Source organism: Narcine bancroftii, chromosome 9, assembly GCF_036971445.1.
Source record: "Narcine bancroftii isolate sNarBan1 chromosome 9, sNarBan1.hap1, whole genome shotgun sequence".
NCBI lineage: Eukaryota > Metazoa > Chordata > Chondrichthyes > Torpediniformes > Narcinidae > Narcine > Narcine bancroftii.
In genome coordinates, this window is record NC_091477.1 from 82,478,187 (window position 1) to 82,622,365 (window position 144,179).

The 144,179-nt window shown below is 39.9% G+C and overlaps 2 protein-coding genes, 1 long non-coding RNA gene and 4 other non-coding genes across 10 annotated transcripts; 1 reads left to right on the top strand and 6 right to left on the bottom strand.

Moving 5' to 3' along the window:
- Positions 1 to 609: 609 nt before the first annotated feature.
- On the bottom strand, positions 610 to 74,402 carry LOC138742348 (ephexin-1-like). The gene is given in 17 exon segments (XM_069896647.1): positions 610 to 3,352; positions 12,365 to 12,469; positions 12,976 to 13,055; positions 15,894 to 16,052; positions 17,914 to 18,077; positions 18,463 to 18,552; positions 21,866 to 21,940; positions 22,629 to 22,758; positions 25,374 to 25,526; positions 28,052 to 28,212; positions 29,782 to 30,059; positions 34,189 to 34,283; positions 41,296 to 41,652; positions 49,981 to 50,128; positions 61,945 to 62,125; positions 62,127 to 62,226; positions 74,274 to 74,402. Coding segments are annotated over 16 exon segments (2,466 nt in total). The 5' UTR covers positions 62,217 to 62,226; positions 74,274 to 74,402; the 3' UTR covers positions 610 to 3,152.
- Positions 74,403 to 85,133: 10,731 nt separating this feature from the next.
- On the bottom strand, positions 85,134 to 90,128 carry LOC138742349 (uncharacterized). Of its 2 annotated transcripts, none has more exons than XR_011344096.1 (7): positions 89,971 to 90,128; positions 89,093 to 89,129; positions 87,678 to 87,762; positions 86,575 to 86,618; positions 85,887 to 85,940; positions 85,627 to 85,666; positions 85,134 to 85,418 (listed from the first exon to the last, which is right to left on the bottom strand). It is a non-coding gene; the product is annotated as an uncharacterized lncRNA (long non-coding RNA). The 2 variants fall into 2 exon arrangements; XR_011344095.1 differs by having other exon boundaries at positions 85,627 to 85,669.
- On the bottom strand, positions 85,743 to 85,811 carry LOC138743766 (small nucleolar RNA SNORD49). Its single transcript, XR_011345063.1, has one exon. It is a non-coding gene; the product is annotated as a small nucleolar RNA SNORD49 (small nucleolar RNA).
- On the bottom strand, positions 86,690 to 86,761 carry LOC138743770 (small nucleolar RNA SNORD65). The gene has a single exon (XR_011345067.1). It is a non-coding gene; the product is annotated as a small nucleolar RNA SNORD65 (small nucleolar RNA).
- On the bottom strand, positions 87,844 to 87,915 carry LOC138743769 (small nucleolar RNA SNORD65). The gene has a single exon (XR_011345066.1). It is a non-coding gene; the product is annotated as a small nucleolar RNA SNORD65 (small nucleolar RNA).
- On the bottom strand, positions 89,209 to 89,276 carry LOC138743765 (small nucleolar RNA SNORD49). Its single transcript, XR_011345062.1, has one exon. It is a non-coding gene; the product is annotated as a small nucleolar RNA SNORD49 (small nucleolar RNA).
- Positions 90,129 to 121,018: 30,890 nt separating the features above from the next.
- Positions 121,019 to 127,985, top strand: LOC138743004 (G-protein coupled receptor 55-like). 3 transcript variants are annotated; one of them, XM_069897856.1, is made up of 3 exons: positions 121,019 to 121,065; positions 121,653 to 122,601; positions 127,835 to 127,985. In XM_069897856.1, the coding sequence occupies exons 1-2, from the start codon at positions 121,044 to 121,046 to the stop codon at positions 122,588 to 122,590; spliced, it is 960 nt and encodes a 319-aa protein (XP_069753957.1). In that variant the 5' UTR covers positions 121,019 to 121,043; the 3' UTR covers positions 122,591 to 122,601; positions 127,835 to 127,985. The 3 variants fall into 3 exon arrangements, with proteins under 3 accessions (XP_069753957.1, XP_069753958.1, XP_069753956.1); XM_069897857.1 differs by having other exon boundaries at positions 121,653 to 122,594; XM_069897855.1 differs by lacking the exon at positions 127,835 to 127,985 and having other exon boundaries at positions 121,653 to 123,775.
- Positions 127,986 to 144,179: the final 16,194 nt, after the last annotated feature.

Genomic DNA, 144,179 nt, shown 5'->3' on the forward strand with positions numbered 1-144,179 from the left:
GCTGATCCTCCAAAGCCTAACATTCACTGAAATTATAAACTTAAAGCAAAAGCATTGGGAGCCATGATCTCACATTTTTTTATGGTAAAACACCTGCTGTGTTTCTAATCGGGTCTTTGTATTGGTTCGCTGTTTTTATACTGTAATTAAGCTTTACTCCTGATAAAACTGTTTAAAAATATAATATTTCAAATAAAAGTAGTTTTGACAAATATACCCATGTTTGGCTAGTTTTTAACCCGTAGTTATAATGTCCCCAGTCAGACGAATCTCACAGCTGCGGGTGTTGTTGACAACTGACAGTATTCTAAATCTATTTTAGATATTATAACATTTTAAAATGAACCTCCATCATGTGGGTGGTCACGCTATAAATATTCACATCTCAATATTCCTACTTCACATGGTAGCTTTTGAAAATTAATGAGATATTGTTACATGCATGTGTTCTGGCATCGGTAATTCATGAAAATACTGCCTTGTGGGGCAGTGTGACTTAACTCAAATCAAGCCCATGTCACTAATTATCATCTGTGGGTTGAAGGAATTTCAAATCCTACAGTGACTGCAGATCAAATGAACACGAATCATGCACATTTGACAGATATATAATCACAAAAAATTAACTGGACCCATTTATTATAACACTGCTATTTTAATGGTCCTCCTTATGTGATTACAGAAATTCCACAACTGTGTAAATTGAAGGACCACTTAATCGACAAAACTTTCACAAGTTGCTGAAACTGTTTTACGATACAAAACGTTAATTCCTGTTCTTTTTTTACTCACATTTATTGAGATACATTTCGTAAATACTTAATAGTCACTTAATGACTCATTCAGAACCACAATATTTATATTTGTAACTTTTACAACTTTTACTCTGGGCCTTTCAGTGTTCGGCATTGCTCTCAAAGTTCAGTCAATGTTGGCACTACGTAAAACATTGACAGGTCAATTTCCTCCGCACCTCTGGTTTATTAAGAGGAAAATCTGCCCCAAATAATATAACACCACCATACATTTGATAACTTTGGCACAACTAATAGCTATGGGATATCCTCAACTTACGTTACTGCCAACAAACTTCTGAAACAGTTAACACTGAAAAGATTTTAAATCCTGAATTTCCTGCAGCTTGCCTGGTTCTTAATGGTCAGCTCCACTGACACCATGAGTTAAATACAAAAAGGAGGACATACACTTATTTTAAAGCATATCTTTCATAACCTCAGGACATTTCAAAGTATTTACAGCCAGAAATAATTGTGAAGTACAGTCACTATTGCAAGATGGGAATCTTGCAGTCAATTTGCACAAGGGCCAATGCAATTCACTCATTCTTTTAGTGATGTCGATTGATGAACAAATGCTGCCCAGGACAACAGGATTTTGATTTTCTGTTTTTCAAAGTAATGCAATGAGATGTCATGCATTCGCCTTAGAGAATAAAGGGGGCTCAGTTTAATATTTTATCTGAAAAGTTGAACATCCAACTCTCCAGCCCTTGCAGAGTTCAGTATAATCAATGTTCATCCATCCAAATAGTTACCATGAAAAGGATTAGTTTGAAGATCATAGCCAGAAATTTGGATCTATGTACATTAGAAGAGATGTGTGAGTGGAACTGTGTTTGTTAAGATCGAGACAACGTAAATTTTAATAATCTTAAGATTATTTAATTACAGTATTTGTATCTATAGATAAAAGCATGATTATGGTTCTCAGGAGCAGAGCAGGTGAAGGCAGACAGCGTTGATGATGGTGAGGAGGAGGATTCTTTGTCAGTTACTCAATTCAAGTCAAATGGGATCCCAAGTGTGAACTAGCCTGATTCATCCTGTGCCTTTACATAAAAAGTATTACACAATTGTCAGTGAGGGAGAAGAAATTAGTCCGGGGCTAAAACCACTGCTTTTCCTTTTCCTTAAAATTGTGAAATTCATTGCAAATAAGTCAGCCATAGTTGTATAGAGAAACCCTTGCAGTTCATCAGCCTAGAAATTCAATCACCTCACATAACAAAGCACGGAAGAAACCAAAACTTGACTGCTTCACAGGGAAGGAGGCCCTTAAACTTTGAGCAGAGTCCTAGGGGGTCTACTGAAAAACAAGTTTGAGAATGGCTACTCTAGAATGTCAAGACTTTTACAGGTTAACAAAAAAAAACAATTTTTCTACCTATTTCCTCCAATATTTATCTTTAAAACAAATTCCCAGAGTCATTTTTGGCCTTTGAAGAAGCATTAAACTGTGATTGCTTTCTCTTCTCGCCAGCATTTATTGCATGAGTCTACAAGGAAATTGACTGAATTATCTTGGATACAGAATATAACACATTCCTGCCCAGATTTATTTTTAAATCTTTTTCTCATCCCTATCACTTAGTTTAATTTTTCAAGTGATGGTTGCTTTCTTGAACCTTGTAATCAAGATCAGTTTATGAAAATTGCTTCAGGTGTCTTATTTTGAAATTAGCAGACAACATAGCAAGTAGTAATGCCAGTAGTTAAAATGCTGAATTAAACTAATGTTAGCTATGTTCCACAAATGGAAACTACTGTTTAGTACATTGCTATCCAATTATATAATAATTTAAAAAAAACAGTTGTGTGGGCATATATGAGAAATCCTATGGCAGTAAATCATTAGATTGACTTCATCCTTCATAGTTCACATAAAAAGACTTGCAGCTATCAGTCATATTATGGAGTATATTTCTGAATGGATTCTTTGAGATTCTGTCTGTGGCTTTCCATCTTATAATTCATCCTCTGAGCTTTTGCCATTTAAATATTATCCAAGTGCAGCAAGATTTATTATGAATCATATAAACCTTTTCTCTTTCTTCATTGCTGTCATTATACTTAAATTGAAATTAACTGTTGTTCACTTAAAAAAAATTCCAAATAATCTCCCCTCACTGTGTTTAGTGGCCATATTCTGTAGATGAAACATATTCACTTCAATGGTACTTACACTTTGTAGGTGAAATAATTTCAAATGATTTAGCATTCTGTGAATTAAATAAAAACTGTTCACAATTTGCAGTTTTCTGACAAAATTTCACTGCTAGCACTGCCATGCAAAACAGTAGGAGTTTTGCAATCTGTCAAAAATACAAGCTGGAACAGAATACAAAGATTCGATCACTGTTGATGGATCACATTTTTGTTGGTAAATTTTCTCCCCTCTTTGCTTTTATTGCCATGGCATTCTTCTGCCTTATAGATACGGTAGCATTCTTTTCTGTTCTGAGCTCGGAGCTGTGGATTTTTTATCTCTTCGACCATTGAGCTTGGGAACCAACCTTTCTCTCCATCGTGCAAGCGATCTCCTAATATCCAATCTGATGGACCAGACACACAGAGACAAGTTCATTTATATCAAAGCTTATTCATTTATCAGAACAAATAAAAATTTCATGATGCTGGTTTTTCTTGTTTAATTTTTTTTTAATAAAATTTGAAGACTTTTCTTTTTGAAGTGAGAGATTTTAAATGACAGTAGCACATTATTCACATTTGTACCCTTTACCAGCATGTTGATGCTTATGGCATTTATAACACTGATGAGAAACAATGAATCCCTTCTTGCACAAATGTAGCACAGGATGGGATGGAGAGTGATGGCAATGGTGACAAACTAGCCTTAAACCTACAATCTTTTAAAATATTTGAGAGAAATTTAAAACAAATCCATTTGTATAATCCAATTATACTTTCGTTAATGATATTCATCACTGAATCCTTAAAACCCCAGATATAAATGCTTTATTCATTGAAGATAATTGTCATGCAAATAAATATTTTAAAACTTACTTACAATGAGAAATAATCTGCCTCTCATGTGTTATAACATGTTAACACATTAAACTTGGGTTATCAGGCAATATTTCATGATCATGTCTTGTAATAACACGGCAGACAGGACAGAATTTTGAGGTGTTCAGAGAGTGTGGTAGACTAATAATCAGTTTGTCATTCACTTGCAGTTTGAAATTTCAATAGCACCAGGCTATTCCTGAAACCTCATGGAATATCATGGCAATACCCCTCATGGTAGTGAGAGAAGGCTACTTTACATGTATGGCCACTTCATTGGCAATGAAAATCCTGGAAATATTACATAGCCATGCACATATCCTATATCTTCCAAGATTCTACTAAACAATTGACAGAGAAACAGAACAAGAACAATGATCTACAGGTCCCATTTTATTTTTCAAAGTTGGGCACATGGACCACAAATTCTCAATATGACAGAGTTTAATTTCCAGACATATTCTTGTAGTCACACATGAACTTTGTATCACAATGCCTTCACAGAACTATACATTCCTTTTCCAACTCCTATCTTCACTCTTCCCCAACTTCACATTAATTAACCACACATTTTAATTGGCTTCCAAACTCCATTTATACCCAAGCCAAACCCGTAGTTTAAGATGACATTCTACCATTCTGTCCAATAAACTCTTTCATGCAAAACTTGCTCATCCCATTGCTGGTTCAGATCAACGTTGTCCTTCCTGGCTGACAACTCACCATGAACCAAGCCTTTTTTACCCCCTTCCACCACATAAATGAGAGTTTTCATCAAAAACTGTCATGCAAATCATCATCTTAAAGTATTACAATAATTGGATAAATGCTTTTTTTCAACTTATTAATTACAAAGAGAATTTTGAATCTAAGAATGTTGTTAGACTCTGTAAATTTTGGCACTCCCAAAACATATGGGATCAGTGAAGGTTCAAAAATGTTACACTTCTCACATAGTGGATCAATATCTGCATAAAATTGGGATAATTGGCTGTGTTGTAAGATTAAATCTTTTTGGTTGGAAATTGGTAATTTATTAAAAAAAATAATTGGAGTTAAATTCCTACAGTCTCCAATGTTATTTTGATTGGGTAATATTAAGGAGTTAAACCCAAATTAAAATTGAATATGTTTCAAGTGAAATTTGTACAAATTGCTTTAGCAATAGCTAGAAAATGTATTGCAATAACTTGGAAGTCGGATATAAATTTGAGAATGGAGAGATGGCAATGCAGAAGTTCAGAGTCCCATACTTCTAGAAAAAATTACATAATTTAAGAGATAAATATCATATAATTTGCAAAATATGGAGCTCATCTTTACCAAGTGTGGATATGAATATTTAAATGAAACTCTGATATTCCCTTTCTCCTAAAATAAGTCTCCATATACTACAAGAAGTTTTACAATATGGGGTGCTTCTGTTGAGGGTCTTGATCTATATCTTTTCTTTTTTTGTTCTTTTTCTTTTGTTGGGGGTTATAGGGGGAGTGAGGGAGGCGGACTAATGGGGTCTTTTTTCTATATATATCACATGTATTGGTAATATAAAATAATTGAATTTTTTGTGATATTAAAATTTATATTTTTTAAAATTAGATAATTTAAATTTGGACACATGTGTTCTATGTACCACATTAAATTGTATCAAACAGTGTCTTGCACAAAATGAAGAATCATTAATCAAGCTGAGAGTAGAGACCATCTGAAAATGTTATGTTCAAATCTCATTCCCAATTGTTCTTATTCCCAGCCATTGAGGCTGATCTTAAATCCAATAAATCATTCAGATTTTATCAACTATTTTTAAGATCAAAATAGAACCATGTCCATTAATTGCCTTGTTTGATTTTTCACATGAGCCTCTCTCTGCAATTCAGGTGAAAGTTTTAGCCTTTACCACGCTGATAGCCAGACAACAATTTTAATGTAATGGAAAGATGACTCTTCACCTACCCATACACAGTGGTTGCATGATGTAATGTCTATTTAGAAAATTAGATACAACATTAAAGATAGAAAGTTTCAATTGTAAAGATGTGGGGCCCATTCATAGAATGCTATCATGATTGGAAGAATTAAGAATTTTGAATGTTCCAGAGATTCTCTATCCGGTGTCTGGAGGTCGCTATCCGGTCAATAATTCCACTTTTCTTTTTACAAAGGTTACATTGATTAGAGGGAGGTGGTAGATTAGATTTCATTTTTTTTCTTTTTATCAATTTTTATTTGGATTAACTTGACAAATATGGGTTTCAACACGGTTATCATAGATTAATTCAATAACTTGTTTCTTATGTGGATTAAGGAACTGTCGAATGTATTTCCCTCTTTTTTTTTGTACCTGGATGTATATGAGATGACCTGTTATGTGTTTTCCTTAAAAGTTTGTGTGTGTTTATATGTTAAACTCAATAAAAATATTTAAAAGAGAATGTTGTCTGACTCATCTCGAGCTGATTAATTCACTAACTTTCCTGATTATTTTAATCTCCTATTTCCAATCCTTCATTACATTATGACCTACTTTTTTTTAGTTGCCATGACATTTTTTCCTTTGAGAAATAGGTAGAAATTGCATAATCCAGAATTTGTTCAGCTTTGAGAGGAACAGCTCTCACAAAGTAGGCGCCTGAAGCAAACACAAGGCTCTTTATTTACACATACAAATTTCTGAATACCTTATCTTTTGATAACAAAACAGCATGTGCAGTTAGAAGTAATATTGCCTGTCACTTTGGAATATTAGAAAATCACTTTGGTGACTGATAAATAAGTACGACATGATCCTGTATCCTGAAGGTCAAGAATGCAAGAATGGTACAGTGACTAACTAGCCTATCTGAACTTCTTTGGGGTATTAAAAGGAACTGAGGCAACCACATGATCACAAGAAAAATATATAGACTCCATGTGGACAACTGAATCACAGTCAGAATCAAACAAGAGCTATTGAAGCTGTGAAGCAGCCGCTCTCTTAATGGCACTGCTATGCTCTCTCCACTGATGTGTATGACTTCCTGGGAATCTTTGGACCATGACAGTATAAAATAGAGAAGCAGCATTTTGGATGCTATTGAGAATCTCAAAACCATGCTTCAGGAGCACACAAACGACCTCTGTTATCTCTTGAAACAAAGGAGCAACTCACAAACTATCCAGCTACCCACTCTGCCAGTCTCTATCTGCCTCATCTGTGATAGAATTTGCAGTTTCATTTTAGCCTCATCAGCAACTTCAGACCCTACAAAGCCAGAGCAGAAGTATACGTCACCCTCGTCCTTGAGGGACTTGCATGAGAAGAAAATGTGTAAAGGCCATGTTCAGTGTCTGAATAAAATTGAACAAACTGAATTATAATGGGGAAAATATCAGTAACTTCAGGGAACTTGCAGGGGAAAAAAAAACTAGAAAATGTTTCCTGGTCCATTGATTGCAAATAGGTGAGAGAGCTTTTCATTTTTTACACAAAAAGTCAAATGAACATTAGAAAGATTGTTTCTCTTGCTTGCATCACCATTCATTAATATCATGCTTGATATTTTACCTCACCATTAGATTCACTTAGTATCCAAAAACCTATCAATCTCTCCAAAAATTCCGTATTCTGGGGTGTGGAAAGTCTTCAGTTGTGGACTCTTTGTTCTGAAACTGATGACTGGTTCCAGACAACCAAGTCAGGAGACATATTATTCCTACCTTTTCTGGCAAGTCCCTTGAGAAATTTAAAAGTTTCAATAAGATCACCTCTGATTTTCTTAAACCTTTGCAAGTAAAGGCCCAGGCGACTTGATCTTTTTCCTCATAGGATAGAAAATGTGCTGTCCCTAACTCCTCCCAATGAATCTGATAACCCTGCACTCCCCCTATTGCAAATAAACTCTCTTGTACTTCTAAGAAAGGGAGAATGTTCACTAGGGTTCTATACTGTCAGCCAATGGTTGTGATGCACTGAGGTAGCAGCAAACAAGCACAAACTCAAAAGACTGTACAGCAGGCTTTATTCCAGTAAAAGTCTGAACACCAGTTCAGGCCTTGGTGGGTCCCCATGTGACTGGCTCAGGAGGGGCTGGCTCAGGTTTATATTCAGGTCGGCTGATTGACAGCTGGCCAGGTGGAATCAGCACCTTACGTGGTCTTGCTGCAGGTACAGAGATCACCCCCTGCAGTGTCATGACAATGGTCTTAACTCTTGTATGCAAATTAATTTGCAATAAAGACCAACATACCATTTTCTTACTTGCTTGGTATGCCTGCAAGTAAACTTTCAGTCATTTGATGACAAGAACACCCTGGTCCCTCTGAATGGCAACCCCCTTTTATTAATTCCCATTTAAAATGAATTCTGTGTTCAATCTTATAGGTCTTCTCCATAAAATAGTAAATTTGCCTTTTTTTCTGTTGAGCCACCTCTAATGTGGCTTTGCACCATTTTAAAAAATCTAGAGAGAGTGTTAGGTTCCTGGAATGGGCTGCCAGGGATGGTGGAGGATGCAGATATAATTGTACCATTCAAGACAGTTTTAGATGGATACATGAATATGAATAGAGGGATATATATCATGTACATTGAGCAGCGATGTAGATTAATTTCCCATCGTGTATGGTACAGACATGATGGGTCGAAGGGTCTGTTCCTATGCAGCACTGTTTCATGTCCTATCTTCTAAGTGGCAAAGATAACAGACAGGAAAGTGAAGTAATGTTTATTCAGACTTACAGACAAATAAAGTCTAAGATCAATGGGAATTTTCTATTGGTTGTGCTCAATCCTAAATTCAGAATTGTTTAGCCTCAGAATTACTGCATACAGCATACTGCTACAAGGTAGAGTTAATGAAGTCAGAACAGAACTTTTGCAGTTAGACAAAGAGGAAGGGTGAAGTAGCCATTCCCCCACAGAAGTTAGCCAGGTGGACTTGTGATAAACCACTGTAATGCTGTGATTGGCTACTGCCAGCTGGTCATGCCCTCCGAGATCGATCCACAACCCCTTGCATGCTCCCCATTCATTCACCCAGCATCAGTCGATGAGGCTGGCTGCTGCTCCAGTCTATAGTCAATAAATCCTATCCGTTTCACAACCTCAGTATTTTGTGGTAATTGATGGTGAATCAGTACTCTAGAAACAGGAACAGCAATCAGGGAAATGAACTGAGCACTCACTGGGAGTTGGGTTTCATTCAATTGTTGATGGATTGATGCCCTAGGGCTGTCATGAATGTTGGAACCATGGAACCAGAGAACACTACAGTGCAAAAACAGGTCATTTGGCCTATCTAACCTGCTTGTATTTGTTCTATCTATGCCCCTTATAAATTTTCCCTCATTCTTCTATGTCCCAGGGAATAAAGTTCTAAAATATTTAACCTTTTCCAGTAACTTAGTTCCTCAAATCCCAGCAACCTGCAAGCAAATCTTCTCTGCACTCTTTCAAATTTATTGATATCTATCCTGTAATTAGGTGATGAAAACTGCACACAATATTCCAAATTTGCAGATATTCACAGGGTTCATCTCTTCCAAGGAGAGACAGGAAGAGCGAGGTAACCTTGTGTCCACTATTGCATTTCATTATGGAATATGGAACTGGTTTGTTTGTACAAACAACAATCCCTACTCAGAACTTCAGCAAATCAGGCAGGAATCTCATTACAAAGACTACTATCAATTTAGAGAAAAGTGGGTGTCAGACTGTAGATTATGTTTGCTGACAATAACACTGGTCGCTCACAACTGCCGACTACTAGAGCCATCAGAGGGATCTGATTCTCCATTTCTTCAAATGATAATTTATTAGGTTTTGTGTGCCTTCTTCATTCAGCACAGTTAACATAGTGGTTAGTGCAATGTCATTACAACTCCAAAAATTGGGACCAAGGTCCAAATCCTCCACTGTCTGCAAGGAGCTTGTACATTCTTCCCATGTCTGCATGGGTTTCCTCTGGGTGCTCCAATTTCCTCTCACTGTTCAAAAACATGGCAGGGTATTGAAAATCTGCACCAACCAACTAGCTGGAGTGTTCATGGTTATTTTCAGCCTCTCATTGCTGCAGTCAAAGGTTCCCACCTGCTTCAAAAGGGCATCAATCATCCCGGTACCCAGGAAGAGTAGTGTGAGCTGCCTCAATGATTACTGCCCAGTAGCACTAACTTCTACTATGATGAAATGCTTTGAGAGGTTGGTCATGGCCAGAATTAACACGTATCTAAGCAAAAATCTGGACCTGCTGCAATCCGCCTATTGTCACAATCGCTCCATAGCGGATGCAATATCTCTGGCTCCCCAATCAGCTCTGGATGACCTCGAAAACAGCAATTTCATACATACGGCTGCTTTTCATCGACAACAGCTCAGCCTTCAATACAATTATTCCCACAGTGCTGGTCAAGAAGCTACAACTCTAGGCCTCTGTACCCCCCTTCTACAACTGGATCCTTCACTTTCTCATCGGAAGACCACAGTCGTACAAGTTGGAAACAATTTCTCCTCCTCACTGATTATCAACACAAGTGCACCCCAAGGATGTGTGCTTAGCTCACTTGCTCTACTCATTATACATCCATGACTGTGTGGCCAGGCACAATTCCACTGCTATCTACAACTTTGCCAATGACACCACCATTGTTGGCAGAATCACAAACGACAATGAGGAAATGTACAGGAGGGAGATAGATCAGCTCACTAAATGGTATAACGACAACAACCTTGTGCTCAACATCAGCAAAACCAAGGAGATGATTGTGGACTTAAAGAGGAAGTCAGGGGAACATGACCCAGTCCTCATCAAGGGCTCAGTAGTAGAGTGGGTCAAGAGCTTTAAATTTCTGGGTGTCAACATCTCTGAAGATCTTTCCTGGAATCTCCAGGTTAATACAATCACAAAGAAGGCTCGTCAACGGCTATACTTTGTGAGGTGTCTGAGGAGATTCAGTATGTCACCAAAAACTCTCATAAACTTTCTCAGGTGTACTGTGGAGAGCATTCTGGCTGGTTGTATCACTGCTTGGTATGGAGGCACCAACTGTCAGGACAAGAATAAATAAACTCCTGAGGGTTGTTAACTTGACCTGTGACATCAAAGCCACCAGACTTAACTCCAACAAGGATATCTACATAAGGTGGTGTCTTTAAAAAACAGCCTCTATCTCAAAGACCCCACCATCAGGAAAAGTGTGCAGAAGCCTAAAGAAGAGCACTCAAAGGCACAAGGACAACTTCTTCCCCACTGCCATCAGATTCCTGAATAATGAACCAAAGACACTGCCTTATTTTCTGTGCACTATTATTTTTATTTTTTTATAGTAAGTTGAAAGGTGGTTTATAATATGAATGTTTCCTCTATGATGCCGCTGCAAAACACCATCTTGTTCATGAAAATAAATCCTGATTCTGAGTCTGAGGTTGTAGATTATTTGGGTGTCATTGGGCGGCACGGGCTCATGGCCCGAACGGGTCTGTTACCATGCTGAATGTCTATATTTAAATTTTTTTAATGTTTAAATTTAAAATTCTCCAACAAAGTGGCCTCATTTGGTAACTTTACCACCAGCCCCAATTGTTAAGGAAACTCTCTTATTCACATCTCCAGTGTGCAATAATTTTACAAAAAATACAAAAGCAAAGAAGAATTATTCTCATTATTTTCCAAACTGTTGACCTGCTTAATTAACTACCACGTGGGCACAGTGTGTGATAAATCCAGAGATGCATCAAGTATAAAGTTATTTCATAATACAGTAAAACCCCTGTTATCTGGAATTCAAGCAATCAGCAACCTTGAGCAATTGGTATAAATAAATAAATAAATAAATAGATAGATAGATAGATAGATAAATAAATAAATAAATAGGTTGATAGATAAATAAATAAATAAATAAATAGATGGGAAGAAAGAATTAAAAATAAATAAAAAATAAAATTGTAAAAGTAAATGTTCTTTGAGGTAACATATATACCTTTGATGAAGAGGGGAGCGAACATTCAGCCAGCAGAGTGCCTTGGTCATGCTTTGCTCATAGCAGCTGTTTGAATAAAGTTTGAATAAAATTGTGTTTGAATAAAATGGCGTCACCCAGGATGAAGAGCTGGTTGATGCCGCTCGCCATTGGGGTGAATCTCTTATAGTGACCCCCTTATCCCTGCTTTGTAAGAGTCTTTATCATTTTTTGTATATTATTAAGTATACAATATTAAGTAAAGAAGTTGGGGGGGGCCTATTTATCTATAATGTTATTGTTGGTCTTTCGGGTGGCTCCATGGAGAGAGAGAGAAACCAGCAGATGCAGCAACAGTTAAATATTTTCAAAGAATGTAACTGAAAATAATGAAAAATGCTGAAAGGTTTATTTAATCAAGTCCAGTATAGTACTTTTGTCTTTTAAACTGTTTATTTTTAATGCAGGTTATTAGTTAGGCATTGTAACCAGAAAACTAATTTATCTGGAATCTACCAATCCCCGTAGGTGCCAGATACCAGGAGTTTTATTGCACTATGATTTTGTAGCTGGACATTTCAACAAAAAATTCTACTTACTATCAGATGTCCATTCAACAACATTGAGAATGTCGGCAGCTTCCAATGAGAGCTCGTCAGGTTCCTGTGCTGTGTACCTCTGGATGCATTGCACCTGAGGACAATCTAGAAAAGATCACCAAGCATTTTTTTTTCATTCCTCTTTTTATTCTTTTCTCAGGTCCTGGCTTCTCTGCCAAGGCCAGCATTAATCATCCATTCATTACTGTTTTTGAGAAGATGGTAAGTTACCTTTCAGAACTACCACAGTGCCATGGTGAAGACACACCCAGAGGTATATGGGAAGAGTTCCAGTATTTGGTGACAATGTTGGGCCAGCAACACACTTCCAAATCAGGACAGTGTATGGCGTGGAGGGGAACTAACCAGGTCGTGTCATTTTCAAATATCAGTAACACATGGGAGATGGTGTTGGAGGAATAGTCTGGGAGAATAACTGTATTTTATGAATAATACTCCCTCAGCCACTGTCTGTCAGAAGTGTTGGGAATTAAAATTTGAGGATGGTGGATGGGACGCAAATCAGATGGGCTTCATTATGTTGGGTAGTATAGAGCTGCTTCAAAAGTTTTTAAAAGTTTGGTAAAGAAAAGAAAATTGCAAATCCTTACCCCAATGCAATGAGCTGGGAGAAACATATTTAGTTCTTCGGTTTGGCATAAGTGCATGAACCCAGCGTTTCTTATCACTCCTGCATAATGAAAATGTGAGCACATAAAATCAGTAAACAATTGAAGACAAGGAGACACCAGCACTGTATTATCTAACAAAATAGGATAATATGCAGTTTTAAACCCCAGAACCCCAAACATGATTAATTGAGAATCATTCTTTGGACAGCCCATTATATTTTCAGAGAAATTTCTTTTTTGACATTTTATAACAAAAGCTATTTTATGCCACATTGTCAAATTTTGACTGATAGTTAAATTGCTATACCCAAATAAAAGGAAGCCATAGTGAATCTGTGACTTTCATAATTTTACATTGAAGGTATTTCTGTTAATTTCAAAAATAATGGAATCATCAAAAAGATAACACAAAAGAGGCATGTGGCCCATCAATTTTTTCATGGGTCAATCTATTCACTTGTGCTCATCCCTCCTTCCCCCAAATTCTTACAATAACGTGCATCATGTATTTATCTAATACTGCTTTGAAGGCATCGATTAAATCTGAATTTATCATGTCATCAAGTATTAAGTTGCGAATCTTAAGTACTTGCATCATGAATTTTTTTTCCCTGGCGTAATGTTTAATCTGTGTTCTTTGACTCAATCTTTTTAGTAATCGGGAATACTTTTGCCATTTTTTTTTCAGCTAAACTGTTTGTGGTTTTAAATTGGTTAAACATGACTCACTGGCTCTGGGCATTCTGTTATAAAACCCAAGATCCTAAATGTGTTATGAACTACTTTTATACTATGTTCCACATCTTATACTATGTCAGGATAACACTCCCAGCTTTTTTTGCCTACTCCTACCCCTACTGCATGCATTAGCTTGTATTGTTTATCCTATTCTTTCGACCAAAGTGCATTATTATACATTGCTGCATTGAATTTTGTTCATTCATTCCACTGGCCAGTATTTCCCTTAATTAAACTTATCACTATTTCCTTATAATTCACATTTTGTGTTGTTTGTAAATTTTAACATAGTATATTACTTCTAAGCCATGTTAATAGGTTTAAAAAAAAAACATATGGTTATTGGGCTAAAGTTATGCGGTGCCTTGGAGCATCTTCCTCCTTTCTCAGATTGGGCTTACTATTTTGTATCCACGCTCTCACTGTCCTGGGTATATCAAAGCTTTGTGTTTGCTCATTAATTTAAAATTCATTACTTAATCACTAACTTAACGTCATTTTACGCAGCTTCAGAAAAGAGTGACAAGAAGCTATATTGCCCTTCGTCATTTCTTGTTAAATTGTAGTTGGCTTCATTTGAACATTATCAACACCAGAGGAAAGCCTTGAGAGAACAATCCACATAAAGTGTGAGAGCATTATGTCAAATGTAATAATTTAGATCATTTTGCACTTTGTGCCTACTCTACCATACAATACAATCATGGATTACTTCAGCACCTTTTTCCTCCATCAACACTCATCTCCCTTGACATTTAAAATATTTAAAAATCTGTCAATCATTTTAGTTACTTTACTTGCTTAGTTGCAATCATAAATTATATCCCAGGTTCTTCTTCTTCTGGCTATCCATCCCGTAGGATAGTGATTGTTCCTTTCAGTCGGTTTGTGGGGAATACCCCATTCCTCAGAAATTAATAGCATGTGCCTGAATGGATTTTAGGTGAGTAGGGTTTGCACAGGTCCAGACCCATCCTATCGACATATCTCTACCAGATCCAGTGGCATGGTGAGGTTCAAGACAGCTGGGGGATGTTCTTTTGCTTGGATGCAAGGGATGCCTTTTCCGCGTTTCATGGCACAGGTTTGTTAGATGGCTGTTGACCTTCGAGAGGATTCATCTGTCCTTTTACAGGTCTTTTTTTTCATCCTGCGGGGTGTCTAGTCACCCTCCACACCAGGCAAGTCTGGTTGGGGAGCCGGTTTAGTCTCCACTCATCTGACAGTTAATGTTGGGTTACATGGTACTAGTTGCACTCAGACAAGTGACCTGACATATGTAATATCCAATGCAATTAAGTGGAGGTAGTAGTTTAATTAACTATTATACTGTATCTTCAGGAGTTAAGTCTATCCTAGCTACAGTGAATGCAAGAAATCAAGACAGACCACTACAATTACAGAATGATCAGAAGAACAGTGGAACACTTGTTATTAAACTAAGCAATATTGTGGATGTGGTACCGGTTGCAAAAATGTTGGATGCACCAAGATTCCAAATGAGGTAGAACTGGGAAGAACTGACAGCATAGCATTTTAAAGAACTTCTATCTTGTATGTTATTGGAATACTGTTTTCATTTTGTTTTCACTGAATACTGAGATGCTGATTTATTTTTGCTTTGCTTCCTTTCAAGACCAAGTGAGATGACAGCCAGGCTTGTTGGACTCAGAGATATTTATCGCTTGCAAAAATAAAAAACTAAGAGAAAAAAAAATGTTATGAAGAGATTAATTTTCCGAAATGGATGTCACAATCTGCACACTGGTGTAAAGGATTTCAAGTGGTGCATTCTGGTCCAATCATCTGCATCCCATCATTATTTATAAGCTGCTTCATTAAACCCATCAATCAGCTGATAATTAGCAGAGTTAAAAGGAAAGGAACAGTTCAAACCCTGAAACAAAACAAAGTGTTGGAAATATAAACTGAAGATCTTTCATGCGGATTGTTAAAATCATGCAAAATATTAGCTGCCTATTCTTTCTGCAATTTACATTCCTGTGCTCCAATGAGAATAATTTAGCAAGTGGAATTGTTGGAATCAGCCTTCTGCTTAACATAATAGAGTAATATGAAAGGATTCCAAAGTGATGCATGGCTCTCTGATGCCAGGCTTTATTTTATTTCAGAGCCCTTCTCCTGAGAGAGAGACTTACAGTGACTTAGCTTTCAGCATATATTGGATCTCCCGGTCATTACTATTCTCCAAGAGTCGTAGGGTGAAGACGTTTGCTAGAGCTTGACCCTGGTCTTCCAGCTCTTGAATTCGAAGGAGACCTCGGAGGGCATAGTCAAACACTTCATATCTGTCACCACTATAAAAAAATAAAAACATAAATTAAGAACAGTGATGCCCAATAATGCAGGAAATAAGTTCCACACGAAACACATCATCATTTATTTATTATTTAAATACAATTTATTATGAACATGAGATAACATGTTATTCCATTGTTATGATACTGAGAGATCTGAATGCAAGTAATCATAATCCACTTCCTTAAGTTTTTAACCGCCTCTCACAGTAGCTAATGCAACATTTCAAGGCATTCCATTGCTCCAATTGCTTTGAGATTATCAATTACATTCTATTATCCATTTTCCACTTCCACAATAAACCAAAAGAAGGGGAATGGAAAATCTATCCTTTTGCTCTGATATGTGTTTATATATTACACACACACACACGCACACGCACGCACACACACACACACACACACACACACACACACACACACACACACACACACACACACACACACACACACACACACAGTTAGGATAGATATAACACACACACACACACACACACACACACACACACAGTTAGGATAGATATAACACACACACACACACACACACACACACACACACACACACACACACACACACACACACACACACAAGTTAGGATAGATATAACACACACACACACAAGTTAGGATAGATATAACACACACACACACACACAAGTTAGGATAGATATAACACACACACACACACAGTTAGGATAGATATAACACACACACACACACACAAGTTAGGATAGATATAACACACACACACACAAGTTAGGATAGATATAACACACACACACACACAGTTAGGATAGATATAACACACACACACACACACAGTTAGGATAGATATAACACACACACACACACAGTTAGGATAGATATAACACACACACACACACACAAGTTAGGATAGATATAACACACACACACACAAGTTAGGATAGATATAACACACACACACACACAGTTAGGATAGATATAACACACACACACACACACAGTTAGGATAGATATAACACACACACACACACAGTTAGGATAGATATAACACACACACACACACAGTTAGGATAGATATAACACACACACACACACAGTTAGGATAGATATAACACACACACACACAGTTAGGATAGATATAACACACACACACACACACACAGTTAGGATAGATATAACACACACACACACACAGTTAGGATAGATATAACACACACACACACACACAGTTAGGATAGATATAACACACACACACACACAGTTAGGATAGATATAACACACACACACACACAGTTAGGATAGATATAACACACACACACACACAGTTAGGATAGATATAACACACACACACACACACACACACACACACACACACACACACACACACACACATATGGAGATAATGAATGTTGGCATAATTTCTCATTTGAGCAACTAATATCAGCAACAACAAATCATATTTAAGACACAGTCAGATGTAGTGCAAAGCTGCAAGTAATTTGTTCCAAAGTGCCTGAAAAGACAACCCTGTTTGTGTCAGTGTTATATCCTTCCTGTTTCCCATCTTCTAATCACCATTATATAACCTACTAATTAGCACAGAATTTTGGCACAGGTTTGTGCCATAAACCATTAAACCCATCAAATATCCGTTCCTCTACAACAAGAGAATTATGATAAATATAGAAGCCAGAAATTTTGGAATTCAAAATGAAGCAATCCTACAGAACAAAATCAACAATTCTTCAAGGAATGGATTTAATATTTCAAGTGCAAATCTAAAAACCTATCCATGTTACCTGCGGCTTCTTAATAAATGGACAATTCCTCCCTATCTTGGATACATTTAATCTGTGTTTTATTTCCCAGGACTTACTAGGATTGCTTCCTGGTTATTAGGAAGAGGTCGTTGAATAATATCAGGTAGACCGGTTTGAATAATTTCTTCTTGCGAAATGTTCGTGTTGCTTTCTGTCCCGACATTTGTTCAAGTTCACCTTCTTTCAGCAGCCAGCGGGAATGAGAGATGATTGGCACAGACTAGAAAAGCACAGGTTTAAATTAGGTCCAATGATTGATAAAAATAAAGTAGCTGAGGGATGGCCACTGCTGAAAAATCTTTAATAATACGAATTCACTGATGAAAACTGCAGTTCTGTGGCAGCTACAATTCGCAAACTCCTTTATTTATAATCACAAAAAATATTTTAAATTGTCTTTCTCCATTTTATTTCTTGAGCTTATTCGTAGCATTTGTTCTGGTAAAGGTTAGGTTTGCTAGCCTTCAGATACAGACCTCTTCATGTTAGTTCAATTTCAAGTTCAAGTTTATTCTCAGCCGATTGCACAAGTCCAACCTGACAAAACAGACATTGTGCTCTCCAGCAAATAAATAAATTCATTTAAAATATTTTTCCGTACATACCTTAACTTTAAAATCCAGTTTTTTCTCAAAATTGATCAGCTGTTCTGTTCTGTTCATTTTTTTCACACGTTCACAACATTCTTTGATAATCTTCAACAAAAAGAAAACTATTCTTAAAAAGTATAATAATCAATGAATTTTTAGTTGATTCTATATGAAAAATACCAAATAGATAACGTCTGTGATCATCATGGCTGGTTTAATCTGTACTTAAAAATACTTTCCCACCTAGTGGCTTAATGATCATCAAACAATGATGAAAAATTGCCTGGATTTATTTGGCAGGTGCCATGATTTGGAAACTATATTACATAACTGCTTGACCTCGCTGTTGCCGCCTTAGTACTGATGATGACATTTTATTGGAGTTACAATATTCTCAGTGGGCAATCAGATGATTAACACCAAGTGCTTATTATTTATGTCAGATAGAGGTATCGACTCCCCACTCAGTACAAAATTACATCAATGATACATTTTCTGGTAATGACAATGATGTACAGCATTTAATCTCTCCAAGGATGTATCAATTTCTATGTAAGCTTCACTTGTGAAAAATCTGAAACATATACCGACCGGGTAAGCATGGTATATGTGGAGTGATGCTCCCACTCCTGATTCTAGACAAGCCTGCCTTCATTGTTGACTCCTGGTATTCCTAACCCCAACCCTCTCTTTTTGCCAGCACAAAGTATCAAAAGCTAATCCCTTTCATGGGAATCTGGATCCACCAGTCATCACAAGAGAGAGCACTTATAAAACCACTACATTTGCTAACCCTCCTAGTAATGCTCAGCTGAAACAGTGGATGCACAGATAGAAAGGTCAATGGATAACAAGAACTAGGTGAATAATAAACAAAATTAGAATGATACCCCACGGGAAGAGTTTCCATTTCAAGTAAGAATCCCACATTTGAAGCAGATGATATGCTTGCTTAATTGAAATATTTGTACAATAATTTAAAAAATACTTGGAGAAGACTTTTATCAGTTTTCACAGAACCATAGATCCACTACAGCACAGAAACAAGCCCATTTGGCCCTTCTAGTCTGTGCCTAACCATTTTTTGCCTCATCCCACTGACCTGCACCCAGTCCATAGGCTCTCCCATCCATGTTCCTGTCCAAATTCTTCTTAAACGTTAAAAGTGAGCCCACATTCATCACCTTAGCTCATTCTCTGTGTGAAGAAGTTCCCCCTAAACTTGTCTCCTTCCACTCTTAATCCATGTCTCCTAGTTTGTATCTCACCTACCCTCAGTGGAAAAAGCCTATCTATATTTACTCTTGTCTATTCCCTTCATAATTTGAAATACCTCTATCAAATTTCCCTTCATTCTTTTATACTCCAGGGGGAAATAAGTTCAAAATCATCTCTGCATACTTTCTATCTTATTGATCTTTCCTGTAGTTAGGTGACCAAAACTACACATAGAATTCCAATTTTGGCCTCACCAATGTCTTTTACAACTTTATCATAACATTCCAGCTTCTATTCTCAGTACTTTGATTAATGAAGGCCAATGTGCCAAAAGCTCTCTTTACAACCCTATCCACCTGTGATGCCTCTTTCAGGAAATTATGCAGGGTCGGTGTCATGAGGGGGATTCACAGCCCATGCCCCCCAAATGAGTTAAAGTGCTTCCCCCTCCCCACCAACCACCTGCAGTACTAGCATCACTGGGGGGGGTGTGAACTACACTGGGTGATGCCATCAGAAAGGGTGTCTCCAAAATGAATCACGAGGTTTCGTCTCCACCCGCTATAAGCACACACACTTGTCTGAAATGCCAGAGGGAGGTGGAAGTGTGACAACGCGGCAGATGGAGGAGGTCCACGTCAGGTATGGAACCCCCCCCCCCCTACCAAGTGAGTTATTGAAATGCACCCCACCAGATTAGATCTCTTCTGAAGCTGCCTCTGGAATTATATATCTATATTCCCAGGTCCCTCTGTTCTACCACATTCCTCAGTGCCCTGCCATTCACTGTGTACGTCCTTTCTTGGTTTGTCCTTCCAAAATTCAACACTTCACATTTGTCTGCATTAAATTTCATCTGTCATTTTTCAGCCCATTTTCCAGCTCATCTAGATTCCTCTACAAGCTTTGAAAACCCTTCTTCGATGTCCACAATGCCTCCAACCTTAGGAAGAAAAATGCTGGAGACACTCAACAGGCCAGGCAGCAGGTGTAGGGAGTGAGTTAACAATACAGATTGATGACCTTCAATCAGTACAGTGGAAAGTTAAAAATTAGATCTGCTTTAAAGTGCACAGTAGATGGAGAAAATAATGGAATGAAACCATGAGCAACTGAATGGCAAAAGTAGTGGAAGTGCCGGCTGAGAGAGGGTGGTGAAGACTTGTTAATCACAGCTGGTCTGCCTAGAAAAGATGTAGGTAGAATAAAATATTCATGTCAGAGAGGGAGAAGGGGAAAAAGAGGATGAATGGATCTGTGAGAAATAAAAACACAATAACTGCAGCAAATGTGAAGGACAAAAATAAAGATATGATCTATTGGCTTCTCAAGTTCTGATGAAAGTACCTTAACTTCTACAGATGCTGCCTGACTGCTGGGTAGTTCTCCTATTTTATTTATTTAAGATTTCTGACATCAAATGTCTGTTTCTGTCTTGCAGTTTTTTTTAATCTTTCCTTTTCTGTTCTCATCCATCTCCTTTTATTTATATCTCCTCCAAACTGATCAGCTTTATTAATGAATCCCAATCACACTCTCCCCTTTATCAGCACCACCTCGCCATTAATGTCATTCAGTTTTTCTTGGGCTCTAACATTTGTAAACTTCCCCTTGGCTTTTTCCACACCTTCTTTTCCACAAATTAAAAGATGTTTGATTTTTTTCCTTTTCTTGGTTCCTTTGAAAGGTCATTAACCTATAATGTTAACTGGCTTTTTTCTCTGTACAGATGCTACATGGACACATTATTTTATGCATTCTCCATTTTCAATTTAAATGGATATTATTATCTGTCATACTGTTTTCTGGACATTTGTCTATTATGTCTACTTAGATATATGGATTATATAGATTTAGGGCCATTTAGATGTAATATTTCCCTTCTTCCCTTTTCTCCTCACTGAGCTTCATCATCAAATATCAAGCATGATCAGGAAGTTAATGGTCAGAAGTGGTAACAGTGGGGACTATGTGTGTGTCTTTTAGTATATAGAGAAAACTCTGTCCCATACAAAAACACAATGCAACAGTGATCAAAAAATTTGAATATGTATGGTAAAAACAGAAAAGAAGAAAAATTCAACATAAACATTTAAATTCATGGAAATTAATATCAGGAGATGTGCACAAAAAATCTGCAAAATGTTGTTTATACCACATTGTTATTCAATTGAAATGTTAAGAGAAGTTAGTGTTGTACCTTTTCAAGTTCTTTATGGGCATTCACAGCTGTCGTTTCTCTCCTTGACTCTTCCTCGGCTATTTTCAAGATATTCTGACAAAGTTCAATTTAGAGATACAAACTGCTTAGTAGCAACTTCTTACCAACAAAAATTAAATTGACATTTTTCCTGAACAAATAGCAGTTCTCTCTGAGGGAAAGATTGAAAGGTTTCACATTCATGTCTTGTATTCCCTCGCAGAAGAGGAAAACAATGTCTTTATTTTAAACCAGCTACGAAGGACAGGCAGAATGAGTGATAATAAATGACAGTAAGCATTGCTGGGAATCTAATTCTCAGCAATTTTAATGATTTCAATAAAGGAAGCAAATCAAAATTAGATTAATGATTTCCTTAAAAGTTCTTGTTTATAGCTTTTGCAAACATAATCCAATCCCTGATGATTGCAACTGATCTATCAAATAAGCTTTAATCAGCAAAATGTTCATGTTACAATATATGCAACAGAGCCCCTGTGAGAACAGAACCCCTCATTAAGTGAGGAAAAAAATAAATATTTTCATTGGATGAGAAATATTCACATATTCATAACTTTTCAGCTTTTTGTTCAAATACATTTCACTCTGCAGTGGAGCAATGGAGAGGTGGCTTTACCTAATCTAGCAATTTGGAGTAATGTATTTTTGATGCCCCATGAAATGAAGGATTATATTTATTATATAATGATCACTATACCAATAAGTAATTAAATAATTTCATAGAACATTCTCAGGTTGTTACCTGTACTAGTAGTTTTAAACGTGTTATCCTTTGAAAAGGCAAGATGAGAAACGAGGGGAAGGGCAGCCCTCTACATTTGGGATCCTTCTCAAGTTCAGCCATCACATTGCGGAACTGAAGGCTATTTTCCCTTTGAAAAGAAAGTGCAGTGTCAACGGTTGTATTTTAATGCATGAAACAGGTAGTTGGGGTTTGTGCCAGAGGTTAAACTGCAGAAACTATGGAACTGAATCACAATCTAACCCACGTCTGGTTGGATTTTAATGGGGACAGGTGGCTAATCCACTTTCATGAAGTGATCTTGTAATTTGAATATTACACCATTGTTTTATTTTCCAAATTGTTACATGTTGGGCCACTGGGAGCTGGATCTCAGCGATTGGGGAACCAGTCAAATGAAAGGAGGTGAGATGGGCTAAATTAGTAAAGCTTTCACCAGTTTTGCAATACAGTGTGTAGGGCAACAGTAAGAATACTTCCTCTGAATTGAATGATCTTCCTGAATATCGCTCTGCCCCAACTACCACCTGTTCCTTCCAATAATCCATTACTTTTCTAAGACCCTCACTTCTATCATCCCTCACCACCTCCCACCATTCCCCTGCACTCCACACAATATGTACCCTTAATTGTCCATAGCACCCCTCATCCATGACCTCATCTATTTACCTGCATTTGCAGGCTTCTTTATAAACTGCTGAAGGAGGAATATTTCCCATCATCAGCTCAACTGGGAACTCCTCTGAATGGAATTCTGAAGCTAGCTTTAGCAGGACATCATGGACGCCCTTTCTTCTCGGTTTAATATCCATTAAACAGCTGCACTTCCATCACCTCCAAATCAACAAAACAAATCCTCTCTTACAATTTGCACAGGAAAATGCTGATTCTGGAACCTGAAGCCAAAAACATTTTTATTTTTCATTTTAATTTTAGAGGAGTGAGCATGGCAACAGGTGCTTCCGGCCCATGAGCCCATCCCACTCCAATGTGACCAATTAACCTAGTGTAAGGTAAAAACATCATGAGATGGGACCGGAGAAGGAGTCACCCAGTACTAAGGAGTTACAGAATGCAGATGTGACCTTGTACACTTAAGATAAGCTTTGCACTAACAAGAATGATGTGCAGCAGACTAACAGAGAAGGGTAGCAACAGCTAATTCATTGGACAATGTAATGGTATGATAATTTACTAAGTGCGTGTCCTGGGGTATAAAAAAAACACCACTTGCTGATATCGGGAGAATGCGCCTTCTCCAACTAACACTGTTAGTTGCAAATGTTACAATCCGGTAATAAAGAACAAAGAACCTTGATTTCAACTCAGTCTGGTGTCTGACTCACTCATTCATGAACAAAGCAGACCTAACACTAGTCACCCCATACATATTTGGAATATAGGATGAACCCCATGCAGACACACGGAGAGCATACAAACTCCGCATGGCCAGCGCTGGATCTGAACCTAGGTCACTGGCATTGTTTTAGCATTGTGCTAACCACCACACAAACTGTGCAGGAACTCAGCAGGTCAAGCAGCATCTTGATGATGGGTTCCAGCCGATTCTTCAGCCATTCTTTTTGTCCCATTGATGCTACTCGTTCCTTGAGTTCCTCCAACATTTGGCACCCTACAATATCTTATAATCAAGGTAACATCTCTGTAAATTATCATTCAATCATATTTCAATTTCAACAATAGCTTGTTTTTTCCTTTATTGATCCAATGCCTTACATATCACAAGATTTTGCATCCTTACTATTTATCCTAAAACACTTCTAAATGTTATACACTTGGCTCAATGACCAAATGATGTTTATAAGGAGCAGATGATACTTGGTCGGAAATACGGAGATGAGGGAAACACAAGTCATTTGAGGCTCTGGGGATCATTTCAGGTTTGTACTACTTAAAGAAAAAACACAAAGAGCCGCATGTATACCCTGCCAAACCATGTTGGGTTCTAAGAAATGAGAGCCTCCATGTACGTGAGCATTTTTAAAAATTAATTGTAAATACACTGTATAAATGATTTTGATGTTTGAACGCTCCAAGTGTATATCCCAAGATGTGTATAATACTGACACTAAGAAAAACAATATTCATGGCTTATCAGAACTACCATAATTTACAAAAGCAATGTTAAGTGTCACTCTATGCAATTAAGAAGAAGCTCAAATTCTACAAAATCTGAAATAAAATGATAAAGCTGAAAAGTAAATCAATTTAGTAAAATCAAAAACGTCAGGCTCTGTCTGTGGACAGAGAAAGATGAGAGTCAATGCATCATAACTCAAGATCATTAGATATATTTAAGGTGGAGATAGATAAACGTGAAAGATTCAGAAATAGAAGGTTATGGGAATGGCACAGAAGAGGGATGAGGCCAGCTTAAATCAGCAAAGATAATGAATGGCATGGCTGCTTTGAGAAGCTGGTGACCCTCTCCTATGTTCTTGTGTCTTATGATTGTTCAAGAAAATGAGCTCCAGTGAAGAGTCATGAGAACTGAATCATTATCTCCTGTCCCCAGATGCTGACTGACCAACTGTGTTGAGAAAAAAAAGCTTTGAAATTCAGGCTTGTTTGCTGAAATTTACTATGGGTGGGATGCTACTGTTATATTAAGGTTTGAGAGTGCAGTTAGTCTCTCTCTCTCTCTCACTCACACACACACACACACACACACACACACACACACACACACACACAAACATACACAGAACCATAAGTGAAACATACATTGATCGTCGGTAGGCAGCCTCCTGATAGGTCTGGTTTGTGACGTATGGGATGTAGACATGAAAGTAACCAACCGTGTGTTCATAGACAATATCACAGACATCTGAGATAACAACATCTTCTTCCACACGGTTCCTCAGGTCTTGAAAGAATCTGAAAGTAATAATTAATCTATCTTGTAATATTTGCCGACCATTAAAAAATCTAGCAATATGTACTGCTAAAGATTGTGAAATTGGGTATTGGCATATATTCAGGTACTTGCTGTTAGACTTTGTTATCACATTATATATTGTTAGAACTGTGAGTGGGAATTCCTATAGTCAGGAGAGCTTTCAAGGAGAGCTCAACATGGAAAGAACAAGGTAAAATTTAAATAGCTAGAAGATAAGCGAATGATCTCTCTTTGTATTAAGAATTTATTTGACATTCATTTATTTTCCTGTGAGAGATCCTGGCAAGGAAATCATTTATTGCCATTCCCTCAGTCCTTCTTGAACTGCCTCAGCCTGTCTAGAAAAAAGACTAGTTTTGGGCAAGAAGTTTCAGGATTTCAACCCAGCAATGATGAATGAAATACATTTCCAAACCAGGATAATGTGCGACATAACAGGAAACTTACAGGAGGCAGTATTCCAAAACATTATGTGCGTTATTTCCAGGAAGCCAGGATTGCAGGTTTGGGCAGTGCGATTGAAGGAGCTTTGGTGAGTATCTGGAGTGCACTGAGAGCAGCATGCTGCAGACAGAACTAAATACTTCCACAACCAATGGATTGAACATGAGCTCTTCACTACTTGCCTTAACTAGTCACTAAGTTGTTGTCAAGAGGAGATGCTAAGGACTTTCTCATCCTCAAAGGTGGACCCCAGCACATCAAGTCCAAAGATAAGACTAAAGTGTTTGCAACCACCTTCAGTCATGCTTTCAACTTCTGCTTCAGAACCACCTACCTCTCATCAAACGTTCAATGCAACTATCTGACAACTATCCAGCAATGTCAATCCTATGGTTGGTTTGGTGACTCACATGGTCAGATTGTGTGTAAATGGCAGATTTCTGGACCTGACAGACTCTAGTTTGTATTTTATGACAATCCTGGAGTTTCATGGGCACAGACATGACATATTTTATTACAAATTGTTTCTAATTGAATTTAAATTCCTCAGCTGGCATAGCTCTGATTCAATAATCTAGGCTTCTGTGCTCCTGAAACATCAGCACTGGGTTACCATATCCCCTTCCTACAATGAATGGCTCCACTTCTGATTCCTTTCCAGAATACACAATGCAGAAGTGTTCTAATAATAATCTCCACTTGCCTAGGTACATGAGTGTAGTGAATTGGGATTCACCAGAAGTGTGCTGTACTGACGACTGGTCCCGCCTCCTGGCTCCTCTCCCAGGGCCCGTATATAACCCTGGTTTCCCTCCTAAACTCAGAACCCTCCTGAAGCCTGTTCATGAACCCTACCTGCGTTGTAAGATAATAAAAGTGTTTGTTCTCCCTCCAGTCAAGTGTAAACGTTTATCTGCACCACAATGAGGTTCCATCAGAACTTGAGTAGCTCAACATTATCCAGAACAAGGTGGCTTGTTTGGTTAGTGTCTCACTAATCAATCCAGTTGCTTAGTTCCTCCACCATTGGCACAACATGGGAGATTTGCCTAGTCTGCTTTATTCATTGAGGAGTGGAATTGAACATTGGGTGATTACCTGCATTCATCCCCAGATCTAATGTTATGATGGAAGATGGTTGGGCTGAGAACACAATTCTGATTAATTCCTGTGGTGATATCCTGTTGCTCAGTTGATAAACTTCCAAAGGCCACAATCATTGCTTGAAGTATCAGAGGGAAAATGAGAGAAATATTCTTCACCCAAGTGGTAGTAGGGATCTGGAGCTCACTACCCAAATGTGTGGTGGAGGCAGAAACCTTCATCAAATTTCCTAAGTAATGGTTGCCCTTGTAGAACAGTGACCTGAAGAGAATATTTTAGCACACCCATAAAGGGCCAAATGATTTCCTTAATGTCATAAATTGTCCAATGATTTACCAGAGTACATTCCGTGCCCTTGCTTTTCTTAGTACTTTTTCCCAAGTAGAGTTCAGTATAGATAAGTATTGAGTCTTCAGCTGACAGAAGACTATAAATGGCAACCAGCCCTGGATTCTAATATCAATATTGAACACTCACAGTCCCCATGCACCACTTCCTTCATTAAACAGGTTTAATTTCCCAGCTGTTGTGGTAGGATTTGAACCTAGATTTTCAGATCAGGTGCCCTGTTCAATGCATCACAAAACCTGTAATCTAACCTTGAAACTATTATTCTCAAATGACTCTTATATAACTTCCTTCACAAGTTTACCTCACACTAATTATATTATTTCCGAGATGCTGAAGACAATCAGTGCACAGCAATACCCCAAAATAATAACTTAAGACACAGATAATCTCTTTCAATCTGGAGACAGGTAAACTGATATTAACCAGAACATAGATATATCCTTGAGTTACCTCAAAATATATCAGGTGTTAACTCTCAGATGTGATGTTAAATGGTATTGACTGGTCAAAATATGATTCAGTTTATGATGAAAAAAATTCCTTAAAATGAAATCAATGAGACATTTTGGTAAGTCAGATTTAGAAGACTGTGTTGCTCACTTACCTTTCACTAGTTGCTTTGATATCAAGGATGTTGGAGAAAATATGATGTTTCTCAATGGGACTGAGTATCTCACTGAGTTGTTCCGATTTCATGAAATGGAAAACCAATATCTCCAGACTTTTGAAATAAGAGGCTTCAGATGTGACAAGCTCAAACATTGCCTGAAGAAAATGGGGTTGAGTGATACAATTAAGTTTATGTGGTCTTAAATTATTTACAATCATGAAAAATGTTAACACTTTCTTAAAGGTTTTCTTCTTTCAACTGCTGCATTTTTCATACAAATATCTTTTTTTTAAAGACATAAGATTGCATATTGATTGTTCATCTGCAAACTGATGAATGCAATTGGTATGTACTTTCATTTTATCATTCACCCTACTCTGGAGCAGCTGTGTACCTGCCATCATATGTACAGTGGAAAATTGATGCAGTTCATATCATATGTCACAGGGAGGCAGTGCCCCTACCTCTTCCTCTTGTTATCTGGAGAGAAAAAAAAACACTTCTCCACACCACCCACATTTGGAAATATCCCCCTTTTTTTATTCTAATTTACTTCTCAGTCTTTATTCTGAGTTCCCTTTCATGCCATTGTTCACATTTCCATATATGACGCACATCTTGGCTGAGAATTTCCAAACTATTAGCAAGAATTCAATGTGCTGAAGAACCATTAGATTATAAGATTATTTGACATTTAACTCATTTGTTGTTACTGTTTTTGTATCGTGACTTTTATTCATCTATTTAAACAAAAACATCATTATCTATCTAACCTCTAGAATCAGGGCAGGTTTAACATTCTCTAGTTACAATGCTATATTCTATTGGAGATAATTATTTTAATTATTTCTCTTTACTACCATTGTGAAGGAACATCTGTTGTTTTCATTTACAACTTAATTTGAAAATTCTTACAAGAAAGGGATCTCAATTTCAAAGCAAATTGAACACCATTTTTTGTTAGCTAATAAACTTTTCTATCACGGTACTCAAACAAAATTAAAAATATTTTAATGACAGTAAATAAAGTTTTCTTGAATTTTGAAATAAGTGTAATGTTAGTAGTGAATGCATGGAATATTGCAAAAAATTGAAAATAGCCCAGATCTCACTTTAAAATTCATCTTATTGAATTTATTCCAAGACAAATTTGGAATAGGTTGAAGGATCACATTGGATAGTTAATTCAAGGCACTCCAATCACCACCTGGATTGTAACTTTCATTTGCCACTTTTTCAGGATGTATTACCCTTGGGAAGGCCCATTGGATCATTGGTGAAGATTGTTCCATGGTGGTCCCAGGCCAGGAGATCCAGGATTTGGACCCAATGTTTCCAAGTCAGGGTGATGTACAGTGCATGGGGACGATGTTTCCAGGTGCCTGCCATTCTTGACCTTTTGGAGGCAGAAGTCATGTATGGAAGAATCCTGGGTTATTGTTCAATTAAGAAAATTTTTTAAAACTTGCCTTTCCTGTGTTGTTTCCAATACTTTCTATGTGATTTATGAGATTTATAGTGATCCCAGTGGAACCTGATTTTGCTGTCCAAAAGAAGTAGTATTTCATACATCTAATATTATTCACTGGGTTTTGTAATTTTGTGAAATTAAAGCAATAAAACCAATGGAAGCATTTTGAGGAAGAATCAACAGGTTTATGGAATGAATAAAACACTGATATGTGAAAGTACTGTCAGGCCTTATTTTTACTTGTAGCTCTTACCTCCTGGAGTTTAATTTCCTTGCGACTGAGAGTACTTAACACAGTGCTATTTCTGACTTTCTCTGTGTTCTGCCATAATTTCATGCCCAGGTTATTCGTGCTCTGGCTGAACTTAGATTGTAATGGCACTTCAGCAGGAATACTGGAGTCTGTTTTTACTTCCAGAGGCTTGGCTTCATTTGCAAACTCTGTCTTGTTCTTTTCAGAGCAATCCTGCATCCGCCTTGTCTCAATTTCTTGATATGTACTCTTTTCCCGGTATTCCTGATACAGAAGTTCTAGGATAAAACAAGTTAGTATCTTAATTTTTTTAGAAATATTTGATCCCACAGATTGACCGGGCATTCAAATATTAAGCTTAATATTTGACTAGAACCTCTGACTATTGGGTCAAGGGAAACAGCAGATAAAGTCCACGGTCTAGATTATTAATTCACTTTATCTATGGATGGTTATAATGAACAATTCAGGATGAATAGAGTTGGCTTGTGATTGAATTAATATCTTGATCCTTATCCCAACATAAAAGAGACTGAAGTATTCAGTAGCAATATATTTATCGATAGAAATCTGATAGTTTTCAAAGACTGCACTCTCCTGTACTTCAAAGACCCAGTGAAGATTACATTGAAGCACAGAAACCTATTCAGAATGATGCACAATGTGGATCAAGCTTCTGATCTTAATATGAGTCCCTAGTCATCAGTTAACCTTTGCCATCAAGAAATTGAATAAATGGCTCCTAAGATAGTTCCCACAGGAAAGAGAAATAAAACAGAATAATTTAGGCCATTTATGTGTGGTTCCAAGTTCTCTTGTTTATGGCCAAAAGCAGATTATCTATTCACGCTTACAGCTGAGTTTCTTTTATTCATTCACAGACATGGGCTTTGCTGGCAAGTGGAGAAAATTGATTTCCCACTATTGGTATTTCCTGGCCTGGCTGACTTTTGCTTGTAAAGCCATTTCAGATAATCACAGCTACAAGTCAAGTCAAACCAGGTAAGAACAGTGATTTTCTTCCTTGAAGAATATTAGATAAATGAATTAGTTTTTACAACAATCCAATAGTTTCATGGTGGCAACAGCTCTTTGTTCCAGATTTATTTAATGATTTGAATTTTCATTCTCACAACTATCTTGGGAGGGGGGGGGGGGTGGTGGAACGCAAGCTCATGCCTGAGAAGATATTGTCTCAGTCTCTGGAGTCTTGACTAATAGACTAACCATTTGCTGCTTTAATCCACATGATTTATGTCATTGGGTAGCAAATAAAAGAGAAAGGCTGAATAGCCTGCTTTTGGTGCTGTAGCATTCTATGGATCTATGGATAGAAATAAAAGTCCAACAAAACCCAATTAAAAGTAAAATTAGGAGATGGCAACACCTCAAGAGAAAGGCTTCAACTCTTCAAGCTCCACCTGTTTTGAACTCTGTACCCCGACAGTACAATCAAGAAAATCTGGCCTGGAAAAATGTGAGCCACTGACATTGCTCAGGTGTTACTTTAGGCACAGTGTACACTTGGGAAAGGGTCAGAGATGAAGCAGTTAACTTTGAAATGTGGGAAAACTCCAGGAAAAGAGCCACCTTGTTTCAGAGTTACCCTTGCAGGAGGATATTTGGAGAGAAGCCTCTGATTGGAAAAGTGGCAAAGGAATCAGTCTAAATGATAAGGCCATGGAAAGGTCAAAGGTTTTGATCCCTTTAGCCTGGGAAGCATTGGTAAGACCGCTAGGGAGAAATTGATGAAGAACAAACAATAGAGTTACTGGGCCCCGCTCAAAGCCAAACTCCCATCAGAACATTTCTTAAATTGTGCTCATATTTTTAGGGAGGCAACTTCCCTTCCCTAATTAAGAATGCTTGGGTTGTTTCTGAGTGAGGGTCAGGAAAGCTGGCATTCCCTCTGATCTAGTCACTATCCCCACACATGGCGTAAATCACACACACCAGATGTGCCACAAGTTAGACAATTATTCATGCTGTTTTACCATCTGCTAACCCCATTTGAATATTGCCAGCTACAAAGATCTCTAGCGGGAGGTCCCTTCAAGAGCCTAGGTCATGGGCTTCTTGGCTGAGATGGACTAAACTAGGATTACCCACTTTTCCAGATTCCCATTGTATTCCTTGAAATGTAACCTAAATCACACTGCAAGAAATCTGGGAGGAAAATCATGTAGAATTTTCATACATACTTAGATATGGTCTGAGAACTTTATATATGTCTGGAAAATCCATGGTTCTCCCAAGTTCTGAAACACCACTAAGACTCTCTCTCATCAACTCTGATCATAATGCCCTGCATTAACTCCATGTTGCCTTATTTTATAACTGCAATCAAATGGTGCTGTGTAACGATGTCTGGAACATGCCCAACCCAAATTGGCATCCTTCCATCACTGCTGTCCTTTATTACTCTGATATGACATGAATGAAACAACAAGTTGCTTTGTGGGTGTGACTTAGAATGTTGAAACAATTAGATTATGCAACTGTTGGAAATGTAAGGAGCAAAAGTTTAATTGCTTACACAGAATGGCATGGTAAAAGATATTCAGTGTGCCCTATATAGGCTAAAAAAAACTTTAAGGAATGTCAGCTTTTTTATTTTTGAATAAAATATTATGCAAGTTCAACTTTATGTTACTAATTTACAGTGAAAACAGCTGCCATGCAGTTAGTTTGTGGGAATGATGAGACCAGGATCACGGTTCAGACCAGGACCAGGGTGACATAGTTGGCAATAGCAGTTAGTGCAACGCCTTTACAGCCCCAGCAATCGGGACCAGGGTTCAAATCCCGCACTTCCTGTAAGGAGTTTGTACCTTCTTCCTGAATCTGCATGGGTTTTCCCTGGGTTCCCGGCATTCGAAATGTACTGGACGTGTAGGTTAATTGGAAGTAAACTGGGCGGCATAGACTCAGAGCATTGGGGACACAAAGGACACACTGAGATGTGCAGGTCCATTATTGCAAGGCCTACCTGTCCAGCATCAGCATTCCAGCTCCAGGGAGAGGTAGAGTTGGTGAATGATGGGGAGGCAGAGGGGAATCAGGTAAAGGTGTTATGATGAGGCAGGTGGTGTGGTGGTGGGGTTATAGAATAGGGAATGAGCTAATTGACATAAGTTAATTCTTCATAAATGGTCTGAATTGGAAACCTTCAATTCACATTGGTCCTAACAGGTCGTGGGACAGGCTTTTGTTTACAGTTTCTTCTGAGGCCCTGAAGCAGAAAATAATTTCTTTGAGGAAACTGCTACTTTGCTCTCACAGATGCTAAGAGTCATAGGACAGTAACCATAGTAATCTGGTATACATCTATTTGCCACAGAGGTAAATAAATCTCTCACTATTAGTAACCAGTTGTTCCATGACATATCACCATGTAGTAAGAGCCTCACAGCCCCAGCCATGCTCAAGATTTGGGGGAACTTGGCGTGGTCTTCCAAACAGAATGCTGACAGCTTTGTCAGTGCGTGAGCATGTCATAGCTCCCAAAACCAAACTCCCAACTGTGGGCAGATGGTGCAGAGTGTATCAATATCTGAGGAGAGATGAAAGCTGAGGGAGCGACCCTTGACTAAAGTCTGCAGCAGTGTGTGATGGTGGCAAGTGGAAAACCACCAAATCCAGCAACCAAGGAGCTGCCAACTGTGGTGCTGAGGGAAGAACCTTGATTCTTGTATCCAAGATATCCATATATTCTACCCAGAGGGTGATCTGGAAAAAACAGTCCAGCCTCACAATGGAAGGTTTTCTCAGGAAATGACAATTACAAATGATAAGCCCCATACAGAGTTGATTATAAAACCACAAACTATCAAACAGTCTATAGTTGCGCTATTTGCAGTAATCACATATCTACAGTATTTATATGTGGAGTTGATACAGACTTGTCTCATTGCTAAATAATTTCTACACATGCCTGTGCTGGAGTAGGACCAAATCAGCTGCAAATAAACAATGGAGCAGGTAACTGGTTCCGAGTCAGTGGGGTGGGGCATGTTTCCGTTGAGATAATTGAAGATTTGAGTCAAAATTTGGCTCCTAGTTGGATTGGTATAATTATCAAGCCTACTAATGCAGAAGAACTTAAGAATACTCACAACTGAAATTTAGCCTTCTGAAGCACCAAGTGCTAATAACTACTTACTATTGTTAATTCACCTCCCACACATTGTCTGGTTCAGTCACTCCCCTAAACAAACAGCCAAGGTTTCAAGTGTGTGCATTATAAAGTCAACAGAAGGTGGGGGGATACAAATTGAATGTTTAAGTTTACTCAAAATCCTGAATGTTTCCATCTGAGGGTGAAAGCTAATGGAAAAGTCTCTTTCAATTGCATTAGAAGAAATAGCTTGAAATAGTCCAAGACATTGTTCATTCATGGTATCGTACCTATGTTTTCAATGAAATGCCAAACATTCTTGAACCTGGATATGGAAGCATTTGCCGTCGAATTTCCATTTTGTTGTGAGCTTGCATCAAGAAATCTAAAATGGCACAGGAAGAGATAATAGTGAGTCACACAGAAATAGACAGATAGCAAAATATTAATTTCCTTCCCTCACTACATTTAACTGCACCTGCAGTTCTACCCTTTAATACGTGACATCTTTCTTTTCCTTTCACCTGTCTTGTGACACCACCACATTTTCCAAACGCTTGCTCCCTGTGGCTTTTTCAACTGTGCAGTGACCTCTCCCAGACAGCTTGCACACACAAAGAAGTAAACAATCTGAATCCATTATATAAGATGCTAAGGAATGAATGAGATTTGTGTGATATTTCTCATTGTCCAGAAGATTAGAGAGTTAAATGCACGGCTCAAGGATTGGTGTGGGAGAAGTGGGCTCCAATTTATAGGAAACTGGCTCCAGCTTTGGGGAAGGAGCAAACTGTTCAAAGGGGGATAGGCTTCTTCTGAAACGTCCTGGTGAATTGCATTACTGTGCACTGTAAAAGTAAAAGAGAAGAGTGTGGATAAATAAAAGCAAATGTTAAAACAGAGAAGCAATTGTAGAGTGAATAAAAGCCAACTGCAAGGGAGGCAAATTACCAGATTTAAAAAGCACAATGGGTAGAAGCGCACTTTATCTGAATTTCTGTAGTATTTGAAACAAGGTCAGTGAAATTGTGGCACAAATCAGTACAAAGGGGTATGATTTAGTGGACATTACAGAAACATGGTTGCATGGTAGAGAGGATTGGGAATTAAATATCCAAGGACATCAGGTAAAATGGAATGGCAGGCAAGAAGGTAAGGGAGGTGGGGTAGCATTCTTAGTTAAGGATGAGAACAGGACAATAGTGAGAGATGATGTAAGATCTAAGGAGCAAAATGTTTAATCCAAATGGTTATATGGTTATATGGTTATTTGGGTAGAGAAAGGAATAGTAAAGGGGGAAAAAAAATCACTCATGAGAGTTGTCTACAAACCACCTAATAATAATAGTACAGCGGCATATCATATAGGCAATAAACCAAGAAATATCAGAGGCATGTAAGAATGGAACAGCAGTCATTATGGGGGACTTTAACATGCACCTAGACTGGGTGAATCAGGTTGGTCAAGACAATCTTGATGGGGACTTCATAGAAGATTTTAAACACCATGTTACTGAACTGACAAGAGAACATGTTTTCTTGGATCTGGTCCTGTGCAATGAGACTGGTAAAATTAGCGATCTTGTAGTTAGGCATCCTCTTGGAAAGAGTGATCACAGTATGATTCAGTTCTAAAACCAGCATGTTATGCCTAAAGAAGGGAAAGTACAAGGGGATGAGGGAAGAGTAGACCAGGCTATATGGAGGGTCAGTTGGGGAAGAGTGGAAGATTTTCAGAGGTTTTTAAAGCTGTTGAACAAAAGTATGATCTAGTTAAAAGTAAGAATGGGGACAGCCAGCCTTGGATAACTGAGGAAATAAAGGAAGACATCAAACTAAAAGCACTTGTGTACAAAGCAGTGGGAAACTAGAAGATTGGAAAAACTTTAAGAAGCAGCAAAGAACCACAAAATGAGAAATAAAGAAAGCAAAGGTAGACTATGAAAAAAAGATTTGTACAAAATATAAAAATGGACAGTAAACCTTTTTATAATTAAATAAAGCACATAAAGTGGACTCTTTGAAGATGAGAAGGGAGAGTTGATATTAGATAATGAGGAAATGGCTGAAGCTTCGAATGACTATTTTGTGTCAGTATTTACAGTGGAGGTCACGTTGAACATGCCAGTGACAGATGTTATGGATGTGATGGGAGGTGAGGACTTAGATATAATAGCTACCACTAAAGAGGTAGTACTCGTGAAATGTGAGTGTCTAAAGATAGATATGGCCCTTGGTCCTGATGGAATGCATCCCGGAGTACTGAAAGAAATGGCAGAAGTTATAGTTGAGGCTTCGGTGCTAATTTACGAAAGTTCTCTGGACTTTTGGCAGGACCTGGTGGATTGGAACATGGCAAATGTCATGTCACTTCAAAAAAGGATGCAGTCAAAAGAAAGGGAACTCTTGGCCAGTTAGTTATACATCTGCAGTTGGGAAAGTGCTTTCAACTATCATTAAAGAAGAAATATTGAGGCATCTGGAATAAGATAGATCCAATGGACAGCATAGATTCACAAAGGCAGGTCCTGTCTGACAATTATAGTGGAGTTATTTGAGGATATAATGAGCACAGTGGATAGAGAGAAGCAGATGGGCATCGTTTACCTGGATTTCTAGAAGACATTTGATAAGGTGCCACATAAAAGACATACAGAAGATAAGGATGCATACATAGAGTTGGGGGTGATATATTAGCATGGATAGAGGATTGGTTAACCAATAGAAAGCAGAGAGTTGAGATACAGAGATGTTTTCTAGTTGGCTATCAGTGGTGTGTGGTGTGCTGCAGGGGTCGGGGCTGGGCCCACAACACTTTGCGAATAATCTAGAAGAGGGGAGAGAGTGAGCATCTAAATTTGCTGATGACACTTAAATTAGTGAAAAAAAATAATTTGTGCAGATACAGAGAGTTTGCAGAAAGATATAGATAGGTTAAGTGAGTGGGCAAGGGCTGGCAAATGGAGTACAATGTTTGGAAATGTGAGGTTCTCGACTTTGCAAGGAAAAATGGAAGATTAGAGTATTATTTAAAAGTCACTGTATATGTGTGAAAAAGAAAAAGTGTATATCATGGCTAATGTGATTTATGGTGTGAAAAATAAAAAAATTTAAAAAAAAATAAAAGAGTATTATTTAAATGGCTAGCAATTTCAGCATGCTGCTCTGCAGAGGACTTGGGAGTCCATGTGCATAGATCACAAAATGTTTGCTTGCAGATGCAGCAGGCTATTAAGAAGGCAAGTGGAATGTTGGCCTTTATTGCTAGAAGGATTGAATTTCAGGAGGTTATGCTGCAACTGTACAATGTACTGGTGAGACCACATCTGGATTATTACATGCAGTTCTCGTCTCCCTAATTGAGGAAGAATGTACTGGCTTTGGAGTCAGTGCAGAGGAGGTTCACCAGGTTGATTCCAGAGATGCAGGGGTTAGCCTGAGAAGAGATTGACTCACCTTGGACTGTACTCACTGGAATTTAGAAGAATGAGTGGAGATCTTATATAAACATATAAAGTTATGAAAGACATAGATAATATAGAAATAACTAAGCTGTTTCCATTGGTGTGGAGAACAGAACAAGGTGACATAGCCTCAAGGTTCAGGGTAGTAGATTCAGGACAGAAATGAGGAGGAACTAATTTTCCCAAAGGTTGATAAATCTGTAGAATTCGCTGCCTGTTGAAGCAGTAGAGGCTCCCTCAGTAAATATGTTTCAGACAAGGTTGGATAGATTTTTACTTAAGGGATATGAGGAAAAAGCAGGTAGGTGAAGTTGTGCCTACCATCAGATCAGCCATGATCTCATTGAATAGCAGGACAGGCTTAACGGGCTAGATGGCCCACTCTTGCTCCTATTTCTTACATTCTTATGTTCTTATTGCTCCAGAGGTACATCTGTTAAAAACTTGGCAAGTTGGATATTATGTGTACAATTTACTTCATCTATCCATTATTCTGACGGTATCTGGGTCGTATGTCCATGGATCAACTGTTTTCCATGAACAGCTACAGACACCTATTGCCCACTTTCACATAAATTTTACAGCATTCTATCTTATAGTGAATGTCATCAGCTAGACTTGTTGCATCCTTTAGATGGAAAGATTCTTGCCCAAAATATTGTTGAAAATTTGAATGGATCAACAGTGGAGTAAGAAAATGGGGGAGATATGTAACTTGAAAGAACAAACTAAGTGATTGCCACCTAGAACATGAGCCACACTTATTTCAGATGCATTCTTTGATTCCTTTCCCTAAAATGACTGTGATTTTGGTGATGGAGAGGATTACAATTTCAGTTGCAGAAAGACAGGAAGTGAATGCTTCCCGTGTCTTTGCTGAACAATGCACAGCATATAGACCAATACACCTTGAAGGACACAACCCCACAGCAGCCATAGGGAAGCTGCATGAAAGAGTACTATGGAAATGGGACAAACTGCAGGGGAGAACAGACATAGTGATTGTCATTCAGGGCGGATGCTACCCAAGCAAACTACTGCCCTTTTGAGGTCCCGTGCTGTGAGTAGTCCCAAGCCATTGTGATATGCAGAATGACCAAGGAGGCAAAGATTGATGTACTGAAGTACATGGAATATAAAACCTGCAAACAGTTTAGGAGCAAGGAAAGATCCTTGAAAATAGATTGTAATAGGTATCAGCTTTGAAAATAATTTGGTGACTAACTCATTGTCAGAATGGAGATCTTCTCATTTGTGATGAATTAATTCATTAGATTCTAATTATTCTAAGATGGTGACACTGCCAGAGCTGCTGTAGCGGCAGCACTGTCACTGGTGCGGACCTGCCGAGAGCAAGGGTGTGGAGATGCAGTGCTCCCACGAGGTCCGGCCGCCCAATTGACTGCCGTCATCTCTGCACGGGCTTTGAGGGAGCCAACGGTGGTTTTTGTTGAAGTCCCGTGACCGTGGGTCTGTGCCCAAGATGGCAGTGCCTATTAATCGGCAGAGGACCAGAGGGTGTGAGAAGATCACGCATTGTCTGAGAGGGAGAAGCAGAGGAGATGACCTTGTGGGGACCACGGCGAAGAACCAGTGAGGGGGCTCTGCCACTGAGGGACCAGTGCATGCGGTGGGCTGCTGGTGACTCGAGGCAAGGAACCCGTGGAAGTGGTGGACTGCTGGAGAATGCCATTGGGAGACTCACACCGGGCTGTGGACTGCTAGAGACTGGCTCGAACTAGCTGGAGGGGTACCAGGTATCGGAACAGGGATGCGAGGAGATGCAGAGGGAGCTGGAGGGTCACTGACTGGTGTTGGAGGTCTGGATCTAGAGCTTGGATTGCCAATGGTTTGGACTGGACTCTGTGTGGCTGCTGAAGCGCTGGAGTTGAATCTATGGACACTCGGTGATTGTGGGGGTGGGGGGCCTTTCTTTTGCTTCTCTCTCTCTGGCTGTAAGTCTGACTGTAAAGACTGAAAGAGGTGCTTAGGCAATTCCTGCCGTTGGCGAAGCTGTCAGGTAAAAAGAAATTTCATGTAATATGATACTGTTTTATCACTATGACAACAAATTGAATCTTGAATCTTGTTCTTGAATTGGGATTTCAGTGTGAGGGTCTATTTGTTTTGTATGATTGTTCAAAAATCTACTTTGTCACATAATCAGTGAAATCATTGGTAGTGCCTGGCACTGTGAAACCATCCGTTGGGCTACCATTCAGTTCAGTTTTCCAATGGACATGAGTTCAGCTAAAAATTATTGTTAGCTTTCTTTAAGCTGGACCAAAATCACTTTGAGGTACAATTACACACAAAAACTATTTGCTAATCCATCCGATTGCCAACTTGTACATCTCCTTAAACAGTTAAATTAAAGAATTGAAAAATAAAAATTACAAGGTCGAGAAGGTTAAGTCAAATCAGAAAAACAACTGGGAAACAATTAATTAATCAAACCCCCCCCCCCCCCCAAATAAATCATGTTTTCAAATTGATAACTAAAAGCTGAAAGGCTGTGACTCCACACTTCGTACAAGTTAATTTTCAGTTTCTGAAAGGTTGATTAGAAAATAATGAGCAATTATCAAGTGATTAAAAATATACTTACGCGTGTAATGACATGATTTAAATTTCTTTGGTGAGTTTAGTCTTTTTCTACTGAATAAATATAGCAACTTCACACATTTAATATGTGAGAACAGCAAAATAGAAATGCAATTTTTGCAACATTGAAGGTAGAGCAGAGAAGCTCACAACAACCTTGGGTTATTTGCTGCTTTAAATGTCTGTTACTCACTGGAGTTGCTGAGTCTTTTGTGCATTGATAATGGTGAATAATGCCACCACACCATTATCTTGACATCAAAATTTGACTCAATAAATTGGAGACGCCAATTCTGAAAAATTGAAAACTTTTCTGACTATCAAATTAAAACTCCATTTTGACAGATTTACTATGGATCAATGGGAAATAACCCACTTTTTCCACTTACATCAGTTATGAACTCAAAAGGACGCCCCTAAAACATCACTGCAGTTCTTCTAGATTCCTGGACTTCTTCCCTTATAATGTGCCTTATATGAGATTCTACTTCAAAGCTGTGGTGGGGACGGAAGGGAGACGGGTTGGGGGAGGAATCACTTATGTTTGAAGGGCGGCATAATTATTAAAACAAATATTCCGTTTTTGATTCGAAGATGTGGAGAAGAAAAACAAATCTCACTAAAATGGGACATAGAAAAAGGGAGTATAGGAATTTCTGAAATATGGCGTCAGAACTTTGTTGAGTTCTGTTCAGTATCATGTTACAATCGCACTATTATTGGATGATGGGATCACCTTTCATTTCTGCATGTCAAAATTAGCAGAGCAAAGAAGGCAGGCAGAGAGGAGTGCTGATTCGGCCATCAGGAGTGCAATTTACATTGCAATTTGACTTGCGTTTTCCCTTTTCTAAGTCATTAATTCTGAGCCAGCCTTTCCTGCAAGTGCATATTCTTAAGATTTAAAATCAACCTTTAGCTCCTTGGGATAAAATGATAATGTTCACTAAAGTACCATTTTATTTATTTCTATTTGAGACTTAAAACAGAAAAATGCAAATTTTATTCATTGAAATCAGTGAAGGAAAATCACTGGCCAGATTTAGGGTTAAAATCATTTTGTATTTCAGAGTGGGATTTATGGACTTCAAGCGAAATAATCTTGTTTAGGAAAAAATAGTGTTGAAATGTGATGTTTTAAAATTAATTTTTAACTCTATGTTAGGGTTCCCTGCCCAATAGAAATTGCATTAAATATGCCTTAATGCATTTACTCTTAAAGCTTATGATGTCTGGCTGAATATGAATATAGGTACTTAGGGAGGAAAGACATTAGACAGTTGTTCTATACTTACATTCTATTTATTTATTCTCAAATATATATCTTACCTGCTTGAAATATCTTGCTCTTGAACATTTCCCGGTGAAGTTATTTTGAAGCTTCTTTCTTCAAGGGACTGACTTAACTGTTGAGCTTCTCCAAGAGTGCAGGAGCCAAAGTGATTGGTTAGAGTCTCTGTGCAAGTAACTTTACTCTGAGTTGAAATTGAACTGATTTCTTTTTTTAGAAGATTTTCAGTGTTTGATGCCAACTGACAACTTTGGGAGTCACTGCATCTTTGTGACCGATTTTCCTTTTGCATTTCATTTAGTCCCATAACTGACAAAGGTCCATAACAATGGGGCAACATTTTTGTGTCACCACTACTCCAGTCCATAAGTCCAGGGTTCTTTGGTACTGATGACCTAAACCAAAAAGAACGTTAGGTTCTTTATGCCACGAACTACTGAAACATGTTTGTAATTTAAACAAAATATAAAATGAGTGTGATTATTCTTTAAATGTATGCAAATTTTTATTTGCATTTGGGGAAGTTGGATGGCACGGTTAGCTCAACACTGTTATAACACCAGCAACTCAGATTCGACCTGGTGCTGTCTGTAAGGAGTTTGTAGTTCTTCCCGTCTCTGCATAAGTTTCCTTTGGGTGTTCTGGTTTCCTCCCACCCTTCAAAAGGTTTGGGGGTTGTAGATTAGTTGGGTGTAATTGGGCAGCATGGCCAGAAGGGGTTTTAACCAGGCTGTATGTCTAAATTTTAAAAAAATTAAAATATAGAACTAAAAGTATATTTTTAAAATCACACAACTTTAATACAAGATCACTCACCATCTCCAGAGTTATTGATAGTACAATTATTAACAGCTTTAGAATATTATTCTCAACATTTAGGTTGAAGACCAGCATTGACATATTTTCTCCTTGATTATCAAATGGTCAAGTGAGAAGGTTTCCCATTGAGAAATCTGATTGCTGATTGGCTGTCAACACCTAAATCAATTAATATTATCAGACATAACATTGATAATAATGCAGTGAAACGCTGAAGTAAATATAAAAATCTTCAGATGCTGGGGTCTATTGCATTGAACAAAAGAGCCGGAAAAACTGAGCAGGTCACACAGCATCCATCAGAAGTAAAAGGCAGTACTGACCTGCTGAGTTTCTCCAGCACTTTTGTGTAAGACAAATCTGAGCCTGTCCAGCAGCACTGATGTCGCCTTGCTTATACTGATTGTGAAGTCACCCATAGTTCAGGCTGTAAGCATCCTGACGGCCAAAAATACAATAAAAGCCAATACTGCAAAGTGATTTTTACAGAGTGGCCTTTTTGATAAACTACCAGACAACATGCAGATACAGAAGAATGGCCGGAAGATAACAAATTGACCAAAGGAATGGAATTAAACCTCTTTTGATTTTCACCTCCTTTTCCCTCCTCACTGTGACACATGTTTGAGAACTTCAAGCCAGTCCCACACTTACGTTAAGCCAGGTTCATCCCTGTACTTTCTCAATGATCACTCCTATTCGTGCTCCCATCTACTGGTAAACTAGATTCACCCATGTCCAGATGGATCTGTGTTAAGTCAAATATCAACCCCAAATATGCCACAGTGCCAAGCTGCCTGCACTCACTACTAAAGTACAGTGAGATTCTCACTTACTCAGCATTGCCACACCAGCATGAATCTGTGGAGAGAAACTGCTTAAATCATCCCAGGAAATATCTGAGCAGAAGCAAGGTCTTGCATGAAGCCAATGCTATCACTTGGTAAATCTGGAGGGGCAAATGGGACAGCTGAGGGAACCAACCTACAAAGCGGAGGGCTTTTCCCCATCTTAGCCAGATGTCAAAAGTTTTAAATGTTTCCAAATGGCAGACACTGTAGGCACATGGCTGCGGAATGGACCCAGCCTGTACAGAATCAAGCTGAATGCCATGCACTGGCCTGTACTCTTACTCTTCATTGCAAGATCCTCGCCTGTTCAATGTAAACACTCATTCAGAACTCTGGGTATCAGGACTCTCCAGGGTAACCTTATAAATATGTAAATGAAATAACAGAATCATTGCAATTCCCAGATTTCCCATGAGGCACCTACTTCTAAGCTGTGTGACTCTTGCATTCCTTCCCAAATTAAATAAATACAACAGCTGCTTGCAAACTGATGAGTTGCAATGTGAATCATCAGGAGGCATTGTTGTGAACCCTTGGTTATTGTTTTTCTGTGAATCTCTGATCAATCTTTAGGCAAGACCTGATTCATTACAAGCTAATTTTATACTTGTAAATCTAGATTTTTAAAGGGAAGGGGAGGGGTTGGTTGGCATTGGGTACAATGCCTTTCGGATCTTAGTGGACTGTGTTTATACAAATTACCCTACCCCAGAACAACTATCAATGTCAAACAAATCTAGCCGCTTTACTTGTTTTTTCAATACTCAACTCAGGAAATTCCCTTTCTGTATAATTAGGTGCAAAAATGGATGCTGCCAATCCAGGCCAGAGCTGCTCTATTGAAGGTGTCATCCATACCATGAGTGTCAAGGTCCTCTCTGGTCTTCAGTGGACTCAAAAGTTCCAGTGACAGACACCAATTTGTGAGCAGTTGTGATTTATAGCCCTTATTGAGCTTTATCGTGACAGTATATACAATATTATTGTTCAGGTTATCAAATTATGGTTTGTGGGAATAAAACAACTGTCTGCAGACACCATGATTGAAGTAAAAACACAATACTAGAGAAACTTAGGTCAAACAGTTCACTTTATAAAGGAAATATAAAGATACAAAATCTTCGTTTAGAGTTTCAGCCCTTTATCAAGATATATGCTTGATATTGTTTGATGATCAGTTGTTTGTGGGAGATTCTGTATGAAAACTGGCTTATGTTTTCCTATGATACAATAATGATTGTGTTTCAGAAGTACTTAACTGGGAAAAAAACATTTCAAGGTGTTCTGAAAAGGAATTTTTTTTTTTCCTGGTGCTAAAGTAAGAGTTGCTGTAGTAACAGAGTGCACTCTTTGTTTAAATTATTATGTGGAATTTACAACAGAGAAACTGGCCATTTAAAGCATCAGCATTTAAGTTCCTCAAGATGATCTGCTTTAATTTCTTGGGCAGCATGTATTTGCAGTCTGACAAATGTAGGTTGCGCTTTGAGGACCCATTGCCTGGTGTGTCCTCATGAATGGTTGCCAGATAACAAAATGAAGGCACCTTCCATTCTTCTCAGAGAGGATTGAGAATGGCCTACTTTCACTCATATTGTATTCAGAGGTTGAAGAATCCAATGTGTGACCTGCAGATTCTACCCTGTGTGGGTAAGTGGAACAAGCTGTGGATTGCTGGCAAGTAAGTTAAATGATTGTGTGTTCTTCTGCTGTTTCCTCTTGTCCTCCACCATGCACATTGACATTGTGGCTCACTTACGGAGCCAAGCTTATCCTAAACAGAGCCCTGATGCTGACTTTACCAGTCTGACCAGTAAATTTGCAGGATATTGCTGAAGTAACTCTGGTGGCACCTCTTCATGTGCTTTGGAGATAAGCAACAACCTCCAGAAGGCAGACAAAGCATGAAGAGGTGCCACCAGTGTTACTTCAGCAATATCCTTAATGTAAGTGCTAGATTGTAAAAACACAAAGCTGGAGAAACTCTGAGTTTCTCCAGCTTTGTGTTTTTACTTCAACCACAGTGCCTGCAGACTTTTGTATTTTACAAGTGATCGATTTACTGCTGCTCAGTAGACAGAAAGCTTTCTCCTGGTTTGTTGTTTAGTCTTTGAACACTCTTATTCTCAGGGAGTCAAAGGCTGTGTTGGTCCAAGAGGTGGGGTGGAACCTGTGATTTTGTATTTAATATTTGCTTTGCTGATATATGGTAAGTTCACCAGGATTTCATCATGGATCTAGAATCCCAACTTGTCAGAGGCAGGGGAAAGTGTGTCACCAGGAGCAGGTTAGTGGAGGATTTACAGCCCATTTAATGATATGCTTTAATAAAGGAAGTAATGGTTAGAGTTTGACTTTGGATTGTACATATATAAAAGCACCAACTATATTCTGTGGCTCACAACTGATGATAATGTTATCTTGGCTCTCAGTTGGAGGCATTAAAATTTGAAGTTTGCCATTAATATGAACTGGCTTTAGTCACAGAAAATTTGGAGAGGGCTTGACAGGGTAAATGTCAAGATGTGGAAGATGTCATAAGAAGATGAGAGGATAGTCATTAAAAACTGATATGCATAGAAATTTATTTTTGCAGAGAGTAATGAATTTTTGGAATTCTTTGCTCCTGAGGGTTGAGGAGGTCAGATCATTAGATACATTTAAAGTGAAGCTAGATAAATTTTTGAAAGAACAGGGAACTGAAGGTTATAGGAAAATAGACAGTAGAGTTATATCAGCATAGATCAGCCTTGACCATATCAAATAGCAGGGTAGGCTTGGCCTACTCCTTTTCCTACTTTATTCTGCCCTTGTGGTCTTGGGATTGGGTCGATGATAATGATAATGAGTTTACTGTCACATACTTTCAAGTTCATGTTTATTTGCCGTCCGATTGAATCAGTAGAACCCAATGAAACAACGTTCTCCAATCCACAGTGCAAAACAAATGTACAGACAATACACACATAAAGACAAATGATACGTTATCAGAGTACATATGTACATTTATTAAAATAAATGTTATTAATAAATCAGAGTCATGGAGAGTTGTTTTCACAGTCGTTCAGCAGTCTCACTGCCTGCGGGAAGAAGCTGTTACTCAGCCTGTTGGTACTGGCTCTGTTACTTCTATATCTTTTTACTGATGGGATGAGCTGGAAGATGCTAATGTACATATGCACTGCAATTTTTACTTGCTGCAGATGAACATGTACTTTGTCAAAAAAACAAATACAATAATATACATTTGATTAAGAAGCGATAATACATACAAAAGATAGATGGTAAATAAATATTCATAGTTACCATTGAGCAAGAGAAAAAGTGGCATTTACAATGTGGTAGAGCAAGGCTTGTATGTTATTGTGGAGCAGACAGAGGATAATGACAAATTTTTGAAGGTAGCCAAATAGGAGCAGGATCTTCCATCTGCCCTTTTGGTAACACTGTGAGGTTAAGAAAGAAGTTAGTGCTGCTCCATATATTTTTCTCTGATTTGTCCTGTGATGACAGTCAGGTCCAATATGACCCCTGATGGAAAGAATCCATACTCCAATTATTGGATGAAATCTTTGGCCACAGAGAGATCAGGCGTTGGAAAAGAATTCTTGAGGAAGGCAAAAGGAACATCCCTCAGGTCAGTGAAAATCCCTAAGGTCATTATTCACCTCAGATGAGGAAGATGTGGACACAGGCAAGACAGAAGCATCTCTCCAACCTACAGAGATTTTGTCTCCTTCAATCACCTTTTTTTTTCTCACCAGTGGGATAAGCCTTTTCAACCCCTTGTAGAGCAGGGTTCAAGATTGGAGCAGAGAGCACGTAGGCGAGTGAAGTTAAGGACATTCACGTCAAAGGTACAATATTGATTAAGGAGCTCTTAGAAGTGGTCCTTCCTGCATATACTGTTTCCTTCATTCTTAGCTCTTAGCAAGTCTTTGTGTATTTGGATCATGAATGACCTCTGATAAAAGTAACATAGCAGAATGTAAAGTATATTGGATAATGGAAGTGAATAACAATACTACAAAATTGCAATTTACAATTTTTGCACCACGAAGAGAGATTTCTGAAGTGTTTTAAAATAATGTCAGTATTGAACATCTTTTAAAACTCCATACATCAGTGAGATCTAATGTTGCAAAGCTATACCCATTATCTAATATCAGTAAGGATGTGAAGAATTTATTTATTTTTAACAATGCATCTACTTTTTTTTAAAAAGATCATTCTAGTTTTGTGAGCTGAGTCCTTATGCTGGGCTCTCAAAAATAGAATTTTGTTTTGTTCTTCAAACTGATGTTCAATGTGGCCGATATGTTTGTCGCTGAATTGGTTAAAGGGGAAACCCTGACTTTGCATGTCACTTGAGCTTTGGGAACAATGGGTGAATGGTGCAGCCTGAAACAAGAGATGGGCTGACGTCAAATCTGGATCTGGAACTTGTGGTGCATCTTCAACATATTGTAGCAAACTCTCATCATCAAATAGGAAAACAGAGTGTTCCCGTCAAGGAGAACGCTTAAAAAAGAATTTCTAAACCTAGAACATGGGCACATAATTATAAATACATTTAAATGCAAATTATGATATTTTAATCAGAAAAAGGCAGATGCATTTAACTTGGAAATAGGAATACAAATAAAGTTTACAGACAAAGCAATCAAACACATATAACTACTTTTAGTTAGACTAAAAGGAACAAAAAAAAACAAGTCTGGAATACTTGATACATTGAAAGCCTAGAAATTCTGGTAAACTTGAATCAAACTTTGATCACTGGGAACAGTTCTGGTTGGCATATTCTAAAAAGAATATAGAGCACGGGAAATGTTGCAGAAACACAATTAAAAGAACGATATAATAATTGCAAGATTTCCTTATCTTGGGGAGAAATAAGGGTGGTGGATAAGAGCAAAATTAAATTCATTAATGTAAAACTAGAAACTGTAAGTAATCTGACAATATAGATGCATCCTGGGAGGTGAATAGTACATATGCATTTAAGTGGGAACTAGATATTTAAACGAGGGAGAGGGAACAGAGAAAGGGATGCATGAGAAAGAATGCTAAAAAATTCGACTGAACATCGAGTGGAAGGTTGGGCTGAATGGTTTACTTCTGGGCCGTGCATTCTGCATGCATTTGCTATACAGGTATGGGTCTATGGAGAATTATTGTGCCCAGTCCCAAATCAATTACAATCCCATTCGAGAGAGATCACAAGATGTGGGAACTAAATTGAATGACACTCTGACGAGCATGCTAGGGTTCAAGAGGGGATGGAATATCATGTTCACGAAAAAGTGAAAGAAGATTCATTCCTTAACCAATTCTGCTGTCACTGAAATGTGAAACAGAAGGGATTCAAACATCAACTCAGCTTCTCCCTCCACAGGTGATGCCTAAACTGCTGGATTTTCCAGTATCTTCTAATTTTATTTGAATTTAATTCACCATGACAAGCTCAAAACATTTAAATCTACAGATTCTGGAAGGCAGTTTTAGGTCCTTGAGATGAAAGGCCATTATTCTAAAACTTTCCCTCTGTTTCATTCTCCACAGATGCCAACTGATTTGTGATTATTTCCAGCATTTTTTTTTTGTTTTTATTTCAAATAGATTTAGAGCTCATTATAACCAAAATCTTTCTGCTACTTGGAATTAGTTTGTTTTTTTGCCTCAGTTCAAGTAACACCCTTCTCAGGTTGAGGAGATCTTAACTGCAGGAATAGACCAGTGCAATTCAATCATGCACATTTATTCAAACATTGTGAGAAACTGTACACATTACATTATTGCAAAGCTTACCATGGAACCACTGGGATCGTTTTAATCCTACCAGTAGTCTATGACTTCAGCATGCACATTTGTACAACATTTGACAGAGTTAACACACAGTTAAAATCATGGTATTACAACATAGAAATGGGCCCTTTGAACCGTGAGGCCATGCAATCCAATATCTATTTACATTAATCCTACATTAATCTCATTTTATTATTTCCACATTCACATCAAGATTATGACAAGCCTCTCATGGAATCATGGTGAAATTCATACTATCCTTTCTGCACATTTGCCCTGGCCCCCTTTGCCACCACATGCAATAAGGTCAGGATTCCCCTTGTCCTCACCTACTACTCCACCAGCCTCCACATCCAACATATCCTCCTTTGCCATTTCCGCCACCTACTACGTTATCCCACCACTAGACATATATTTCCATCTCCTCTCCACCTTCTGCAGGAACTGCTCCATCTCCTCCCTCCCCACCAATCATCCCCTTGGGACCAACCCCTGTGACTTCAGAATATGCTCCACTTGCACCCACGCCTCGTCCCTCACCACCATTCGGGGGCCCAAACAGTCATTCCAAGAGAAGCAACCTTTCACTTGTGAATCCGCGGGGGTCATCTACTGCACCCGGTGCTCTTGTAGTGGTCTCCTTTACATCGAAAAGACTGGACACAGACTGGGAGATCACTTTGTTCAGCACCTCAGCTCTGTCCACCACAATAGCTTGGATCTCCCAGTGGTCACCCATTTCAATTCTCCATCTCATGCCCTTACTCGTGGTCTCATGCACTGCCAGATTGAAACCAACCGTAAATTGGAGGAACACCATGTCATCTTCCAAATGAGCACCCTGCAACTGGATGGAATTAATATTGACTTCTCTGGCTTTCATTAAAACACCCCCACCCCTTCTTCCCCTGTCACCTCTCCTTTCCCTGTCTCCTTTCACACAGACATGATAAATTCATTTAGTCCCCTATCATATTCAATTAACTCCTTTTGTTGGTCTGGATTCCTCCCCCATTGTTTGAATTCTGAGACTTACTGTTATATTTTGCTTCTGCCTTTTTTGATTTTTCCTTGAGGAAGGGCTCAGGCCCGAACCATCAGCAACATATCTTTGTCTCCTATAGATGCTGAAAAGACCGACTGAGTTCTTCAGCATTTCAGTGTGTTTACAGCCTATAATTTGTGTTCATTCCCTTCACTTTCACTGCACACAATTCAAAAGGAACTGTTTACCTCTGTCCTTACCCAAGGTTGTTGCTGAATAATGGTGACGTTTGCATATGCTGTGGAATGTTTGTGGGAATTTTCCAGCAAGGCAATGAACGGGAGGGTTTGAGTATGCTTCCTAGATGAATTGGTCTTTCCTGTAGCCCTTCATTCTTCATGCAGTGATCTAATCAAACAGAAACCCAGAAAAAAATCCATTTTCAAGATAGCTTGCTACATTGCCACACAATTAAGTTAAAAAACAGATAATTAGTTTTCTGTAATCTTATAATTTCCATTTCCATCAGGGCATTCACATTAGGAGTATTGAGAACTCTGTAAAGTGATTTTTTTTTAAACTCAGTCTGAATGAGAAATCTATTTTATGATTTTGTATTTTTATAGATTTTGACTGTTTCTTGTATTTTGTAATTTATGAGCAAAACACCAACAGAATATTAGCAGGCAACCTATATGCAATTTTATTGAATACTGAACAAGTAAACCTGTTTTAAATTAATGTGTTGAGCCTATCAAATCATACTTATTCGGCCTAACCTTGAACCCTAGTACTTAATTTGGAGACAGTGACAATGGCGACAGAAAAGACCATTCAAACGGATTGAATAAATCCAGTTTTGTCTCAGAATTGACCTTCAATCGTCGGGTTGGTGACCTCAAAATTCAGGCTCAGAAAATCTACGAAGACTCAAAATTCTGAATTTACTCTAGCCCTTCAGCCTCGTCAAAAGTCTTCATTTTGTAACTCTGATGCAATATTAATTGTTGTACATACATGGAATGAACTGGTGCTTTTATACTTACAGTACAAAAGAACCTGATGTTTAAGACCAGGTCAAGCCAGCAGCTATCTACCATATAAATCATGTTCAACCTACTCAACAACTGCAAGCCTGCATCACTATGCACACACCAGTGTTAGCTTCTCATGCTGTACATTGTATAAATGACCCTGAGATAATATTATCAGAAGTTTCCATCTGATAATAAAGCAGCCCTTGTTAAATCCTTCATGAAAGTCTCTTCTACAATTGATCAACTTGTAATAATGAAAATCTAAAATCCACCAAAATATGATAAAATGTTAATCTGTTAAAAAATTCAATTGTTCATTTGTATTTTAAATTTTAACTAATACATTGAAAAACAAATGTTCACATTATTATCCCTCAGACATCTTGTGCCCTATTTAAGAAGCTCATTCAATTCTGTGGAACCTTCCTAATTAACTGCATCCATGCCAATCTTGTTGTTCCTTGATTCTGCTTCCCCTTTTGCTGTTTTTTTCCTCCTCTAATGTCGTGCTTACACCTCCATTCTATTGAAGATTGCTCCAGCCTCCCCTATATACTCACCGCCGTTCATCATTAGTCTCTGTACATATTGAATTTAGAAATCCTCGTTTCTGTTGCTTTCTCCATATCCGGTCTCATCACTGTCTTAAATCAAGAAAATGCTGGCTGCACTCACCAGGTCACACCTTGCTTTTTATTCTCAATATTGTACGTGTTGGAACAAAAAAAAAGTCTTATTTTATTGCTTCAGGGGAGGCCCCAAATTTAATAGCTCTGAAGATGGGTGGTTGAGTCAGATGTAGAGTTAACGTATGTGGCATCTGATGCAAAAAGCACGGCAATTTAATGTAGTGTGCTAATTAGCACTGCTCACTATGCTATTGGTTGGTGATACACTTCAGCAGGGGTCAACAATGTGAATGGTTGGCATCAATTAAAGCTGGCCTGAGCCATATAAAAATGAACTTCTATTACTTAGCATCAATCTTAATCACTTAAAAAGTGTGGTAAAATGTCCTGGAGTGAATGCCAGTATTCATCAAGAGAACAAGTATGTTGCCTTTTCAGGGCATCTCAAGGTGCTTCAGAGCCAATGACATAGTTTTTCAAGTGTAGCCATTTATACAAGATACAAGAAAAGTGATTTGGGCAAAACAAGCTCTCACAAACAACAATCTGATAATCAGATAACGGCACCATGGTTCAACTATACAGGGTAATCCTTCCGGTTGGTCCATTTTAATTTTCCCGTGAATTCACATTCTCCCGTGAATTTTTCCTAGTTGCCCTGGTTTCCTTCCACATTCCATCGATATTCATTTTGTTAAGTTAATTGATTACAGTGCCAGTGACTTGGGTTCAAATCTAGCACTGTCTGTAAGCAGTTTGTGCATTCTCCTCATGACCTACGTGGGCTTCTTCCAGGTGCACTGGTTTCTGCCCACCCTCCAAGATGTACGGGGTTGTAGGTTAATTGGGTGTAATTATAGGCAGCACAGATCTCAATGACTGGAATCAGCTTCTCTCGTGTTGTAAATATTTTTAAAACCCCTAATATGTAACTGAATGACATAATTTGGGGAGGGTTACATGAGGGGGACTGAAGGGAATATGGGCAGAATAGTTTACTGTGAAAATTACGGGGCAATGGGATTGTTTAGTGAGTGGATATAGACTCAGTAGATTGAAATGACTTGCTTTTATGTCATAAGGAAATTTTTAAAAACTAAATGGATTGAGAAATGCTAACTTGAGGATAAATATTGACCAGGACATCAAAATCTCCCCTTATCTATTGGAAAACAGAGCCATGGGACCCTTCAAATCCATTTGTAAGAGAAGTTGGTTTACTATTTTATCTAACAAAAAATTGTAGTAATTCCTTACACTCTACTGGAAATTTTACATTCAGTGGAACTTGAACCCAAATCTCTCTGACTCAAAGTTGGGAGTGGTCTCAAATGAACCTTTGCTAACATTATAATAATCTAAAATAATTGCACAACATGGTGGTGAGTGGATTTCCACAATATTCCAGCACTACATTTAAGAATGTGGGATAGAAAAAAATATAGAGAAAGAAAGGCTCTGCTGGAGTTGCTCTAAAGCAGTGCAGCTGCAGGTGTGGACTCAGGGGAACAGGCAGCAGAGACCTTGTGCTGCTCTTAAGGCGTCATCTGCCCAGCCCTAATGCCAGTGGCTCAATACATGCATTAAACAGCAAGTGAGAGGAGCTCACGGGGTTTTTAAAAGAAAATCCTGTAACCATGGGCTGTGTCCAAGATGGCAGTGGCCACGAGTAGTTGCAAGCTCTGGGGAGCAGCAGACCAGTGCGGGGACCAGAAACTGGGAGAACACTTCCTGTTGAGAAGGAGAAGCACAGGAGATAACGCTAGAGAACAGTGACCACAGCGGCAGACCAACGATGGGCCAGCGGATGAGGGACCCACACAGGCTGCGGGCAACTTGTGGTCAGGGGACCTGCACAGGCTGTGGGCTACTGGAGACTGGTACATTGGAACCAGGTATGAGAGCCAGAATTTGAAAGGGTGCTGAGGACAAGAAGAGGTCCTGAAGGGCTTCAGGCACTGATATCGGAGGTTAGGATCTGGAGTTTGCTTTGCCGGTGGATTGAACAGAAATCTGTACAGATGCAGAGGCTGCGGGGTCACTGGAGACAAATGCATGGACTCTTGCTTGTCTTTCTCCTATGTAAGGGCAACCCTAATGGTGATGCTTTGTCTGCCTAATGACAGGGAGAAGGCAATTTTGTGTCATATTACATGCTCTGACAATAAAGGAATCTTGAATCTTAATGCTCCATTTCACGAAATTAAACTCTTGGAATACAAATGAGTTCAATGACAAGGGTCACAGTCTGAGTACCAATATGGAGCAAGGACTGGTGAACGACAAATGGCAGATTCATCCACCTGCATCAGTAATCTTAGAAAATGTTCAATGCTCCATAGACCATCACATATTGTCCGTTAGTCTTCCCCATTCAAGACTCATGGATTTCTATTAACCAATACTATAAGTTTCACATCCTTAACTTATAATCTGCACAAACTGCTACCTATTCATCAGATGTCATTGGTGCTTCTAATAATAGCATGTTTGCTTCTGAGTCACAAAACAGTGGATACAATTTCACCAGACAAGCATAAACGCAGTGGAGTATTGAATGAATGCTGTACTGTTGAATGTACAGTTTCAAGCTGTAGCCCCTTCATATGTTTGGTGAAAAGATCCCACAGAATTACTTCCAAGTAAAATGTAAAAAAAATCAAGTGTGAATCAACATTGCAATTAAATAAATGATCTCGTTTGTCATATTGATGATCGCAAAGCTTACTGGAATTATCCTGTAAATATACATACTTTATAATTTGAAGATAATGACATAATGTAGTGCTCTTGCCACTGTGTAAATAATGTGTTAAATTAAAACAGAGTGATTAAATGGCAACAGCATAATTAAATCACTATTCACTTGTACAAATTAATGTGTTAATAATGGGCATTTGGACAACAAATTGGACAAGTACCGTTGACCACGGAACTGTCTCCCAGCAAAACGCCAGTACTTTAAAACAAGAAGGAAGAGAAAATAAGTTCTGTGAAATAACAGAAAATTGGAGTGGTGGGAGTGTGGAATGAGCTACCATCTGACGTGGTAAATATAGGCTTAATCTTAAGTTTTAAGAATAAATTAGATACATGGATGGGAGAGGTGTGGAAGGTTATAGACTGGGTACAGGACAGTGGGACTAGTGAAATAATGTTTCAGCACAGACTAGAAGGGCCGAATCACCTGTGCTGTAGTGTTCTATGGTACTATTGAATTTCAATGAGTTGATCTCGTTGCTGTGAGAGATATTTCTTCCTGAATTACACATTCACTCCTCATATCTGTGTTACACAACAGTATTCCTGTTATCATATTTCCACCAATGATCTTGTAAAGATAATTAATTTACAAAGGCCCACGCTACATTCTTATTATTGTCACATTCTTCACACTTTGAGTCCACCTCCAGTTTTCTGTAGCGATAACCCAGCAGCCTCAATTTTTTTTTTACTTTTGGGGAATGGTGGTACATTACAATTCCTTTGCATCCTATTCATTCAATCTGTTATGAGCGAAGAGTACAAATTCAATCAAAATCTATTGCAAAAATTCAGCATAATTTGGAATCCTTGCACTGTAGATCAATGGTTTCATCCAAAATGTAACATTTTCTTCAATTCAATCATTAAAATCCAAAAATTGTAAATGCTGGAAATGTGAAATGAAAACGGAAAATTCCACAAACACCCAGCAGGTAAGAGAAACAAAGCAGGTTGATGACCCATTATCGGAGGTGGGAAAGAGAGGAAAAACATAGCTTTAAGTTGCAGAGAGGATGAGAGAGGGATGAAAATTCTTTGATGTGGTGATAGCAGCTGAAGAAGGTCATCTGTTTGATTAATTAATGAGAGAACTGAGAGAGAATAAAAAGAAATGAAAGGACAGGTGAAAACTGTAAAATGCAGGTCAGAAAATACCCAATATATGAGGCAATGTCTGTGGAGAGAGAAAAATGAACAAAATTACAACTGAAATGGCCAGTTCTGAAGCATTGGCCTTGTTACAACAGAGCAGAAGGCCATAGAGAGGATAGAATGCAAGTGAGGTGGAAAATTGAAGTCCTGTATAAAAGCCCAGGTATAATGCAGTCCAATGTAAGCTTATGCAAAAGCACCTCATCTTTCCTCTAAGCACACTGCAGCCTTCCAGATTTCTACAAATTCTACAACTTCAGTTATCTAACTTGCATGTGTTCTCCTGCAAGTCATCCATAATACCAGCTCAAGATTTCTCTCTCCATGAACTTGACCTGAACTGCATTTGTCCATTTTGAAGCTTTACATATTCCTTTGTGCTGTCAACTCTGCAACTGCTCTCATCTCACAACTTTTATGCTCCACATTCTCTCTCTCTAACTGTTCTCATAAACCTATCAACCACTCGTCAAAGCACACAAAGTTGTCCCTTGACAATTTCTACAAGTGCACCTACTTTTACTGGATGCAATCCAGTGTGGTCTGGGAGGTGCTCTGCTCAAAACTGGAAGAAGCTATACAAGGTAGTGAATTCAGCTCAGAGCATAACAAAAATGTCCCTCCCTCCATGGACTCCATCTACATTTCCTGTAGTCTAGGAGAGGCAGCTAATACACTGAATGGCCCATCACAACCCAGATACATTCTCTTCCCCCGCCTGCCAATGGGGAGAAGGTTCAAGTGTGAAAGTGTGCACCAACAGGCCTAAAATTTTCTTTACCACATCCATAGTTTCTCGATGTGGTGTAACACAATAGGGTAGGGGGCGACCTCACTACACTGTACAGGCTGGCCCACCTCTGCCTCTATAAGATTCCCAATAAAGATTGGTAGTCCTAGTCTTCTCCCGACATACCAGCCTTGGATCCGGGCCAGCAGCATGTAAAGATATGCCTGATATTTCAGGTTATTAAAGCCTTTAGTCACTCACTTCAAGTCTGCTTGTGGTTATTGATCGTGCTACACTGAATAAATCTTGCTGGCCTTGTTTGGTGTTAATTGATTTTACTTTTCATTGTAACTTTACGTTCTGTAAATTGTGTCAGTACTTTTATAATTGTTTGCTTGCAGAATGCGCTTGTTTTTATTGATACATAGTTATTGTACTTGAATATAGCACTATTTTTATAACTTCTGGTTGGATGCTAATTGTATTTCATTGGCTTTGTATTTTACTTGGCACAATGACAATAAAGTTGAATCTACTATGGCTGTATGAATATTATTGACTTATTAGACTGCTTGCAGAAGAAGCTTATTCACTCTATGAGATACAATGCGAGAAATAAAAAAATTTAAATTCCCACACAGCCTTTCTCAGGCTGTATCAGATTTAAAGTTTTCCAGTCATTTTTTTTTTTAAATAGGACACAAAGGCCTGCATTACTTGATGAAGGGCCCAGGCCTTTTACTTCCTGTGGTTGCTGCGTGACCTACTGAGTTTCTCCAGCACAATTGTGTATTGCACTTACCCTGAGACAGGGGTGCAGTGCTGTTGGAGCTTACCAGAGCACTGCTCTGGCACCTCTGGGGTAAACTCCAGGCACCTAATGGGGCTTCTCTGGAACGTCCTCGTCACCGATTTTGGTGAGCTTCGGCACCTAAAAAATTAGCACTGCACCCTTAACCCTAACATCTGCAAACTTTCTTGTTTCACCACGTCCTATGTAGAATGGCTGAATTGCGTCACTCTTCGTCTGTACAGAACTGCCAATTTACTTCACAGCACACAAACAGGCAATTCATCCCAACGAGTCTGTGCCAACCATCAAACACCCATTTAAATTGATCTAACATTAATCCCATTTTTTAATTCAGCCCACATTCTCATGACTAGCCCTACCTCCCACTCCCAAAATCTACAACAACACAAATGGGACAATTTGTAATGGCAGATTAACCTGCCAACCTGCAAATTTTTTGGGATGTGAGAAGAAAATGGCATTCCTAGAGGAAACCTATGCAGTCACATGCAAACTCCACACAAACAGCATCTGAGATTAGGACTGAACCCGTGCCTTTGGCACTGTCAGTTCCTTTTTCAATTCTGAGTTTGCACAATGTATTGTAGAAGCCAAAAATTATCAAGAGGGTGGATACCTAGGTTTCTGTCTATTGCACCCTCACTAAACAGCCTTGATTCCAAGAGTTGGTCACAAATTTTCCCAGGAGCAGAATGTATTTCATATCCAACCCCTCATCTTTCCAGTAACTAAGTTGATGGATATCCTGTGATCTCATTCATTTCAATGAGGCTGCTGACCATAATTGACAAGGTGAATGTTGAAAGTGATCTGATTTATTTTTCCTTATTTTTGTTAATGTTTTTAATTAATTTTATCATGTAGCATTTTAAATCTTTTTCTAACTAAATTTATCATCTTTATTTTTTTAAAATAGTTAATTTTAAAATGTTTTAATTTATTTGAACTGGTTTTTTTTTAACATATCTTGATTGTTGGTGACATTTAAAAGCAGTTCAAAAGTTTTTCCCAGCTTGTTAAAAAATCATGTGAGTTTTCTGAGGTGTGCTCATTCTCTCAATCGGTATCCAGTAACTGCTCCACCTCATTGGACTGACCACAATGTACTCTCCAGTAATTGGGGAAATCAAGTCTGCGTCTGCAACTCTGTGCGTGCGTGCGTGCGTGCGTGTGAGAGAGAGATCAGGAGGTCGTGATTTTGGGGTGCTTGCCCCTATTTACAGCCCCTTGTCCAAGCCTCCATGCACAAGCGCTTTGCATTGTAATTGAACATTAGTGACACAAAGTATTTTAAAATACTTGTCTGACAATTCCTGCTCCATTTATTTCTCTTTTTATAATTTTTAGACTAATTAAAGTACAAACTTCACAAATTTATCATTGTCTTCAGTTATTTATCTTAGAAATTTTTAAGCATTAAAAATATTCACAAAAACAAATTCCTGTCCAGATAAACTTCACAGCCTTCTAGCCCCACAGCCAACTAGTGCATAGTTGACAGAGCAGAAATGAAACAGGAAGTCTGCAGATGCTATGATGCAGTAAATGCACAAAAATGCTGGAGAAACTCAGCAGGTTCTGAAGTGTCCACAGGAGGCAAAGACATATAGCCAATGTTTTGGGATAATTCTTATATCAATGAGGGAATAGCAGGCAGGTGAATAGAAAGGGTGGGGTGCGGGGTGGGGTGGAGGAGGGTAAAAGGGGCAGGAGGAGGAGCAAAGGCCAATAGCCAAGAGGCCATAGGTGGACATGGATTGGAAGGCAGGAGAGAAAAGCTGTGAATGCAGAGGAAATGAGACAGAGCAATAGGGAGAAGGAAAGAGAGAGATGGGGTGCAGGGCTAATGGAAACTGGAGGTCAATGTTAATGCCATGTGGTTGGAGGGTGCCCAGACAGAATATAGCATGTTGTTCCTCCAATTTGTGGGTGGTCTCAGTTTGGCAGTGCATGAGCCCACGGGCAGACATGTTGGCACAGGAATAGGGAGGGGAATTGAAAGGAGTTGCCACTGAGACATTCCCGCTATTCCAGCAGACAGAGCGAAGACGATCAATGAAGCGATATCCGAGTCTGCGTCCAGTCTCTCCGACGCAAAGGAGGCCACCACCGGAGCACCGAATGCAGTAGATGATCCCTTCAGTTGGAAGGACTGTTTGGGACCTCAAATGATGATGATTGAGGAGGTGTGGGCACATGTAGCATTTCCTACAGTCACAGAGGTAGGTACCAAGAGGGTGATTGGTGAGAAGGAATGAGTGGATGAGGGAGGCATGCAGAGAGCAGTCCCCACAGAAGAAATTGCATAGGACGATACGATGGATGCAGAGGCTGGTGGGGTGATAGGTGAGAATAAAGGGAATCCGTTCCTTGTTGCGTCTGAAGGCAGAGAGGGCCAGGGTAGGTGTGTGGGAAATGGAGGATGTGCAGATGAGGTAGTGGAGAGGAAGCCATGTTTTTTTTGAAGAAGGATATCTTGGATGATCTGGCATGGAGGGCCTCATCCTGGGAGCAGATGTGAAGGAGTCTGAGGAATTGCAAGAAAAAAAAAATGGAATCCTGCTAGAAGAGAGGGTATGAAGCGATGTGGGAGTAGGTGGGTTTGTAGGAAATGTCTGTCAAGAGTTTATCTCCCAAGATGAGATTGAGAAAGGGGAGACTGGTTGGGTCTGTTGCTGAGGCCTTCGCTCTGGGGGAACAGAGGTGTACAGAGATTGGATGTCCTTGATGAAGATGAGGTGATCGAGTTCAGGGAAGTGGAAGTTGTTGAAGTAATGGAGGGAAATGAAATATCATAGAAGTAGGTGGGAAAGGACTGGATCGAGAGAACAAAACTAAGTACAGTTAAGCAGATACCAGTTTGGTGGGGCAGGAGCATACAGAAACAAAGGGTCTATCAGGACAATTGGATTTCTGGATCTTGGGTAGGAGGTAGAACCAGGCAGTGCAGAGTTGGGAAACAATAAGGTTGGAGCCCATGAAAGGGAGATGACCAGAGTGATGAGGTCAGAGATAGTTCATGAGAAAGTGGCCTTGATGTGTTTAGGAATGGATGTTAATTCATTAATTGAGGCCATTATTATTGAAACATTTTATTACTGTGCTATGCAATTGTTTATTATTATTTTCCCTTGTTTCACTCCCCATTTTTCTGACTAATTAATATGAAATCATTTTTCACTTCCCACCAAAAATATTGCAGAATCTCTCCAAAATGTTCAAATTTATTGATTTTTACAACTCCTTAACATTTTCATTAATATACACAATATAAATTAATGAATTGTTCTGATTTAGATTTTTTTTTTATTGAGTTGTATTGTTTAATCACCAAATTGAAATGAATCCACATCATTCAACAAACATTTTCCCAGCTAGTGTTAACTTGACTGTCCTCTTTTACTTGGCATGACCAATACCTCAGAAATTTATTTGTCAAAATAATTCCTTCAAAGGATTTGAAGTAATAACTGAATTTATGTTGTACCATTTTGTGTACATATAAAATTGTAAACCAAGATATGTCTACATAGTTTTGGATCAATAAGTCTGGCAAAAATCTCAATCTAATTTTGTATATTACGCTGTAATTTATCTTCAAAGATATTTTCCACATGAAACAAATAATCAAATCATGAAAAAAAATTAGCTCTTTTGAGTATTCAGTTAGTTACTAAGCATATGTGTAATGATTACACATGATGGAGGTCCCAGGATTGATCTTTATTGAATTAATTGATTGCTGAACTGCCCTAGACTGCAGTTAACCTAAAATATAATATTCACTGCCCTTTTCTTAAAGTCCATCCATATCAATTGGAAGATGGTGGAAGGGAGGTTGAATTGCCCGTTGACATGTTCGTGAATAAAGAATGGGTACTAGATTGATTCAGAGCTGTAGATTAATACTGGTAATACTTGATTAACCATAAATAAATGCTCCTGTTTGTTATTATTCTGTACAATATCTCACATGTACTGATAAACCACATTATTCTGTATATTTTGAATAAATATTTTAACTGCATTAGAGTTTTTAGGTTAGATATTGTATTCTCAACAAAAATAAGCCTTCATGCTCAATTATTTTAACTGCTTTAAGTATAAAGGCATTATTCTGTGCAGTTCTAGTTACATGAGCAGACAGAAACTGTCTTAAATCCATTTTCTTACCTGAATAGAAGGGTGAGTCTGAGTTCTCAATTCTGAATGAAAAGCATTGGAGGTGCTGCTTGGACACACTGCCTGCTAGATCTATGCATGAAGTATTTCCATGTGACTAGAAATCCTTTAGGTAACTGATTCTTCCACAGGCAAGATTTTAAGGGGCTACGATAACTGAGAAAATGGTTGTCAACCCTTTTTCTATGTTTACCAAACCCTGCAATGCAATGTCACAAGTCTTTTCACAGTGCATTCCTGCGTCACAAGGATATTACCATGTCACTTGCAACCGACTTTACAATAATAAAAATAGTGCCTGATGTTCAGTTTTCTCTCTCAGAAATTACAATTCGCCTGATTGGTTAACATTATGAGCAACAAGAAATAGAAATAGTGGAGTACAATATTTTCATAATGAGTGACCTGGCTGCACAAGACTCATTATTGTTTTACTTATAAAGTCATATATCCAACAATCACACCATTAATTAAGGCACATTCCTACGTCGCACAAACTAGGAAGTTCAATCCTTGGTCTGCCTAAAATGAGGGATTCTCAGTTGCATCAGTAGTTGAATATCAAAAGTAGTTGTACTGACCATAAGATGGGAAAAGTTCTATTTTCTCATTTGTCATTTGCCAGTCAAGAAAACCACACATTTCATTGTCAAGTGAGAAAAAGATTCAAGATCATGTTGATCTTCTGGAATGCAGTAGCCGACAGTCTCGGCTCACTAATGTAGAATGAACAATTTACAAGTGCTAGAAGATAGAAACTGGTCCCCAGAAGAGGAATACATAAAAATGAATATAGTTTGGTTCCCGGCATGAAGACGTGGAATGTATTGAACATTACTTTTGTAAAGTGTGGTGACTATTCTGAGCCCCCTCATGTGCGACTTATAATAACTTTATATATCTCAGTAACTTACTGTCAGTTTGTTGTGGTCTTGTCTCAGTCTGAATCTTGTTTGGTCGTTTTTTCCTCATAGATCGATAAAACAAAGAATTCCTGTGGATGGGGACGTGTTTCCTTCCTTCTCTCTCTGATTCATTATTGTCATGTTGAGAACGATCAAGTTCTCTATTATCACTGTGAATATCATCCATTTTTTACTGCACCAGGCTGCTTCACAGTGTTTTTATTGCCTGCAAATATCACACGCTGATGTTGCTCTTTGCTGGGTTCTTCTGTTGAATTCATACCAAGTGCTCTTACAAAATGGAAAGAAATATATTTCATTAATAATCCAGAATCATGATTTTTATTTAATTCCAAGGACATCTGTAAAATAGTTAGGTTTTCCAAATGAAATGAAAAACAATTTCAGAAACAGCTATTGAAATAATGTCAGCAACCAGGCATGAATTCATCTTCATTACCATGGTAACTAATAGCACTGTTACCAAAGGAGGGTACAGTGGGTGGGAATGAGTTCCAAAAATCATCTGTTTGTTTTGGTTTGCACTCTGAAATTGCAGAACGTTGGAATGTATGATTAATAGAGCATGGGCTGTCCCTTTAAGAAAACTTCATGTTCCTTACTTGCTACTGTTTATGTATAATTCTCACTTGCTACCAGCCATCATTCAACAAAAGCAGCTAACACATCTTTTACATGGTTCTAATATTCCCCATCATGCATCATTCTGTTCTATCTTCAGTGACAGGGCAGATGCTATGAGTAAGTGATTTCAAATATGCACATTTAAATAGAATTATCAAGTCACATTTCCCAGTTCCCATGGAAATGTCTAAAAAAACGAGAAAAGCAGTACCATTGATTCGTCTAATTTCAGTTTGACAAGTTGTGCATTTTCTCAAGCCCAATTTTTTTTCCGTTCCCTTCCTTCTCTCATCATGGTCAGTGATGTTTTTTTTCCAGTGAATCAAAGGTTAGTGCACATAGAAAATATTGTCCCATCAGGAGTGGGCAATGATTAAATTGGCCGTAAATGTTTTCTTTGGAGCAGAGAAGAATGAAGGGAGAATTCATTGAGGTGTATATAACTCTGAGAGGCCCAAATAGAGAGGATAGAGATGACCTATTTTCCTTAATGAGGAAGTTAGTACACAGTCACAGAAAGGACTAAAAATAAATTAGAAAGTTGATGGGAGCTTGTTCTACCCAATGTATATTGGTGATTTGTAACTCATTGCTGGAAGCAGAAAATTTCACATATTTAAAAAGTTATTTTTATAACTTTTTTCTAAGTTTATTTGGGGATCTTAAATTGACATGTATTTGGACTAAGATGAGGGGAGCAAGTTAAAATTGAAAAAATGGAAGCAACTCGTTGTGTCGCAGCTTTTTCTCCCAGTCTGGGTTTAAAATCAACTTAGCCCAAGCTGGTGCTGATAAAAATCATTTATTGTTGCAATGAGAGAAATATCAATAATAGTCAAATAAGATACTTTTAATCTTTGCAATGTTTAGCTGGGTTGACAAGAAAAATGGCAATGCTGCCGGAGGTGCTGTAACAGCAGCCCTGCCGCTGGTGCGGACCCAAGGGGAGCGAAGACACAGTGCTCCCACGGGGTCCAACTGCACAATTTGACTGGCATCAACTCCGTAAAGGCTCATTAAAGGAGCCAAAGGTAGTTTTACTTAAGAATCCACGACTGCAGGGTCTGGACACAAGATGGCATTGCCTATGATCAGCCAGCCATGGCGGGGGCTGTTTGAGTTTCCAGGGAAGTAGAGAACTGGCGCAGGACACCAGAAAGCAGGAAGACTACCCAACCTCCACCCTTCCCTGCTCCCCATCTGAAAAGGAGAAGCAGAAGAGATGACCCATGGAATGGTGACCACGGCATGGGGTCTGCAGGGTTTCTGCAGCTGAAGGACCCAAACAGGTGGCAGACTGCTGGTGACTCGAGGCAAGGAATCCACAAAGGCTGCAGACTGCTGGATACTGCAATCAACGGACTTGCACCAGGCTACAGACTGCTGGAGATTGGCACAAGGGATACTAGGTATCAGAACCTGGATGCAAGAGAGTGCTAAAGGTGTTGAAAGGTTCCTAATGGCCTTGGAGATTCAAATCTGGAGCTCAGATGGCTGATGGTTTGGACTTGTCTCTATGTGGCTGCAGAGGCTGCGGGAGCGCTGGAGGCAAATCCATGGACACTCAGTGGCTCTGGGGAGGGGGGACTCTTTTTTGCTTCTCTTTCTCTGCCTGTAAGAAGCGCTTCAGGTAATTTCTGCCGATGGGGAATCTGTCCACCTTACAGCAGACAAAAGCAATTTGATGTAATATGTTTTTATTACATGACAATAAATTGAATCTTGAATCAAAGACCCAAAGACTATATAGAGGGAAATCTTGGTGTCTATTATTTGCAAATTACTGAGTGAACCTTTGGAATCACAAAATTCTTATTTTGAAGTGCATCTCCCACAGGGTTTAAAGTTGCGTTTGAACCTAGATTAAGTCAATTAAGATCTAGTATGTAATGAATTTACTCTAAGTTGTTTGTGTTAGAACACTTAAAGTGATTGATATTTTCCAGTCCATAAATTAATCATATAAATCAGAACAGAAATATATTGAATTGTTGGGGCGAACTTGAAACATATTATTGCATCGATGAACTGAGTCACTGAACAACTTTAAAACAAGTCTGGTTTCTTCACAAAAAAAAAACCCTTTCATAAAATGTTCCAGTATAACACATTAAAATCTTATAGAATAAAAATAAAATGATTATGAGAAATAAAGAGATATTATGAACTGGGGAACGAGCACATAAAGTGTTAGTGTGGCAACTGAAAACAGAACAAGAATCAAAAGTTATTATTGCAAATATTTGTTTGCAAAATATTTATGGAATGCTGAGAAATTACATTGGGAAAGTTATTTATGGTCAGCACAATAAGCCATTTAATTTTGCTATTTTTTTTTCAAATTTTACTTTATTAACACATGTAACAAAATTACATACAGAGCCATTAATTCTATTTATAAAAATCAATACATGCTTTTTTATAATTTTCTTCTCCCCCCCACCTGCTCCGTCCCACACAGAAACTCCCAAAAAAAAGCGAGAAAAGAAAGAACAGAGAAAGAAAGAAAAAGGCTAATTTTAAAACAATACTGAATGGATAAATTATGACCTAATTATTCTAACACTTGCAACTATCATTATATCTTTTAAATATAAAATATGTAGTAAAATAAAACACTATTGTGTCATACATAGCACTTAATCAAATTCTAAGTATTTATATTTTTTTAAAAATCACATACAATATCTAATAAAATAAAATGAGATACATTAAGGTGAGGCCGGAGAGTGACAAAGTTCAATCAAATTCTACCATTTGAGATAATGTAATTATTTATAAAGTTATAACACCAATCTTTTGCATATATGGGAAACAAATTTTCAAAAAATTATCATATTTGTTCTTTAAATTATATGTAATCTTTTCCAAAGCTATACAACTTTGCATTTCATCATGCCATCTATCTAATACTAAATCCTTATCCAATTTCCATTATGATTTCTAAAAATTCTTTTTAAAACCAATCCATTTTAAAATCTGGATCAATCCTTGATGTATCCCCCAAAAGAAACAACATAGGGTTTCTCGGGAGTTTAATACCTACTACCTGTTGAAAAAAATCAATTAAATTATTCCAAAAAGAATTCAATTTGGGGCATGTCCATGTAGAGTGTGAAAAGGTGCCTGTGTCCTGTTTACATCGAAAACACTTATCCAAAATATCTGGCTTTAATCTATTAAGATTTTGTGGCATAATATATAACTGATGTATGAAATCGTATTGCACCATTCAGATGTTTTCTGAACAGTGGACATTAAAGGATAATGGTAAATGTATGCAAGAAACCTTTTTAAACATGGGGGAGGCTAATGAAAATTTCTTAGTGGTTGGAGATTTTAATTTTTGACTTGACCCTCTGTAATGGAGGATTTAGACCATCTTATGCAAGAAAGGATGCAGTTGCATCAGAAGACATAATCTAATTTACACCACGAGGTCCAGGATGCATATTGAATTAGTAGACATAATCTAAATTCCACCATGGGGCCCAGGGATGCAGTTGAATCGGAAGACATAATCTAATTTACACCATGAGGCCCAGGATGCATATGAATCAGTAGACATTATCTAATTTCCACCATGAGGCCCAGAAATGCAGTTGTCTTTTGTTGGTTGCAGACTGACAGGAGACCTTGAAGATAATTAAATCATTTATTCAAAGAGATAAGCTATGAGTAAACAATTTTTGGGTAATATAAGCCATGGTCCCACTGCTGAAGTTTGAGACTCTCCAAGAAGTGGCAACATCTCTCAGCAAGAAGAACTTCTAGACTCCAACCAATGTCCCGGTCGGGGGATGTGGAGAAGCTGCTACCGGCGCCCAGACAACCTACTACAAGTGTGCAGTCGTTGCCTCGCTTCGGCAGTTGGGACCAGTCCAGGCGTTGATAAGTATAATTGGGAAGGGCTTGCATATTGTAGTTTGAAATCAGCTTTAGATTTAGTAATAAAGATTTGTATTTCATCAGATGCAAGGATCGACAATGAGATAGACAACAGACTCGCCAAGGCAAATAGCGCCTTTGGAAGACTACACAAAAGAGTCTGGAAAAACAACCAACTGAAAAACCTCACAAAGATAAGCGTATACAGAGCCATTGTCATACCCACACTCCTGTTCGGCTCCGAATCATGGGTCCTCTACCGGCACCACCTACGGCTCCTAGAACGCTTCCACCAGCGTTGTCTCCGCTCCATCCTCAACATCCATTGGAGCGCTTTCATCCCTAACGTCGAAGTACTCGAGATGGCAGAGGTCGACAGCATCGAGTCCACGCTGCTGAAGATCCAGCTGCGCTGGATGGGTCACGTCTCCAGAATGGAGGACCATCGCCTTCCCAAGATCGTGTTATATGGCGAGCTCTCCACTGGCCACCGTGACAGAGGTGCACCAAAGAAAAGGTACAAGGACTGCCTAAAGAAATCTCTTGGTGCCTGCCACATTGACCACCGCCAGTGGGCTGATAACGCCTCAAACCGTGCATCTTGGCGCCTCACAGTTTGGCGGGCAGCAACCTCCTTTGAAGAAGACCGCAGAGCCCACCTCACTGACAAAAGGCAAAGGAGGAAAAACCCAACACCCAACCCCAACCAATTTTCCCCTGCAACCGCTGCAACCGTGTCTGCCTGTCCCGCATCGGACTTGTCAGCCACAAACGAGCCTGCAGCTGATGTGGACTTTTTACCCCCTCCATAAATCTTCGTCTGCGAAGCCAAGCCAAAGAAAAGAAAGATTTGTATAAATTGAACTGCTCTCGATATGTGTGTCTGTTTTCTTTCGGTAGCTCAAACACTGTGACCAATCTAAAACGAACAAAGTGAGAGGTACAAGTTTACCCAGGACAATTGGCATAGTCATCAGGATTGGTTTCAAGATGTTTCACCAAAAGAAAGAGGTAAGCCCTGAGCAGTTCTTGATTGCGGGATGGACTTCCAAAGACTATGGGTTTGGCATGTTGGCCAATATCCTGTCTTTGTTGGGACCACCCATTAGTTGGGATGAGAGGTTAGATCCATCAAGTGCGCCTCTGGGAGAGCGGGTTGCCACTCTCCTTCGAGAAAGTAAATTTCCTATTAAAAAGGGGATGCTGACTGACGGTTTTTGGCTGCTGGCCATAGCCTTACGCCACATCGTTCAGCTTGAAGCAGAATCTTTACAGCGAGAAGTAGAATCCCAGCACAAGAGAGAGCAACTAGTGGAGGAGATAGAAGCCATGCGACAACGCTGTTCCATGATGAGCAAGATTGTTTGCATCAGTCAGGACCGAGCCAAAGAATCGGAGGATAGGCATGTCCAAACAATTTGCCGTAATATTAAACTCCAGCAGCAGCTCTGTGCAGATAAGGAAAAGCAAGGGGTAGAACCCGATCCACATCATATTCTTGCCATGATAAGGAATGGCGACGATCCTGATGTAATTGATGATTGGGATGGTAATATCTGGAATGATGACAATGGTAATAATGCAGGTACCCCTCGGCATGTGTCTGATGTACTCCCCTCTCCACCCGCTGTTCACGCCCGCCCCTTAAGGCAATGGACTTTCCAAACAAAGAAAGATGGAAGGGGGGGATGATGTAAATGAAGAGATTGAAGGGATAGATGATGTCCCAGCCTCCCAAGCGGACTCAGGGGAAGGTACCCGAACCCCTGCTTGTTTTCAATGCCCCCCCCCATTACGGGATGGATTGGGCATCCTCCCGTCCACTGGGTAGAGGGCCCTGTCGGGCAAAGTGGGAACAGGAGTCGGGAGCAGTCAACGATACGTGACTTCTCTATAAAAGAGCTGGCCGCCATTGGAGATCGATTTAGGCAAAAGACGGGAGAAACTCCGGTGGCCTGGCTCCTGCGTGTTTGGGAACAATGAGGGGGTAATGTATATTTTACCCCTGAGGAATTGTTGGGATTGGGAACATTGACTACTGATATATGGGTCACTGCTGAGCTAAATGGTAGAATGAGAGGGGTGGATTACTTACTTGCCACTCTAGGAGATGTCCTGTTACGAGTATACCCGTCACCAGTAGATTGGGATTTACATTTGCAGAATTGGGGCACCCCAGAGGAGGGTATAGCAGTAATTCGTCAACAGGCCCTGGCCTCTGCCTTGTATGCAGGGCGTTTGAGGCTGTGGGTACATGGGGGGAGCCCTGACGAAGAGATATTCACAGCCGGAGTGCATACCCAATTGGGTCGTTCCGCCCAACCCACTGTACAAGGACTGGTTCTGTCCGTAACTAGTTCGCTAATTGGGCACCCTGTGTCTGAGGCGGTGCACGCCTTATCTGGGCTTCGAGAATTAGAGTTGGGAGGTAAAATCCACTCACATACAACCCAGGTTAAATCAGACAAGCAGGATGAAAGGAGAGGGTCTGCTGCTAATAACGGAGCGACAAGAAAGGACCTTTTTCTAACCTTGTTAAAGTTAGACGTACCTAAAAGTGATATTGATGGGAAACCTTCCACGGTCCTTTATGCCCTTTATAAGAAGAAGGCAGGGGAACATCATCCCCAGCTGTTGAGTCTTCCTGACCCAACTGTGCCTTCTGCTCCTACTGTTGCTCCTATCGAGCCAGCTTCTCTTGCTCCAGTTACCCGTGATGAGATACAACAATTGGTTAAAAAGGCTCTTATGGATCATAGTAGCATGTGGTCCTGGAAGCCCCTGAACCTTACTAAGGAATGAGGGTGTGGGCGGGGTTCCCGTGTCTACTCCATTGAGATACGGCGGATACATGGGGACCCGCGGCCCTACATACCATTGACAATCCATTGGGGTGGGGGTAATGACCGCCAATATTTGACCTTGGTTGACACTGGTGCAGAGGACTCAGTGATTCCTGGTAACCCCAACCTCTGGACTAGACCGATATTTCGAATAGAGGGGATGGGAGGAGCGATCACCCTGGCGGAAATAAAAGTCCGCGCCATGGTGGGTGATGGCCCTTCCCCTATATGGTTACATGCCCTGGTGGCTGCCACTGACAAGTGTATCCGGGTATCAATATGTTGGCCGGTACAGCCCTTAATACTAGTCAAGGGGGATTTGCATTTGGAATTCGGACTATAACAAAAGGACTAGTGGTAGGTGGGGCTAAGTGGGATCCTGTGATGGTGCCTCCCCCAAAAAAACCAGTATGCATTCCACAATATCGCCTCCCTGGAGGGCAGGAAGAGATTACTGCCACCATCGATGCTCTGCAAGAAAAAGGGGTAGTGAGGCCCGCAACGTCACCCTTTAATGGCCCTGTTTGGCCAGTCCAGAAGCCGGATGGCTCCTGGAGAATGACAGTTGATTATCGTTTTTTGAACAAACATGCCCCACCACTTGCTTCGGCAGTTCCGGCCATTGTTACCCTTATTGAAAACATTGCTACTGGGAACTCAGGAACATGGTATGCTGTCATTAATCTCACTAATGCCTTCTTCAGTATTCTTATAGCTGAGGTCTCACAGGATCAGTTCGCCTTTACCTGGAAGGGGCGCCAGTATACCTTCACCTGCCTCCCTCAGGGCTATGTACACTCTCCCACTATTTGCCACAGCCTAATTGCCCGTGATTTGGAGGTGGTGCCAGAATCGCCTTCTCTCTCAATTCACCATTATGTTGATGATGTGATGATCCAAGGGGCCACGGAAGAGATGGTACAGGAAGGTATGGAGAGTGTCCAAGATATCCTGATGCTAATAGTAAAAACGAGACCCAGTGTTTCCTAGGGTTATTGGGATACTGGCGACGCCATATTCCATATTTGGCGTTGTTTTTACGTCCTCTATATAGGTTACCTGAAAGAAAACAGACTTTTTATGGGGTGATGATCAGGAAAGGGCATTCCAGTCCGCCAAGAAGGCTATTCTTCAGGCCCTGCCGATTTCTCCCCGCATCCCAAATACCCCCTTCGAACTACAGGTCTCCATTACTGATCATGTGGCCTCCTGGAGCCTCTGGCAGAAACAAGAGGGCCGCCAAGTCCCGTTGGGATTCGGGTCACGAACCATGCCCAAGGCTGCCACTCGTTATTCTGCTTTTGAACAACAGTTACTGGGCTGTTACTGGGCCCTGCTGGAGACGGAAAGAATGACAAGCGATGCAGATGTCCAGTTGCGACCTGCACTTCCAATAATGAACAGGGTCCTGTCTAATGACTCTAATTTAAAGATCGGGCGGGCTCAGCGGTCTTCTATTGTTAAATGGAAGTGGTATATTCAGAGGCGTGCGACCAGAGAGCCTGAAGCATACACAAACAGTTGGCTGATCTTCCGTCTCATCATGAGGGCGTTGAACCCGCCTTTCCCCCTCCCCTACCCCCTTCACCAGTTCAGTGGGGTAAACCATATGATTCGCTCACTCCAGCAGAACAAGAGGACACCTGGTTGACTGATGGTAGCACCCAGTGGGTGCAATGAAAGCAGAAGTGGAAGGCGGTGACTTACCATCCAAGGTCAGGAACTCACTTATTGGAGGAGGGGGATGGTGGCTCCAGTCAATATGCTGAGTTGAAGGCTGTCACTTTACCACTAGACTCCCATGATCACCCTCTTCGCCTGTTTACTGATTCCAGGGCTGTGGCTAATGGACTAGTGGTATGGATGGCTGATTGGCAAAAGAATAACTGGCTGGTACATGACTGCCCAGTATGGGGCAAAGAGTTGTGGCAACTGTTGTGGGATGCTTCCCATCATCGTGAGATAACTGTATATCACGTTGACGCCCATAGCAATGCGACGATGAACATGGCACAACATAATGCAGTAGCAGATCACATAGCCACTATCAGCCGCGCTGATACCGTCCCCCTGGCTCAATGGGCACATAAACAGAATGGCCATTTGGGGGAGAAGGGATCAGCTATGTGGGCCCATACACATGCCTTACCCGTCCAACAGGTCATGCGTACATGCCCAGCATGCCAGCTTGTGAAGTCCCGCACCATTCCTCTTGATCCGCATGGCTGAATAAGACGGGGAGCTCGCTCGGCTGCGGTCTGGCAAATTGATTACGTAGGCCCTATGCCAGACTGTATGGGTAAACGTTACGTCCTAGTAATGGTTGACACCTTTTTGGGCCTGTTTTGTGCTTTTCCCACCAAGATGGCTGACCAAGCTAGCATTATCCAAGGACAAGTGACGGGCTGCGACCGAGAGGTGGAATGTAATGGAGGATTTAGACTAGCTTATCAAGAAGGGATGAAGTTGCATCAGAAGACATAATCTAAATTCCACCATGAGGCCCAGGGATGCAATTGAATCAGAAGACATAATCTAATTTACACCATGAGGCCCAGGATGCATATGAATCAGTAGACATTATCTAATTTCCACCATGAGGCCCAGAGATGCTGTCTTTTGTTGGTCGCAGACTGACAGGAGACCTTGAAGATAATTAAATCATTTATTCAAAGAGATAAGCTATGAGTAAACAATTTTTGGGTAATATAAGCTATGGTCCCACTGCTGAAGTTTGAGACTCTCCAAGAAGTGGCAACATCTCTCAGCAAGAAGAAAAATTTCTAGACTCCAACCAATGTCCCGGTCGGGGGAGGTGGAGAAGCTGCTACCGGCGCCCAGACAACCTACCACAAGTGTGCAGTCGTTGCCTTGCTTCGGCAGTTGGGACCAGTCCAGGCATTGATAAGTATAATTGGGAAGGGCTTGCATATTGTAGTTTGAAATCAGCTTTAGATTTAGTAATAAAGATTTGTATAAACTGAACTGCTCTCAGTGTGTGTGTCAGTTTTCTTTCAGTAGCTCAAACACTGTGACCAATCTAAAACGAACAAAGTGAGAGGTACAAGTTTACCCAGGACAATAAACATGGGGGAAGCTAATTAAAATTTCTTAGTGGTTGGAGATTTTAATTTGTGCCTTGACCCTCTATTGGAAAGATCTACAAAGAGAGTGTTGAAATCTAAGGCATCAAAAATAACTGTCGTTAATGCAAGATTTGAATTTGGTTGATATTTGGAGAAAGGGTTATTCATTTTATTCTAATAGACATGATTCATATTCTAGAATTGATACGTTTTTGCTATCAACAAGACTTCAAGGTAGGGTACAACAGGTTCAATATAAGGCAAGTGTATCCTGGGATACATTCTCGTTTGTTCTTAGCATTATATTTAGAAGACAAGCAGGATACAAATGTTAGATGGAGGTTTAATAGCATGTTATTGAAAAATAAAGATTTTTGCCAGTTTATTAGAAATCAGATAAAGCAATTCCTGGATATTAACACTGTCTCTATAGATAATAAATTCATTCTCTGTGATGCAATGAAGGCATATATACGTGGACAGATAATTTCTTCTTCTAAAGTTAGAAAGGAGTATATGTCTCAAATTAATAACTTAGAGACAGAAATATCGACTTTAATATAGAAAACAGTCGTCGGAAGAAAAAATAATTATTTTGAATAAAAAGTTACAGCATAACTTTACAATCTTATAGAATGGAAAAAAATTATGAGAAATAAAGAGATATTATGTACTGGGGAACGAGTACATGAAGTGTTCGTGTGGCAATTGAAAACAAAACAAGAATCAAAAGTTATTATTGCAACTAGAGATGAGACAGATCTTATTTAGGATACAAATAATAGTTTTAAGTAATTTTATATGAAATTGTATAAATCAGAATCTATGTAGGATGATAACAATATTGATTGATTTTTAACTCAAGTAAATTTGCCTAAATTAAGTATGGAAGAACAGAAAATGCTAGGAACCTTTTTACATTTGGAGAGGTTGCAAGAGTTATAGCTTCTTTAAAAAATAATAAATCCCTTCGTGAAGTTGGATTTACATCAGAATGTTTTAAATTTGCTATCTTAAAGAAAACTCACCCTCCAAGGAGCAGTTGAAATCCAACAGGTGAAAAATCCTGCTTCGTGAATGTGTGATACAATTAAAGAAAACAATTAAAGTAACAAGTAAAAAAGGACAAAATAGTTATCACAAATATTATATTTGAAGCAAAAATCTCTCATATAAATGTAAAAGGACAACAAAATTCTGCAAACACTTTCTCGAAAAACCATTGAATAACTAAAAAACTGAAACTTAATAAAAATGTGTGCAGAAAGAGTATTCAAGGTCACATCATCAAGGAGGCATTTGTAGACGACATATATCCGCCATTATCTAAACTAATGGTGGTTAGATGCTGAACAGTTTACACCTCTTCCTGTGATTTCATACAATTAACATATTATGACAGAGAGGGGAGGAGTAAATATCTGTAACTTCAGCTTGTGCCACCGTTTCACTTTCTGCTTTCCAGGCATTCCATCCTTTCCATTTTCAGTTATGAATTCTTATAAAGTACATACTTTATAAAGTACAAACAATCCACCATACAATGCTTTGGAAGTCTGTTCAGAGTTCAAGTACTAACACAGTGCCGCAGAGAGCAAGTTAAACAGGAAAGTATGCAGACACTGGGGTCAAGTGCAATACACAAACGAGCAGGCTGCGCAGCATGAATAGAAAGTAAAGGGAAACAAACGTTTTGGGTCTGAGTTCTTTGTCAAGATATGAGCAAAAAGCAGGCCAGTGTATAAATAAAATGGTGGGGGGCAGGGGGAGGAGGAGAGGAGGAAGGAAATTTTTGCTTGGGAAGTGACAGGTGTACTGTAATTTGAAAATATGTACCTTCGGCTTTTAAAATAGCAAGTTTTTAGGAGGTACTTACACATTCTTTCAATTTTGGTTATCTTCTGTCACTCTCATGTGCTTTTTAATGTATCCGTGTAGTGGCTGAAACTCCAAGAAGCCCTTTGCTCCTTTTCAGCATTTCATACTTTAATAATTGCTGCGCACACCTCCGTCACACCTATAAATACTAAAGTCCACCATTACTTGTTTGCTTTACAGCGTTATGGCATTAACTCTTTGAATTACTTAACCTCAATTGCATTGAATAGTAATAACTTCTATTTGGTAGATTATGTGGAAAAAAATGCAAAGTAATTTCAGTGACAGAAATAACCTGTAAGCTTGAGAATTTCCAAGAATCAAGGTGATGCCATTTGAACATCAGCAGCATTTTTTTAACATTAACATATTGCCAATATCTACAAAAATAGCAATCTCCATGACAACAGAATGTGCAAATGCCTGTTAATAAATCTGACCTTTGACAAAATATAGATACACATAATGGAATATTCTGCTGTTCAGATGTCAAAATTACATGAAAATAACTTGTTTAATTACACATTCTATTTTTTCTACTGAATTCATATTAGAAGGCAAGATACTAAAAGTTCTGTTTATGTGAATGTAAATCAATGTATTTTAATACTTATCCGCTATGGCTTAGTGGATAGCATCCTTCTCTGAGTAAGGATCTCTTTAAAGAAATTTTAACAGAAAAATCTAGGCAGGTATTTGAATGGATTACTAAAGGAGTTCTCCACCATCTGAAGTGACTTCTTTCAGCCAAACATCAGCTGTTCTCTCAAGTTTATGCAAGACTGCATTGATTTTGAGGAATTACAATCTCCCATTCAATGTTTATCTCTCTACATCAGAAGACAGGTTTTTTTTGTTGTCGTTTCCTGTAACTAATTTAATGCTATAATTTCCATATTGCAATATTTTGAAATTACGTGTAACTATAAAGGGCATGAGGCTTCCTGAATTTGGAATTTTATAGATCCTTGGAAATAAAGATCACGTGGTAAATTCAAATCATTTTTTTTTAAACACAAAATATCATTAAAATAGCATGAAAAACAACCAACACTTGCTTGGACCCTCACATCAGTTCCAATTTTATTTTTTATATGCTTTCTTTGCTTGATAACTGGAAGGTAAATTGATATGTCAATTGATATTTCAATTGGTATGTAAATTGGTATGTCAAGATTTGACAGCACAATCATCAAATTCAAACTATCTGCGGAGCGCACAATAATCACCTCGACATGGAGTGATGAAACGGCTTTAATCACCAAAAACCTGAGCATTATTGATGCTCTAATTGCCCAGGTTCCAGATACAGGAGTAAGAGGGGCCAAGTCCGGGCACGTCAGCCTTTATTGGGAAATCCGGGGAGGAGCCAAGGGAGGAGTTAGGAAAGATCAGGGAAGTTTGGACTGGCTAGTCCATACATCTACGCCAATACCTTTCACTGCATTCACCCCTTCTTTGAGATAAAACCCGGCGGGGTGATGTGGCGACATGGAGCGTAGACTATACTTTATTACATATATACATCACTCATCGTGTCCATCACTGGTTCAGCTTGCCGGTGGTCTAGTGATCCTCTGTGACTTCCGAGGCACTGGCGAGGCCCCTGTTCCTGCGTCAAGCTCGCAGGACTGGTTACCTGTGTGGGTGGAATTTCAGTTACAGAGCCCTTCGCTGCCTGTTGAGGAGGGATCCTTGCTGGCGAGATCTCTGTGGGATTGATTGCCGCAGGTGCTTGACTGGTGACTGGTTCTGGGTGGGGGGGGTGGGGGGGGGAGGGTGTGGTGAATGTCTGCCAAGTTACCTGTCTCCCCTCTGGAAAGCCTTGCTGTACTAACATTGGCTGTGTATTATCTCTACTGTTAAGGACACTCCCCTTGGATATAACTGTATATGCATCTATTGTCTTTCATTATTGTACCATGAGTTTCTGCTAATAAAAGCCATAATTATAGTTTGACCACATCGTCTTTGTCTACTTCATCAACTGGCACTTCAATTTTATTAGCAGAGAGTTCAGGTGGCCCTATTGCATCGCCTCATTGACCACGATGTTTCGAGTCATGTAGTAAATGAAACAAGCAATCCAGTGGTTGAAAATTTCTCTGGCCCTCGGGGCAGACTGGTCGATTATCAGCCGGTCTGGCTTGAGTGCTGCATCCATTTCTGCTAATAAAATTGAAATGCCGGTTGATGAAGTAGGCAAAGACGATGTGGTCAAACAATAATCATGGCTTTTATTCGCAAAAACTCAAGGTACAATAATGAAAGACAATAGGTGCATACACAGTTATACCCAAGGGGAATGTCCTTAACAGTAGAGATAATGCACAGCCAATGTTAGTACAGCAAGGCTCGCAAGAGGGGAGACGGGCAGCTTGGCAGACATTCACCACAGTCTCCCCCTGGCAGAAGAAGCGTTAAAATCAAAAGGACAGCTGCTAGGAAAGACTGAAGCAAGCGATACATGGATACCATGTTTGGCATTGAGAATACTCTATCAGCCAAAATGCGCCAGTATCTAGCAAGCAATCGAAATATAATGAGATGTTTTATGAATATGTCAGCCTATCAGGTTGTTTACGAATTCTAGTGCTTCTTCTCAAAACAGGTGGCTCCATTGCAACCTTGGGAATTGGTACAGTTCCTGGGTCTGTAGTGTGGGAAAGACTGACTTCTGGACCCGCTCCAGAATTGCCAGCGTGAGGCAGTGGAGCCTCAGCATGGCCATCTGAAAGCTTACTAGGGGTTACAGGCTAGGGGGGGGGGGGTGAGTCCAATCTCTCAGGCTCACTCTGAGTACGGGAGCGAGGAAGGGGCGAACCAGACGAGGCCAGATCTCTTCGGGGTACAGTGTCAGTACTCCCATCTGGGAATTTAACATGAGTGTAGTTGGGGTTGGTATGCAATAGCTGAACTGGTTGGACTAGGGGGTCTGTTTTACGCATCCGAGCATGGCTCTTCAGCAGCTCGGTTCAGGCTCAGATAAACAAGCTGGCCAGTCCATCACAGTTCCTGATTTCCTAGGAAAGGCGAACATACGTTAATGAGGTGTTTGATTTGTTGCAGTACACAATAATGACCGAATAGAATGTAGCGCCTCAGGCAGCACCTCCTGCCACCGGGTAACAGGGTAACCATGTGTTTTTAAAGCAAGATTAACAGTCTTCCAGACTGTAGCATTAGTCTTTTCGACCTGCCCATTGCCCTGCAAGTTGAGGCTCGTAATACAGCTGGTGGCAATCCCCTTCCTTAGCAGGGCTCGCCACAGTTCAGCGCTCATGAATGCTGAGCCCCTATCGGTATGAATGTAATTGGGAAAACCAAAAACGCTGAAAATTCTGTCAAGTAACTTAATGACAGACGCTGATGAGACGTCAGGGCAGGGTATCGCAAAGGGAAACCTGGAATATTCATCAATTACAGTGAAGAAATATAATTTTTGTTGTTGGAAGGTAACGGTCCTTTAAAATCTAAGCTAATCCTCTCAAAAGGTCAGGTTGCCTTGATGAGAGTGGCCTCCGGAGCTTTGAAGTATTACAGTTTGCATTCTGCACAAACGGGACAGCTTTTAGTCAGTTTCCTGAATTCTTCCAGAGAGTAAGGAAGGTTGTCAGCCCTTATGTAGTGGAAGTACCTCATGACTCCTGGGTGGCACAGTCTGCTATGGATCTCTTTTAGCCCCTCCAGCTGAGCACCGGCAGCAGATTGTGACAATGTGTCAGAAGGATCATTTAACCTGCCCGGTCTGTACTGAATCTCATAATTATAAGTTGAGAGTTCTATTCGCCAACGTCTCCAGCAGCCTCTGTCGGATGTAACTGGAGTCAATCCCGTTGACAAAAGCATCCAACTTCAAGGCATTGTGGTGATATTGCACATTGACTGCCCTGACATCACATTCGTTTGCCAGTGCATAGGCAGCATCACTTTTCCTGGGTTTCTGGCATCTAGTCAGCAACTGGTGTCGAACAAGCACTACATTCCGTGGCACTGCATAGTACGCAGTCAGAATTCGTAAACAACCTGATAAGCTGACATATTCATAAAACTTCTCATTATATTTCGATTGCTTGCTAGATACTGGCATAGTTTGGCTGTTAGAGTATTCTCAATGCCAAACATGGTATTCATGTATCGCTTGCTTCAGTCTTTCCTAGCAGCTGTCCTTTTGATTTTAACCCTTCTTCTGCTGGGGGAGACTGTGGTTAATGTCTGCCAAGCTGCCTGTCTCCCCTCTGGCAAGCCTTGCTGTACTAACATTGGCTGTGCATTATCTCTACTGTCAAGGACACTCCCCTTGGGTATAACTGTGTATGCACCTATTGTCTTTCATTATTGTACCATGAGTTTCTGCGAATAAAAGCCATGATTATTGTTTGACTACATAGTCTTTGTCTACTTCATCAACTGGCACTTCGGGATGGGGGGGGGGGGTGCGGGAATACATCAAAACCCTGGGACGTGGGTGGGCACTGTCGATTGACCGTTTGGTTCTTCTGGGGTCACCTGATCAGTATTAATGTACCCTGCCCGATCCAGGTCTCATACTGACACCGTGTCCTCCTTCCCGTCCTGGTACTGCACAAATGCGTATTGTGGGTTCGCATGTACCAGATGCACTCTTTTTGTTACGAAGAAGTACTGGCCCCCGTGTCATCAGCCAGACTAGCAATGCAGTTCCGGATGCCGTCCTCCTGGGAAAAACAGAGTCTCTCGTCGGGGGTGGCATTCATAGCCGTGCACAGCAGGGACCTGGAAGCATGCAGCATGTCTGGTAGTACCTCTTGCCACTGGGAGACAGACATCTCTTTTGATTGCTCTCCAGATTGTACCATTCTCCCTCTCCAGTTGCCCATTCCCACGGGGTTTGCGGCTAGTAGTTCTGCTCATGGCTATCCCCGCCGTCTGTAGGTACAGTTGCAGCTCCTGACTCATGAAGGAGGAACCCCTGTCACTGCGTATGTAGCTGGGGTATCCATAGTGAATATGGTCCGGAGCGCTTTGATGACCGTGGCTGCAGTCATGTCCGTACAAGGGATAACAAACGGAAACCAGGAGTACTCATCCACTATATTCAGGAAGTAGAGATTCCTGTTATTGGATGGGAGGGGACCCTTGAAGTCCATACCAAGACGTTTGAAGTGACAGGTTGCCTTAACCAGTCTGTAAAAGTACGACTTGCATTCGGCACAGATTGAGTAGTTATGGCAGTTTCCGAATCTCAACTGAGTAGGGTAAATTTCTAGCCCTCAGTGATACAGACTTGTGACCCCATGATGGCAGACCTTGTCATGCAGGAACTTCAGACGATCCATTTGTGTGCTTACACGTTCCCTGGGACACAGCATCGGGTGGCTCATTAAGCTTCCTGAGTCGGTATCTCATAATTGTACATGGAGAGTTTGATTCTCCACCTCATGATCTTATCATTTTTTTTATTTTACCCCAGTTTTTTGTTAAACAAATGCGACAGGTCCGACAGCAGGGTAAATGGTCTACCTGCCAAATAACGCCTCCAGTGCCACACAGCTTCCATGATAGCCCGGGCCTCTTTCTCAATTGCCGAGTGCTTGAGTTCCGGGCCCTGGAGTGTTCCAGAGAAAATGCCACTGGCCTGCCTGCCGGATTCAACATGGCTACTAGGGCAACATCAGAGGTATCACTTTCCACTTGGAATGGGATGGATTCATCAATGGCCTGCATCGCTGCCTTGGCAATTTCATCCTTGAGCCCTCGAAGACTTTACGAGCCTCTGCTGATGGGGGAAAGTCTGTGGTCTTCCCTAATGGCAGGGCCTTGATTGCATAATTGGGGACCAGTTGGGCATAATAAGAACCCAAGACATCTTTTCAGGGCTTTCAGGTTCTGGGGTAATGGTAGTTCCTTAAGGGATGCTCTCTCAGGGTCCGGGGACACAATCCTTCCCTCTACCATGTAACCTAGTATTGCTAGACGTGAAGTGCGCAACACGCACTTCTTCTGATTATACGTCAGGCTTAGGGCTTTTGTTGTGGCCAGGAATTCCCTTAGATTCGTATCAGGTTCCTGGACATCATGGCCGCATATGGTGACATTATCCAAATGCGGGAACATTGCCTTTAGCTTGTGATCATCCACCATGGACTCCATCTCCCTTTGGAACACAGATACCGCATTCATCAGACTGAATGGCACCCTGTGAAACTGATAGTCCGCCATCGGCTTCAAAAGTCATGTAGGGCCTGTCCTCTGGGCGGGTTGGGATCTGATGGCATGCCAACTTAAGGTCTATGGTGGAGAAGACCCTATATTGGGCTATCTCATTCACTATGTCAGCAATTCAGGGTAGGCATCCAGTAACATAAATCTATTCACAATCTGGCTGCAGTCTATTACCACCCGGTTCTTCTCCCCCACTTTTACCACCAACACCTGAGCTCACCTGGGACAGTTGCTGGGCTCAATGACGCCTTCGGCCAACAGCCTGTCCTCCGGGCTACATCTCCTGCTTTTAGTAGCTATAGGTCTGAAATTCTCGGATTAAAAAGAAGTGCTCAAATAGTGGAGGCGGAGGGATTAGAAGGGTGGACAGCCCACACATGCTGCCCAGCTTACTCTCATTGGCTGAGCCAAATTGCTCATTCTGCACTGTGATCGGGGGTGTTGTCCGTCAAACTGTATCATTACTTTCCAGCTGACACTGGAAGTCTAACCTCAGGATAACTGGCACGCAGTTTGGGCATTACCATGATTTTAAAATCCCTGTACTCCATTCCCCGCACCCTTAAATCTATCTGACAGTACCCACACATCTCTACCGACTGGGCTTTAGCTGCTGGGGATATTCAGCACTTTTCCGGAGACGCATTCAGTGCACCGCGCTGATAAAACTTTCAGTGCTCCCTGTATCAAACAAGCAATGCATGGCGCCAGTTCATCATCAATCGCGCCAGCTGGTGAGGCCTGTTCTGATCCAGTATCACAGAGGCCAGACTTTGGTCTGATTCAATCACCATCGTACCGTTCCTGACAGTAATAGGTCTCAAAAGATGGCTGCCCCCAGTACTCGCACATGGCTGGGACTGGAGGTGAAGATAGCTATAGCTGACATTAGCGATTGTCATCTTGGTGACCACTCCCCCGAAGATGGTGACCAGTCCCTCCAATTGCACATGGCACTGCTGGTAGTGGGCAGCCCCTGGCACACCTTCGCATAGTGCCCTTTCTTTTGCAATTTGAGCACACTGCATGACTGGCTAGCCCGCAGAACCCACACTTGCCGGCCTCGGCTGCTGTCCGCGCACCTTCATTCCCCACGTGGATGCTGGACTGCTGGCGGGTGTAAACCTCACAGCTTCGCACCGCAGTCTCCGTCGCCTCCCCTAAATCCAGTACTTTTTGCAACATGCAGTTATCTTTTTCCAGGAATCTTTGACGAACCTGTTTCGATAGCATGTTTATCAGCAATCCGACCAACATCAGCTCGTTGACATACTCGGTACACCCACAGGCTCTAACCAGCTCTCTCCTTGCCCGCACAAACTGTACGAAGGACTCCCCAAGGGCTTGATGCTGGGTCATTAATTTGTACCTTACAAACATTGGGTTTGTCAAGGTCCCATACTGCTTCTGAATTATTCAAAATACCCGATCGCCCACCGATGCAAACAGATCATACTTATCTTCAGCATCCCTTAGGTTGAAATGGCGCATGAACGTCTGCATCCCGTGCAGCCACCTCTCAAAGGTAACGTCCGCATTGGATTCCCTGGGTTCAATCGTGAGCGTAGTTGGCCGCCAAACTTCTCCCGTTACCCGCTGCAGTTGATGCAGACCCCAGGGGTGTGTCCACGACTGCACCACATGGTTGGGTCAACTCCGTCCGTGGGCTGGATGACCAGGCATCTTCCCGATCGCTGCTGCCTTGTCCTGTATGCTGAGTTTCCATGGCTTTTGTTTTGATCATTAAATTGTGGAGCACATCCAGGAGCAAGAGGGGGCAAGTCCAGTCAGCTTTTATTGGGAAATCCAGGGAGGAGTCAAGGGAGGAGTTAGGGAAGGTCAGGAAGGTTCGGACTGGTCAGTCCATACATCTATGCAAAGATGTATGGACCACACTATCATTGATTGTGCTTGATCTCACGTCAAATTAAAATACTATACTTAGTTTATTACTAATCAGTACCCTTAACATTAAAGTCCATACTAATACACAAAATAAAATCACAATAAGCCTATGTTCAGAATTAAGAAATTACAACAATGATAGAAATACATCAAATTGTTATATTTCTTGCAAAGTTTCCATTATCCACAACTTTTTTCAATTGGAATTTATAGCAAATGAGTTTAAAGAGTAATTTATTAACTATTGCAAAATATTTTAATAGTTTATATTATTTATTGGGCAAATAGTTCATATCCAAAATGGGAGTATAATGAATTTAAAGTCATTAAAAATAATAAAAAGTGCAAAGGTTTGCACTATGAAATTAGAAGCTCTATATCTCGCATAAAGAAAAAAAATTAAACTATGAGCTCCCTGAATTGCTTTATCAGTCTCTCCTCTTCAAGTAAATATCATTTTTTTCAATAAAAACATTGCAGCTATATTTTCAGCTGTAAACTAGTTAACAGGCAAGTTAGTGACATTTGATTTAAAAACAAAAGCCACAAGAAACCAGCTTGTAATGCTTCATACATTTGAAGCTTAGCAACACTAGATCAAATTCCAAAGAAACGGATTAAAAATACACACAAAACTGGAATAAAAGAAATTTACAACAGTAAGGTCACCAGAATGTAATCAGTTATTTCTGAACAAATCAAAGATGCAAATGAAAATTCAAAGACAAATATAATTATATCCAACCATATTTATTCAGACTAAATAAGGAGACAACTTTAATTAAACTGAGACCAATAAAATCTGTCATTTTAATCAGTTATGTCTGGCATATTCTGTTTGTTCGAAATAATATGATCATTGAATAGAAACTGGTAAAATGATACCACCCAAATAATTCTCATCAGATGAAAGGAGTGATTTACAAAATAACTTTTTTGTATGAGTTGCTTTGGTTTATGTTGCTGTCAATTGGATCAATGAAGCATGAGGAATTGGTCACTGCAATGCTACATTTTTTGCGACACTGATGGTAGAGAAATACTAGTACTTCAACTAGACGGTTGAATTGGTTTAAAGAACATTGCATCTGCAAGGTGTAAATTCAGAGAAAGTGGAAGTCAGTTGATAACTTCTGTGAAGAATTTGTAAAAGGATTGCAAATAAAACAAATTTACAATGCAGATTAAGCTAGACAGAAAATGCTCAAAGGCCTTGGTGTTTAAAAAAACATATGCTTGAACCTCCAACAGTAGATACTAACTCGCTATCCAAATGCACCAGCTAATAAACAGTGCATGATGAACCAAATTAAAAGAAAAATAGAATTGCAAGCCTTAGTGAAGCATGGGACCATGTTGGCATTGTTGGGTAGTGCCATTTTCAAGTGCTTCAATGCAAGGGCTATGTCAAAGTTGCAACCTGAAGAGTTGCAAAAACTTATTAAAAAGGAGCCCTGTTTTTAATAACATTGCTTTGGATGTAATCATGAAAAATATGATTAAAAAACTGAACAGCAAAACATGAAATTTTGGTGTGCATGTTAAAGGTAAAGATGACATTATTGTCACATAATCCATTTAGAAAGAAACATGCATGAAATTCTTTAGCTTTTGTCTACCGTAAGGCAGTTGCCACTTTGTCCAGTGCCCTTCAGAAACCTAAAGCACCTGGTGTTCCTAAGCTGTCTCTCCTCGAAGTATTGACTAGTGCTCATCTTCACTGCTCAAGTGATTGTAGAGTGGCATGGTAAGACCAGATTCCACAAGCCAATACATAATGAAACTCAAGCTTTATTTCTGCTGATATAGACAAATTTTTGAAACAAAGCCTCTCAATGCAAACAATGCTGAAACTGGTGACCCTCTCCCCCACCCCCATCAGTGCTGAGTAATGCTTTGTTGGTTATTTTTTGTAATAGCAATATTTAATAATTCTAAGTACATGAAGCTGCTTTTGCACCATCAAAAAAGACATGACATTAAAAAATCCAGCATTTCAGTGACCAAATCCTCATGTCCTTAATTGATCTTCTATTTGACTCCAGCACAATAAACCACAAAATATTCTGTGGCTAATTTCCAATAGCCCAGCCTTCTGTGCCAATTCCCTATAACCATTCAAATATTTGTCCATTTCCATCTTAAGTACATCAAGTTGTCTAATCTCCATCACTTTCAATGCCAACGAATTCCAAAGGTTCAGTAAACAACCATCCCCTCCCTATGCAACGTTCAAAATTGTAGGCACCTTCTTTGGTAATTATGTCCAATTATTCGTGACAGGCTCATCAATTAAAATACCTGCCCAGTCAAACCACTTTAGAAACATGTTTGAATAAGCTAACCCCTCATTCTTATAAAATTGGCTATCCCAAACTTCCCAACCTCTTGTGGCAAGATCATTCTCACGCATTTCAGGAGTAAAACAAGAAAATCTGCATATACTGCCATCTAGTGCAATTCAGTGCTGGAGAAACTCAGGACATCACAGCATCCAGAGCAAGTAAATGCTTCAGTCCTGAATCCTTTGTCAGGAATCTGAAAAACCAGGCCTTTTCAATCCAGGCATTATTTCAGCAAAGCTTCTCTGCAGTACTTCTAATGTACAAGCACACTTTCTCAAAAGGACTATAGTAACAGTCCTCCAGCTATGGTCTCCCATGTAGTAAAATTTAAAGCACACTAAAGTAGAAAATCCTAAAATCTACCAAAGTCACTGGCACGGATATTCAAAGATGCAAATGCAAAATTTTGAATTTAAGTTTAATAAGGTTCTTGTAAGCAAAAATAATTCACATATACACCAGTCAATTTCATCATGAAGACATTATAAAAAATTACAAGCTTTACTGGTATCATTGCCAACTAACCAAGTGCATGTAGTTTACTGGAACCAAAAAAATCTTTTGCTTCTAACATTTTCCTCCAATCAAGGGGATATACAAATATCTTGTATTGCAGTTTCTTCTAACATTTTCCTCCAATCAAGGGGATATACAAATATCTTGTATTGCAAACATTTTCAGCTTCTGCGCTGCAAGAGAGAAATAAAAATAAAATCAGAAAAAATACCAAAGCTAAGACACACCCAATAATTATGACATTCAAGCAAGCCCTAATCAATACACTAATTGAACAAAGTGGTTGAAATCTGGTTTGAATAGGAATTCTCATGTGGCACATAAATAACAATTATGTAAAATAAAAGGCAATTTACTCTGACCCCAATAAAAATGACTCACCAATGAATTAATCCAAATTACAAGTCCACACCAATCCCAACTGCTGGGGAGAGAAAAAATATTCAGAAGACAACATAATCAAAGTAGTAAAAGAAAGTGTTTATACCCATCTGAAAAGTCAGAATGTAAATTATCGTCTGTTATCGAATCTGATGGCACTTCCTATATAAACTATCATCATTCAGAGATGGGTCAAGCATTTTGAAAATGCTATTCAAAAACTGGTTTAAAAACTGAATTAAGATATTAGTAAAGCTCACCTGTTAAACCATCTCTTCAGGTTAAAACCAAATATTTGGTATGACCATCACAACCTAATGACAAAGGAGATATACATTTGATTATTAGCATTACACATTTCATTGCTTGTTTATCCGATTATATTTAATCACTGGATTTACTCAGGTCAGGCCATATGGTCAAAGTCTGTGGTTTTCAAACTTTTTCTTTCTACTCACATACCACCTTAAGTAATGCCATAGCTGCTCTGTGATTAGTAAGGGATGACTCAAGGTGGTATGTGAGTGGAAAGAAAAAGTTTGAAAACTGCTAATTGTTATGTGCAGTTCCATAACTCCAAAGGTAATGGGCCTATGACAATTTTTCCTCAAGCAAAATATTTCAGTAACAATTGGATCTAGAGCAGTGGTTCTCAACCTTTTCTCCCCACTCACGTACCACCTTAAGCAATCCCTTACTAATCACAGAACACCTATGGCACAGGGATTACTTAAGGTGGTACTCGAGTGCAAAGAAAAAGTTTGAAAAACCTCTGCTCTAGATCAATATTACATCAGACAGATTTTAGTGTTATAATATTGGTGGGGTGGCTTGGAAAGAGTTTAGGTACCTGAATCGAGTTAAGGATGATCATTCAAAGCATTTAGAAGTGAACAGATTTGTGTACCTTAAAAGTACTGACAAGGAAGGTTTTACACGAGAGCTCACCTTTAATGTGCATTCCTGTACCCAAATGACAAGGTGAAGTCAACCTGTTCGGGAGAGAAAACAATTTATACCAAGGTCCATCAACGTCTCATTTTTATCAAAAAGGCTACAATGTGATCAGAAAACCATTGGTCAACACTTTCCAATCTGACGGTAATTCCAGCTGTTGAGTTTGGTTTCATCATCTCTAGTTATTTACAAGGTTAGTTTGTAAAATAATTAATGCAAAGCACACAAATTCAGATTTAAAAACAGAAATGTTAAAACATTTCAAATCAGATAGTAAGAGTCAAGGACTCTTTATTCTAGATCCAGCCTAACCTGCTGGGTCGATATCGCAGGCTGGAACCCCTTCACCAAGAATACCAATAATTTGGCAACTGTCTGAATTAAGGGGAGAAGAAAAAGGCCAAGAGGTGACAGAGAGAAGATGCAAAGGGCTGGGAAAGATGCATTCTGATAGAAGGGAGCATGTGGTCAAACTTGATTATTCTAAGAGCCACATACAATAAAATACATACATTTTTACTCTTACATGCACATTGTGTTACAAAAGTTTTAGTTTAAAACACCAAGTTGTATTAGTTTCAATAATCAAGAAGTATGCACTGTATGCATGTAATAATCAAATTTTGTGGACCAATTTTTAGGGTAAAAATTAGGGGGTCAACTATTGAACACATTCTACTTTTGACCACAGTAAGAACGTGCATTGTTCGGGGTGTCGGGAACTTGGATGGAACATCTGGAACTTTGATGGGCAAGCAGCCAAGGCATAGCTGTAAGTACATCAGCTCAAATGGGCAGGCAGCTGGGGCGCTGAGCCAAGCCTAGGTGAGTCTCTCGTCACATATAATCTGCAGCTCATACTATTACCATCTCAGCCAACATATTTCCGTGAGCCACACATTACACGTCAAAGAGCTACACGTGGCTCATAAACTGTGGTTTCGCCATCCCGCTCTAGGTCAACATTTCATCAGAACCAAAGACAGAATCAAGAGAAGCAGCTATTAGGACAGATTTTAGTGTATTGTAATATTGGTGGGGTCGAGTTATCAATTATCATTCAAACCATTTACACATAGAACAGATTTGTGTACCTTAAAAGTACTGACAAGGATGGTTTTACATTAGAGCTTGCCTTCAATTATACAATGCACTCCTGTACACAAATGACAAGTCAACCTGTTAGGGAGGGGAAAAAAAAAAACACAATTTATACCAAGGACCATTATCATCTCATTTTTATTAAAAAAGCTACAACATGATCAGAAAACCATTGGTCAACACTTTCCAATCTGACGGTAATTCCAGCTGTTGAGTTTGGTTTCATCATCTCTAGTTATTTACTTCACAAATAACCTTGAAAATGTTAAAATATTTCACACCATGTAGTAGCTGAATCAACAAGGTAACATTTTAGGTCAAGGACTCTTTATTCCAGATCTAGCCTCCCCTGCTGGGTCAACATCGCAGGTTGGAACCTTTCACCAAGAATACCAACAGCTGGGCAGTCGCCTGAATAAAGCACCATGCAACGGAAAAAAACTAAGAGCTGACAAAGGGAAGAGGCAGATGCATTGATAGAAGAGGTCAAAGAAATGAGGGGAAAGCCTGGAAGAAATAAAAATGAAGGAGTTTTCAGGAAATTAGAGGCCAATATTTATGCCATTTGGTTGGAGATCCCTAAATCAGTACTTAGCCTCCCAGATATCGAGGGGGCCACATCAGCAGCACCAAATGCAGTACATGGTCTGCAGATTCACAAGTGAAATATTTCCTCAATTGATAGGTTTGGGGCCCAACTGGTGATAGATAGATGTGGAATCCATTGTTGACTGCCTTTTTATTGTATGATTTGCTGAGGTTCTGCAGCATGTATACTGCACTAGCAGATTTTCTGGTTTATACCATAAAGGATAGCAGATGACGTGTCTGGTGGAAGAATCCCATAGTGGCAGAAATTAAACTATTTTATTTTGCTTAGGAAAACATCTTTAAAACCAATTCCAAAGAACCCATTCCCTTCCTCCACCTAGCAATAATGGACCAGGGGGGGGGGGGGGGGGGGGGGAGATGGGGAGTGGTGTTGAGGGAATAGCATGTCTGTGTTGAAGTCACTGGCAAGATATTACCCAGGTCCATCTCCAAAAATACCACCAAACTAATAATAAATTCCAAAATGTTCAGATTTAATCAATTCTTACTCCTGAAAATAGCTTTCTTGCTGGTTGATCTTGTGTCAGAACAATGCAATAAATCTGCAAACCTGCTTATTATAGTCAATTAACTGAAGTCCACAATTTTGAAACTCTGGATATTGACATTATTTTGAGGATGTTTACTTCCTCATCTACTGTCGATCAGAGTCCAACTTTGTTCAGGCAATAATTGAAATCAACAAGCTTCAATGTGTCATTGGACAGAAAAAAATAAATGAAGATTTTTTTTGGCTACAAGGATGTGTTGCCTAAAATACAAATTATTTTAATGCTGTTAGAAACATTAAACTTACCAATTCAAATTTTCAAAGTGACTACTGTTATCCATTGCTGAAAGAGACAAGATAGATATTAGGTAATTCCAAATTAAACTGTATTGTCTGAGCAGCTAAATTTAAATGTTTGATCAAATCAGATTACAATAGGATCATCAGTTTTCGCATCTGACGGCACTTCCTATTTGTTTTCATCATCCAAACAAGGAGTTTCCGCAGACTAATGGGGTGCACAAATGCAGCCTGACCAGACATCCATTTGCAATCAGCAGTCAATATCACAAAAAGGGAAAAGTATCCCAACTTTAGAGCACTCTTTGTCATGTAGACAAGTAAAATGTACAAATGCACTTAATTTCTTCGTTTGCAACTACACAGGTACATAAATCACAATTAAACACATACAAGTTTTAAGAATTTATGTGTACTATATTGAAACTTCCAGCTCCCCCACCCCCAACAGCTATCAAACTCTTGATCCTCCCCTTACTACCTTTCAACTACTCAATACCACAATATAAGCGCTTCTTTTCCATTAGGTGTAATTTAAGGTACATCTTTAAAGACATGACTGGTTATAGTAAGAAAAAAAAATCAATGCCCTTGTATCATTTCCTTGTAGACGGATCCTTACAGCTCCTGTTCTAGTCAGGGTTGTACAAATTCAGTCTGATGACAGGTGAAAAAAAATCTCGAGGTGCGAAGGAGCAGCAGAAAGAGAAACGTGAAAGCAGCTTCAGAAATGGAGAGGGGTCTCGACTTCCTCCGCCATGTTCCAGCCCCACGTGGCGCCAACGCGGGACCAGACGGGACATTCAGAAGTCATTGGTCCGCTGGCGAAGGCCCGTCCTCCGCTTAGCGGCCCCCACCCCAGCTCGACCGGCCACGCCAATTACCTCACTGTGAAGCCGCCACTGAGGGAGCCCCCCGACACGTCTATCCCGGGCGGGGGGGCTCGGTCTCCCCGCCCAGCCGCCTCGGACAGCGGAGCTCCATCTCCACCATCCTGCCCCAACCGCGCCGCCACCAGAAAGACCGCACGATGGCCGCTCCCTCCCGACAAGCTCTGCGGCGGGAAGCCGGTGACGTCACGGACCGTCCAACCCATCCGTGGATAAAATGTGGAAATTCTCTTTGCACCGATGGTAAATGATGGAAAATGCACCGGATTGATCATTGCATGGTTTTAAAAATAGAGGTTGGAAAGTAAGCGCCAGAGCACGGAGCCGGCGCATGCGCGAACGGCCGGCCATGCGGGTTGATGTCAGAGTGGTGAAGTAAAAACACAATGGTGGAGAAACTCAGCAGGTCAAACTGTGTATGGCAAAGGTCGAGATACATAACCATTGTTTTAGGCTTGAGCCCTTGATGAAGTGAAGGGTGGTGATGCCGGGACCAACATTCACCGTCTGCCTGACGCCGGCCATTTGCTTTTTGCTCCACATTGCAATCTGTCTCCTCATGGAAAGAACCAGGGAGGAAACAAAGCCACAAGTCCACTCCTGCTATCACCCACCCATGTTCACAATAATTCTGTGCTCCCCACATTGACTCTTCCCCCCCCCCCCCCCCCATCTCATTGCTCTTCCACGGCCCATACCCCTTTCAGCTCCACCTTTAACATCATCTTCTCCGGGGAACAGTGGACACCTGAAACGGTGAGATCAACCCCACCACTGAGAAGGAGAAACAAGGGGAGACAACCCTATAGGAAAGGTGACTAGGGCAGTGAACCAGTCAGGGCGTCAGCTGCTGAAGGACCCACATATGCTGCGGACTGTTGGCCACTTGCAGTGGAGGGACCCGTGCTACTGGAGAATGGTTCAACGGAACTGGGATTCGAGGGCTCCCAAACAGCTTTGGGCACTGAAGGCTTCCTCATCAGGTCTGGATCTGGAGTTTGGGTTGCCGATGGTTTGAACAGGTGTCTGAGGCTGCAGAGGCTTTGGGAGTGCTGGAGAAAAATCCACAGACACTTGGTGTCTAAAGGGACTCTTTTCCCATTTTGTTAGGGACACTGGGCAATGCTCATGGCAACTCTTTGCCCTGTGACAAACAAAAGTTCATGAATATCAAATATATTATGTTTTTATGTATTTCTATGTATTTTATATATTTATGTTTGGCCTGGAAGACAGCCTGAAGAAAACAGGTCCTCCATCAGCCAGCTCCCCACCATGACCACCAGCCCCCCCACATCTCCATCGGACACACAAAACTCAAAACGGTCAACCAGTTTACCTATCTCGGCTGCACCATTTCATCTGATGCAAGGATTGACAACGAGATAGACAACAGACTCACCAAGGCAAATAGCGCCTTTGGAAGACTACACAAAAGAGTCTGGAAAAACAACCAACTGAAAAACCTCACAAAGATTAGCATATACAGAGCCATTGTCATACCCACACTCCTGTTCGGCTCCGAATCATGGGTCCTCTACCGGCATCACCTACGGCTCCTAGAACGCTTCCACCAGCATTGTCTCCGCTCCATCCTCAACATTCATTGGAGCGCTTTCATTCCTAACGTCGAAGTACTCGAGATGGCAGAGGTCGACAGCATCGAGTCCACGCTGCTGAAGATCCAGCTGCGCTGGGTGGGTCACGTCTCCAGAATGGAGGACCATTGCCTTCCCAAGATCGTGTTATATGGCGAGCTCTCCACTGGCCACCGTGACAGACGTGCACCAAAGAAAAGGTACAAGGACTGCCAAAAGAAATCTCTTGGTGCCTGCCACATTGACCACCACCAGTGGGCTGATATCGCCTCAAATCGTGCATCTTGGCGCCTCACAGTTTGGCAGGCAGCAACCTCCTTTGAAGAAGACCGCAGAGCCCACCTCACTGACAAAAGGCAAAGGAGGAAAAACCCAACACCCAACCCCAACCAACCAATTTTCCCCTGCAACCGCTGCAACCGTGTCTGCCTGTCCCGCATCGGACTTGTCAGCCACAAACGAGCCTGCAGCTGACGTGGACATTTACCCCCTCCATAAATCTTCGTCCGCGAAGCCAAGCCAAAGAAGAAGATGTATTTCTAGCAGGATACCCGGTGTTGCCCGGGAAATGAAACTCATGTTTTTGACTATATGGTTGAAACAAAATATCCAAAAAACAATAGTAATTCTGTATAAATATATTTTTTTCTGTTTCCTGCTGCCTGCTCCTTGTTTGTCTGGAGGCCTGTGCACTGAGGTGGGCTTGGTGTTGCTGTCCTGTTTTCCACTGCCTGCTCCTTGCTTGTCTAGAGGCCTGAGCACTGAAACAGACAGTGCTTCTGTTCTGTTTTCCGCTGCTTGCTCCTTGCATGTCTGGAAGCATCAACTGTGAGGGGAGACTGATGTTCCTCTGCTATCTCTTGCTTTCTCCTTTGTCCACCTCTACAGGCTTGTGAAGAGCTTCTGCCAATGTTGCTTCACGTTTTTTGGGCCTAGATTGAACTGAGTTTGGTTTCTGAACGTACATTGATGCACAGCATTGTAACTAATTGAGGTGTCCCTGGTGCAAGTTCAATTTTTTTGGAACTTCATGGGCCTTAAAAGGCTATCACTTTAAGAGATGGAGGTCTGAAATTGGTAGTTTCTAATATTTTCTATGTATGGTTTTCAAATTTGTTCAAATAAAGTATGTTTGTCTTTTAGATACCCTACAACCTCTCTACTTGAAGTTTAGATCCGGAATTTCAATGTTCTGCCCCTTTTGGAGCAGTATGACCTACTGTTCTTTTAATCACCAAAGATGGTTAAAAATAAAACAATATCAAATCAGTTGGAGAAAGAGGAAAAAAGTAAAGATACAATTGATTTAAAAAATTTGAATTAAAAAATATATAAAGTAAAATCTGACATTTATTACATTTCTATGTTCCTAAAGAAATTAGATGCCTAAAATATAAATACAGGAGTTTGATGGGTGTATGGTGTTAAAAAGAAATGTCATAAAGTTTAACACCACAGATACATGGCCTTCAACCCTATTTGGTTATGCCGGCCATGTTTTTCATCTACTGACAGAGGTCCTTTTGGAGATCTTCAACACATCCTTGCAGCAATCTATCGTCCCCACAGATTTCAAGGCAGCTACCATTAACCCAGTACCAAAGGGGCCAACTGTAATAGTCCTCAGTGACTACTGCCCAGTGGCACTGACCTCCACCATTATGAAATACTTCGATCCCCTGGTGATGGAACGCATCAAAATGCACTTTCCAGAGACACTAGACCCCATTTCAATTTGCCTACTGACAAAATAATTCCACTAATTATGCTATAGCCTTCTCCCTCCACCTGGAGAGAACGGCTCATACGCCAGGCTGCTGTTCATCCACTTCAGCTCAGCATTTAAAACGATCATCCCCATAGGCTCGTGAAGAATCTGGAACTCAACACGCCTATCTAGAACTGGATTCTGGACTTCTTAAAAGAAAGACCACAGTTTGTCCAGATTGGCAGAAGAATGTAGAGCAACGTCATACTGAGCACTGGAGCACCTCAGGGTTATGTGTTCAGACCGCTCCTATTTATGCTACTGACCCATGACTGCTTTGCCAGAACCAGTTCCAAGAGAGTCATCAAGTTTGCAGATGACATGACAGTTGTTGGCCTCATCAGTAACAACAATGAGTCAAAATACAAAAGAGATGAAAAATCTCATGAAGTAGTGCGAGATTAACAACCTTAAGTCTCAACATGTACAAGACAAAGCAGATGATTGTGAACTTCAGAAGGACCAGGGACAACCGCCCTTCGCTACACATTAATAGCTTTAAAGATTACAAGACTATGACTCCCCTGGCTAAAGTCATTGAAAAGAATGTGATTTCAGATGTTTTGTGAGAGAACATACATGATGCCACTTACAACCCTGAGATTCTTTTACCTGTGGGTGAGGCAGAATAACTACTTATTGGTAGTACAAAAAAAACTGTACACAACGTACACGTCTAAACAAATAAGGAATGTAAACAAACTGCAATAAAGAGAGAAAAAAATGCAACGGTAAGAATCCTTAAATGAGTCACTGATTGAGTTTGTCAATTGGGGAGTCTTATAGTGGAGGGGTAGCAGCTGTTCCTGAACCTGGTGATGGGAGGAGTCACGTGATGGAGTAGTGGCCGGACGGTGAACTCCAGCCCTCTCCAGAAAAGTCGGGAAAAACAAAGGAAAACACAAAGGCACAGAAATAAAAGTTACAGAAAAGTGAGTATAAAGGTGGAAAGAAGATGGCGACAAAAAAAGAAAAATCGAAAGCAACGGTAAGAAGAGAGGAAGAGAAGACAAAGGAGGAAAAAGGTGAAGGCCTTACCTGTCCGAAGAGGCCCGCTGTGGAGAGAGAAACCCGCTCCCTCAGGTCGGTAAATAATGGACTACAAAAATGGCTCGCTGAGCCGAGTAAAAGTGCGCAATCGCGCATGCGCGATTCTTTGCGCATGCGCGATGCGAATGAAAAAAAACACACCGACGGGAGGGGGGACCAGCTGGGGAGTCGATCTCCACAGCCGGCAACGACAGCTGCAGAACACCTGCAGCAAGAAGAGACCACAGAAGACAATAGAAACAAGAAAGAAGAGAAGGAAAGGGCACCAAAGAAACAACAGATGGCCAACCCAGAGGAAGAAGAAGAGGAAGAGGAAGAGTACAGTGAAATAGAAGAAGAAAAGAAAGGCAAGATAAAGGATATACTTTCTCTTATTAAAGGATACATGGAGTCATTTAAAGAATGGCAAACACAGGAATTTAAGGATTTAAGAAAAAGAATAAACAACACAGAAGAGAAAATGAATAAAATAGAGATGACCTTAACAGAAATGGGAAAGAAAATGGACAAGATGGAAGAGCGGGCAGTAGCAGCAGAAATGGAGGTAGAAGACTTAAAAAAGAAATTGGAGGAATCTAATAAAAAAACTAAAGAGACACAAGAACTACTAGCTCAAAAAATAGATACAATGGAAAATTATAACAGAAGAAATAACATAAAGATAGTGGGCCTTAAGGAAGATGAAGAAGGCAAGAATATGAGGGAGTTTATAAAAAAGTGGATCCCTAAGACCCTAGGATGTCCAGAACTACAGCAAGAAATGGAAATAGAAAGGGCACATAGAGTATTGGCCTCTAAATCACAACCACAACAAAAACCAAGATCTATTGTAGTAAAATTCCTAAGATATACTACAAGAGAAAAGGTACTGGAGAAGACAATGGAAAAAGTAAGAGAGGGTAACAAACCACTGTAGTATAAAGGGCAAAAAATCTTCATTTATCCAGATATAAGTTTTGAACTCCTAAAGAAGAGAAAAGAGTTCAATACAGCAAAGGCGATTTTATGGAAGAAAGGGTATAAATTTATACTAAATCATCCAGTGGTATTGAAAATATTTATTCCAGGACAACAAAACAGACTATTCTCGGATCCAGAAGAAGCAGTAAAAATGATCACGATTGATATGTATGCGGGTAAAGAGGTATAAGAGTGAATAGAGACAATGTGCATACGTGAATGTATCTGTACTTAGAGGAAAATATAGATAGTATAGACAAGAATTAATAAGGGAAGGTAATGGAATAGAGAGAATAAGGAGGGAATTAAAAGAGTGACCTTTGTGACATATGAAAAGTGAAATCTTTTCTGGGGGGGGCGGGGTGAGGGGAAATAGCGGTCACTGCAAAATCAGTTGACGCTTGCGAGTGGATTCGCAAATCCAAATGGAGAGGGGAGATGTGGTTGTCCGACAAGGGATAAAGGACAACTCAGGAGGGGAAGGGTAGATTGGGGATAAATAAGATAGAAATAGGAGAATAAGGAAAATGTTGGATGTTGTAGGAATGTTGTCTTATAAAGAGTTGAAAATAAGAAAACAGAAATGGAAAAGGAGGAAAGGTAATGATGGAAAAACGGAAAGAGAAGATAAACAAAATATAAAAGGGCTACGCTGAACTATATGACTTTAAATATTAATGGAATACATAACCAAATTAAAAGGAAGAAACTACTAAATTTAAATGAATAAATGTATTCCATTAGAAAAAATAACATATAGGTTAAGAAATAATAATGAAATATTTGAACAAGTATAGGAGCCTTACATTAAATACAATAGCGAAAACCTACCGGGGACAAACATTACCTAAGTTGATGGAAGGAGAAGGAAAGAAAAGAATGGACTCAGTAGAATTTCTGGTGTATTTTTGTTGAATGACAACATTGTCTGACTGGCTTAATGCAACCTAGATTGTATACCTAAAATGGATGAGAGGGGGGGGGGGTGGGGGGGTGGCTTGGGAGGAGGGGGGGGGGAGAAAAAGTCACTGTATATGTGTGAAAAAGAAATAGTGTATATCATGGCTAATGTGATTTATGGTGTGAAAAATAAAAAATTTAAAAAAAACAAAAAAACCTGGTGATGTATGTTTGTGACACCTATACGTATTTCATGATGGTAGCAGTGTGAACAGAGTGTGTGCTAGGTTGTGTGGATCTTTGATATTGGGGAAGGTATTGCCTGTAATGTGTCCACTATCTTTTGCAGGGCTTTATGTTCAGAGGTATTGGCATCCAGCACATTATCCACCACACATCTGAAGAATTCTTTTTCTTTTTTTAAACTTTTTTACACACCGCCTCTCCTTACAACCTTCGCCCATTCCTCCCATATTATTTCATACTTTCCCTACACCGTCACCCTCCAATTTGACTTTCCTGCAGAAATATGCCTCGGTTTCCAATGTCATACCAAACCTCTGCAAACTCCTGAGGAAGAAGAGGTGCTGACGTGCTTACTTCGCGTTGCCACTAGTTTGTTGGGTCCAGGAAAGTTCCTCCAAGATAGTGACTCACAAGAACTTAAATGTGCTCACCCTCTCCACCTCTATTGTATGATATGAATCATACAATGGTTTTCCCTTCCTGAAGTCAACAATCAGCTCTTTGGTTTTGGTGACATGGGGTGCAAAGTTGTTGTTGGTGCACCATTCAGCCAAGTTTTCAATCTCCCTCCTATATGCTGACCCATATACAACCTATTCTATAATTTAGATGACAATTAAAATAGTGATATTTTTGATGCAGTGTTCCCATTCACGTACATTGCTGGTGAAACAGTCATAAAACAATGATAAAAGAAATAATTTCTATGTTACTGATGAAAGTTCGGTGGGCAGCAACCTCCTTTGAAGAAGACCGCAGAGCCCACCTCACTGTCAAAAACAAAGGAGGAAAAACCCAACACCCAACCCCAACCAACCAATTTTCCCCTGCAACCGCTGCAACCGTGTCTGCATCGGACTTGTCAGCCACAAACGAGCCTGCAGCTGATGTGGACATTACCCCTCCATAAATCTTGGTCCGCGAAGCCAAGCCAAAGATCAAAGAGAGATGGTCGAAATTGAACAGACAGACATCTAAGATTACTGAATTGTAGAAGAAAAATCATTCAACTTGGGCAACAGAGTACAACAAGTTAAACTTGAAGCATTGGCGGAGGCATTCAGACTGTGCGAAGAACAGGCAGCCAATATTAAAACCGATTCTGTGACTGTCTGGGGAGGGGTGGGTAGTTCATAAGGTTTAGGCTAGAAGAGGGTTCCTAAATCCAGGTGGAAACCCTGCTAGAAAAGTGCATGAAATTAAAAGAATTGCTTGAGGCCATGAAACGACCATCCAAATCAATAGGGGTAAATGTGCAGCACATGCAAGGCACTGATCCAGAGGCTATTCGTACTGACCACTGTTCCCTCTAAGCTGTGCGGATGTCCACACGTTTTGCATCGAGTGCACAAAGGAAATTAATGTGCACACAAAAAGTTGTCTAAAATAATAGACTAATTAATAATTATATTTATTGAAAATAATCTCTAATCAACTGTAATAATAATAATAATTTGTGAATTAATGGGTGTTATTGTTAAATTTATTTTAACATTTCATCACATAAAAATAAGAAATACCCATAGATGTTTTATTTAATGGAACAACAAAGTAGTTCAAAGTATAGAACAAAATCTTAACTAAATATGTTACTTTGTAGAATGGAATCATACTTGTATTATATTAAAACATGTCGATACAGTTTTATTAGCCATGAGAGATAGGCTATGCCAAAATCATCTTGAAACAATTTTAAGTTTACGTTTGCACAAGCATTCAGTGCACACATATTTTTTTGTCACAGGAAGAAAATTTTCACAACATAAGATTTTTGCGCAGATTGACTACTAAAAATTCAAGGAAACATTGTTACTGACCACGCTGACAAAGCACAAAAGGAGCAACCAAGAGATTTGATAACTAGCAGGAGGCCTGGCCTCAAGCAAACCAATTAGCATTGGTATAAGTACAAGTACCTCTGCAGGATTTGATTGAAGCTCAACAGGCCACAACAATTAGTGAGAAACAAGATTGGAAAAGCAAAGTGTGCACCCTAGACAAATCAGTAGGCCTACGGAGATAAAAATGTGACATGGCGCCAAGCTTGTTAATACAGGGCAAAGATAATGAACAAAATTTAGAATCACTGTTTTATATTAACATTGAACAATACAATCTTGAGATGCCAAATTTGACAGGAAACAAAGAAAGGAATTCCTACCACACCAAGCTCTATACCACCACCACTTAGTAGTGGACTACATAGACATGTTGGCCGCTCAGAAGGAAAGCGTTACTACCTAGTAATAGTTGAAAGATTTTGGGTTGAAGCATTTCCCACCATCCATTGCAGATGCCAGAAAATAGAAAAAGCGCTTGCGAAAGAAACCTTCCCATGGTTTGGAGTATGTCAGACTTTGAGTAGTGATAATGGATCCCATTTTTCCAACAAACACAGACAAGTAATGGGAATTAGACAGAAATTCTCTTGTGTACACAATCAGCTGGCATTGTAGAATCATAATTTATTGTCATGAACAAGTCATGAAATTTGATGTTTTACAGCAGCGTCATAGAGCAAACATTCATATTATAACCATCTTACAACATTATTATAAATAAAAATACTAGTGCACGTAAAGTAAGGTAGTGTCTTTGGTTCATTGATTATTCAGGAGTCTGATGGCAGCGGGGAAGAAGCTGTCCTTGTGCCATTGAGTGCTTGTATTTAGAATCCTGTACCTTTTTCCCGATGGTAGCAAAGTGTAGAGGACGTGGCCTGGGTGGTGGGGGTCTTTGAGGATAGTTGTCCTCGATCGTGTGAAGCCTGGTGCCTGTGATGTTTCATGGCGAGTTAACATCGCTCTGGAGTTTATTCTTGTCCTGAGCGTTGGTGCCTCCATGCCAGGCAGTGATGCAACCAGCCAGAATGCTCTTCACGGTACATCTGTAGAGGTTTATGAGAGCTTTCGGTGACATACTGAATCTCCTCAGACACCTCACAAAGTATAGCCGCTGGTGTGCCTTCTTTGTGATTGCATCAAAACGCAGGCTTCAGTACAAAATCTTGGAGACGTTGACATCCATGAATTTGAAGTTCTTAGGCCTCTGCACTACTGAGCCCACGATGAGGACTGGGTCTGCTCCCCTGACATCCTTCTGAAGTCCACAATCATCACCTTGTTTTTGCTAATGTTGAGCACAAGGTTGTTGTCTTTACACCATTTAATGAGCTGATCTATCTCCCTCCTGTACGCTTCCTCTTTGCCGTTTGTGATTCTGCTGACAACTATGGTGTCATGGGCAAACTTGTAGATAGCATTTGAATTGTACCTGGCCTCACGGTCATGGGTGTCTAATGAGTATAACAGTGGGCTAAGCACACATCCTTGGGGTGCATCTGTGTTGACAATCAGTGAGGATGTGACGTTGTTTCCAATTCTTACTGACTGTGATCTTGTGATTAGAAAATCAAGGTTCCAATTGTAGAGGGGGGTACAGAGGCCAAGAGTTTGTAGTTTCTTGGCCAACACTGAGGGAATAATCGTATTGAAAGCTGAGTTGTAATCGATGAAGAGCAACCGTTTGAATTGCTGTTTTTGAGGTGATCCAGAGCTGAGTGGAGAGCCAGCGATATTAAATCTGCTGTTTAGCGATTGTGATGATAGGTGAATTGCAGAGGGTCCAGATCTTTGCTTAGATACGTGTTAATTCTAGCCAATGACAGTCTCTCAAAGCATTTCAGTAAAAGTTAGTGCAACTGGGCTGTAGTCAATGAGGCAGCTCACACTCCTCCTCTTGGGTACCAGGATGATTGATGCCCTTTTGAAACAGGTGGGAACCTCTGACTGCAGCAATGAGAGGCTGAAAATATCCATGAACACTCCGGCAAGTTGGTTAGCATAGATTTTCAGTACCCTACCAGGTATGCCGCCAGAGCCTGATACCTTGTGAGGGTTTACCCTCTTCGATAATGTTCTGACATCTCCCCCAGAGACAGATATCACAGAAAGTTGTAATAGTAGGTTGAAAGGCAAATTAGCAAAAATCTGGGGACAAACAGGTTCAAAATGGGTACAGTGCTTACTGTTATCATATTGACCATGAGAAATAGTAGAAAGAGATTTGCCCATTTAATTCCACATGAGATGGTTACTGGAAGGGTGATGTCAATGCCAATGAGTAAGTCCAGTAGCAATGAGATACGTTTAGAAGTGTTGGAAGAAGAACTAGGAAAGAACTTGAAGGGACAAACATTGGCTGTCTGATCTATTCCCAGGTACAGAAAGCTCAATGGCCCCCATTGGAAGACACTGATTTGCAGGTGAAACCTGGAGACTGGGTGTACATGATGAAATTTAAGTGGGTGTGCAAACAAATCAGGCAATTCCAGGTGATCTTGTCGACACCCACTGCAGTTAAGATAAAGGAAACAGGACCATGGTTTCATTTCCACCTCTGCCAGAGTTCCACCATTCAGAGAGCAAGAGGAGAAGGAAGGAGAAGACAGCAGAGGACACAGGAACAAGAGACCTAAGTTTAAATTTGCTTTTTTGTTCTATAATTTATGCTTATTGCTGTTATTGGGTATATAAGATGATTGTTGAGCCCCAGTAGGAGCAGGGGAAAAATAGAGACAAAATGTGAGGATCTAGTGCAGAAGATAAAGTCTCCATTTTAAGAGAGGAAGTGAGAAAGAATAAAGCTGTTGGAGATTTATCTAGTGGCTAAAAAAGGGAACCTTAGGGAATTAAGTGACATTTACGATTAACCAGACTCTGAAACACAAGTGTTACACCAATCCCACAGGCAGAGGAAAATTTGATGCCAAAATTGTCACAGAAAAAGAGGGAGATGGCCTCATGGCTCAATTCCATAACAGAATCATTGGAAAATTTCACTAAGAGAAAAATGGTGAATTGGGTCATACCTTGGTATGAAGTAACTTTCTTAGCTGATCACATAGATAACATCAACTGCACTATATCAGCATTTGCAGACAGATCATTAAAGGATTCCAGATTTTAACAGCAACTCAGAAGTTCAGACTGAACCTTCTGAAGCACGATATGGCAATAGACTATATTTTGATAAGAAGGGTGGTCTTTGTGTCTTAATAAATTTGAAGATGATGTATGTGTCACATTGATCCTGGATTCAGAAAATAACATGACAAGTATAATCAGTGCTTTGAAAACAACTTGGACCTTCTAAAAGCACAGGAAAATCATTCTTGGGTTGGCTCACTGATTATTTAGGATTCTGGGAGCTATGCCTAGGACAAATCCTGATCCCCATAGTTGTAGTTTGTTGGTGCACCATAGTACTAATGTGTTAGCCTGCTGGTTGGGAACAATGATTGGAGGAGGTTGTATGATTCAACAGGAGACAAAAATATAGAGGTGCATATCTGCCTATGTAATTATACAGACAAGAAAATTGTATGGCCTTGTATGGGAATATAGTTGACCCAATACCATTAGATCCAGAATCTTTTTAGCATTTTTCATTCAGATGTTGTTAATCCATTCATTTGCCTGTAAAACTGTAATAGTGAATTCTCTTAGACCTAGACTAGAGGATGTCATTTTTAATGACTACTACATCTGTATGATGTAGCATTGTGTGCGATTATGAAAGCCTCAAAGGGGGAATGTGAATGTAGATTGATCAATTTTAATTAATGCCTACAATGTGCACTTTTGCTTTGTGAACGAATGTTGAGATAGTGGCAGATAACTAAGGACAGAGAGGGGCGCCTAGGGTGTGTGTTGACTGGCACTGACAGCCAAGCTGAAATTTCATTAGCCCTGAACAAGAACAGGGAGAGGCTTTGGAATGTGTGTTGCTTGGTAAACAATAGCCTGGCAGATTACTTTTCAACTGTCCCATTTCTCTCTAGAATCATGTGATTTACGGGTTAAGGGAATCAAAACTGTAAAAAGATCTTAGAGAATGGGGACTCATCTGTATTATGGATCCACAATATGCATAGCTAATGCTGATGGGATAATGCTTGCTGTCTAGGAGGTGAGTGCTTTGAGATTGGTTAATGTCAGACAGCTTTGGAGAATTTAAACCCATGTCTTTGTATATTCAGGGAGCTCCTTGATCCCCTATGAGGATGATGGACCTCCAACCAAGCTTGAGTATGAATAAAGCAGTACCAGGAAACTAAAGAGTCCAAATCCTCCATTCCTTATGTAGATTTGCAGAAGAATAGAGCACCACCCTGGACTTGAATGAAGTGGGTCAAAAAGCAACCATCCATAATATTAATACATACCAGCTTCTCTCTATAGGTTGTTAAAGCCATTTTGAATATGAATGATGTTGTTCATATTGTTACTTTTCAGCAATTCTTAATTAAATGTAAGTAAAAATGAAGTAAAAACAATGCTGCAGAAACTCAGCTGGTCAAACAGTGTACTTTATATAACAAAGATAGATACATAACCAATGTTTCAAGCTTGAGCCCTTCATCAAGGTATAGACAAAATGTGGGCAGGTACCTGAACAAAATGGTGGGGGGAGGGGCAGGGCAAGGAGCACAGTACACAGGCAAAAAGTAATAGGTGGATAAGGGAGGGAGGGCACGCCAGCAAGCAAAAGGAGATGGCTCTGTGAATGGGGAAGGAAGCGAGTAGAGAGCTGGAGGAAAGAAGACAGAGGGATGGAGGAGAAAGGAACAATGGGGAGTAGGGTAGCAGAAACTGGAGAAATCAACGCTAATTCCATCTGACTAGAGAGTGCCAAGACGGAAAATTAGATGTTGCTTCTCCAATTTACGGGTGGTCTTGGTTTGGCAGTACATATCCGCACAGGAATATGGCGCAGAATTGAAATGGTTGGCCACTGGGAGATTGCAGTCACTGATGCGGACAGAGCAAAGGTGCTTAGCAAAGTGATCTCCCAGCCTGTGCCCAGCTTTTCTGATGTAGAGAAGGCCACAACAGGAGCACAGGATGCAGTAGATGACACGCGTGGATACACAAGTGAAGTGTTGCTTCCCTTTGGAAGGACTGTTTAGGGCCCAAATAGTGGTGAGGGAGGAGATGTGGGCAGAAGTGTGGCACTTCCTGCGGCCACAGATGAAGGGAAGAGTGGGCGAGGGAGTCACGGAGGGACCTATTACTTCCTATTATCTCCTGCCTGTGGGTCTGTGCTCCACTCCTGCCCCTTCCTCACCCCCCCACCATTTTTGTTAGAGCACCTGCCCACATTTTGTCCATACATTTTTAATTTTTTTTTATTATTTAAAATGTCACAATATAACCAATTTCTAACAATATTTACACAAATTTTGTACGTATATATACATAGTGACTTTTTCCATTTTCTCCCCAACCACCCCCCATAACTATAGAGAGAAGTAAAAATAGAACTGAAAGTGAAAAGAAAAGAAAATAAACAAGAAAAGGGAATGTGTCTTTTAAATATTGTGTAATTCACTTTTTCCTTATGTATACTATTTCTCTTTAAGAGTTAAGAGCTGGAGGCCCAAGGTTGCGGTTACCAATAAAGTTTATATATGGGTCCCAAATTTGTTCATATTGTGCATAATTATCTCTTAAGTTATGTAACTTTCTCTAATGGAATATATTTGTTCATTTCTGTGAGCCACTGTGTATTTTCAAGGGTGTTTCCATTTTCCAAGTTATCATTATGCATTTTTTAGCTGCCGCTAATGCAATCTTAATAAATCGATTTTGGAATCTGTTTAAATTTAATTTTAAATCTTTGTCTTTTATATTGCTTAACAGAAACATTTCTGGGTCTTTTAGTACATTTTTTTTGTAATTTGACCTAATATTGAATTTAAATCCTCCCAAAATGATATCACTTTTATACGTCCAAATTGAATGTACCATTGTACCAATTTCTTGTTTACAGAGAAAGCATTTATCAGATAATGTCGGGCTCCATTCTTTTAATTTTTGAGATGTAACGTATAGTCTGTGAAGCCAATTATGTTGTATCATTCGATACCGGGCATTTATTGTATTTGTCATGGTGCCTGCACATAATTCCTTTTAAGATTCATTATTTATTTGTATGTTTACATCATTTTCCCAATGATGTTTGGGTCTGTATATTGCCTAATCTTTTCCTTTGTTTTGTAATTTAATATATATATATTTGTTGTAAGCTTTTTAATGATGATGATGTCTGTGATTATATATTCAAAGCTACTACCCTCCAGCAATCTTAGATAATTTCCCAGCTTTTCTTTAAGTATGTTTTTAATTGATAGTATGAAAATATTGAACCATATTTATTTTTAACTGCTCAAATGTTAGTAGGTTATTGCCCTGAAAACAGCTTTTTTATTCTTGTAAATCCTTTTCTTGACCATTCCTTAAAATATGTTATTCATTGTAAAAGGTATTAATTGGTTTTGTTTTAGCAACATATTTGATATTTGATAGTTAATTACTTCACTTCACTTTGACTTGGCTTCGCAGACGAAGATTTATGGAGGGGTATGTCCACGTCTGCTGCAGGATCGTTGGTGACTGACAAGTCCGATGTGGGACAGGCAGGCACAGTTGCAGCAGTTGCAAGGGAAAATTGGTGGGTTGGGGTTGGGTGTTGGGTTTTTCCTCCTTTGTCTTTTGTCAGTGAGGTGGGCTCTGTGGTCTTCTTCAAAGGAGGTTGCTGCCCGCCAAACTGTGAGGCACCAAGATGCACGGTTGGAGGTGATATCAGCCCACTGGCGGTGGTCAATGTGGCAGGCACCAAGAGATTTCTTTAAGCAGTCCTTGTACCTCTTCTTTGGTGCACCTCTGTCTCGGTGGCCAGTGGAGAGCTCGCCATAGAACATGATCTTGGGAAGGCGATGGTCCTCCATTCTGGAGACATGACTCACCCAGCGCAGTTGGGTCTTCAGCAGCATGGATTCGATGCTTGCGGACTCTGCCAGCTCGAGTACTTCGATGTTGGTGATGAAGTCACTCCATTGCATGTTGAGGATGGAGCGGAGACAGCACTGATGGAAGCATTCTAGGAGCCGTAGGTGACGCCGGTAGAGGACAATTAACTTTTGCTCTAAATGTATCCTACTCCATATTTCTAATATATGGTGTAGTATTGGTATACTGTTATGGTGCACTAACTTCTCATTCCACTTGTAAAGTACATGTTCTGAAACACTTTCCCCAAGTTTATATAGTTCCATCTTAAGCCAGGCTGGTTTTTCTCCTACCTTATAAAAATCCAAGAATCTTAATTGGGAAGCCCTATAATAGTTTTTAAAATTTGGGAACTGCAATTCTCCTTTTTTATATGTCCCTATCAGCTTTTCCAAGGCTATTTTTAGTTTCTTACCTTTCCATATAAATGTTATTATCAATTTATTCAATTTTTGAAAAAAAATCCCGTTACAGGAATAAGTAGTGTTTGAAATAAATATTGCAACTGTGGAAATATATTCATTTTGATATAGTTCACTCTCCCTATTAATGATCAACAAGTCTTTCCATTTCTCCAAGTCCTCTTTTATTTTTTAATTAGCAGCTAAAAGTTCAATTTAAACAAATGATTGAAATTATTATTTATTCTGATGCCTAAATAACCTATTGCCTGTACCTTCCATTTAAAAGGGGATTCTTTTATACATTGGGTATAGTTAGCATTACTTTAGTTGGCATTACTTCAGTTTTATCAATGTTAACTTTGTACCCTGAAACCGTCCTATATTATTTCTGTTTGATATATAACCTCTTTATTGATTCTTCAGGATGTATTAAATTACTATAATGTCATATGCAAATAAATTAATTTTAAATTCTTCCTCTTTAATCCTTATTCCCTTTATCATTCTATCTGTTCTTATCATTTCTGCCAATGGTTCTATTGCCAAGACAAAAAGGGAAGGTGATAATGGACATTCCTGACTTGATGACCTACTCAATTTGAAATAATCTGAATATAACCATTAGTTAGTACTCTTGCTTTAGGATTATTATATAAGGCTTTGATCCAATTAATAAATTTTTCTGGTATTTTAAATTTCTGTAGTACTTTAAAGAGGAAGATCCATTCCAGCCTATCAAAGGGCTTCTCTGCATCTAGAGCTACTGCCACTGTTGGTTCTTTATTTTCTTGTGCCATGTGCATCAGATTGATAATTTTACATACATTATCTGCTGCCCTTCTATTCTTGATGAATTCTGATTGATCTGATTTCACCAACTGTGGTAAATATGAAGATGTTGACAACAGGTCTTTCCCTGTTTTTGGAAATGCTGTGATTATTGCCATCTTACAAGATTCAGGTAAATTCTGAGTTCCTTCCACTTGTTTTATTACATCTAAAAAGGGTGGAATTAATAAGTTTTTAAAACTTTTGTAAAATTCCATAAGGAATCCATCTTCACTTGGTGCTTTATTATTTGGTAGATTCACTAATGTGTTGTATTCTTCCGTAACTGTCAGGGGATTTGCTAAATTACCTTGTTCTTTGGTATCTAACCGGGGTAACTCAATATTTGTCAAAAAATTATCTATTTCCTTATTCTTCTCTAGAACCTCTGATTGGTATAATTGCTTATAAAATCTCCTGAAATGTTCATTAATCTTGTGTGGTTTATATGAAATCTGATTATTTCCTTTCTTTGTTGCTATAATAGTTCTTGTTACTTGCTCTGTCTTTAACTGTCAAGCCAAGATTTTGTGAGTTTTCTCACCTAATTCATAGCATCTTTGTTTTGTTTTCATTATGTTTTTATCCATTTGGTATGTTTGTAATGTATCATACTTCAATTTTTTCTCTGTTATTTGTCTTTTTTTCTCATTATCTTCTCCTTTCATTAAATCTTTCTCTAAACTTACTATATCTTTTTCTAATATTTCTATTTCTTGATAATGTTCTTCTTTAATTTTAATTGTATAACTTATTATTTTCCCTCTAATAAAGGCTTTCATTGCATCCCATAATATTAAATTATCTGTTACAGAATTTGTATTCATATCAAAATATATTTTAATTTGTTGATCTATAAATTGCCTAAAATCTTGGGCCTCCATCTATATCCTTTATTTGGAGTATCCTCCAGAGTAATTGTTACCCGTAAGGGTGAGTGATCTGATAACAATCTTGCTTTATATTCAACATTTTGGACTCTCCGCTTGTAGTTGGACAGAAAGTAAAAACATATCAATCCTGGAGTAAGTCTAATATCTGTGAAAATAATATGAGTAATCTCTATCTTTTGGGTATTGTTTTCTCCATATGTCTATTATCTTCATATCTTGCATGGAATTTAATGTAAATTTAGCTGCTTTACTTTTTTTTGTATTTTTCCTGGTGTAATGGAGTAGATAAATATTGGGAAAATTTGGTAAGATTAGAGTAGATTACATATATACACACATTTTTAAACAGATCTTATTTGAAATACTGAAGAATTCATATTCAGGAACTTTACAGAAACTATGGAGAATGGGAGGCGTGGCAAGATGGCATAGAGTCTAGACGTGTAATCTCGACCTCTCTGGCCAGACTTTTAAGAACCCATTTTTAACTCTTTGTTTTCAAGTTTAAACTTTTAAAAACTTAGTTTAAAGTATCAAGGAACTGTTATGGCCATTAATGGTAAAAAGATTTAAACCTCAAGTGCAGAAGAAACTACATTTTCAGAGTGTTGAAAATTTAGGGCCTAAACAGCCTGCTACAGCCTCAGGTTTACTTTCTTCTGTGGCTAAACCACAAAGATTGCCTGTGGGAGCTGAAAAAATGACTACAGCTCATCAGGAGAAGGACATCGCTGGAATTACCCGTTCTCAGAAGGAAGGTGCATGTGCCCCTGAAATGGATCCCGATTCTGGCAGCCTGCCGATTTTAATGGAGGGAGCACGCAAGAAGACGACTCCATTGCTTGAAATGTCTCAGGAAGTACTCCAATCTGAATATCTTGATCTTTTCCGTGAGTTTTTGAAACAACAACGGGTTGCGGTGGGAGACCAGCTTCGACCCCCTGAGGAAGTCGGGGTGCCGTCGCTGGGAGTCCAGACCCGCAGTAAAACTGTTAAACTGCCTGTTGTTGAGCTCCAGCAGGAGCTGCAGTTACCTGGTTCTGCCACTACATTAGAGAAACCAGGGCTGAGCTTTTCTGAATTACAATGTAAACAGTTAAACATTATCATCCAGCCTATGTTGAATGAAATGACTCAAAGGCTCAGTTTAGAACTGAATACAGTTAAAATACGCGTGGAAGCATCTTGTGAAGATTTTTTTTTTAATTCAGGCTGCTTTTTTGGAATGTCAACAACAAGTGGCTTCTTTTTTTTGAAGACTTTATTTAAAATGTTATAACATGAATACAATAGAGAATTACATTTAAAGAAAAATTTTAAAAAATTAAAATGGTATGATTACAATATTACATCAGAAAACTACACAAAATAACCCCCCCATTAATTGTAACACAATATTAGTAATCTAACTTAAAATTAGTCCAGCCCTCCCCCACCCCAAATTAAAGAGTGAAGAGTTAATAAAATTAACAATATTATATATGGAAAAAAAATACCCACTTACAAAAAAAGAGATAAAACTTAACCTAAAAAAAATCTAACAACAAAATTTTTTTTTATCAATACTAAAATATCACGTTTAAGCATATATTTAAATCAAACTTAAATGCATATAATTAGCAAACGGAGTCCACTTTAACTTATAAAAAGACATCTTATCCTGAATTGAAAAAGATATCCTTTCCATAGTCAAACAAAATTTCATCTCCAAATACCTCTTATCTAAAGTTAATATATTTTTATCTTTCCAAGTAAGTGCTATACGTTTCTTAGCCACAACTAAAGCTAAATAGATAAAGGAAATCTGATAATCCTCTAAACCTAAATCAATTAATGATTGCATGTTCCCTAATAAAAATATATCGGGATCTAATACAAGATGGATATTATATAAACTGTTAAAAATAGATTGAATACCTTTCCAAAACTGTTGCAATCGATCACAAAGCCAAACAGTATGCAAAAAAGTATTGGCCGTTTGATCACATCGAAAACAAGAATCCAACTTACTAAGACCAAATTTTTTAAATTTCTCCGGCGTTAAATATAGCTGATGAATAAAATTATAATTAATCATCGGTAGTCTAGCGTTAATTATTTTCCGAATACTATTCTGACAAACTTCCATCCAAGCTTCTTCAGCTATTTTATGTCCTAAATCTTTTTCCCATTTCAACTTATCTTTATCCCAGTCTTTTTTACTATCAATTTCTTGTAAAATACAATACAAATCAGATATATATCCCTTTTTTGGTATTGAAAGTACATATTCTTCAAAACTAGATTCAGGTAATAAAATCATATGTCGACCACATAACTGTTTTACAAAAGATCTTAATTGATAATATACAAATTTCCACTAATACCATATTTCCTTTGTAATTCGTCAAAGGAACAAAAACAACCCTCAGAAAAACAATCAGATAATTTTTTAATTCCCTTCTTTTCCCATTGTTTCAAAGTGGCATTGGAGAGCGTAAAAGGAACAAGTTGATTATTATATAATGGCAATCTTCCAGAATATATATTTTTAAGTCACAATTTTTTAAGTTTACTTATCCATAAATTCAATAAATGTTTCAATATTGGCACATCGTAAGTTCGTAGTAAATTTTTATTCCATCGAAACAAAAACTCATGAGGAAATTTTTCTAAAATAACCGCCATTTCTATCTTTACCCAACTAGGTGGGTCGTCCATATTCATTAATGCACTAAGAAATTTAAATTGAGCTGCTTCGTAATAATGCTGAAAATTCGGTAATCTTAAACCTCCAAATGGAAAATCCCACATCAATTTTCTCATTGCTACTCTCGGAAATTTTCCCTTCCATAAGAATTCTCTAATCGCTTTATATAAGTCCTTAAAAAAACTTTTTAAAAAAACTAAGGAATTGATTGAAACAGATATTGTATTCTAGGAAAAATATTCATTTTTATGGTATTAATCCTCCCTAGTAAACCCAAAGGTAGATCCCTCCACCTAATCAAATCTAATTTAATCCTTTTTATTAAATGAAGATAATTAATTGAGTATAATTCTTCAAATTTCGTATTAACATTAATTCCTAAATATTTAATTTGTGTAGTCCACTTCAAATTTGTAATATTTTTATACACTGAATAATCATCTTTACAAATTGGCAAAATTTCACTTTTAGGCCAATTTACTTTATAACCAGATAATTGGCCATAAATTTCTAAACATTCTTGAATTGGAGGTAAAGAAGTATCCGGATCCACCAAATATAATAAAACATCATCAGCAAATAAATTAATCTTGTATTCCTCATTCAGAACTCTCATACCTTTAACATTTTCATTTTGACGTATTAATTGTGCTAAAGGTTCAATAACTATAGCAAATAAAGCAGGTGATAACGACATCCTTGTCTAGTAGATCTTGTCAAACTAAAAGATTCTGAAATTTGGCCATTAACAGCAATTCTAGACTTCGGGCTGTTATATAAAGCCTTTATCAATCCAATAAATGAAGAACCAAAACTAAATTTCTCAAGTACTTTGAATAGAAACTTCCATTCCACTCTATCAAAAGCCTTTTCTGCATCCAATGAAACCACTATTGGATAATTCAACTGAAATTGAATATTATCTGAAGCATATCTATTTTTTATAAATCCCGTTTGATCACCATGTATAATTTTAGGCAGATATTGAGCTAATCTATTAGCCATAATTTTAGCTACAATTTTATGATCTACATTTAACAACGATATTGGTCTATAAGAAGAAACCTGTAAAGGGTCTTTATCTTTTTTTGGTATAACCGTAATTATTGCGTTAGAACAAGACTCAGGTAATTGAAAAGTATTATAAGTTTGTTGTAATACATCCTTATAAATAGAAGATAGATCAGCATAAAAAAACTTTATAAAACTCAGTAGAAAACCCATCTTCACCAGGTGCCTTTCCATTCGGCATATCTCTTATTGCCATTTTCTATTTCATTGTCTGTAAAAGGTTTATCTAACTCTTGTCTATCTTCTTGATTCAATTGTGGCAAGTTAATATTTTTCAAGAAAGAATCTATTGCCTCTCCAGTTACATCTTTACATTCTGAAGTATACAATTGTTTATAGAAATTACAAAATTCCTCATTAATCTCCTTTTGATTAAAAGTAATACCTGATTTCTTTCTAATTGCTGGTACAATCCTAGATAATTGTTCCTTTTTTAATTGCCATGACAAAACTTTATGAGCTTTCTCACCCCATTCATAAAACTTATGCTTAGTTCGATTCATTAAACATTCAAACCGATATGTTTGTAATTCATTATATTTAAATTTTAAATTAGTTAACTGATTCTTTTGCGTTTCGGTAGCATGTTTTTGAAATTCTTTTTCAGTAGCAGTTATCTTTTTCTCTAAGTCTTCAATCTCTTTAATTCTCTCCTTCTTTACATTAGAGGCATAACTGATAATTTGACCTCGCAAAAAAGCTTTCATTGCATCCCATAAAACAAAATGACTAGAAACAGAATTACAGTTAATACCAATAAAAATTTCAATTTGCTGTTTTAAAAAACTAATAAATTCTGGTTTTTGCAATAGCATAGTATTAAATCTCCATCTTGAAGCTTTCTGAACATCTTGTGAACTCAAATATTCTAATAATAGTAATGAATGATCCAAAACCAATCCAGCCTTATACTCCACAGATGTAACCCTATCCTGCAAATGTGCTGATATTAAAAAATAATCAATTCTAGAAAAAGAATTATGTCGTGAGGAATAAAAAGAAAAATCTTTCTCTATAGGATTAATTCTTCGCTAAATATCAATTAAATTCAAATCTGCTATCATATTAGTCACTTGAATTGCCATCTTAGACTTTTTAATTACTCTTGGGTACTTATCCAATAAAGGCTCCAATACCACATTCAAATCTCCCCCAATCATCACATTAGAGTTCGATTGTCCAAGTAATAAAGACATATCCACAACAAAAGCTGTATCCTCAACATTAGGAGCATAAACATCAAGCAAAGTCCATGCCTCATTAAAGATTGTACAATTTAATTTTAATAATCTTCTACCATTTTTCTCTTCGTTCTGTAACTGGAATGGTAGACTCTTATGTACCAAAATTGCCACACCTTTTGCCTTAGAATTAAACGAAGAATAAAAAAACTTGCCCAACCCATTCACGTTTGAGTTTCAAATGTTCCTTATCTGTTAAATGAGTTTCCTGTAAAAAAGCAACATCAACTTTTAATTTTTTTAAATAAGCAAGTACCTTCTTTAAACCCTGAACATTAAGAGAAGCAAACTTCAATTTAGACATTTCTTACACTCAATAAAACACAACAACAAAAAACAAACAAAAAAAGGAAAAAAAGAGAGAAAAAAGGAAGAAAAAAAGAAACCCCCCCAAAAAAAGGAAAAAAAGAAAAGAAGAAAATCCCTTAATTCCCCTTTGAAATTACATCCAGAAACACAAAAAAAAAAATATTTTTTATTTTTTAATCAACTTTGCCATTGCGACCACTGTTTCTTCCATTTCTTCTAGAAATCTGATTCCCATCTTGCAGCTCTGCCCTCTTTGGAGACTGTGGAGGACTACGTCATTCCTGGAATTGCGTAATTGGCAAAGACTGAGCAAAATCCACAGCTTCTTTAGGATTGTCAAAGAACTTTGGTTGATATCCATCCTGAAAAATCTTCAGTACCGCAGGATACCTAAATGTTGCCTTATATCCTTTTTTCCACAGCAATTCTTTCACAGAATTAAATTCACGTCGTTGAAACATAATTTCCTGACTCAAATCCAGAGAGAAGAAAACACGATTACTCTGAACCATCAAAGGAGAACAACAAGTGGCTTCTAATAGAGAAAAAGTGTTGGAGGTGGAAAAATCCGTTAAAGAATTGTGAGAACATGAGAAGGAGTTAGAGAGGAAAGTAGATTATTTGGAGAACAAAAGTAGAAGGAATAATGTGAAGATTGTTGGTTTGCCAGAAGGTATGGAAGAACAAGATCCTCTTCATTTTTTTACCAAATGGATTCCACAAATATTGGGGCAAGAATTTTTCTCTGGAGGCCTGGTATTGGAAAGAGCTCATAGAGCCTTAAGAAGAAGACCTCTGCCTGGTCAATCACCGAGACCCGTGATAATTCGATGCTTGAATTATTTGGACAGAGAAACAATATTTCGTCTAGCAGTGCAAAATGCGAGACAACGACAAGCTCCATTAATGATTCAGAATAGTAGAGATTTTTTTCTATTCTGATTTGAGTCAAGAGGTTATTCAGCGTCGGCGTCGATTTAATCCAGTTAAAGAAGTTTTGTGGCGTAAAGGCTATAAGTCTACTTTTCGCTATCCGGAAGTGTTGAAGGTGTTTTGTGGAGACTTTCAATCTCGGTTTTTTGAGAATGAGCGTGAAGCAATGATTTTTGCTGATTCGTTGCCAGATGTAAGAGGACAAAGATATAGTCCACCATTGTCTCCTAAAGAAAAATCTGGTTGTTCTGGAAATAGAAGAAATGGGAGAAATGGGAGAAATGGGAATGGAAAGAGTCCAATTTCTCTTGAAATGGGGTCACCGACTTTGGAATCTCTTGGATGAATAGAAGAACTTTCTTATTCTTACTTTATTTTTATGTCATTATGATATCTTGTTGTTATCCTTTGTTTGGCTGGGGAGGGAGAGTTTTGCTCTATGTTCTATTAGTCATCAGCCACTGGTGGGTGATCCACACCCAAGTTTTGTTTAGGGATTACTACCTTTTGGTAGTTTTTTTTTGTTTTTTTTTTACTTTATCTTTTTTTATTTTCATTTTATTTAGTCTTTAATTTGAGGTTTCTTTTTCTCCTTTTGGAGGCCCTATTTATGTTGATTTGGTCTTTATATATTGATATTATTAGTTTTTAGTAACATTAGTAGATATGTCAAAGTTGAGGTTTGCTACTTTTAATGTTCGAGGTTTAAACAGTCCAATAAAGTGTAAATATATTATGGCATATATTAAGAAAATGAAAATTGATGTCGCTTTTTTTACAAGAAACACATTTGAATGTCAAAGAAAGTATGCAATTGAAGAAGGATTGGGTAGGGCATGTATATTCTTCTTCATTTAACTCCAGGGCTAAAGGTGTAGCAATTTTGATACATAAGAATTTATCTTTTGAATTACAATCAATGGAGCAAAAGGCAGGATGTATTCTTAAATTAAATGTCAGATTTTTAGTGAATTTTGGACTTTTCTTAATATTTATGCCCCAAATGAAGATAATGAAACATTTATTTCTGATGCATTTTTATATCTGGGTCAGGCTAATGAGAATGTTTTAGTTGGTGGTGATTTAAATTGTGTTTTGGAACCTTTATTGGATAAGTCCCAGAAGAAAGTTAAGAAATCTAAAATAGCAGTTCAGATTCATGCGTTGATGAAAGATCTCAATTTAGTGGATATTTGGAGACGTCTTAATCCGACAGAGAAGAATTTTTCCTTTTATTTAGCTGGACATGAATCGTTTTCAAGGACTGACTTTTTTTTAGTATCGGCACAGTTACAGTGGAAAATACAACAAGCGGAATATAAAAGTAGGGTGATTTCGGATCATTCTCTGTTATATTTTACATATATAACTTCTGAGAAAGTTCAAGTGGCTTATTGTTGGAGGTTTAATATAATGTTGTTAAAAAATACGGAATTTATTGATTTTTTCAAAGAACAAATTAATTTCTTTTTGAAATAAAATTTTAATTCTGTTCAAAGTAAGTTTGTCGTATGGGACGCTATGAAACTTATTTGAGAGGACAAATAATTAGTTATACTTCTAAAATAAAAAAAGAATCGATTAAATCAGAGTCTTGAGTTAGAGAAACAGATTAGTGAGTTAGAAAATGAATTTCAGAGAGACGTTACAGAAGATCAGAAAATAGAATTGTCCAGGTTGAAACTGGAATATAATACTTTGCAATCTTATCAATTTGAGTGTATGATTAATAGGACTTAACAACGATATTATGAATGGGGAGAGAAAGCACATAAGGTATTGGCATGGCAATAAAAGAAAGAACAGGTTTTGAGGTCTATTAATACTGTTAGATGGAATTCGCTTATTACGTATAAACCTCGTGAGATTAATGATGAATTTTGTTCATTTTATAAAAAGTTATATACATTTGATGGAAAACAAGAAAACGGATCGATTGATCTTTTTTTTATCACAGTTGAACTTACTGACATTAGAGGATGTAGATATACAGGAGTTGGAAGCACCATTTACTGACTTGTAAATTAAAATGTCTGTGATGGAAATGCCAAACGGTAAATCGCCTGGTGATGATGGATTTTCTGTCTAATTTTATAAAAATTTTTATGATGAACTCTCCACAGTGTTTGGAGATGTACTACGTCAGGTTGGAGAACATTATGAATTGCCTGAGTCTTGTTCTAGTGCTTTAATTACAGTAATTCCAAAGAAAGATAGAGATCCTTTGAAAGTATCTTCATATAGACCGATTTCGTTGTTGAATGTAGATTATAAAATTATAGCTAAAATTTTAGCGAATAGATTGGCTAAGTTTTTACCTAAGCTGATTCATATGGATCAAACAGGTTTCATGAACAATAGATATGCCTCAGATAATATTTTATGTGTGATTAGTTTGATTAATAGATTTTGACAATCTTCAGACCATCCAATGGTGATATCTTTAGATGCCAAAAAAGCATTTGATAGAGTTGAGTTGAATTTTCTGTTTAAAGTTTTGGAGAAATTTAAGTTTGGTCCTTTTTTTACTGGTTGGATTAAGGCTTTATATAGTAAACCGGTAGCTAGAGTACTGACGAATGGTTTCTGCAGGTACACAGGTTGCCCCCTGCCATAGGCTGGTGGTGTATCACCACATATGCCTACTAAACTTTTCAAGAATGTCAATTTTCTGGACCAATAAATCCTGTGTATTTGTGATCTCTTATCTCCTTTCTTCTGTTTTTTACTTTAAGACAGTCATGCCCATTTCCACACTACATTACTTTTTCATATCCCTTATTACATTTTCCATATATTGAATTTTAATATCTGGTTCCAGCACACATTCTCTATTAACTCTGATTTCCGACATTTATGTTTCCATCTTAACTCTTATCTGATTTTCATTATGTATATTATGTCTATGTTTGTTTTTGGCTTTTAGCTTTAATTTTCTATTGAATCTTCCTTGTCACTTCCAAATCTTCTATCTCATGCTCCGTATCTTCACTTGATGTAGAGTCCATTTCCAAAGCCTTTTCTCCTGCTTTACTTGGTCGTTGTGCTGATAACTGCTGTATGTGCATTAGCGTTCCCCTTTCTTTTACAATCAGCCATTTCTGGGACCCTCCCTGCGCCCTCTCGCCCCGACGCTGTAAACCTCCGACTTCACAGTGTGGGCTACATTTCCAGGAGAGCTCCAAGTTCGGCGTGCAGGTAAGGCTATTGCAGAAGCTTTAGAAAGCACCAGGAAAGAATTGGAGGAGTACTCACAGGGCCCTGGGGCTTGGACAAACATCACACTGCTGGACGCTCTAGCCCCATGAAAAGAGAAGTATGCTGGCTCACAGGAATTCACAGCAGCGGCAGCACACCTTGAGGGTCCAAAGTGCTTTTTCTGTGGACAAAGAAAGCACCCCAGAGCCCTCTGCCCTGCCAGAGAAAATGTCTGTTCCAACTGTGGAAAACGTGGGCATTATGCAAAAGTCTGTAGAAGCCCCAAGGCCACAGCCAAGGCCCATTCTCATGCTAATGAGAGGCAGGAAAGCTCTTCTTTCTCCAAAGACAAACAGAAGAAGAATAATGCCATGTGTAGCCAGCCATCTTGGACAAATGCTACAAAGCAGAGGACGATGAATATGACGCCGAGTACTATCAAATGGAAGGACTCGAAGGACACGTCGGACATGCTTCCCTACGCATGAATCAGGCGAGTCCACACAATTTATCTGACACCAATGTGTGCATCAAAATTAATGATGTGAGGGTAAATTGCTTTAATAGATAGTGGAAGCACTGAAAATTTTATTGAGCAGAGGTCAGTCAATTGCCCTCCCCACATGCCCAATTGAGCACCAGATCCTGTTAGCAGCCAGCAGCCTTGCGGCTGAGGTAAAACAGTTTTGCAGGGTTAGTCTACAAATCCTGGGCACAAAATACGAAGGGTTCAAATTACTAGTACTCCCTCACCTCTGTGCCCCGGTACTATCGGGGTTAGATTTTCAGTGTCAGTTGGAAAACATTACAATAGTGCACAACGGCCCTCACCCCCCATTATGCCTTACGAAGAAACAACACTGCAGCCTGTCTGTCCTGAACATAGACCCCCCTCCACTGTTCACACACTTGAACCCAGAATGCACACCGATAGCAACAAAGGGCAGGAGGTACAGGCCGAGGGACAGAGCCTTCATTAGGACAGAGGTCTGCAGGCTACTACAGGAGGGCATCATAGAGTAGAGCACCAGCCCCTGGAGAGCCCAGGTGATTGTAGTAAAGTCAGGAGAAAAACTGCGCATGATAGTGGATTACAGCCAAGACAATCAACAAATTTATACAACTAGATGCCTACCCCCTGCCACGCATAGCAGACATGGTCAACAACATTGTGCAGTATAAGGTGTTCTCCACCATAGACCTGAAGGCAGCATACCACCAACAGCCCATTAGAAACAGCGAGCACATTTACACGGCATTTGAGGCAGACGGCAGGCTGTATCAATTTCTGTGACTCCCCTTCGGTGTCATCAATGTTTCAGAGAGAAATGGACTGAATAGTAGATGAGTTCCAACTGAAAGCGGTGTTCCCCTACTTAGACAATGTGACAATCTGTGGCCACACTCAGGAGGATCATGAGATGAATTTAAAACGCTTTTTCCAGGCAGCTGAGGAAAGGAACCTAACATACAACAGGGACAAATGTGTCTTTAATGCCAAGAAGTTGCCAATCTTGGGCTACATAGTGCAGAACGGGGAAATCAGCCTAGACCCAGCCCGTATGTGCCCTCTGCTAGATCTCCCAGTGCCACACACGCTAAAAGCACTAAAAGGGTGTTTGGGACTGTTTGCTTACTACGCCCAATGGGTCCCCAACTACTCTGACAGGGCCCACCAACTTATAAAAGCCTCAGTTTTCCCACTGTGCCCAGCAGCCACCAGAGCATTCAGGGACATTAGGGACCATATCACTAAAGCTACCATGTGGTCCATAGATGAGTCAATCCCGTTTCAAGTAGAAATGGATGCATCCGATGTGGCTCTGGCAGCCACCCAAAACCAAGACGGACAACCGGTGCCCTTTTTCTCGTGAACGCTACAGGGGTCAGAGATATGGCACTCAGCAGTAGAGAAGGAGACTCTAGCCATTGTGGAAGCAGTCAGGCACTGGTGACATTATCTGGCGTGCAAACACTTCACCCTTGTTACGGACCAACGGTCTGTGGCTTTTATGTTCGATAACCAGAACAGGGGGAAAATTAAGAATGACTAAATCCTGTGCTGGCGGATAGAATTGTCTACATTTAACTACGACATTCTATACCACCCCGGGAGACTCAACGAGCCCCTGGACGTGCTGTCCAGAGGCAATTGTGCCATCCTTAACCACACATCCCAGTTGCAGAGCTTGCACAATGAGCTGAGCCACCTGGGGGTCGCTAGACTATTTCACTTCATTAAAAGCCAAAACCTCCCATTTTAGGTAGAGGAAGTGAGGTCAGTGAACAAGAGCTGCCCCATCTGTGCGGAATGCAAACCGCAATTTTACCGGCCAGACAAAGCCACCCTGATAAAAGCTACCAAACCTTTTGAGCGCCTCAGTCTCGATTTTAAAGGCCCGCTCCCGTCCAATAATAGAAATGTCTATTTCCTAAACGTAATAGATGAATATTCCCGTTTCCCCTTCGCAATCCGTGTTCTGATGTATCAGCAGCCACTGTTATAAAATGCCTCCAACCCATCTTCAGCATATTTGAGTACCCGAACTACATACACACAGACAGGGGTGCTGCATTCATGAGCGCAGAAGTACAGCAGTACCTGCACGAGAGAGGGATTGCTACCAGCCACACTACAAGATACAATCCCAGGGGGAATGGACAAGTTGAAAGGGAAAATGCCACTATCTGGAAAATGGTCCTCTTGACTTTAAAAGCAAAAGACCTGCCTGTTACTAGATGGCAAGAAGTGTTGCCAGAAGCCCCACACGCTATATGTTCTTTGTTGTGTACTGCCACTAACATGACCCCACATGACCGTATCTTTTCTTTCACAAGGAAAGCCACGATGGGCACAGTGCTGTTTAAATGGATGTTGACACTGGGACCTGTTCTCCGGAAGCACTGCAGACCCCACAAAGCAGACCCGCTGGTGGATCAAGTGGAGTTGAGGCACGCGAACCCTCAGTACGCCTTCATCACATTCCCAGATGGAAAAGAAGACTCGGTGGCCACCAGGGATCTTGCGCCAGCCGGATGTGTGAACAACATGGAGGAAACACAGATGTCTATGGATCAACAAGGAGCGCAGCAGCTGTCACTAGAACAGTTGTCCATCGAGTCACCCCAGAGGACTATACCACCCACCCCAGAATCAGGACCCTAGGTACGCCTGCCCCACAAAATATCACCACCCTAGACTTGATGGCAGGACCTAATCCCACACAAGAGGATCCCCAGCCCCCACGGCCACATGGCCATCTAGTACTTCCCACTTCCACAGCTCCACCAAGAAAGGCCATAAGGCAGACTGCACTCCCCACCCCTATACCACTACCGAGTTGGTCCAGAAGGCAATGGAAGCCACGAAAAATTTTGGACATGAACTTACAAGCAAGGGAAGGAGGATGGGGGGGTGGGGGTGGGGGGAATAACATTTTTTTTAAGGTGGGGTGAATGTGGTGATATGTAATTACACCACTAGGTCACCAGGGATCATCGTGGTGACCCTGTATATAAAGCAGTCCAGAGCTACAGTCTAGCCTTCCAGGTTTGTCTTGCAAGAGAGGAGACCTCCTGTACATATTAGTTTATTAAAGCTGTCTTATACTCGCACTGCTGGTGTGGTTATTGTCAGTACAGTTTATGTACTATATTATCCTGTATTTATTTTTTGTTACAACTTTGGGTTCCCCCCCCCCCCCCCCCACTTTTTAAAGTTATTCTCTGGGGAGTGCTGTTTTCACCTGACCAATCGCTACTCCACCACGTGACCCCCCCCCCCCCCCCCATTTGTTCATAACTTGAAGGGCTCAAGCCCCTAATGCTATCTTTATCTTTGCTATAGACTGTTTGACCTTTTGGGTTTCTCCAGCATTGTATTCTTATTTAAAGTTAATTCAGGAGAAGGCTTAGTAAGCAAGGTGGAAGACAAAGCAACGGATTTCTTGAATAATGGTTACGTTTAAATACACAAACGTTTTATTCATATGTATTGTATTATTGTTTGCCAAAATGTAAAAGGGAAGGTACGATTCTCTTACACTTCCCCGGGCTTCTCATATGTAAGGAACTGAACAGGAAGTTGGCTGATATTTCATCAGAGGTTGGCTCATCAAGAAGGGAAAATGAACCAATCTGTCCCCCATGGTAAGCATGTTTTTCCTCTGCTTTGTTAGAGATGGGTTGGAGAGGGAAGATTTTAGGGGAGATACAGGGGAGTGTGATTAGATGGCAAATCAATGAATAGGATGGGCAGATTTGCTGCCTTCTGAGCTGTTCTTCTTTGGCTTGGCTTCGCGGACGAAGATTTATAGAGGGGGTAAAAGTCCACGTCAGCTGCAGGCTCGTTTGTGGCTGACAAGTCCGATGCGGGACAGGCAGACACGGTTGCAGCGGTTGCAGGGGAAAATTGGTTGGTTGGGTTGGGTGTTGGGTTTTTCCTCCTTTGCCTTTTGTCAGTGAGGTGGGCTGGTGGTGTCACAATATATAATATAACCGGGCACAGTGCAAAAGGTACCAAACATGCCCGATCATCGAGGAGGGAATAGAACCCCTGTAAACCCAAAAGGCTACATGATGGCTATCAATCTAATTTTAAAATCAAAGTTGGCATGCATTTTAAAAGTACGATTTGAAGGGGTGAAAGACAAGAAAAGATATTCTGTCCAAATCGCGGTTTTCAACGTGGACTTATTAATGAGCCATCTCTTCTTTCGGTTTCTTTCTGCAATCAGCAAACAGAACAGTGGACGATTTTGTAAGGCGACTCCAAATACTCATCAATTTGCCTACATTCATTTTTGGCTTGGTTCTCAACACATTTGCCTTGTCGAGGTTGTGCTTTAAATTTAGAAAAACGAATGAATCTGTTATCTACATGATTAATCTGATCATGTCGGACATCCTTCTACTTTTCTCGCTGCCTTTCAAGATCTACGCTTTTCAGACAGTCGAGTGGTATCTGGGTCCGGCATTCTGCACGTTTTTGGAATCCCTGTACTACGTGAACACCTATGGCGGTATCCTGTTGATCACGTTGATTGGTCTGGATCGTTACATCTCCATAAAACACCCGTTTTTGGCCAGGAGCTTCAGATCTCCCCAAAAAGCAGCCATCGCCTGTACCATAGTTTGGGTTGTTGTGTGGTCTGGCAGTGCCTGCCTGTATGTAAAAGGAACCCCCAGGACTACTTGTTTTTTCAATCATGGTTCATCTGTTTGGACAATACAGATCGTTGCATTGCTCCAAACTATATTTCTGATCTCTGCTCTCACCATGGTCTTCTGCTCCGTCCAAATCATCCGAAGCCTACGGAAGAGTGGCGCAATGAAAGACGGGGACGTCTTCAGCCACCAATCCATGAAGATTGTCCTTTCAAATCTGTCAACTTTCCTCATGTGTTTCGCGCCGTACCATGTGGCAATGCTGTTGTACTTCTTAGCGCGGAACTCACTGATGCTCGAAAGTTATCTGGTTCCTCTGCGTAACGTTCTCCAAATCTGCCTGTGTTTAGCAAATGTAAATTGTGTCCTGGACGCCATGTATTACTATTTTGTTTTCAGAGAGTTTCGAGTGCCGAACAAAGACCCTCCGCCGGTTCTGTTGCCTGCAGCTCCAGCTGGTTCATCCAAGCATTTTGGAGTTTTGCGACGGGAAAAGACTGCCCAGTGAACGTGTATGGTGTAAGATTATGAATAAGCTGTGTTGTTTTAAATGTAATGGTATTTAACGAAAATTGATAACGGTGGCTTTTGGAGATCTGAAAGAAAACATTGGGAATAGACGATTAAGAACGACCTCCTTTCATTGGAACTGGGGAATATTGTGCAATCACAGCAGGTGTGGGAGGGAATGTGGACGGGTTCGCGCTTCCAGGGAGAATATTATGTTCCAGGCGAGCTGCCTCCTCGCTGTTGACCCCACCAAAAAGTCAATGTGGAGCCGAATGACTGACTCTGGCATGGGGTGGTAGGGAGGAGGTGTGGATTTAGATTACATTGCCGAACAATTGTTTGTTTGAAAATATCACACATTGAGTGGAAATGGACAATTAAACTCCTCCTAGTTTAAAAAAAAACAGGAAGCAAGAACTACAGATGCTGGAAACCTTGAACAAAGAATCTCGAGGGGCTCACTGGGTTATGGAGAGAAACCATAAAACACTGCAGTCTTCGCCCCTCGATGTTGTGCCCTCCCTTATATTCCTTTTAAAAAATACTAAACCCACTTTACCACCTAACCCTCTATTTTTCTTTCATCCATGTGCCTGTCTCAGAGTCTCTTAAATGCCCCTAATGTTTCAGCCTCCACCACTGTTGTGAGTGAGGAAACAGGTTTGGTAAAAGGACTCTAGACAGTTTTGGTAGTAAAGGCTTTACACGCATTTCTCCAAACATTTTCATCAATCTTTCTATCTAAATCCGATTCCCATTTCATTCTTGATTTATAAACATATAACTTAGGCATTTTATTTTTTAATAATTTATACATCTCAGAAATAAATATACTTGGATCATCTTTAGTAAGTAATAATTCCAAAGAAGATTGCCTAGGTAATTTTAAATTATAACCCAATTGCTCTGATAATTTTTAAAAACTTGATAATAACAGAATATAACAAAGTTATTTGAAAGTCATTGGTGTTAAAATTTGATCTCTCAGTCTGTTCGATAGATGCCACCGTTCCTGCAGCCAAAAAGTTTAAATATGACTGTAGTTGATGATGATCTCCTTTTTCTTTTGTAGGTGGGGAAGGGAGGAGGGAGGGTATTAGTGTGGTAGTTGGGGAGGATTTATATATATATATATATATATATATATATATATATATAAATAACTAATCACATTATGCTTGTATTAATTTCTTTGGCTTGGCTTCGCGGACGAAGATTTATGGAGGGGGTAAAAAGTCCACGTCAGCTGCAGGCTCGTTTGTGGCTGACCAGTCCGATGCGGGACAGGCAGACACGATTGCAGCGGTTGCAAGGGAAAATTGGTTGGTTGGGGTTGGGTGTTGGGTTTTTCCTCCTTTGCCTTTTGTCAGTGAGGTGGGCTCTGCGGTCTTCTTCAAAGGAGGCTGCTGCCCGCCAAACTGTGAGGCGCCAAGATGCACGGTTTGAGGCGTTATCAGCCCACTGGCGGTGGTCAATGTGGCAGGCACCAAGAGATTTCTTTAGGCAGTCCTTGTACCTTTTCTTTGGTGCACCTCTGTCACGGTGGCCAGTGGAGAGCTCGCCATATAATACGATCTTGGGAAGGCGATGGTCCTCCATTCTGGAGACGTGACCCATCCAGCGCAGCTGGATCTTCAGCAGCGTGGACTCGATGCTGTCGACCTCAGCCATCTCGAGTACCTCGACGTTAGGGGTGTGAGCGCTCCAATGGATGTTGAGGATGGAGCGGAGACAACGCTGGTGGAAGCGTTCTAGGAGCCGTAGGTGGTGCCGGTAGAGGACCCATGATTCGGAGCCGAACAGGAGTGTGGGTATGACAACGGCTCTGTATACGCTTATCTTTGTGAGGTTTTTCAGTTGGTTGTTTTTCCAGACTCTGTTGTGTAGTCTTCCAAAGGCGAGAGCTTGTATTAATATATTGTAACTAATATTATGATTTTAAATTTTAAATAAAATATTTTTTAAAAAGAAGGCAAAACGTGGTAGAGTGGCAACCGAGGCACACACTTCAGCAGCCAAGGGATAAATAACACGCACAGTTTAATAGCATCATGGGAAAAGTTGGGTAAGCAATAAACAGTGTACACAGTTTAATAGTGGTTGTGGGGAAAAGTAATAGCAGCACTGAAACACACATGTATAATTAATAACAAACGTGGGGAAATCACGTGAGAATAAAGTACACACACACACACATGCAACTGGATCCATAAAATAATCAAGGAAAAATCACTATGATGCCCCACTACCTCTTGAATCAGTGCAGACATGGCTCTATGTTACTTAGGGACACTAATTAAATGCTCCCAACCCTTTTAAACAGTGCACATCTTACCAACAATTTCTCCAGACCTGGAGTGAAGCAGGATGGTCTCCAGCCCAGGTTGTTAGCAAGGTCACAACAGCTTGGTCCCAGTAAGGTTAAGTTGATTTCAAAGGTCAATGGCCCAAGGCCAAGTACAGACAAGCTGGAGAGTCCAGCCCAGGTAATTTACAGGATTGCAATTGCTCGGTGCCAGTAAGGTTAAGATGATTACATTGGGTCCACAGCAAGGTGTGCACCAATTGGTGGGGTCAAACCTTGATTGGCAGCTGGCATATCCACTGACTAGGTAGGGGGCAGTGGTGTCACATGACAGCCACAACCCTTCTCAATACAATCACCATCCCTGGTAAGGCATTCCAGGTACCACAACTCTCTATAAAAACCTTGCCCTTGATGTCTCCCCTAAACTTCTTTCCCTTCACTTTGAAAGTATGTCCTCTAGTGTTGGCTATTTCTGTTGTCAGAAAAAGGTGTTGGCTGACAACCCTATCTATGCCTCTACATAATCTTGTAGACTTCTATCAAGTCTCCTCTCATCCTTCTAAAGAGAAAAGTCCCAGTTCTACTAACTTTGCCTCTTAAGACTTGTTTTTGAACCCAGGCAATATCTTGGCAAATGTCCTCTGGACCCTCTCCATAGCTTCCACATCTTTCTTATAATGAGGTCATGTTGAGAATGAGGTAACAGGTTTGGTAAGTTTCAAAAGCAAGGACTCTGGATGCACAATTTTGATGGGGAAGGATTTTATTTACAGAAGGCAAGTGAGGGAAATGGTAACATGCAGCACACACTCTCTCTCTCTCACACACACACACACACACACACACACACACAGAGTTTACAGCAGCCTTGGTGGGGAAAAGAGTGTGGTACCAAAATACTCACACACAATACAATGATCAAGGTAAAATCACTACGATGCCCCACCACCCTTTGACTCAGTGCAGGCACGGCTCTATGCTACAAGGGACACTAATTAAACACACCTAATCCTTTTAACTCATCTTACCAATAGTTTCTCCAACACCCTTCCACATTTCTAGGCCTGGAGTGAAGCAGGGTAGTCCCAAGCTGGCAAAGAGAGAGAACAAAGAACACATAGTGCTGGAGGGCCCATCCCAGGTCATTAGCAGGAACAAATGGCTCAGTGCTAGGAGGGTTAATCAAATTACATCAGCCAATAGCCAAAGGCCAAGTACAGAGAGGCTTGGGAGTCCAGTCCAGGTAATTTACATGGACCGACAGCAAGGTATGCACTAGTGGGTGAGAAAGAACCAAACCTTGATTGGCAGCTGGTGTGTCCTCTGACTAGGTAGGGGGCTGTGCTATCACATGACAGCCACAACCCTTCACAATACAGGTGACCAGAACTGAATACAATACTCTAAGTGTGGTCTTACCAGAGATGTGAAGAGTTGCAACATGATCTCTCTAAACTCATTTCCCCTATTAATGAAGCCCAGCAACCCATAGTCCTTCTTAACTATTCTATTTGCAGTAGCCTTCAGGGATGTATGGATTTGAACCCCAAGGTCTCTCTGTTCATCCACACTCTTAAGTAACTGACCATTAACCTTGAACTCAGCCTTCTGGTTTGTCCTTCCAAAATGTATCACCTCACATTTATCTGGATTGAACTCCATCTGCCACTTTTCTGCCCAACTTGGCATTCTGTTTATATTCTCTTGTAACAGTCATTTCTCTTTAGCTTATTCAAAATGTTGTGTTGGAAAATATATGAAATGGAAGCCACAAAATTTAGTTTCATACCTCTTTTCTGGGTGCTAAAGGTGACATTTGTGCTACCAGGAACTCTTGGCACAATTAAATAGAGAATTTTGGATCGAATTGTTTAATTTGCTTTTATTTTGAGACTGTGGCCAAAATGTTGCTGAGATTCTGGGTAATGGAAACAGCACTCTATCACTAATTAATCTGCTGCTTCATCATTCCTAATCTGGGTTTATGTTCAGATGGATGTGTCGGACTCTGGCTTTACCCTCCCCTCAATTTGGTCTATGTGTCGACTGTGTCCAGCGTGCTCGTTGAATGAAGTGATAGGAGAAGGTATTCGGTTTCACAATCAGTTTATTACATAGTACAAGAATAAAGCTTAACGGAGCTCTGGTTCAGTCATTAGTTCATAGGTCACCTGCTCAGTGAGCTATTCCCCAACACTGACTCCTACTGTCCAGTCTCTTCTGTTTATATAGATCAACATTGTTACATTGACCACGAGTTGGCTTTCTTTGATAAACTCCTTGCATAAAATTTATCTCAACCAATTTCCTGCTCTGCAGTTATCGATGGTGTAGACCTCCTATCTTAATCCCCAAGGCCAGAACATCCTGTTGTTTTGATCAGAAGTCAATTCATACCCCAGATATTTCTAATTATTTCTTTGTTCTCGTCTGGCCATAGTCTTCTGTTCTAATCAACACCTCCCGTGTATCCTTATGACTTAATTATTTCTACTAAATTGGTTTATCCATTTTGTTTGACTCTGACATTCTCAGTCATGGTACTCTTATCACTTATCCTTGCAATCCACTTACCTTCCTGTCACTGGCCTGTTTCAGAATAAATCACTGTCCCTATGGTTCCTCCAACCTCATCCTGTCTAACTTCTCCTATCTGCTATCCTTTTTCTCCCATGTGTGCTTTACAATTAGCAGTGTAACTTTGGGGATGGAAGTATTTTCTCTCTTTGTATTTGGAGGCAGCAAATTCTACACATACTATAATCAGCCAACTTTTCTACATACTGTGGCTGTTACTTAATTGCATTAATATTTTCCATACACAGTATAATTGAAGTAAATAGTAAATTGTTACATAGTAATGGATTAATGAATACATAATGAATAGTACATAGGCATATTTTTCACGATTACTTAACCCTTTGTTTCCAACAGATGCTCCGGAGCCCTCCCACTTCCCAAGGAAATGCTGCTGGGACATGAATTGGCCACCATAAAACACCCCGCTGATCAGCTGGCTTGTACAAGAGAATGGATTATAGTTTTTATTTACCAAAAATAGACTTTATTCACAATACATTATTTACAAAAGGAAAACCGTTCAAAATCTCTTGCTGTTCTTAGTTTTATATCCATACATTTCCATCACTATACATATTTTATACACCATTGCCACCACTGTGGCACCTTGTCATTACTCCCCCACCCCCCACTACTGTTGTTTGAGGGACTTCCCCTCAATCTCAGTCCCTCAATGCCCAGTAACAGAAGGACTCTAGACTGTGGTCCTTCCCCACCATGCCCTTGTGTTAGCTTTACATTCCTTAGCACATACTCCTGCAGCCTGAAATGTGCCCTTGGCAGCTTTCCCGCATCGACAGCTCTGTGTGCTGAAAGGCCAACAGGTTTTGGCAGACCAAAATGTGTCTCACCGAGATGGTAGTCTTCCAGCAGTGTCTGACTGTGTGGATTCCCGGGAACGGGTAGGCACTTTTAAGATGTAGCACCTGAGTACTCCTCCCAGGACCCAGGTGTGATTACTGGGGCAAAAGTGCTTCCAGCACCTTTTAAGCTGCAGGGGGATCGACCCTACCCCGCAATGTCATAGTAAGCGACACATCACGGGAACTATCGGTAAGTCTCCCCCGCCCTCCTTTCACACTAGCTGTTAGTTGCTACCCCCATTAGCTCCCCTGTTAGTCACCACCCACCGTCACTCACCACCCCCCCAGTCAGTCACCCTCCCCCTCATCATTTGTGACCCCACTGTAAATCAACACCCACCCCAGCAATCATGCATCCCCTCTCCCCTCCCCCCCCCCCCCCCCCCAGCAACGTCCCACTGCCACGAACTGGAATGGCATTCGTAGCAGTGGCAATTCGCAGCCACCCACTCTCCCGTCCCCGTGGAAGCTACCTCTTTCCCCCGCGGCAGCAACCTCCATCCCCACCGGGGCCTCTCTCCCCCCCCCCACCATGGCAGTGACCTCCCCCCCTCCCCCCACAGCATCTCCCCCCATGGTAGCGAAGTCACTCCCCCCAATTGTGGCCTCCCCTTCTTGCCCCTACCCCGGGCCCCACGGCACCGACCCCTCTCTCCCCCGATCGCAATAGGCACTTCAGCCAGTGGTGTCTCTCCTAAAACCAGGTCGGCTATTTTCATTTTGAAGCTGCATAATGGACACAACCTAGTTAAGTTTAACTGGGTTCCCTGACAACCTCTAAGGTAGGTCAGTGTAGAGCTCGTCGAAAGAACCAAAGACTTGCTGATCCAAACCAAGGCTTTTATTAGCAAAAGACCGGAGCTCTTCACAGGTGGCCGACCAGTCCGGAATGATCCGACCTGGCTAGGGACACAACCCTTTAAGGCCCAGACAATAGGCATGGCTTAGCTCTCAGCCAATCGCTGTAAGCACAGTCTAGATACAGTAACTATATACACTATGTACATTGGTGATAGATCTGTACTATCACAGTCAGCGACCCGTTTGGATTTGGACCATGCTGACCGGGTTGGACCCTTTCAAGCTGCCGTGTGAGTGGGGCGCTAACCAGGAAAATTGCCCAGTTCATCCAATTTTACACAGCAGCTCGGCAGCTTGAAAGGGCTTAATAGAGTCCTCTGCCACGCTGCTGCTGGAGATGAATCATGACAATGACAAGGACCCTTGCATTTTTCTCCACACACTCTTAGCGAATCTGAATGATGCCAAAAGGTGGGCAACTATCTCCCCTCCACTGCAATCAATCTGGAGGACACAATGAGTTCTGTGAGTGATGTTCCGGTTGTACAGGATGGATCTGACTCGAAGAGCTCTTCTCACGGGGGGGCGTGGCAAAATGGCATAGAAGACAGACGTGTACTCCACCTTTCCCCAGCAGGATTACTATAAACCCAGTTTTAAAAAAGCATAACAGTGGTTAAAAATAATATTTATAGCTGTTTAAATAACAGTGATTTATGATGGCATCAAATGTAAAAAATTTAAACCTCAACTTCAGAAAAAATTACCATACAAAATTGTGGAAGAATTGAGGCCTACCTGCATAGCTGAATCCACGGAATCGTTGTTGGGAGTCTCCAAACCTCAGAGGACTCCAGCCCGTTCGAGTTTGACCTTGGCGCTGATCCTGCCTCTGCAAGATGGCACTGGCACTTTGGTGAGTTTGGACGTTGCCGACCCGTGTTCACATGAGGCTGTGCGCGCGGGCGGCACAGCCAACAAGGGGACCACGAACCCATGACCTCGCTGGGCGGCCTGGGGGCACACAATGTAGCATCAGAGGACGCTTCTGCAAGTCCGGTGGCTTTTCCTGGCTTTCATGGGGCATCCCAAATCCGAGAATTGCTCGACAAAGTATGGGCTGTGGGGGAGCCCGAATGTCAGTGTCCCAATGAGGTCGGGGTGCCAGTGTTGGGTGTCCAGACCCGCAGCCATTCAGTTAAAGGAACTACGATGACTGAAGAAGAAGAGGAACTTACTTTTATGGAATTTGTCCAGGAGGACGAGCCTGAAGTTAAAGGAGGTAGACCTCAAAAAGTGGAGGTGGAATCTGGAATGGATTCAGTGTTTACTATTTTGGAAGGAATTGCTTGTCAAATGGACAATATGTCAAAACAAATATCAACCCAGGTGAATCAAGGATTTATGGAGATGAAAATAAAAATGAGTACCCAGTGTGATGAAATGTCAACTATGAAACAGGAAATGACTGTAGTTAAGTGATATTAATAGATGTATAAAATCAGTTGATACTGTGCAAGATCATTTTAAGAAAATTGAAACAGCCTTTTTCTGAGTGTCAAAACCAGGTGGAATGTAATAGAGAAAAAATGGAAAAAGTGGAAGGTTCTTTTGTAGATTGGGGGATTAAAAAAAGAGATTTATTGAAGAAGATAGATTCGTTGGAAAATCAAAGCCGAAGGAATAATGTGAAAATAGTTGGCCTTCCAGAGGACATTGAAGGTTCTGATCCTATAAAAATTTTTAAGCATTGGATCCCAGAGGTGCTGGGTAAAGAGTTTTTTCCTGAAGGTTTGGTATTGGATTGGGCTCATAGAGGTCTGAGAAGAAAACCACTTCCAGGACAAACACCAAGAGCAGTTATGGTTCATTGTTTAAAATATCAAGATAGAGAAATGATTCTACGTGTGGTGGTACAGAAAGCATGGCAGAATCAATATCCATTAATGGTTCAAAATAATGAAGTGTTTTTTTATGCCGATTTGAGCCAAAAGGTTATTAGAAGACGAAGAGAATTTAATATGGCCAAAGATGTTTTGTGGCGAAAAGGCCATAAGTTTGCTTTTCGTTATCCTGCAATTTTGAAGGTTTTTTATGGAAACTTCCAATCTCAATTTTTTGAGAATGATCATGATGCTTTGGTTTTTGCTAATTCTTTGCCAGAACTGCGAAGAAATGGGCATTCTCCTCCGTTGTCTCCTAAGAGGAGGGTAAATGGACATGGAAATGGACATGGGTATGGAAAGAATGGAAAGAAAGAAGAGTTGACACAAAGTCTTCTTGATGTTGAAGATCCGGAGCCGTTGTTGGGCATGGAATCATTGGGCTGAATATAAGGACTATATTTTATTGTGTTTAATTAAATAATAAAAATGTATCTGGCTGGGGGGGGGGGTGGTGGATGACACTGAAAACTTTGACAGTCATCTGCCGCTAGTGGGTTTATTACTACCTTTGGGTGGTTTTTTTGTGTTTTTTTTTTCTTGTTTTTGAGGGGGGGTTCAAAGAATTATAGAGGGGAGCATTATTTTATAGTGTGTAAATATAAAAAGGATGTCTAAATTTAATTTTCCAGCATTTAATATTCAGGGATTAAATAATCCAATTAAGAGAAAGAGAAAATTGGCTAATATAAAAAATGAAAATTGATATTGCTTTTTACAAGAAACACATTTGACTGAAAAAAAAAATTTGAAATTGAAAAATGATTGGGTTGGTCATGTTTTTTCTTCTTCTTTTAATTCTAAGGCAAGAGGAGTAGCGATTTTGATTCATAAAATATTACTATTTGAATTAGAATCTTCAGAGGGGTATGCTGGCAGAGTATGAAGAGTGAACTGTAAAATCTTTGCTGAATCTTGGACTTTGCTGAATCTTTATGCCCCTAATATAGATGATGAGCAGTTTATATCAGAAGATTTTTTATTAACTCAAACTAATGAAAATGTTTTAGTTGGTGGTGATTTTAATTGTGTTCTCAACCCTTTATTGGACAGAAATCCAAAAAGTATAAGGAAATCAAAGATGGCAACACAAATTAATGCATTAATGAAAGATTTAAATTTGGTAGATATTTGGAGAAAATTTAATCCTACAGAGAAAGATTTCTCTTTTATTCTTCAAGACATGATTTGTTTTCTAGAATTGATTTATTTTTGGTATCAGCATATTTACAAGGTAGAGTACTATAAGCTGAATATAAAAGTAGAGTTATATCAGATCATTCATTATTACTTTTTTTTGTGAAAGTTCGGAGGTAGTACCTCCGTCATTTAGATGGAGGTTTAATGCAATGTTATTGAAAAAACCAGAGTTTGTTACTTTTATTAAAAAGCATATTTCTTTATTTTTGACTGAAAATGTTAATTCTGTGGATAGTCATTTTGTAATATGGGATGCTTTAAAAGCTTATTTGAGAGGGCAGGTTATTAGTTATTCTATGAAAGTTAAGAAACAATATATGGCAGAAAGTTCAGAGTTAGAAAATAAGATTGCTGAGTTAGAGAAAGATTTTCAGGAAGGTGTAACAGAAGATAAAAAAAAAGTTGCATTTGTGAGGTTGAAATTATGTTATAATACTTTTCAAACTTATCAGTTTGAGTGCTTCATTAATCGATCTAAACAACATTATTATGAGTTTTGGGAAAAAGCTAATAAGGTACTTACTTGGCAATTGAAAGCTGAACAGACATCTCAGACTATTAATGCTGTTTAGAAGAATTCAAAAGTTATTTACAAACCTTAGGAAATCAATGACCAGTTTTATTCATTTTATTTGAATTATATACTTCTGAGGGGAAACAGGATAATGGTTCTATTGATTCTTACCGGTATTAGATGGAAATGATGTTCAGGAATTGAAATCTCCATTTACAGATTTTGAAATTAAGGAAGCTATTCAGGAAATGCCTAATGGAAAGTCCCCAGGGGATGATGGATTCCCTGTGGAATTTTATAAACTCTTTTATGATGATTTTCCTAATGAATTTGGAGAAGTGTTGAATCAAGTTACTGAAGATCAGAAGTTACCAGAATCATGTTCAAGTACTTTAATAACTGTCATTCCAAAAAAAGATAGCGATCCATTAAAAGTGTCTTCATATAGACCTATTTCTTGATTAAATGTAGATTATAAGATTATAGTGAAATTATTAGCTAATAGACGCTAAACATTTACCTAAATTGGTACATATTGATCAAACAAGTTTTATTAAGAATAGAAATACATCAGACAATATATTTCGATTAATTACTTTGGTCAACGCATATCGAAAGCAACCTAACCATTGGAAGCATTAGATGCAGAAAAAAGCTTTTGATTGGGTTCAGTGAGATTTTTTTATTTAAAGTGTTAGAGAAATTTAAATTCAGCCCTTTTTTATTGGTTGGGTTAAGCCTTTATATACGAACCCGATTGCTAGGGTGGTGACAAATGGACAGATTTCTTCACCATTTAAATTGACTCGTTCAACTCGACAGGGCTGCCCATTGACACCAGCCTTATTTGTGTTGGTTATTGAACCTTTAGCTCAGGCTATTAGACAAAATGAAGAAATTAGAGGATGTCTTGGGTAAACTTATACCTCTCATTTTGTTCGTTTTAGATTGGTCACAGTGTTTGGGCTACCAAAAGAAAATAGACACACACACAGCGAGAGCAGTTCAGTTTATACAAGTCTTTATTACTAAATCTAAAGCTGAATTCACACTACAATATGCAAGCCCTTCCCAATTATACTTATCAACGTCTGGACTGGTCCCAACTGCCGAAGCGAGGCAATGACTGCACACTTGTAGTAGGTTGTTGAGGCGCCAGTAGCAGCTTCTCCACCTCCCTCGACCGGGACATTAGCTGGACTCTTGAAGTTCTTCTTCTTGCTGAGAGATGTTGCCACCTCTTGGAGAGTCTCAAACTTCAGCTCAGGGACTATGGGTTATATTACCCAAAAGTTGTTTACTTCAGATCTTATCTTTTTGAACAAATGATTTAATTATCTTCAAGGTCTCCTGACAGTCTGCGACTAACAAAATACAACTGCATCTCTGGGCCTCATGGTGGAAGTTGGATAATGTCTACTGATTCATATGTATCCTTGGACCCCATAGTGTAAATTTAGGGGTGTTTACTAATTCATATGCATCCTGGGCCTCATGATGTAAATTAGATTATGTCTGCTGATTCTAAAAAACAAGCAGGTTCTCAGCCTTGCAGAAGCAAAGGCTGCAAAAGTAAAAAACACAGTTTAAATCTTTCATTACAGAGGGATGAGGGTTAAGAATGAAGAATATAAAATTAATTTATTTGCAGATGATGTGTTGGTATATTTGACGGAACCAGAACAGTTGTTGAAACAATTACAAGAGTGTTTGTTGAAATTTGGAGAATTATTGGGATATAAAGTTAATTGGGATAAAAGTGAAATTTTACCAGTTGGAGTGGGAGATAATTCTGAATTTAAAACTATTACAAAATTAAGATGGACAAGTAAAATTAAATATTTAGGTGTGTTTATGGATATTAATTATCAATCATTATATCAATTAAATTATGTACCTGTATTAAGACAGATTAAAGCAGATTTGATTAAGTGGAAAGATCTTCCATTAACTTTGATTGGTCGGGTTAATTGTATTAAAATGAATATTTTTTCCTTGAATTCAATATTTATTTCTGTCAATACCTTATTTACTTTCTAAGGGCATTTTTCAAGATTTGAATAAAGCAGTGCGAGAGCTTTTATGGAAAGGTAAATTAGCTCGAGTGGTGTTGCATAGACTTACATGAAAGTATGCATTGGGCGGATTACAATTACCACATTTTCAAAGCTAATATGAAGCAGCCCAGTTGAAGTTTGTTAGTAGATTGATGGATTTAGATCAGCCTCCTAGCTCAGCTAAAGTGGAGATTACGTGTATTTCTAGAGTTGAGATACATGAATTTATATTTCGTTGGAATTTGATTTTGTTACAGCAATATGATATGCCGATATTGAAACATTTGTTAAAGATTTGGATTTTAAAAAATAGGGTGTTAGGATCAAAAGATAAATTATCAATTTTAACTCCATTGTATAATAATCAGCTTATTCCTTTTTCAATGTTTAATAATCATTTGAAGATTTGGGATTTGAAAGGTATAAAGACAATACAAGATTGTTTTGAAGAGGGAAAATTTCTTTCTTTAATCAATTGAGAGAAAGATTTGATATACCTGTAAATTCTTTGTTTGCGTATTATCAAATTAGAGTTTTGATAAAAGATAATTATGGTAGAGAGATGATTTTATCTACTTTGACGAGATTTGAATCTTTGATTTCCTCTATATCGAAAAAGGGTTATGTTTCAGTTATGTATAATTTGTTACAAGATAGTATGGATAAGTCAGATTGGGAGAAATCTAAACTTAAATAGGAGAGTGATTTAGTATTTATTTTTCCTGAAGATGATTGGGTGAATATGTGTCAGGACAATGTAATTAAATTGACTAATATAAGATATTGAATGGTTAAATATAATTTTTTTACATCAATTATATTTGACCCTGGAAAAGCTAAAAAAAAATATGGGTTTTGTAATTCTGATTCTTGTTTTAGATGTGGTTTATGTACTGGAATTTTTCTACATGCTATTTGGACTTGTGTTAAAGTTCAATAATTTTGGCAAGGAATCAAAGTAGTTTTGGAAAAATTATATAATTTTATATTACCCTTAGATCCAACGATTTTTTTGTTGGGAAATTTGTATTCGTTAAGGGGAATGGGATTGGACAAAATTCAAATTGCTTTTGTATGTTTGGTGTTATCAGTAGCGCATAAGTGTGTTGCTAGTACTTGGAAAGATGATACTGAGATTCATATATCATGTTGGCATAATGAATTGAAAGTATGTATTGTCATGGAGAAAATTACTTATAATTTACATGATAATTATTCTTCTTTTGTTAGTAGATGGTCTCTGTATTTGAAATATATGCATTTAGATATACTTTGAAATGTTATTAATATTCATTATTTTTTTCTTTTTATATATATAATCTGTTTTTTTTCTCCCCTTAAGAGAGTTGGCTGTAGGGATGGGAGGGAGGGAGGGGTATTATTGTCAAATCTTTTCTTGATTATTTCTATACTGTATGGTTTTTTTTTGACTATCTTTTAAATAAAGTTTGAAAAAAAAAAGAAGAGCTCTTCTCACCACCAGCCAAGCCAAATCCTGGTGCTTGTTTGTGAGCTGCTTTGGGAACCTTGTCACCATGTTCATCGAGTCCTTGTCTCTCAGTATCTGCAGGATGTTCAATGCTAACCACTGCCTGATGGCCAAAGGTGTTTGTCTGGAAAATCTTTTCCTTGACTGGGATATTGTGTGGCAATGAGCTAGGTCCATCCTTCACAACACCTGGGTCAGGTAGAACCTCAGCCCATAGTGGCACTTGGCACCCTCGCTTTTTGGTTCCATGCACAGTCTGATGCAGCCACACATGAAGGTGATCATCAGGATGAGGGCCACCTTGGGTTCGCCCTTGCCCCCATTGTCTGGTGAATTGTACGTAGCAAACCTTCTTTCTTTCTTTTTCAATTGGTTTATTGAGTTATATCGAACATACATACAAGAGAGGAATTATATTACATACATGTATTTACAAGTGTGTAAGAAAAATAACATTAGTATCTAACAAATAAACCATATTAACCATGAATTTCTTCTCCTCTTGTAAAACCAAAAGATAAAAAGAGAGAGAAGAAAATTATTTTTTATTGCAGGATCCCCCCCCCAACTAATCTAAAAAAAAAAGGACTTATTTTTGGAAAAATTTTATTTAAAAGTTTTCCATACATGTAATCATACCAGATACAAAATATAATGATGAAAAATTAATATCAAATCCATTACATGATATAAAACCCAACACCCCAACCACCTCCCCCCAAAACGAACCCCAAAAAAAGAAAGAGAAAAATACATTAAATTATAAAAAGTATAGAAAAAAAGAAAGAAAAGTAGGAAAAGAAGAATATAAACCTGGCTCCCGGAAGACTCCTCCTCACCACACGTCAACAATCATTTGTATATTTTAACATAACATATAACATAACAATTACAGCACGGAAACAGGCCATTAGGCCCTTCTTGTCCGCACCAAACCAAACACCCCTTTCTAGTCCCACCTCCCTGCACAATGCCCATAACCCTCCATCTTCTTCTCATCCATATACCTGTCCAACCTTTTCTTAAATAATACAATTGACTCCGCCACCACTATTTCTCCCGGAAGATCATTCCACACGGCTACCACTCTCTGAGTAAAGAAGTTCCCCCTCATGATACCTCTAAACCTCTGCCCCTTAATTCTTAACTCATGTCCTCTTGTTTTAATCTTTCCTACTCTTAACAGAAGTAGTCTATCCACATCCACTCTGTCTATCCCTTTCATAATCTTAAATACTTCTATCAAATCCCCTCTCAACCTTCTACGCTCCAAAGAATAAAGACCTAATTTGTCCAATCTCTCCCTATACTCTAGATGCTTAAACCCAGGTAACATTCTGCTTAAACCCAGGTAACATTCATCTAAAGGAAGTTGATGAAGCTCAAAGCTAAGGAAAAGGACTATAAATTAATTCCCTCAATTTATAAATACAGGCACCAAAAATACATCATAGTTATTTCTCAGATTATAAGCAATCTTTCCAAAGGAACATGGTTCTGCATCTCTGCATTCCACCAGTCCATATGCAGGTGAGTATCCAATATCCATGTAAATGCTATACATTTTCTTGCTACTGCTAAGGCAATCTTTAAATGCAAAGGGTAGAGAACCTCCCAGCAATGAGGCCAACAAGTGCCCCCCAACTGAATTCCTCTCCAAATCTACCCAAAAAGAACATTTATGTATATCTGAATATTGTCCAAAAAGTAATATATCAGATATTAATAGCCTGTAGCGGGCTGAGCAACTGGACGGTTAGATGGGCCAAATCGCTGCCCAGTCTCAGGAGAAGCCTGTGTTTGACGACACGCATTTCCCTGGAGATGTCGCCACTTCTTGGTTGTGCACCACTGGGCAGGCAGTGACTCTGCAATGCGCTGACATCACTCCCTTAGACCAGTGCACCCAGACAAGAAGTGGATTGTCCCCATAAAGCAGGGCGAGAGATTCAAATAAAGTTCAGTTACTTATTGATTCACCCTTGTGCTACGAAGATATACTTCATTTCAGTAGCAATGCCATGAGCAATCGCTACCAGCCCAATAATAAAAGGAAGAGGTGGGTCCAATATGCCAGTGAGTCCTATATGCTGTCAAATATGGTATTTCTTGTAATTGAAACTGGATATTGTGGTCTGGAACTTCCGAAAAACTTTTATAGAAATAACAGCTGGTAGCCTATGTAAAAAAAATGAGGAATGAGTTCATAGCTTGAATTTGCATTCATCACTTTGCTGAATCCTTTAAATAGAAATAGAAAATGTCTGACATGGGAAGAGTCTGTTTGGCACATCATTATACCAGTCAAAGCAGCCCCATTCAGTCCAATTCCATCTGCCATATGCAAGTTGTGAGAAATTCAGCTCTGAAATAGAAAAATTGTTCCTTATTTTGTGGAACAAGATTAAAGTCTAAGCTAATGAACTTCTTTCATCTTCCACCTCAGTGCCAAAGTCCAACATTTAAAAGCAAATTGCTCTGAAAATGGCCTTAACCAAATTTAAAAATGACATCTCTTTAATCAAAATTATGTTGCACTCCTCTTGATCTTTTGTTGCCTTTATACTGTTTCTGCAATCAGCTCCTTGAGACTTTTCTTACCTGTTTCTACACTTACCTATTCAATTATTTTCAAAGTTTTTTTTTCAACAATTGCTCAAACTCTTTCAGAAAATATTGAAATTGTATCCAAGCAATGTGTATTTTCCAGGATCCTAGTTCTGGATGATAATAATACCAGATTTATATTGTTGGAAGAGATTGAACAATTCTTAATAAAAAGTATTTTCTTATAACGGCACTGCCTTTACACTCAGTTAAAACTGAGCCGTGACATAACAGTAGTTATGACATAGCTCAGGTAACAAAATAAACAATGTCGTAACATGTCAGTATCCATGTCAAACTGATCACACCTCCTATCAAGTTACCAACTATGATTAAGGTCTAACACTCTTCATTCACACTCAACGCAGCAATTTCCACATCCTTTTGGAGTGTTGGCAGTTCAAAAAGTATTCTTGCCATTTAACAGCTAACAGCCAACCATCCCCTTAGAAATAATAGTGCCAGTCTCATTACATTTTATGTCCCTGTTTCACTCCTGGCTAGAGATTATCTGCAGAATTAACCTGTGGTGATACAACCACTACACTGGCGGCACTCCTACCAGCCTACTGCAGGGGGCAACCACTGTACCTGCAGGTAGGCAACCTGGGAGGCTGGCCCCACCTGCCGGCTGTCAATCGCAGGCCCGTAAAAAGACTTGAGCCGGCCCTTTGGGGACAGTCGGATACTTGGAGCCAGCAAAGATACTAAGACCGGTGTGTACAATGTTATTTTTCTTACACACTTGTAAATACATGTATGTAATATAATTCTTCTCTTGTATGTATGTTCGATATTAAAGCCTGTTGTACAGTCTGTGGACTTTGTGTCAGAATTATTCACACAGCTGTGCTTACAATTTAATTAGCTTAAAATTAAAAGGACCATGGAGAAGTTCTTCACCATCGAGAGGCTGGATATTGTCCTTCAATACCCGGACACTCCAGCATATTTTGAGATCTGGAAGCATGCGATTGAGGCGATTATCCACACACAGGCTGAAGTCATCAACACTAACCAAAATAAACTTGGTACTGCACACCAAGCTGGGCCTGCGCGCTTTCCAGGCTATCCGAGACTGTGCAGATTTTGAACCAGCGATGGTCATCCTGGAAGATATATACCGGCCCCTGACAAACATACTCTGCACTCAGTACCTGCTCAGCATCAGGGTACAGCAGACAAGTTAGACGGCAGATGCTTACCTGGGGGCACTGCGAGAACTATATGTCCATGCACGATTGAAGCTGGGGTGACTGCTGGGGAGGTGGAGCGACTCATCCAAGATGCCTGCATATGAGGGTTGCAGTCAAGGACGACTCGACAGAGACCGTTGGAGGAGAATAATGCCTCCCTTACCAGGATCATGGAGGTGGTGCGCTCCCTTGAAACTGCAGCTCACCATGTAGAGGCCTTTGAAGCTTGCTTCCCCCAACCTCCGCCCTGGCCGACTCTGATGACAGCAGTCGCTCAGGGGCCCCATGTTGAAGAGACAATCACTGCCGTTGACTGTGGGTCCCAGTGTGGATCGGACAGCCACTTCCGAATGAACTGGCCTGCGAGGAACTCGCATTGCTCCCAATGTGACAAGAAAGGCCACTTCGCTAAAGTGTTCCTCTCTAAACCCTCTGGATGTGCTGTAGCCCTCTGTGACCAACCAGGAGCCCTTTCTGACTCTCTGGATGCCCCCATGTGTGGATGTCGGGCAGCCCCATTACTCCACCTGCCACATCCGCCTGCACTGACGATGTCACTTGCAGCCCAGTCATCCAACCATGCCGCTGCCATGTGTTCACCATGGATGCCTCCATCTTTCATCGCCCAACTTCCACCCACACTGGTGACATCACTTCCACCCGCACCATCGACGCCACTTCTGACGCCACTTGCGGTTGGGTTACCCAACCATGCCAACTCCATGTGCATCTCCTGGGTGCCGCCATCATGAGCCAGCCGACCCCAACCACCCCAACTCGCCCGACTCACCGATCAGATGATGTGGTCAACATGCATATGTGCAAAACCAAGCACTCACCACACCTAACGCTCCTAAAGGCTCCCATTGGCCGCTACTCACCACAACCGTTGGGGTGCAGCGACTCAGACCCTGAGGCAGTCCTAGCATCTACCACTCTAATGGAGGACATTCCCCATGGACACGGGCATTCGATTATGGACATTGCTGTCAATGGGAAGGTAATAAAATGCCTGTTTGATAACGGTAGTACTGAGAGCTTTGTGCACCCAAATGTGGTCCGAATGCTCAAAGTATACCCAGTGAACTTCGCTATCGCCTTCACATCCCAGGACCACTCCATCATGGCACTAGGGTGCTGCTTGGTGAACTTGACATTGGGGGGGTAAACGTATCAAGAGTTTAGGCTACTGGTCATGCCCAAGCTCTGTGCCCCAGTTATCCTGGAACTAGACTTCCAGTGTCACCTCCACAGCCTCACCCTTACCTTTGGTGGCCCACTCCCCCCACTCACCATCCACAGCACACCTCCATCCCTCTTCAACTACCTGACGGCAGACTGTAAGCCCATACCTGCCAAGAGCAGGCACTACTGCATGGCCAACAGGACCTTTATCAAGGTCAAGGTGAGACAGCTTCTGGCAGAAGGAGTTATAGAACCCAGCACCAGTCCCTGGAGAGCCCAGGTCTTTGTCGTAAAAAGTGACAGCAAACTGAGGATGGTCATCGACTATAGACAGATCATCAGCTGTTACACCCAGCTGGATGCCGACTCACTGCCCTGCATCGCCGACATAGTCAATGAGATAGACCAGTACAGGGTTTTCTCCATGATTGACCTAAAGTTGGCCTATAATCAGCTCCCCATCCATGCCCAGGATAAACCTTATACCACCTTTGAGGCATACAGGCACCTCTACTAGTTCCACCTGATCCCTTTTGGGGTCACAAATGGAGTAACCATGTTTCAGCGGGAGATGGACCGCATGGTAGACTGGCACAACCTAAGAAAGACTAGACAATGTCACTATCTGTGGCCATGACCAGCAGGATCACGATGCCAAACTGGAGAGATTTCTCTGAACAGTAGAGGCACTGAACTTCGCCTACAACAGCACCACCCGCGTTGCCATCCTGGGTGCATCGTGGAGCATGGTGTCATCGGTCCCAAACCAGAATGGAATTGCCCCTCCCCCACATGCTCAAGATCCTCCATAGGTGCTCTTCTCTTACTACTCCCAGTGGGTCTCCCATTTCTCAGACAAGGTCCACCCACTGGCCCAAGCCACCACTTTTCCCCTCCCTGCCAAGACGTAAGCAGCATTCACTAGCATCAGACAGGACATCGCCACCATCAAAAAGGAAGCCAAGGTGATCGTGGAAGCAGTCCACCACTGGTGTCACTACCTGGTAAGCAGAAAGTTCACCCTTCTCACAGACCAGCGAGCAGTGGCATTCATGTTCAGCACCACCCACAGAGGCAAAATCAAAAACGACAAGATCTTGCGCTGGAGTGTCGAGCTGGCCACTTTCAGCTACGACATCCAGTATAGGCTGGGGAAGCTCAATGACTCCCCTGATGCTCTGTCCCAGACCTGCGCCAGTGTGCAGTCCGAACAGCTTCAGGCGCTGCACGGCACCCTGTGTAACCCAGGCGTCACGTGCCTGTACCATTTCACTGTCCAAGCAATCCAGACTATGACTAAAGTCCTGCAGGGTCTGTGCCAAGTGCCCATGTAGTAAAGGCCACTCAGCCCTTCAAGCGACTCAGTGTCGACTTCTAGGGATGTAGAGCTCGTCGAAAGAATCAAAGACTTGTTGATCCAAACCAAGGCTTTTATTAGCAAAAGACAGGATCTCTTCACAGGTGGCCGACCAGTCCAGAATGAACCGACCTGGCTAGGGACACAGCCCTTTAAGGCCCAGACAGTAGGTGTGGCTTAGCTCTCAGCCAATCGCTGTAAGCACAGTCTCGATACAGTAACTATATACACTATATACATTGGTGATAGATCTGTACTATCACAAGGGACCACTGCCTTTCACGAATAAGAACGTCTATTTCCTCTCAGTCATAGACGAATACTCTCATTTTCCCTTCACCATCCGTTGCCCTGACACCTCCACCACCTCTATCATCAAGGCACTGGCACAGATCTTCACCATGTTTGGATACCCGGCATTCATCCATAGTGACCGGGGGTCTGCCTTCATGAACAAGGAGTTGCACCAGTACCTGACAGTTCAAAGCAGCATGGCTAGTCACACGACTAGCTACAACTCCAGGGGCAATAGGCAGGTGGAACTTGAAAACAGGGTAATCTGGAAGGCAGTCCTCCTGGTCCTCCAGACTCTGAGGTCGAAAGGCTGGTCCGTCAACTATTGGCAAGAGGTCCTCCCCGAGGCGCTCCACACCATACCGCCGCTCTTGTGCACGGCTACCAATCAGACTCCTCATGAACACCTTTTCTCCTTTCCTAGGAAATTGGCGACTGGTGTCTCCCTGCCAGTGTGGCTGACGTCTCCAGGACCAGTAGTCCTCTGCAAACATGAGGACCCACAAATCCGACCCCCTAGTCGACCAGGTGCACCTCCTCCATTCAAACCCAAATTATGCCTACATCGGGTATCCCAATGGATGTGAGGACACCATCTCAACCAGGGACCTGGCACCACCAGGGGTCCAGCCCTCTCACCCTGGGCACTCCTGACCCATCCAGGATCCCCCGGGAGCTGACACCCTCTCTCTGCCTCTCCAGAGGGCCCCACTCCCTGCGGACCCACCCCACACCTACACCCCCTCTCTGCCAGACACTATTCCAGCCACCCTGGACTCAGGGACCCCTGCCCCTACCAACCATTGACCAGGAGCCTGTCCTGCGACAGTCCCAGAGGCACAGATGACCAACGGACAGCCTGAACCTGTAGATACTACCTGGTACTGGGGATACCCCTTCCTCCCTCCCCCATTCCCTCCCCCCCCCCCCCCACAGGACTGCAGGGGGAAACCACGGTACATGCAGGTAAACTGTCAATCACCGGCCCATATGAAGGTTCGAGCTGGCCGCTTTGGGGACAATCAGACACGTGGAGCCAGTAAAGATACTAAGACTGATGTGCACAAAAGCTAATTAAAGCCTGTTGTACAGCTTGTGGACTTTGCATCCGGATAGTAGAACAACGCTTACATAACCATTTTATTATTAACAGATTTGTCAACTATTTGTTCAATGCATTATTCAACATTGTC

Bases quoted from the DNA above. Each gene is read 5' to 3' on its own strand.
- LOC138743004 (XM_069897856.1), top strand. From the start codon at position 121,044: ATGAACCAATCTGTCCCCCATG. The intron at 121,066-121,652 runs GTAAGCATGTTT...TTCTGCAATCAG, and splicing joins GAACCAATCTGTCCCCCATG to CAAACAGAACAGTGGACGAT.